This window comes from Larus michahellis, chromosome W (assembly GCF_964199755.1).
Source record: "Larus michahellis chromosome W, bLarMic1.1, whole genome shotgun sequence".
Classification (NCBI taxonomy): Eukaryota; Metazoa; Chordata; class Aves; order Charadriiformes; family Laridae; genus Larus; species Larus michahellis.
In genome coordinates, this window is record NC_133929.1 from 7434898 (window position 1) to 7579076 (window position 144179).

The 144179-nt window shown below is 45.5% G+C and overlaps 1 protein-coding gene and 1 long non-coding RNA gene across 20 annotated transcripts; one reads left to right on the forward strand and one right to left on the reverse strand.

Annotated features, from left to right (window-relative positions):
• The first annotated feature begins 23597 nt into the window (after nucleotides 1-23597).
• On the forward strand, nucleotides 23598-96118 carry LOC141735462 (phosphatidylinositol 3-kinase regulatory subunit alpha-like). 19 transcript variants are annotated; one of them, XM_074568300.1, is made up of 8 exons: nucleotides 23607-23678; nucleotides 38252-38348; nucleotides 38806-39571; nucleotides 89418-89491; nucleotides 90592-90734; nucleotides 91004-91180; nucleotides 93712-93882; nucleotides 94346-96118. In XM_074568300.1, exons 4-8 carry the CDS (start codon nucleotides 89468-89470, stop codon nucleotides 94539-94541), a joined length of 711 nt encoding a protein of 236 aa, XP_074424401.1. In that variant the 5' UTR covers nucleotides 23607-23678; nucleotides 38252-38348; nucleotides 38806-39571; nucleotides 89418-89467; the 3' UTR covers nucleotides 94542-96118. The 19 variants fall into 19 exon arrangements, with proteins under 19 accessions (XP_074424414.1, XP_074424406.1, XP_074424401.1 ...); XM_074568312.1 differs by having other exon boundaries at nucleotides 23613-23763; nucleotides 89418-90477; XM_074568296.1 differs by having other exon boundaries at nucleotides 23613-23763.
• On the reverse strand, nucleotides 78192-83337 carry LOC141735463 (uncharacterized). Its single transcript, XR_012584743.1, has 2 exons — nucleotides 82983-83337; nucleotides 78192-78527 (listed from the first exon to the last, which is right to left on the reverse strand). It is a non-coding gene; the product is annotated as an uncharacterized LOC141735463 (long non-coding RNA).
• Nucleotides 96119-144179: the final 48061 nt, after the last annotated feature.

Consider the following 144179-nt stretch of genomic DNA (forward strand, 5'->3'; position numbering starts at 1 on the left):
GAACATCACCAGGAAACTCCCTAGTTTGATACAGTCCTCAGACTATTACCCATTGCTGATTTTCCATGTGGGTGGAGATGAAGCTGCAACTCGTAGACCAAGAGCAATCAAAAGAGTCTTCAGGGCCTTGGGAAGGCCTGTCTGGGGTACAGGTTATTTTCTCCTCGCTCCTTCCAGTCGCAGGCAGTGACATTGAAAGGAACAGACGAATCTAGTCCATTAATACATGGCTCCGTGGCTGGTGTTCCCGCCACAATTTTGGGTTTTTTGACAATGGGATGGCCTACGCGGCATTGAGCTTATTGGCATCCAATGGGAGACACCTTTCTCAAAGAGGGAGGAGGGTCTTTTCCCAAGAGATTGCAGGGCCGATCAACAGGGCTTTAAACTAGATGTGAAGGGGGAGGGGGATGATAATATCAGGCTTGTCTGTGACAAGCTGTGGGATAACACATCAGGGTTAGAGGGAGGGGGCGCTAGTAAGGGCCTTCGACCTGTTTGCACGAGGCATCCTGGGGACGCTGCATCACAGTCAAAGTCTTACAGAGATGAGCCAGGGACTCCTGAGGTAGTCCGAGTCAACGGGGAAACACCCGTGAAACACCCCAAGGGGTGCTCCTCCAAGAAGGCATCACAGCCAGCAGCCCAGCTGAAGTGCCTCTACATGAATGCACGCAGCATGGGCAACAAACAGGAGGAGCTGGAAGCTCCTGTGCTGCTGAAAAGCTACGACATAGTGGCCATTACTGAAACCTGGTGGGACAAATCCTATGACTGGAATGTGGCTATCGATGGCTACAGGCTGTTCAGAAGGGACAGGCGAGGAAGGAGGGGCGGAGGTGTTGTCCTCTATGTTAAGGAATGGATAGAGTGTGAAGAGATGTCCCCAAAGAATAGCCAAGAGGAAGTCAAAAGCTTATGGGCAGGAATTAGAGACCGAGGCAATGTGGGGAACCTTGTGGTTGGTGTCTACTACAGGCTGCCTGATCAAGGGGAGCCTACTGATGAAGCCTTCTTCCTCCAGCTACAGGAGGCATCGCGCTCGAAGGCTCTTGTCCTGCTGGGGGATTTCAGCCACCCCGACATCTGCTGGAAAAGTAACATGGCAAGCTGTAGACAATCCAGGAGGTTCCTGGAGTGCCGCGACGATAACTTCCTAAGACAGGAAATAGACAGCCCTACCCGAGGGGATGCCATACTGGACCTCATAGTCACCAATGCGAGTGAGCTCATCGGGGGTGTCAAGATTGGAGGCAGCCTGGGCTGCAGTGACCACACACTGGTGGAGTTCACAGTCCTGAGGGATACGTGCCAGATGAGGAGCCTAGTCAGGACCCTGAATTTTGGGAAAGCAAACCTCCGGCTCTTCAAGGAGTTAGTCAATAGGACCCCCTGGGAAATGGTCCTCAGGGACAAGGGGGCAGAACAGAGCTGGCAGATCTTCAAGGATGTTTTCCATAGAGCATAAGAGCTCTCGATCCCCAGGTGTAAGAAATCAAGCAAGAAAGGGAAGAGACCAGCATGGCTGAGTCAAGACCTGCTGGTCAAACTAAAAGACAAGAAGGAAATGCACAGGCACTGGAAGGAGGGACAGGTATCCTGGGAAGAGTATAGGGATGCTGCCCGGTTGTGTAGGGATGAGGTCAGGAAGGCCAAGGCGCGGCTGGAGCTGAACTTGGTGAGGGATGCTAAGAATAATAAGAAGGGCTTCTACAGGTATGTCAACCAGAAAAGGAAGGTTAAAGAAAGCGTACCCTCCCTGGTGACCAAGAATGGCAAACTGGTAACAACAGACGAAGAGAAGGCTGGGATGGCCTACATGGCACCGGGCTTATTGGCATCCAAGTGAGGAGAATCTGTGGAAGTGGGAAGGCTGAGGGAGGGAATCATAGAATCTGTTAGGTTGAAAGGGACCTTTAAAGGTCATCTAGTCCAAGCCCCCTGCAGTAAGCAGGGACATCTTCAACTAGATCAGGTTGCTCAGAGCCTCATCAAGCCTGGCCTTGAATGCCTCCAGGGATGGGGCCTCCACCACCTCTCTGGGCAACCTGTTCCAGTGTCTCACCACCCTCAGAGTAAAGAACTTCTTCCTAATGGCTAATCTAAACCTACCCTGCTCTAGGTTAAAGCCATTGCCCCTCATCCTATTGCTACATGCCCTTGCAAACAGCCTGTCCTGGTTCCGGTGGGGATAGGGTTAACTTTTCCTGGTATTCCATGCCATGTGAGCCACGCCCACCCTGAGCTGCCGGGGGAGGGGGCAGGAAGTTGCTGCTTAAAAGCGGGCTGGGGCGTCCCGGGTCTGGCCAGTCGGGGCGTCCCGGGTCCGGCCGGTCGGCGAGCGGCGGGGAGCGGCGGTTCCGTAATCACATTTGTATATTCCCCTATCCGTGTTGTTGTTGTTTGCCTGTTCCCTTTGCTGTTCTGTTAAACTGCCTTTGTCCCAACCCAAGAGTCTTGCCTTTTCTTACGATCCTTCCTGTATTAGGAAGGCACGTGCGAGCGGCACGTGGTTCTTTGTTGCCATCTGAGGCTAAACCACGACAGTCCTTTTTGGCGCCCAACGTGGGGCTTGAAGGGTTGACATAACGACAGAATCCAACTAGAACGTGGAAAAAACGGTTTTGGTTTTTTTTTTTTTGTATGCATTTATTTTATTAGGTAAGTAGTCACTGGTCATCATGTTGCTTGGTTTGTTCTCATGGCTGTGTTACATAAATTCCTATATGGCTTATGTACTCCCTGCGATGCTGTTTACCATGTCTGGAAGAGGGATGAGGATTATCATTCTGCTGTCCTGTGCGATATCTGTTTATGATATGATAACATCACTGTTCAGACGGTTATTTTGGGGTGTTTATGTGGTTTTGTTGTCCTGTCCGTACATTGGACACCGTCTCTCAGAATTTGTTAATAGTTTCCCCAGCCCTTTTGCCTCCCTTTTCTCCTTCGGGTCAAGTATGACAGCTTTTGAGAATCTTGAATATCCTTGGGATACTCAAACTAGTGTGTTCCTAGTGCTATGTCTCCTGAATACGTTCCAGGTCTTGTTTAGGGTTAAGCGACTATTTAAGACTACCACCCGGAGATCTGCTCCGAGGCTGGATAGTCAGGGGTGGCATGGCATGTGGGAGAGCATGGGCAGGTACCTAGAGAACTACTCACCTCCAATGGTCTGGGACTTCACCCCTGAACAATTACAGGACCCTGATAAAGTGGTAGAATATCTGAAGGGAAAATGTTGTGGCTATTCTAGAGAGGCACAACTCACCGCACTGTGCTGGGCCCTGGCCAGTATCTACCAGGCACTGCTCAGAATTATGCAGCACCCTCAAGGGGAAGAGATGGAAACCAGACCGGCGGCCCCTGCGGCTGCTGCAGCCCCTGCGGCGGCCCCTGCGGCTGCTGCAGCCCCTGCGGCAGACACTGCGGCTACTGCAACCCCTGCAACAGGCACTGCGGCTACTGCAACCCCCGTGGTAGCCACTGCCACTGAACCAGAGAACCAACCCGTGCCGGTATCAGTTGCCCCCATACAGAAGAAGAAGTACACAAAGAAATCAGTTCGCTCAGTAAGAGATGATGATGAACCAGGGCCATCACGAGAGCAGGAGGAAGAGGCAGAACCAGAGATAATTACTCGATCCCTATCCTTGAGTGAGCTGCGGGATATGCGAAAAGATTTCAGCCGACTTTCAGGCGAGCACATTGTCACCTGGCTGCTCCGGTGCTGGGATAATGGGGCCAGTAGCCTGGAATTAGAGGGTAGGGAGGCCAGGCAGCTGGGATCCCTGTCTAGGGAAGGCGGCATTGACAAGGCGATTGGGAAAAAGACCCAAGCCCTCAGCCTCTGGAAACGACTCCTGTTAGGTGTGAGGGAGAGGTACCCCTTCAGTGAGGATGTTGTATGTCAGCCAAGCAAGTGGACTACCATGGAAAGAGGTATCCAGTACCTGAGAGAATTAGCCGTGCGGGAGATGATTTATTATGACTTGGACAATGCCGACTTACCCACAGACCCTGATGAGGTGCGATGCACAAGGCCCATGTGGCGGAAGTTTGTACGGAGCGCACCATCGTCATATGCCAACTCCCTGGCAGTAATGGAATGGAAAGGTGAAGAGGGACCAACGGTGGATGAGGTAGCTGGCCGGCTCCGGCGATATGAAGAAAGTCTCTCTTCCCCCCTTGTCTCAGCTGTGGAGAAACTGTCGCGGAAGGTCCAGCAACTTGAAGAGAATATGTTCTACTCCCCACCTGCACGGGCCAGCATCTCAGCTATTAGAAGCAGGCATTTCCCCACTCAAGAGAGAGAGTACAGAGGGTACACACCACGAGGCACCCTGTGGTTCTACCTGCGGGACCACGGAGAGGACATGAGGAAGTGGGATGGACGACCTACTTCGATCCTGCGGACACGGGTACAGGAGTTGCAAGGAAGGACAACCACAAAAGGGGATCCCTCCAGGAAAAGTGCCGCCCCAGTTTCCAGTGGGCCATTCCCCAGACAGAGCAGAAGGCCTGATCTTGCTTCTGATCCTCTTGAAGGAACTTCCAAGTCATTTATGCAAGAAGTGAGTAATGGATACTATGACCAGTATTAGGGGGGCCCTGCCTCCGGCCAGGTGGAGGAAAGGGACAACCGGGTTTATTGGACGGTGTGGATTCGATGGCCTGGCACATCAGACTCACAGGAGTATAAGGCTCTAGTGGACACGGGTGCGCAGTGTACTTTAATACCATCAAGCTATAGAGGGGCAGAACCCATTTGTATTTCTGGGGTGACAGGGGGATCCCAAGAGTTGACTGTACTGGAGGCAGAAGTGAGCCTAACTGGGAATGAGTGGCAAAAGCATCCCATTGTGACTGGCCCAGAGGCTCCATGCATCCTCGGTATAGATTACCTCAGGAGAGGGTATTTTAAGGACCCAAAAGGGTACCGCTGGGCCTTTGGCATAGCTGCTTTGGAGACAGAGGAAGTTAAACAGTTGTCTGCCTTGCCTGGTCTCTCGGAGGATTCTTCTGTTGTGGGGTTGTTGAGGGTCAAAGAGCAACAGGTGCCGATTGCTACCACAACGGTGCATCGGCGGCAGTATCGCACTAACCGAGACTCTCTGATTCCCATCCATGAGCTGATTCGTCAACTAGAGGTTCAAGGAGTGATCAGCAAGACTCGCTCACCCTTTAACAGTCCCATATGGCCGGTGCGAAAATCTAATGGAGAGTGGAGGCTAACTGTAGACTATCGTGGTCTGAATGAAGTCACGCCACCGCTGAGTGCTGCCGTGCCGGACATGCTAGAACTCCAGTATGAACTGGAGTCCAAGGCAGCCAAGTGGTATGCCACGATTGATATAGCAAATGCATTCTTCTCAATCCCTTTGGCAGCAGAGTGCAGGCCACAGTTTGCTTTCACTTGGAGGGGCGTTCAATACACCTGGAATCGACTGCCCCAGGGGTGGAAACACAGCCCCACCATTTGCCATGGACTGATCCAGACTGCACTGGAACAGGGTGAAGCTCCAGAACATCTGCAGTACATTGATGACATCATTGTATGGGGAAACACAGCAGAAGAAGTTTTTGAGAAAGGGAGTAAAATAGTCCAAATCCTTCTGAACGCTGGTTTTGCTATAAAGCGAAGTAAGGTCAAGGGACCTGCGCAGGAGATCCAGTTTTTAGGAATAAAATGGCAAGATGGACGCCGTCAGATTCCAATGGATGTGATCAACAAAATAGCAGCTATGTCTCCACCAACTAGTAAAAAGGAAACACAGGCTTTCTTAGGTATTGTGGGTTTTTGGAGAATGCATATCCCAGATTACAGTCAAATTGCAAGCCCTCTGTATCAAGTAACCCGGAAGAAGAATGATTTTAAATGGGGTCCTGAGCAACGACAAGCTTTTGAACAAATCAAACAGGAAATAGTCCATGCAGTGGCCCTGGGGCCAGTCCGGGCAGGACAAGATGTTAAAAATGTGCTCTATACCGCAGCCGGGGAGAACGGCCCTACCTGGAGCCTCTGGCAGAAAGCACCAGGGGAAACTCGAGGTCGACCCCTAGGGTTTTGGAGTCGTGGATACAGAGGATCCGAAGCCCGCTACACTCCAACAGAAAAAGAGATATTGGCAGCATATGAAGGGGTTCGAGCTGCTTCGGAAGTAGTTGGTACAGAAGCACAGCTCCTCTTAGCACCTTGACTGCCGGTGCTGGGTTGGATGTTCAAAGAAAGGGTCCCCACCACACATCATGCAACCGATGCTACATGGAGTAAGTGGATTGCACTGATCACGCAGCGAACTCGAATGGGAAACCCCAGTCGCCCAGGAATTCTGGAAGTGATCATGGACTGGCCAGAAAGCAAGGATTTCGGAATGTCACCAGAGGAGGAGGTGACGCGTGCAGAAGAGGCCCCACCATATAATAAACTGCCAGAAAATGAGAAGAAATATGCCCTGTTCACTGATGGGTCCTGCCGTATTGTGGGAAAGCATCGAAAGTGGAAGGCTGCTGTGTGGAGTCCTACACGACGGGTTGCAGAAGCCAGTGAGGGACAGGGTGAATCGAGCCAGTTTGCAGAGGTGAAGGCTATTCAGCTGGCTTTGGACATTGCTGAGCGAGAAAAATGGCCAGTACTTTATCTCTACGCTGACTCATGGATGGTGGCAAATGCTCTGTGGGGGTGGTTACAGCAGTGGAAGCAGGGCAGCTGGCAGCGCAGAGGCAAACCCATCTGGGCTGCTGAACTGTGGAAAGATATTGCTGCCCGGATAGAGAATCTGGTTGTGAAAGTACGCCATGTAGATGCCCATGTACCGAAGAATCGGGCCACGGAGGAACATCAGAACAACCAGCAGGTGGATCGGGCTGCTAGGATTGAAGTGGCTCAGGTGGATCTGGACTGGCAACGTAAGGGTGAACTATTCATAGCTCGGTGGGCCCATGACTCCTCAGGCCATCAAGGGAGAGATGCAACATATAGATGGGCTCGTGACCGAGGGGTGGACTTGACCATGGACACTATTGCACAGGTCATCCATGAATGTGAGACATGCGCTGCAATCAAGCAAGCCAAGCGTGTGAAGCCTCTTTGGTATGGAGGGCGATGGCTGAAATATAAACATGGGGAGGCCTGGCAGATTGATTATATCACACTGCCACAAACCCGTCAAGGCAAGCGCTATGTGCTCACAGTGGTGGAAGCAACCACTGGATGGCTGGAAACATACCCTGTGCCCCATGCCACTGCCCGGAACACTATCCTGGGCCTTGAAAAGCAAGTCCTGTGGCGACATGGTACCCCAGAGAGAATTGAGTCGGACAACGGGACTCATTTCCGAAACAGCCTCATAGACACCTGGGCCAAAGAGCATGGTATTGAGTGGGTGTATCACATCCCCTATCATGCACCAGCCTCTGGGAAGATAGAACGATACAATGGACTGTTAAAAACTACACTGAGAGCAATGGGTGGTGGGACTTTCAAACACTGGGATACACATTTGGCAAAAGCTACCTGGCTAGTTAACACCAGGGGATCTAACAATCGGGCTGGCCCTGCCCAATCAAAACTTCCACGTACTGTAGAAGGGGATAAAGTCCCCGTAGTGCACATGAAGAATATGCTAGGGAAGACAGTCTGGGTTAGTCCTGCCTCAGGCAAAGGCAAACCCATCCGTGGGATTGCTTTTGCCCAAGGACCTGGGTGCACTTGGTGGGTGATGCGGCAGGATGGGGAAGTCCGATGTGTACCTCATGGGGATCTGATTTTGGGCGAGAATAGCCAATGAATCAGATTGTGTGCTGTTAATTGATAAGTAACACTGTCACTGTATGTCCTCATTGCTATAATTGATATCAGTTGTACTACAAGTAAGGCACAGGGATGATGGGATAAGAACTGATCTCAGCAGCTGGCGCCCAGCAGTTTCCTCAAGATCTACATCTTCAGCCCACGGACTGCGTGCATGAGCCACACCAGGTGCACCAGTCACAAGCTCCGAAAAATACAGCATGCAACAGACCAGCACCACCCAGCATCTCACCTGCCCTGAGAGACTGTTCTAACAAATGGAGCCCAAAGCCGTGGATTAAAAGAACTCAACGGACACTTTGGAGGGATGACCCATAAACTAAGGGCATTATATGTGTGTGTATATATATATATATATATATATAACAGGGGAAAGTGGTGGCAATTCATTGGAACCTGCTGGGCATGGCATAGATGGTATGGAATAAGGGGTGGATAATGTCCTGGTTCCGGTGGGGATAGGGTTAACTTTTCCTGGTATTCCATGCCATGTGAGCCACGCCCACCCTGAGCTGCCGGGGGAGGGGGCAGGAAGTTGCTGCTTAAAAGCGGGCTGGGGCGTCCCGGGTCCGGCCAGTCGGGGCGTCCCGGGTCCGGCCGGTCGGCGAGCGGCGGGGAGCGGCGGTTCCGTAATCGCGTTTGTATATTCCCCTATCCGTGTTGTTGTTGTTTGCCTGTTCCCTTTGCTGTTCTGTTAAACTGCCTTTGTCCCAACCCAAGAGTCTTGCCTTTTCTTACGATCCTTCCTGTATTAGGAAGGCACGTGCGAGCGGCACGTGGTTCTTTGTTGCCATCTGAGGCTAAACCACGACACAGCCCCTCCCCAGCTTTCCTGTGGGCCCCCTTCAGGTACTGGAGGTCGCTATAAGGTCTCCCCAGAGCCTTCTCTTCTCCAGGCTGAACAACCCCAACTCTCTCAGCCTGTCCTCATAGCATAGGTGCTCCAGCCCTTTGATCATCTTTGTGGCCCTCCGCTGGACCCGTTCCAACAGGTCCATGTCCTTCTTGTGCTGAGGGCTCCAGAACTAGACACAGTACTCCAGGTGGGGTCTCACGAGAGCAGAGTAGAGGGGAAGAATAACCTCTCTGGATCTGCTGGCCACGCTTCTTTTCATGCAGCCCAGGATGCAATTGGCCTTCTGGGCTGCAAGCGCACATTGTTGGCTCATGTCCAGCTTTTCATCCACCAGTCCCCCCAAGTCCTTTTCTGCAGGGCTGCTCTCTATCATGTCATCCCCCAGCCTGTATTGATAACGAGGATTGTCCTGACCCAAGCGTAGGACCTTGCACTTGGCCTTGTTGAACTTCATGAGGTTTGCTCGGGCCCACCTCTCTAGCTCATCCAGGTCCCTCTGGATGACATCCCGTCCCTCTGGCACATCGACTGCACCACTCAGCTTAGTGTCATCGGCAAACTTGCTGAGGGTGCACTTGATCCCACTGTCTATGTCATTGATGAAGATGTTGAACATCGAGCCATTGACCACCACCCTCTGGATGCGACCATCCAGCCAGTTCCTTATCCACGGAAGAGCCCACCCGTCAAATCCGTATCTCTCCAACTTAGAGAGAAGGATGTTGTGGGAGACCGTGTCAAAGGCCTTACAGAAATCCAGATAGACGATATCCGTTGCTCTTCCCTTGTCCACTGATGCAGTCACTCCATTGTAGAAAGCCGCTAGGTTGGTCAGGCAGGACTTGCCCCTGGTGAAGCCATGCTGGCTGTCTCGAATCACCTCCCTGTCTTCCATGTGCCTTAGCATAGCTTCTAGGAAGATCTGTTCCATGATCTTCCCAGGCACAGAGGTGAAGCTGACAGGTCTGTATTTCCCAGGGTCCTCCTTTCTACCCCTTTTTAAAAATGGGTGCGATGTTTCCCTTCATCCAGTCACCAGGGACTTCACCTGACTGCCATGACTTTTCAAATAACATGAAGAGTGGCTTGGTAACGACATCAGCCAGTTCCCTCAGGACTCTGGGGTGCATCTCATCAGGTCCCATAGACTTCTGTAGGTTCAGGTTCCTCAGGTGGTCAGAAACCTGATCTTCTCTTACAGTGCGAGGGACTTTTTTCTTCCCCAGTCCCTCTCTTGCAGTCCATCCACTCCCTCACATCCCAGGTGTGGGGAGAGAAATTGCCAGTGAAGTCTGAGGCAAAATAGTTGTTGAGAACCTCAGCCTTCTCCTCATCCATTATTACCAGTTTGCCAGTCTTGCCCTTTAGGGGGGGGTACGCTTTCTTTGACCTTCCTTTTCTGGTTGACATACCTGTAGAAGCCCTTCTTCTTATTCTTTGCCTCCCTTGCCAAGTTCAGCTCCAGCCACACCTTGGCCTTCCTGACCTCATCCCTACACAACCGGGCAGCATCCCTATACTCTTCCCAGGATACCCGTCCCTTCTTCCAGTGCCTGTGCATTTCCTTCTTGTCTTTTAGTTTGACCAGCAGGTCTTGACTCAGCCATGCTGGTCTCTTGACCTCCTTTCCTGATTTCTTACACTTGGGGATTGAGAGCTCTTGCACTCTAAGGAAAGCATCTTTAATGATCTGCCAGGTCTCTTTGCTCCCTTGCCCCTGAGGGCAGTTTCCCAGGAGGGCCTATTGACTAACCCCTTGAAGAGCTGGAAGTTTGCTTTCCTAAAATTCAGGGTCCTGACTTAATTCTTCACCTGACCCATGTCCCTCAGGACTGCAAACTCCACCAATGCATGATCACTGCAGCCCAGGCTGCCTCCAATCATGACATCACCAATTAGCCCACTTGCATTGGTGACCAACAGGTCCAGTATCACCTCTCCTCTGGTGGGACTGTCTATTACCTGGCTTAAGAAGTTATCTTCGATGCACTCCAGGGGTCTCCTGGATTGCCTACAGCTCACCATGCTTGCCATGCTTGCCATAATACCCCTCTCCTCTTCCAAACTTTCCATCCAGAAAAGTTCAGTGGTTCAACCTCCCCTTACCTTCTGCTCTCTAAGTTTGCTTAAGCAAATCTATGAAAGGAAGTTGTGCTTGGAACTTAAAAAATGTACTAGCTGGTAATGGATAAAAAGTTTAAGTTTGATAAACCATCATAGCATCCTTTCAAAAGCAATTTCTCAAAAGCAATTTCTCTTCCTCGCCTACAATTTCACTGAATAACTCACCTTTTCCCCATTCTGGTGCCTTTGTTTTTTCTTGTGTTTGCTAATTGCTTGCCAATGGCTATGCGTTTACTTTAGTTTTTTAATCTGACGTTACTAATGCATATTAAGGAAAAAACAAAGTGAAAAGTGGAAACAAAATACCATAAGGCAAGCTATGTGAAGTCAAGCATTGTCTGTAGTGCTAACCTTGCCAAGTTTATCTTCTGATTCAACTCCACTTTGTTGCTAAAGCAAGTGAGGGGACAAGTGTTGGTCATAAAACTGTTATAAAACTGCTAGAGGTGATAAAAGTAAGAATATAAAAGTAAGAATTTCCTTTCCATTAGATATTACAAAATTGGAAGAAAAAGACATTCCACCTTGTTCCAAAATGTCTTCAGAAATTTCAAAGCTTCTTGGAAAGGGGAAATTCCTGCAACATTTCATTTTGAAATCATGACAAGCATTTAATTTCAGATATTTCAAAGCAAACTTCTACCAAGAACATAAGCAACCACAGCTCTTATGTGCTACTTAACTGCATTTAGCAAATCCGAAAACCCCTGGTCTGCCAATCTCTAGGGCAGCACACAGCTTCGGAAATGGAAGAGCATAGAGGGGCCAGACCTGTGGGGAGGAGCAGACAGGACAGGTGACCCAAAACTGACCAACAGGGTATTCCATCCCATCTGCCTCATGCTCATCATAAAAGCTGAGGGATCAAAGGGTCAGCCCTCTTTTTTCAATGGCCAACATCCAAGGAGGACTCTGTCTGTTTGTCTGCCTTTGATCCCTATCTGTGTGTTCCTGACTCCAGCTCTGGAATCCAGTTCCCACCCATCACTGAGTCCAGTCTGGGACTTCCCCAGTACCTGCCAGCGATGTGATCATCATTCTGGGAGCTCGATACTGGTTTTGTATATATTTCATTATCTTCTTTTTATTTTTTTATTCATGTTTTTATTAAAGTAGTTCAGTTTCTTCTAAACTCATAGGTCTCTCCCTCTCCCTCCTCTCCTTGGAGAGAAAGGTGGGGGAGAGCATCTGTCATTCATTGCATAGAATCATAGAATTGCCTAGGTGGGAAGGGACCTTTCAGATCATCTAGTCCAACCATCAACCTAACTCTGAGAAAAACCATCACTAAACCATATCTCTAAGCACTATGTCTACCCGCCTTTTAAATACCTCCAGGGATGGTGCCTCAACCACTTCCCTGGGCAGCCTGTTCCAATGCTTAATAACCCTTTCAGTGTAAAAATGTTTTCCTAATATCCAGTCTAAACCTCCCCTGGTGCAACTTGAGGCCATTTCCTCTTGTCCTGTCACCTGTTACTTGGGAGAAGAGACCGATCCCCACCTCTCTACAACCTCCTTTCAGGTAGTTGTAGAGAGTGATAAGATCTGCCCTCAGCCTCCTTTTCTCTAGGCTAAACAACCCCAGCTCCCTCAGTGGCCAGTCCGGACCAAACCATGACAGGAAATTAGTTTAATTTAATACCAATCAAATTCAGAGTAGGATAATGAGAAAATAAAAACAAATCCTTAAACACCTTCCCCCCACCCCTCCCTTCTTCCTGAGCTTAACTTTTCTCACTAATTCTCTACCTCCTCCCCCTGCAGTGGTACAGGGGGACAGGGAATGGGGGTTGCAGTCAGTTCATTACATGTTGTCTCTACCATGGGGTTCAATCCTTCAGGAACAGACTGCTCCAGCATGGGTCCCCCACGGGGTCACAAGTCTTGCCAGCAAACCTGCTCTACCATGGGCTCCTCTCTCCACGGGGTCACAGGTCCTGTCAGGAGCCATCTCTAGTGTGGACTTCTCATGGGGTCACAGCCTCCTTCAGGTATCCACCTGCTCTGGCATGTGGTCCTCCATGAGCTGCAGAGTGGACAGCTGCTCCACCATGGACCTCCATGGGCTGCAGGAGAATCTCTCCTCTGGTGCCTGGAGCACCTTCTCCCCCTCCTTCTTCACTGACTTTGGTGTCAGCCTTGGAGAAGGCTGAGGTTCTCAACAACTTTTTTTGCCTTGGTCTTCACTGCCAGCCTCTCTCCTAATGCCTCCCGAGTTGCAGGACCAAAAGACAGGGGCCTGGGGGACAAAGTGCCTCCCACTGTAAGAGAAGACAAGGTTCGTGACCACCTGAGGAACCTGAACCTACAGAAGTCTATGGGACCTGATGAGATGCACCCCAGAGTCCTGAGGGAATTGGCTGATGTCGTTGCCAAGCCACTCTCCATGATATTTGAAAAGTCATGGCAGTCAGGTGAAGTCCCTGGTGACTGGATGAAGGGAAACATCGCACCCATTTTTAAAAAGGGGTAGAAAGGAGGACCCTGGTAACTACCGCCCTGTCAGCCTCACCTCTGTGCCTGGGAAGATCATGGAACAGATCTTCCTAGAAGCTATGCTAAGGCACATGGAAGACAGGGAGGTGATTCGAGACAGCCAGCATGGCTTCACCAGGGGCAAGTCCTGCCTGACCAACCTAGCGGCTTTCTACAATGGAGTGACTGCATCAGTGGACAAGGGAAGAGCAACGGATATCGTCTATCTGGATTTCTGTAAGGCCTTTGACACGGTCTCCCACAACATCCTTCTCTCTAAGTTGGAGAGATACGGATTTGACGGGTGGGCTCTTCCGTGGATAAGGAACTGGCTGGATGGTCGCATCCAGAGGGTGGTGGTCAATGGCTCGATGTTCAACATCTTCATCAATGACATAGACAGTGGGATCAAGTGCACCCTCAGCAAGTTTGCCGATGACACTAAGCTGAGTGGTGCAGTCGATGTACCAGAGGGACGGGATGTCATCCAGAGGGACCTGGATGAGCTAGAGAGGTGGGCCCGAGCAAACCTCATGAAGTTCAACAAGGCCAAGTGCAAGGTCCTACGCTTGGGTCAGGACAATCCTCGTTATCAATACAGGCTGGGGGATGACATGATAGAGAGCAGCCCTGCAGAAAAGGACTTGGGGGGACTGGTGGATGAAAAGCTGGACATGAGCCAACAATGTGCGCTTGCAGCCCAGAAGGCCAATTGCATCCTGGGCTGCATGAAAAGAAGCGTGGCCAGCAGATCCAGAGAGGTTATTCTTCCCCTCTACTCTGCTCTCGTGAGACCCCACCTGGAGTACTGTGTCTAGTTCTGGAGCCCTCAGCACAAGAAGGACATGGACCTGTTGGAACGGGTCCAGCGGAGGGCCACAAAGATGATCAAAGGGCTGGAGCACCTATGCTATGAGGACAGGCTGAGAGAGTTGGGGTTGTTCAGCCTGGAGAAGAGAAGGCTCTGGGGAGACCTTATAGCGACCTCCAGTACCTGAAGGGGGCCCACAGGAAAGCTGGGGAGGGGCTGTTTGCAAGGGCATGTAGCAATAGGATGAGGGGCAATGGCTTTAACCTAGAGCAGGGTAGGTTTAGATTAGCCATTAGGAAGAAGTTCTTTACAATGAGGGTGGTGAGACACTGGAACAGGTTGCCCAGAGAGGTGGTGGAGGCCCCATCCCTGGAGGCATTCAAGGCCAGGCTTGATGAGGCTCTGAGCAACCTGATCTAGTTGAAGATGTCCCTGCTTACTGCAGGGGGCTTGGACTAGATGACCTTTAAAGGTCCCTTTCAACCTAACAGATTCTATGATTCCCTCCCTCAGCCTTCCCACTTCCACAGATTCTCCTCACTTGGATGCCAATAAGCCCGGTGCCATGTAGGCCATCCCAGCCTTCTCTTCGTCTGTTGTTACCAGTTTGCCATTCTTGGTCACCAGGGAGGGTACGCTTTCTTTAACCTTCCTTTTCTGGTTGACATACCTGTAGAAGCCCTTCTTATTATTCTTAGCATCCCTCACCAAGTTCAGCTCCAGCCGCGCCTTGGCCTTCCTGACCTCATCCCTACACAACCGGGCAGCATCCCTATACTCTTCCCAGGATACCTGTCCCTCCTTCCAGTGCCTGTGCATTTCCTTCTTGTCTTTTAGTTTGACCAGCAGGTCTTGACTCAGCCATGCTGGTCTCTTCCCTTTCTTGCTTGATTTCTTACACCTGGGGATCGAGAGCTCTTATGCTCTATGGAAAACATCCTTGAAGATCTGCCAGCTCTGTTCTGCCCCCTTGTCCCTGAGGACCATTTCCCAGGGGGTCCTATTGACTAACTCCTTGAAGAGCCGGAGGTTTGCTTTCCCAAAATTCAGGGTCCTGACTAGGCTCCTCATCTGGCACGTATCCCTCAGGACTGTGAACTCCACCAGTGTGTGGTCACTGCAGCCCAGGCTGCCTCCAATCTTGACACCCCCGATGAGCTCACTCGCATTGGTGACTATGAGGTCCAGTATGGCATCCCCTCGGGTAGGGCTGTCTATTTCCTGTCTTAGGAAGTTATCGTCGCGGCACTCCAGGAACCTCCTGGATTGTCTACAGCTTGCCATGTTACTTTTCCAGCAGATGTCGGGGTGGCTGAAATCCCCCAGCAGGACAAGAGCCTTCGAGCGCGATGCCTCCTGTAGCTGGAGGAAGAAGGCTTCATCAGTAGGCTCCCCTTGATCAGGCAGCCTGTAGTAGACACCAACCACAAGGTTCCCCACATTGCCTCGGCCTCTAATTCCTGCCCATAAGCTTTTGACTTCCTCTTGGCTATTCTTTGGGGACATCTCTTCACACTCTATCCATTCCTTAACATAGAGGACAACACCTCCGCCCCTCCTTCCTCACCTGTCCCTTCTGAACAGCCTGTAGCCATCGATAGCCACATTCCAGTCATAGGATTTGTCCCACCAGGTTTCAGTAATGGCCTCCAGTACCTGAAGGGGGCCTACAGGAAAGCTGGGGAGGGGCTGTTTGCAAGGGCATGTAGCAATAGGACGAGGGGCAATGGCTTTAACCTAGAGCAGGGTAGGTTTAGATTAGCCATTAGGAAGAAGTTCTTTACAATGAGGGTGGTGAGACACTGGAACAGGTTGCCCAGAGAGGTGGTGGAGGCCCCATCCCTGGAGGCATTCAAGGCCAGGCTTGATGAGGCTCTGAGCAACCTGATCTAGTTGAAGATGTCCCTGCTTACTGCAGGGGGCTTGGACTAGATGACCTTTAAAGGTCCCTGAGGGAAAGCAACGGAAGATTGGCGAGGAGGATTGTAAATACGCTCAAGTGACCTGCACCTGGGGTGCTGGAAAGCACGTATCTCACACTAATTGTTATTCAGTCTCGGGTGCTTTCAAGGAAAACACTTGCACTTAGATAACATAAGTCTGCGATGGATTCACGGACACCTTATCTAGCCATTTGAGAATCCTGGCCTGTTGTGGAAGAAGATCAAAGCACAGTGGGAAAACTATGCCTGTTTGGACCTTATAAATACCAGAGAGAACAGGGAGTCCGTGCCCACTCTTGCTAACAAGGACTCTCTCACTGCCAAGGACTCTTGCTAACAAGAACTCTCTCGCGCGCCGCGGTGCCCGCGGTCCCTGCTTGCGTGCCTCTGCCCGGGTGTTGCTTCGGAGATTCCCTGGTCTGTGAGGTATCGAGATTAAATTTGTTCTTTGCTTTCCATCTGTGGTTTGTGGTTGTTCCTGCGTCTTGCCTGCATTGGCTCACACATTTGGCGTAGTCGGCAGCTCCAGGAACAACCATACCATGGCTGAGTTAAAAATGGTGGGCTGGGGGGGAAACTGAGATGTCTTCCTATGTTTTGGGATGGTCCAGTACCGAATACTGCACTCACGTTGCTGCTTTTCTGGCTCAATTGACTCCGCCGCTGGCATGGCCTGAATTAGATGACAGAGCAGCGATTACCCCCCAGGCAATTGAAACGGCTATGCGTTGGTTGCCGTGGAAAGGATCACTTTCTTCACGTAAATTAGCAGGGAATTTAGGATGGATGTTAGCTACCGCACTCAGAGCTCTTGATCATGAAGTTGTTGCATTACATAGTAAAGTGAGAGAATTGGAAAAGGAAAACAGCTCTTTACAAGATGCAAAGGCCGTTGCCCAAGAAGTGATTTCTCTTCAATCAGAACAGTGCCATGGGTTGCAGGATAATGTGTAGCAGTTAGTAGTGCGTATCGCAAATAAGCGAAGGGAGAAATATGGGAGAGATAAGGTTACAATTTCCCAAGTTTGGGCTCTCACCACAAAACCGTCATGGAACCCTGAGGACTGGGATGGAAATATTTGCAGTGATTCCTCTGACTCTGAGATTGAGTTTGAATTTGATCCAGACATAAAAGGCACTGAGGTGGTGGAAGCACGACCCCTCATACAAATGATGGGGCAACAGCAGCAAGCAGATGGGGCAGTACAGCTTACACGTACTTATACTCCGAAAGAGTTAAGGGAATTTCAGGAGATTTATCAGCAAAAGAATGGTGAAAGCATATTGGCATGGATGCTGTGAGCATGGGATAGTGCAGCCACATCTATCCATTTAATAGCAGCTGAAAAAGATTTATTAAGCCCTGTAGTTAAGGATGATCAGATACAACGAGGATATGCTCGGTTGCAAACGGTCAGGGGCCCTGATGGGCGAGACATCATTGCACCTACAATATTTCAATGGTTGCGTGCAGCAATTTTAACAGCATATGCAGAACCTTCCGAATTACTGACATCTCTTGATAATTGGACTACGATGGAAGAAGGTATTAATGTGGTGCGGCAGATTGGGATGGCTCATGCATTGGTTACAGGATCTAGTCCGAATAACATACTGATAACGAGAGCTATGAAAACAGTTTCTGAAAGGAGTGCCTGCCTCACTAAAACCTTTGATTATACCAGCTGTGACAAATGCTGTGGGTACTATAGGCGCCTTAGCAAATACCTTAAGGGAAATTGGGGCTGTAATGTCGGGGCCATCTGTTTGAGTGGTGAATAAAAGAAAGCCAGCAAAACCAAACGCAGTCACAGCGCGGGTAACAAGGAAACAAACATGGACTGATCTCATACAAGCCGGCATCCCACGGTCAGAGATAGATGGGATGACAACGTCAGAAATGTTTCGCCGGTGGCAAAAATTAACGTTTGCATGAAGAAACCGACCACCCTCGGCCCCACCACAAACCCCGTGCCCACCCTCTGCCCCGCCTGACACCTCAGTACAAGACAATAATTGGCAAATGCCAAGACAGCAGAAATGAAGGTTTGGCAGGTCCCCTCAAATTGCCGCCACAGTAGCCTCTTATCGTAGAGGGGACTGACGCCCTTATGTTCCTTTAACTATACGCTGGCGGTCTGGGGGAACTTTACATGTCTTAGCTCTGGTGGATACTGGAGCTGAGGTTACTGTACTACATAGCGATATTAATGCTCATGAAACCATATCACAGATTTGTGGACTGGAGGGAAATCCAACGCCTGCTCTCCAGGCACAGGTTACCTTAACAATTGGCAATGCTACGCCATTTGCCGCGACTGTGTTAATTGCCCCAATTAAAGAATACATCTTGGGGATTGATGTGTTGGCAGGACGAACAATTGAAACCTTAACTGGTCGTTTTTGCTTTGGAACTCCACAAGCAGGATTTGCTATTCAATCCATAACTGTGCTGCGTGGATTTCTAAAGTGGGATCCTGTTGTGCTGCCCATGCCTGCCAAAGTGGTAACTGTAAAACAGTATCATATTCCAGGGGGGGAGGAGGAAATCACTCAAACCATCCAGGCACTTCAGCAAGTGGGAATTGTCAGGGAAACTATGACTGCTTTTAATAATCCTATTTGGCCTGTCCGAAAACCAGATGGCACTTGGAGAATGACTGTAGATTATAGAGAACTAAATAAAGTCACCCCCCCACTCACAGTCATGGTACCAGATATGGTCACCCTTATAATAAAAATCAGCAAAAATTTACAGCCCTGGAAGGTGGTTATAGATCTTGCTATCACTTTCTTCTTGATACCTATTGCCCCAGAAAGCCAAGACCAGTTTGCCTTTGCCTGGCAACAAAAGCAATATACCTTTCAAGTACTATCTCAGGGATACAAACACAGCCCCTCAATTTGCCACCAAATGATAGCAGCCGGTGTGGCATTGTGGTCGGGTACTATCACTGTTTACCATTATATTGATGATTTATTAATTATGGCACAATCACAAGAAGAAATTGCATCAGCTGCAGAATCATTAAAAGCACATTTACAGGACCGAGGCTGGGCAATTAATCCAAAGAAGATACAGGGCCCTACTACTACTGTACAATTTTTGGGAATAGTTTGGCATGGACAGATTAGAGAAATACCAAATAATGTACAGCAAACAGACCAGAGATTTCCTGTACCAACCACAGTAAAAAAGTTGTCTTCCTTAGCAAGCACAAGTGTACATGGCTTGTACCTTGATAATCCTGCCTTCTACCCATATTTCACCCTTCTGTATTTTCATCTTTCCATTGACTGTTGCCTTGACAATCCCTTCTGTTTACATATTGCCTCTATTGGTCAAGAATATCCTTCTCAACAAATCTGGACCTAATCAAACATGTCTGCATGCATTACTCCCACAGTAAGCTTTATATGTAAAAACTTTATGCAGTCCTTAAGACCTCCTGAAAAGTATCTATCTGATTGAAGAAGGATCCAGATTTTCAACTTGTTCATCCTCCTCCTCCTCGAGTTTTACACCAGAGTATTGCTTTGCGATGTTCTTAGAGCAAACCTTATTGCATAACCTTCACCTACCAAGATTAGACATAGGAAATGATTCCTGGAGACACTGGGATAATGCTGGGGTCTGTGGGGAAAGGGATGCGAGGGAGATAGAGAAACCTTGGGAGAGAAGTCACAACAGGCCTGACAGTAAAGCCAGCAACAAAACAACCTGCTGCTATTGCCTACTTTCCCCCTTTTGGGTCCCATTCTCTCCTTGATCCACAGAGAAAGAAGAAGTGAGGTGCTCAAGGTGAACTCAAAAGTCAAGTTCAGGAAGGAAAACTGGTAAAGAAAGCAAAGACCATGATGCTCATCTGCTACAGAGGGGAGGCAGGAAGGAGGTCCATTCGACCCTGCCCTGGAGACTTTCCCCTTCAGTGAGGGATACCATGACAGCAGGGAGGAAGCACAGCCATCGATTCTAGCCCGCCATTTCACCTGTGGGACAAGTCCAGTCTCACCAGTTTGGAACCATTACTTGAGCAGTTTTTAGTTCCCTTAAATACCCATTGTCAGGTTAGTGCCCAAGACTGGCATTCCAACCAGGCAGTCTGTCTAATCCCCTTCAAAATCCATGCTAGTTTTGCCCTCAGCAACAGCAAATGCCAGAGACAGCAGTCTGGACAGAAGAAATGGAACATTCTTTCTTAACTCTACTTCTGCCTGCATTTTCAATCCCACAAAAAACATGTATGAGAGCTGGCATTTCCCTCAATAACCTTCAATTTTACTATTTAGTATTTAAATTACAGCAATGCTTTTGCTTACATACAAACACCAGTCTCTGTTACAAAAGGAGTGTTTAGTTAAAAAGTCATTTCGTGTGTTTAGATTGCCAGATAGGCTAACGAGGGCATTTTTAGTATTTTCTGGGAACTGGATCCTGCAGTTCTGTGGCTGCAGCCTCGCAGTTCTCTGTTGCACCCTTGTGGGGTCAGATCCACACTGTCATCCCAAGAGGCTTTAGGAGCTGTAATCATCTCTCATCTGCAGTCCTGAAGTGAACTGAGTCCTAATGAATCAATGCAGAAATGATTAATGGGCGTCGGGAAACATCCTTCTAGTGTCTTGAAAGCTTGTCGAGTTAGAAACTCAATGGGAAAAACATTAAAATCCTCTCCAAAGCATAAGAGGCCACAGAGGAGCACCTTTTAAAGAAATTATAGCTGATAAGAGATTTTGACTTTTCCCCCATACTCAGTAAAACCAAATTTCTTGTTTTAGGATGCTTTCAAGAAAAATACCTCCAAAAATCTAAGGATTCCAAAAACACACACACTGACCTATTGCTCTTTGCAAAAACTAATTACACCTTGTTGTAGTAAAACTGCTTTGCTTTTTCTCTCAGTTGTCTGTGATCAGACCATAAGCTAATTCGCTGTTTCAGAATGCCTAACTGCCAAATTAAAGCAAGGTAGACTCTTCCCCCAGCCAACACGTACTCCTCTTATGATCATAAGACTTCAGGCTGTCTTACTTTAGCAGTCCTACAGTTTCTCACAGGGTATTTCAGGGCCTGATCCTTGCACTCTCTCCTGACAAACGCCTTGCCCTTGATTTTGACATTCAACATACCTCTCATCCTCATTTAGTCACTTTTAATTAGGACACCCTTGGCACTTGTATTCACAGCCCCATGGCATGGGTCTCAATGAACCTTTAGCTTGCTTCATGCACAGCCGCCCTTGCATTCATTCCCCTGCCAGCCTGGATGTGTTATACCTATGCCTAAAACATTTTCTCCTCTTTCACAGTGACACTTGTAAGGACTGAGTCATGGTAACATATGAACACATATATCATGGTTTAACCCCAGCCGGCAACTAAGCACCACACAGCCACTTGCTCACTCACCCCGCAGCAGGACGGGGGAGAGAATCAGAAGATAAAAGTGAGAAAACTTGTGGGTTGAGATAAAGACGGTTTAATAGGTAAAGCAAAAGCTGTGCATGCAAACAAAGTAAAACAAGGAATTCGTTCACTACTTCTCATCGGCAGGTAGGTGTTCAGCCATCTCCAGGAAAGCAGGGCTCCATCACACGTAACGGTTACTAGGGAAGACAAATGCCATAACACTGAATGTCTTCCTTTACTACTTCTTCCCCCAGCTTTTATATTGCTGAGCATGATGTCATATGGTATGGAATATCCCTTTGGTCATTTGGGGTCAGCTGCCCTGGCTGTGTCCCCTCCCAACTTCTTATGAGCCTCTGTAAGAGACGGCCTGTAAATTCCCTGATGAGGGGCAGAAGGCCCTCCAAGCCTTCAATGGAATGCCTCAAACACTTGCAAGGAAATAAATAATGCAGGCCTGATGTTCAAAGAACTGAAAAGGCTCTGTTATGGTTTGAGAAAACCCATAACAATTTATTGTCGTTTAGACAATTGTTCTATCACCCAATGACTCCTCCCTACCCAGAAAGGGGAATCGGGGAAAGCAAGGAAACACAAAGGTTGAAATATAAATAGATTTAATAGGATAAGAGCAAATAATTAACATTAATAATACTAAAGAACCAATATTGATCCCGATACTAATATAAGATATACAAGAATTATACTCAGCCAATTATATCAGCAGGAAGCTGTGCACTCCCAGCAGTGGACAGCAAATGTCAGACATTGCGAGCGCTACGGCTTCGGGAGAAAGGGAAGGCCTCAGGGGTCCGGCACCAGGGCAAGGAGTTCTCTGGACCGCCGCCATCAAGGGAGAGAGAGACTATGCAGCAAACTTTCTAATTTATATTGAATGTGATGTTCATGGTATGAAATAATCCTGCTGGCCAGCCTGGGTCAAGTGCCCAGGTCTTGCTCCTCCTCATCGCTGCACCTGGCAAGGCTTGAAAACACTGAGACCTTGAATCCCACATAGCCTAGCTGGCTACGAAGTAAATATTTTCATGAATTCAGACACTAGAGTCTTCCAAAAGTGGAGTTTTCCCCAGCATTAGAAGAGAAGTTAGTCCTGTGTCACTCAACCCAGGACAGGCTCACAGGCACCTGAAAAGTGTGGGAGGACTGCCTTGTGAAGACAAGGCCTCCAACCTACTCGCTGACAGGGTGGTGTGAGAAGCAGAAAAGACCTTGACTCTGTGTAAGCGCTGCTCAGCAATAACTAAAACATCCCTGTATTATCAACACTGTTTCCAGCACAAATACAAAACATAGCCCCATACTAGCTACTATCAAGAAAATTAAATCTATCCCAGCCAAAACCATTACAGCATATTTAATATCTAAAGATAAATAGAGACCTGATCAAACATAGCACGAGTCTGTTGCTGCAACCTCGTGTTGTTGTGTCACACCCTCATGTTGTCAGATCCACTGGAGATTGTGCACTCCTTGGGACAGGGAATATGTCATTTTATTCTGTGCTGCATGGAATCTAGCAAACTTTGGTACCATATGATGGTAATTAATAGTATCAACTGAAGAACTCAGCTACTGCAGACAGCTACCACCTCCACCCATTTGACTGCGCCTGCTGCAAAGCACCTCTCACTAGGCCAGGGCTGATGGGCATTTGGAGCAGCACGGGGCTCCCAGTGGCACAGGGCAGAGGAGGCTGGACGAGGGCAAGGGGAGGACAGTGGCTTGTTGCATGTAGCCACAGCCAGGCTCTTGCCCAGCAGAACAGAACTGCCCCTTGAGGAGCAGACCCACTGTGTCAGGCTAGCGGGGAACGGCAGGCTGCCATCACCTTGCCACATGGCATGACCCGGCTCAGGACCCAGCAGGCCACTCACATCCCAGGTATAGAGGAGCGGAGGAGGCTGTTTTGTTCTGGGCACTTTGCACCAATGTAACATATTACATCAGTTGGGAGGGAAGGAAGAAAAAAAGAGGAGAAAAATCTCCAAAGAGGAACTAGGAAGAAGCACATGTTCCTCTCGCCATCGTTCCCCGGCCTAACCTCACCTCCTACAGATGAGGAGGTGCCCGGGCCTGTGGCAAGCCCGCATCCAGGGCGCGGGGCGGGCGATGGTGGGTACCGCCCCTCGGCTGCTGTCAGTCAGCGGGCGGGACGGGGCAGGCGCGGTGGCGACTGTGCCGGGGGGCATGGCGCTGCAGAGCACGGCTCGGGGAAGTCAAGCCCAGGTGTGTGGTGGGACGGATTCCCGGCGGAGAGCAGGGCGACGTGGCGGGAGCTGCCCGGCGGTGGGAGGGAGGTGCTGCCGCCGAGGTAAAGTGGGTGTTGCCGCGGCTGTCTCGCTTGGCGTTGCCCCACGGGAGGCCGCCGGGGTAGGGCGGTGCTGGGGGTGAGGCCTGATGGCTGCGGGGTTACCCGGAAGCCCTGGCGGCAGCGGGTGGGGTGTCTGTAGGAAGCGCTCAGGTGGCTGTTACCAGGGGGAACGAGTGGCGGGGTGGTGCGATGCCGTGCTGTGGTTGGCTTTCCCCAGGTTTTCGCTGAGGGCGGGCCCGGCGGCTTCGCGCTTGTCCCCGAACCGGGAAGTGCCGTCTCTGTGCAGCCCTGCCGCGGCGGTGGAGGGGCTGCTCCCCCCGAGTGGGGTCGGGGCGCGGGGATCGAGCATCGGCACTTGGAGAGCGGCTGCTCTGCGGTGGGGACTGCCGCCCGGATGCTTGTCGGTGCAGGACTCCTGGAGGGGTTAACTTACTGGCCTCTTACTAGGATGGAAGCTCAGTTTGTACTGCCTTCCTAGGTTTTTTTGATAGTTATTATTTTTTAAATGATTTTTCTGAAGCGCTTTGGTGTTCCCCTGGCTTCTTGTGTAGCTTTGCAGCCTTTGTCTTCAAAATGTTTCAGAATGGGATGCGCTTTATAGCGTCCACAGTGAAGTTAATGTACTTTTTCTATGTGTGTGTATTTGAGCTTGTTAGGTGGTAGAATCTCCACAGGCTCAAAATCACTCTTTCAAAGACTGGAAGTGGTATAAAGGGATTGGTATGTATGTATCTCCTAATACTTCGGTATATATCTTGGACCTCAGTTTCTTGCAAAAAATATTGTTCTGTTGTGGTACTTACCATGATTATCTCGATCTCAGAGCTCAGAGGGTCGTGATTAGGGGCACAGAGGCTAGTTGGAGGTCAGTGAGGAGTGGTGTTCCCCAGGGGTCAGTACTGGGCCCAGTCCTCTTCAATATATTCATCAATGACCTGGATGAAGGGATAGAGGGCACCCTCAGCAAGTTTGCTGATGACACAAAGCTGGGAGGGGTGACTGACACACCAGAAGGCTGTGCTGCCATACAGAGAGACCTGGACGGGATGGAGAGTTGGGTAAAGAAGAACCTTATGAAATTCAACAAGGGCAAGTGTAGGGTGCTGCACCTGGGGAGGAATAACCCCCTGCACCAGTACAGGTTGGGGGCTGACCTGCTGGAGAGCAGCTCTGTGGAAAGAGACCTGGGAGTCCTGGTGGGCAACAGGATGACCAGGAGCCAGCAATGTGCCCTCGTGGCCAAGAAGGCCAATGGCATCCTGGGCTGCATCAAGAAGAGTGTGGCCAGCAGGTGGAGGGAGGTCATCCTCCCCCTCTACTCTGCCCTGGTGAGGCCCCACCTGGAGTACTGTGTCCAGTTCTGGGCTCCCCGGTTCAAGAGGGACAGGGAACTGCTGGAGAGGGTGCAGCAGAGAGCTACCAAGATGATTAGGGGACTGGAACACCTCTCTTATGAAGAAAGGCTGAGGGACTTGGGTCTTTTCAGTCTGGAAAAAAGACGGCTGAGGGGGGATCTTGTAAATACTTAGATATACTTAAAGGGTGGGTGTCAGGAGGATGGGGCCAGGCTCTTTTCAGTGGTGCCCGGGGACAGGACAAGGGGTAATGGGCACAAACTTGAGCATAGGAAGTTCCACCTAAACATGAGGAGGAACTTCTTTACTTTGAGGGTGGCAGAGCACTGGAACAGGCTGCCCAGAGAGGTGGTGGAGTCTCCATCTCTGGAGACATTCAAAACCTGCCTGGACACGTTCCTGTGCAACCTGCTCTAGGTGACCCTGCTCTGGCAGGGGGGTTGGACTAGATGATCTCCAGAGGTCCCTTCCAACCCTATGATTCTATGATTTGGAGAGTGGCATCATCACACTTCAGGGATAACTGTGATTTGAGTTACATTTTGTAGACACCTAGTGGGGAGAAGAGTCAGTCTCCAAGCAAAATTCCTCGGTTACACTTCAATTCCTGTTATTTCAGTTCCTCCTGAAGTACATTAGTCTGATCTATTGATGAAGCTCATAATTGCAGTGGAAGGAAAGTTCATGTTAGGCACTGTTTCCCCTAGGGATTTTTGGAATAAGTATTAGAGAAATGGCAGTATGAGGAGATATGGTTATTAAATATACTAATTTAAAAGTGAAGAAAATCTTAGCTATCTTGTATAGGGATGCCAGATTGGTAACACATGTGCACCTCTCTGGGCCAGCAGTAATGTGGATTCACAGGGCAGAAGAAGTTTTTCTTCTCAGTCACCAAAGGAATGCTAGCTAGCGCAGGAGGAAATGCTTCAGTACCAGTGGAGTGGGAGCCAGACATCATTTTTAACAGTGGGAATGGAGGGGACGATTTCGCATCCCCTTCCTTTGCTACTTAAATTTACAAGAATATCTTGTGACTTTCTGTTGAATTTTACATTTTAACTGTTACAACTTACAGCTGTTGAAATGACCAACGTAAACTATTCTTCCGGAAGACCAGAATTCTGCCTGAATTCAAGAATCTTTCATTGGGCTCAAGCTCTTAAAGAGTAAATAAAAACCAAATGAATATTTGATTCTCTTATAATACTTCTTCCTCCTTTTCCATTCCACCTGCCAAATGAAAATCCAGTAATACATCATCTCAAATATAACAATGTTTCTTGCCTAAAGTGTTTGGTTTGTGTTTTTCCCTCTACTTAAGATGGTCTCTGAGCTATTTATTTTAAGAGTAATCAGCTTAAATCAGTTTGACTCAAAATGTCTGAGCGTAGAGACCGTCTAACTCCACTTGGAGTAAAGGGACTATGTTTATACAGGATCTTAACGTAGCAGAAAGCAATAGAACTGTGAAAGTGGGCTATTTGGAGACACTGCAGTGTTACCAGACTGGTGTGGAGAACCGGTGTCTGTCCCTGTTACTTACCCATCAATGTGCATTAGGGCTGACTGCAAGGCTCTTGGGGATGGAGGAAGACTCGGACTCCAAACTTGGCAGGTAATGAGAATAGATGTGTGAGCCGACACAGGAGCAACCACAAAACCATGGATGAAATGCAAAGAGTAAATTTAATTGCAGTACCTTGAAAACCATGGTATCAACTAAACAGCACCCAGGCAGAGGCACGTAAGTGGGAATGCAGGCACCACAGAACTTGGTCCTTGCTAGAGAGTGAATCCGAACTTGCTATTCTTGTCTGTATATCAGGGTGTAGTTTGCCACTGTGCTTTGATCTTTCTGACAGCAGGGCAGGAATCTCAAGCCTCTGAGTCTATCACAGGCCTGTGTTATCTAACATGTTATTGTATTTGATGCATTAAGTCCTGGAGAATGTTGAATGACGTCCTCTACACTGGCTGATTAATCAGTTATATTGAAGCAACACATGCCTTCAAAATCTAAGCAGTGTTTATGATGTTAGAGGAGGAAATAGTCCATCCTTAATCTATTTTGTAATGTTTATTAGCGTACAGCCGTTACCTACTCAGAAAAAATAACAATGAGAGACATTAATATCAAAATCACTTAGCATAGTATAATTCTGTAATACAGCTACTGGGGTTGGCACGCCAATGAAACACGTTGTCAAAAGATCTGCAGCTGTTAATTTCCCTTAATACAAAAGGCAGATGAGTTAGTTACAGTAGAGGCTAACAGAATCTAAGTATTTACACGTTGATCTTGCAGAAGTGTATCCAGGGCATGTGCTTGTAGTACAAGACTACAAAGTACAATGAGCCAGCCTGTGATAGGGGAGGAAAACAGGAGTGTCATCTCCTTTCAGTAATACATGCGCCATTGCTCCAGCTCCTTCAGCTGATATTACTCCGGGTTTGATAACCTGATGTGGAGTAATTGCCCACACAGCTTGGAGAGCTATGGCTTGTGCTTTTTCAGATTGAACTTCAATTCGATGTTGGGTTTGCAACACCAATAACACTGTTCCAATGCTATCTCCTTTAGATAAGGCACGGGTATTTGTCGAAGATACCTGAAATACAAAAACTCGAGAATCTGATATCAACAAAGGACGTAAAGTAAGAGGAGAAGTTTGGGTACTGAACCATATGACATTCTCAGGGGTAATTATATGAATCTTCACGTCTAGACTAATAGGTTGCGGTCCTGCCGTGCAATCTGTCAGTATAAACAATTCAGTCTCCCCTGTAGTTAATATTTTGTGAGAGATACCATCTGGAAGGATTTCCAATGTGTGGCTGCCTGAGCTACCCCTGCACGGGCCCTAACGGAATCATCATCAGCCCACCCCTGAATAGGTATGGGTGTATGTACAGTCATGCTATCTTGACCTGTGATTCTTTCAGTTTCTTGTAGTGCCCAAACTACAGCTAAAATTAGGCTTTTTTCCATCAGGGTATAATGTATAGCGGAGCACTGTAACGCCTTGGACCAAAATCCTACAGGTTCTTTTTGATTTTTTTTTGGCCCAGTCATCTGCCACAATCCCCATGAGTCTATATCGTCTGGAATTGTTACTTCTAATTCAAAAGGATATCCTCGCTTAGGAGTGTATAATTGCGCATGCTCAATCAAAGCATTTTTGCAGGCATCAAAGGCTTCTTGTTGTTGCTTGGTCCCCTGTCAGGCAACTTTCCTCCTAGTTAATTTCTGCAGAAGGCACATTAATATCACCAAAAGTGGGATAAAAGTCCTCCAATACCCTAAAAATCCCAAAAAGATCTGTAACTGTTTGACTGTGATTAGTAAAAGAAATCGCTGGACTGTTTGCTGTACCTGATTTGGTATTTCTCTAATCTGTCCATGCCAAACTATTCCCCAAAATTGTACAGTAGCACTAGGGCCCTGTATTTTCTTTGGATTAATTGCCCGGCCTCGGTCCTGCAAATGCGCTTTCAGCACTTCGGCAGCTGCTTCACTTTCTTGTTGTGACTCTGCCATAATCAATAGATCATCAATATAATGGTAAACAGTAAGGGTACCCGACCATACTGCTAAATCAGCTGCTATCATTAGGTGGCAAATGGAGGGACTGTGTTTGTATCCCTGAGGCAATACTTGTATATTGCTTTTGTTGCTGGGTCACGTCTCTCATTGAGGTGGCAGGCAGGGTGGAGGGGGGGTGCAGAGTTGGTGGTGGGGCTGGGGGCGGTCGGCTTTTTTGCATAAATGCTAACTTTTGCCACTGGGGAAACATTTCTGATGTTGTGATCCTGTTGTCCCAAATCTGGGTTCTTTACCTGGTGTGCAAGCCAATAACACAGAGCAGAGGTATTTCCAGGTTTATTCCATTAATGCACAGAAATGGGGTGCTCGTCCCAAGGGAGCACACCTTAGTTTCAAAAACTTCCCTTTTTATGCACTGATTATTACATATTCTAACAATTAATACATATTCATTGTTATTCTCTTTAATGATTGGTCAAGGTTTCTTCGCTTCCTATGTAAATTAGTGTGCAGGCTCTGTTTTCTTCTTCCATTGTTCTCTTTTGAGTAGGTGGTATCATTTGGGTAGATGGTCAATAAGTTGGTGGTTACAATCTTCCCCTGCTGAAATTACCTTTTACCTACTTCTCCTCTAATCTTGGCAGTTCCAGGTGGTTTTCTTGGTTTGCTGACCAGGCCTACAGTTCATCATTCTCTTGAGAGGAATATCCTGCTTATCAGCAAAGCTACATTGTCTAGTAGTTAGTTCCTTAATTTAATCTTAGATAAATCATGTCTAGTTACTATTTCTCCATAAATGATCAAATAGAGTTGGGGCCTTATAGAAGACTTTTAGCAGCAGTGGTAGGTTCCCTTGGTTGCTTCAATTACGTGTTACACTTCATTTTTCTAGTTAATATCAATTTTACTACAACAATCCCATCTGTTTCTGATCATGGGTTACTGGCTTGTACCAGATCATTTCATGTTTGTTTCCTCATTGTCATGTCCCACTCAGAAAGCGGGGGGGTAAGTGACTCAGATTTATAAATTCCCAGCGACTCAGACTAAGGTGAGACAAATCTCAAGGTCCGTATACAAACATTTATTAGGTTAGTAACTAGGTCTTAACTAGGTCCACGATAATCGGTTAGGTATATAGCAAATTATGGCAAGCGGTAAGGTATGCATTGCGTTAATTAGCAACAGGTATGCAACAAATTATGGCAAGCGGTACTTAATAATAGACATACAATGAATTATGGCAAGCGGTACAGTATGCCTTGCATTACACCTGTCTCAAAGGGGGAAAAGAATCTTGGCGCGGGAGTTGACGGGGCTCATTGAAAGTGCTTTAAACTAGATTTGAAGGGGGAAGGGGATGAAATCAGGCTCTCTAGAGACAAGCCTGGGGGTGGCGTGCCAACGTTTGTGGGATGGTATGCTAGTGAGGTCCTTTGGTCTGCTGTCTCAGTGAAGGTAAGGGATGGAGATCCATGCGGCAGCAAAGATGTGAGGGTTGTTGATGGGTTAGAAACTACGGCCATGCCTGGGAATGGTCCGGTAGGAATTAGGGCTTCTCCCAGCAAAAAGGTGGCAGGACTAATAGCCCAACTGAAGTGCCTCTACACTAACGCACACAGCATGGGCAACAAACAGGAGGAGCTGGAAGCCATTGTGCAGGAGGAAAACTATGATGTAGCTGACATCGCAGAAACGTGGTGGGATGACTCGTGTGACTGGAGTGCTGCAATGGATGGCTATAAACTCTTCAGAAGGGATAGGCAAGGAAGGAGAGGCAGTGGAGTGGCCCTGTATGTTAGGGAGTGTTATGAATGTCTAGAACTTAATGATGGTGACAATAGGGTTGAGTGTTTATGGGTAAGAATCAGGGGGAAGGCCAACAAGGCACTCTCATCTGGGACTTGTTGGAGTAGGTGCAGAGGAGGGCCATGAAGATGCTCAGAGGCCTGGAACACCTCTCCTATGAACACAAGCTGAAAGAGTTTGGGGTGTTCCACCTGAAAGAGAAAAGGCTCGGGGGAGACCTTATAGCAGCCTTCCAATATCTGAAGGGGGCCTACAGGAAAGCTGCGGAGGGACTTTTTACAAGGGCATGTAGGGATAGGATGAGAGGTAATGGCTTCAAACTGGAAGAGGGGAGATTTAGATTAGATACCAGGAAGAAATTTTTCACTATGAGGGTGGTGAGACACTGTGTCCTGGTTTGAGGTAAAACAGAACCAAGTTTCTGTTCAGTAACTTTATTGATGTATAATATGATTACTTGGATAACAGTTTCACCAGCATATCTCGGGCATCACATAATGGATTCTATTACTTAATTACACTTTTGATTTTATCTGAGGAAAGTTTACTTTGTCTTTTAATGCTTATGCCAAATTGACACCATGAGAGCTAGGGGATGAGAACCTTTTGGACTGTTTAAAAAATGAATGTCACTTTATTAAAATCATGTCGGTTTTCCTGAATGTGTTGCAGGGGTGATTTTTTTATTTAAAAACAGTGCAGGAGTGGGTATTGTGTGACATATGCTGCTGCTACTTAAATCCTACGAGATACTCCACTGCCAGCACAGGCCACTCCAGCCTCGACAACGAGCGCTGTCATAGAACAGAATCATAGAATCGCCTAGGTTGGAAGGGACCTTTCAGATCACTTAGTCCAACCATCAACCTAACACTGCCAAAACCACCACTAAACCATGTCCCTAAGTACCATGTCTACCCGTCTTTTTAAATACCTCCAGGGATGGCGACTCAACCACTTCCCTGGGCAGCCTGTTCCAATGCTTGACAACCCTTTCAGTGTAAAAAATTTTCCTAATATCACTACTTCAGCTGCTTTGACAATGAGTACCGCTGCTACTCAAGTTCCATCAGAACCAGTACAAGTTGCCCTGGTGACCAGGAAGCAGAAAAGGAGATCAGATCTTTCCCCTGCCCCTTACAACAAAGACCAGCTCAAGCCAGAGAGCGTGGGAGAGAGTTCTTCTGATGAAGATCCAGGAGAGGGTCCTTTTAATGCAGATAAAGGAAAGGGTCCTGCTAAAGCAGAGCCAGGAGAGGGTCCTTCTCAAGCAGCGTCAACGCAGGAGGGGGACTCGGATGCAAAGATAATCATTAAATCCTTCTCTATGAATGACTTGCAAAATATGAGGAAGGACTTTAGGTGTCGTGAAGGGGAGACGCTTATCTCCTGGTTGCTCCGATGCTGGGACAATGGAGCTGATACCATAGACTTAGAAGGCAGAGAAGCTAGGCAGTTGGGAAACCTGGCCAAAGATGGAGGGATTGATAAAGCGACTAGGGAAAAAGATAAACACTCTCAGTCTCTGGAGGCGACTGGTGTCAGCCGTAAAGGGCAGGTATCCCTTTAAGGATGATATTGAATGCCATCCAAGCAAATGGACCAGCATGGAAAGAGGTATCAAGTACCTGAGGGAACTGTCTGTGTGAGAGGTGATTTATGGTGACTGGCAAGTGAATGTAGAACCTGATGAAATGCCATGCAAACAACCTATGCTGCAGAAGTTTGTGCAGAGTGCACCATCAAATTATTCCCACACATTGTCAACAATGGTCTGGGGAGGATCTGATGCCGATACACCAACTGTAAATGAAGTGGCTAACAGGGTCCGACAGTATGAAGACAGTCTCTCTTGTCTCCTCACTGTGGCAGCTGTGGAAAAAATGGCTGAGAAAAACCAAGAAAATGCCTATGAAAAATGAGAAACGGTTTGATAAACTATCCGGGATGGAGGAAGAATCCCACTCTTCCCCTGCACGGACCCATGTTGAAGCCGTTAGGAAAAGATGCTCTCCTATGAGACCGGCTCAAGAGAAACAGAACCCGCTCCAAGATATCCTGTGGTTTTGCCTCTGCGACTATGGAGAGGTCAGAAAGCATCTGTCATTTGTTTCAGGGGCCAGTTCGGCCCAAACCACAACACACTGGAACAGGTTACCCAGAGAAGTTGTGGATGCCCCATCCCTGGAGGTATTCAAGACTGAACTGGATGGAGCTTTGAGCAACCCGGTCTAATGGGAGGCATCCTGGCCCATTGCAGGGGTCTGTAACTAGATGATCTCTTAGGGTCTCTTCCAACCTAAAACATTCTATGATTCTATATCATGGTGGGCGTCTGTTATAGACTCTGCCCAACCAGGATGAAGAGACAGATAACATATTCTATAAGCATCTAGAAGAAGTCTCACAATCGCTAGCCCTTTTCCTTGCAGGGGACTTCAACTTACCAGGTGTCTGCTGGAAATACAATACATCAGAGAGGAAACAATCGAGGAGATTCCTGGAGTGTGTCAAGGATAACTTCCTGACACAACTGATGAGGGAGCCAACTAGGGAAGGCACCCCTGATGGACCTGTTCTTTGTGAACAGAGAAGGGCTTGTGGGTGGTGTGATGGTTAGAGGCTGTCTTGGGCACAGCGATCATAAAACAATAGATTTTTTGATTCTTGGAGAAGCAAGGAGGGTGGATAGTAGAACTGCTACCTTGGACTTCCGGAGGGCATACTTTGGCCTGTTTAATAGACTGGTTGACAGAGTCCATTGAGATGCAGTCCTGAAGGGCAAAGGAGTCCAGGAACCCTGGTCATTCTTCAAGAAGGCTGTCTTAAAGGTGCAGGAGCAGGCCATCCCCATGTGACAAAAAAATGAGCCATCGGGGAAAAAGACCAGCCAGGCTGAACAGAGCGCTATGGCTGCAACTCAGGGATAAAAGGAGAGTTTATGGCTTTTGGAAGAAAAGGCAGGCCACTCAGGAAGACTACAAAGATGTTGTAAGGCTATGTAGGAAGAAAATCAGAAAGGCCAAAGCCCAACTAGAACTTAACCTGGCTTCGGATGTTAAGGACAATACAAAAATGTTTCTATAAATACATTAGTAATAAAAGGGAGAACTAAGGATCGTCTCCATCCTTTATTAGATGTGTGGGGAAACGTAGTGACCAAGTATGAGGAAAAGGGTGAGGTACTTAATGCCTTCTTTGCCTCAGTCTTTAGTAGTAGGACCAGTTGTTCCCTGAGTACCCAGACCCCTGAGCTAGTAGATAGGGGCGGGGAGCAGAATGAAGCCCCCATAATCCAAAGGGAGATTGTTAGGTCCTGGTCTAATTACATCAGGCCCGGGAGAGATTCGCAATGATTCCAAGTGTGAGATTAAGACGCAAACAAGGTCAGATGCTGCTCACTGCGGATTTATAGGTTTATTGTTATTCCTCAGCAAAAGTCACTAAGACAAGCGATAGAGTAAAGGCAGAAAAGAGAAGCAGTATTACAGAGCGTAGCAAGAGTATAGTCACCACCACAGGCCCGATGACGTCTCAGCGGTCCTCCGGAAGTTCAGCAGCATCCCATTGATCCGTGGTTGATGGTGGTGGGGGTCTTGGTCCCAATTTCCAAATTGTGGTGGGTCGCCATGCCAGTTATAGTCTAGGTAGCCCAGGTCAGTCCATAGCTTGACCAGTCAGTGTGATGGTGGCCTTTGCCCAACTAATCGTCATTTTAAACAGTTGCTGTATAAGCTTTTCCTGCCCCCTTGCTGCTTGGGCAGTGCTTGGCACAGTCATTGTGCTTCAGCAATTTTGGAGTTAACAACAGAGGCTCAGGTGGGCCCCGGGCTAGGCAGGGTCTGGCCACTCTGATAGCCAGAGGCCTACACCCTTTCCAGCTGGGGGGAGCAACACACCCTCCTCAGCTGATGGCAATCTTGTGTGGTGACTGGCAAGCAAGAGGATGGTCTGCAGAAGGTGCTAAATAGATACAAGCAAGCTTCTTATCAGTCTGCAGGCCTGCCATCAATTTGCAGAAGCTTAAGCAAGCTTTGAGACAATTATTTCAAAGCTCCAGTCTTTCACAGAGATGGTGAGGGACCTGCTCCAACACCTAGACATACACAAGTCTATGGGGCCGGATGGGATCCACCAAAGGGTACTGAGGGAGCTGGTGGAAGTGCTCACCAAGCCACTCTCCATCATTTATAACCAGTCCTGGATAACTGGGGAGATCCCAGTTGACTGGAGGTTAGCAAATGTGATGCCCATCCACAAGAAGGGCCGGAAGGATGATCTGGGGAACTACAGGCCTGTCAGTCTGACCTCGGTGCCTGGGAAGGTCATGGAACAGATCATCCTGAGTGCCATTATGTGGCACATGAAGGACAACCAGGTGATCAGGCCCAGTCAGCATGGGTTCATGAAAGGCAGGTCCTGCCTGATGAACCTGATCTCCTTCTATGACTAGGTGATCCACGTAGTGGATGAAGGAAAGGCTGTGGATGTTGTCTACCTAGACTTTAGTAAAGCTTTTGACATTGTTTGTCATAGCATTCTCCTGGAGAAACTGGCTGCCCATGGCTTGGACAGGCATACTCTTCGCTGGGTAAAAAAACGTCTGGATGGGCAGGCCCAGAGAGTGGTGGTGAATGGAGTTAAATCCAGTTGGTGGCCAGTCACAAGTGGTGTTCCCCAGGGCTCAATATTGAGGCCCATTCTCTTTAATATCTTTGTCAATGATCTGGATGAGGGGATTGAGTGCACCCTCAGCAAGTTTGCAGATGACACCAAGTCTAGCAGGAGTGTTGATCAGCTTGAGGGTAGGAAGGCTCTACAGAGGGACCTGGACAGGCTGGATCGATGGGCTGAGGCCAACTGTATGAGGTTTAATAAGGCCAAGTGCCGGGTCCTGCATTTGGGTTACAACAACCCAATGCAGCGCTATAGGCTTGGGGAAGAGTGGCTGGAAAGCTGCCTGGCAGAAAAGGACCTGGGGGTGTTGGTCGACTGCTGGCTGAATATGAGCCAGCAGTGTGCCCAGGTGGCCAAGAAGGCCAACAGCATCCTTGGCCTGTATCAGGAATAGTGCGGTGAGTAGGACTAGGGAAATGATCGTCCTGCTGTACTCAGCATTGGTGAGGCCCCACCTCAAGTACTGTGTCCAGTTTTGGACACAGACATTGAGGTGAAAGACATTGAGGCGCTGGAGTGTGTCCAGAGAAGGGCAACGGAGCTGGTGAGGGGTCTAGAGCCAAGTCTTATGAGGAGCAGCTGAGAGAACTGGGCTTGTTTAGCCTGGAGAAGAGGAGGCTGAGGGAAGACCTTATCATTCTCTACAACTACTTGAGAGGAGGTTGTAGAGAGGTGTGGCTTGGTCTCTTCTCCAAGTAACAGGTGATAGAACAAGAGGATATGGCTTCAAATTGAGCCAGGGGAGGTTTAGGATGGATGGATATTAGGAAAAAATTCTTCACTGAAAGGGTTGTCAAGCATTGGAACAGGCTGCCCAGGGAAGCGGTTGAGTCACCATCCCTGGAGGTATTTAAAAGACGTGTAGACATGGTATTTAGGGACATGGTTTAGTGGTGGTTTTGGCAGTGTTAGGTTGATGGTTGGACTAAGTGATCTGAAAGGTCCCTTCCAACTTAGATGATTCTATGATCAAAAAACCCATAGTCTTGCCACTGACACCAGGCTCGGAGCCAGGTATTGATCTTTTGGTTCTTCCTGTTTCTTCCCTCATCATTCCCTGTCACTGGAGGGATAGGGGAGAACACTACTTGTGCTCCTGATCCCTTAACCAGTTGTCCCAAGGCCCGGAAGTCTCTCTTGATCACCCTCGGGCTTCTTGTTGCCACTGAATTGCTGTCTACCTGAAAAATCAGTAATGGATAATAATCCAAGGGCCATACCAGGGAAGGAAACTTTCTTTTTATATCTTTAACCCGGGCCCCAGGGAGGCATCAGACTTCACGGAGAAGTGGGTCTAGTCTGCATATTGGGCCTTCTGCTCCCTTCAGGAGGGTTTCACCTACAACAATGACCCGTCTTTTTTTCTTTACTGAAGAGGTTTTGATGCGGGGTGTAGTTTGACTTAACCTCGGCGACACCTCCACGTAATCAAATCATCGTCCTTGTCATTGTTTGGTTCTGCATGCAGAGCCTCGTACCTATTTTGCAAGGGTACCTTGGAAGGTGGGGGAGTTGCTGGGAAGGTGCACCTGCTGCACCAGTCAGGAACTTGTTGCCATTTTGTTACTGCAAGATTTCCAGTTCTGTATTGTCAGACCAGATGTAAGAGACACAAGTATTCATTTTAAATATCTGGCCATAAAGTTGCTATGATACTTTTGATGATAAAAGTTCAGAGTAGGTCAAGTCAGTTAAATTATACAGTGTTTAGAAGACTCTCTTGGTTGACTGCCAAAATGCCTGTAGGCAGTAGGAGTGAAATTAGTATTTATAGCAGAGCACTTGTTGAACCTTTCTTAAAAAGAAAATAAATATTTTGGAATATTTAATGTAGTCGAAGTGGTATTTTTCTTGCAGGTTTTGCTGTGTATAGTTGGTTTTGATTGGAAACATTTAGATTAGCTCCAACATTTAGATCTAAGGTGTGTAAGTACATTTTGTTCTCTTGCTATGTGAAATTTAATCGATACTTGTGATTCAGATTTTTGTTCCCCCCCCCCCCTTGTCTGTGCACTTTCTTCTGGTAGAAGAGGCAAAATAAAATATCAGTGAAACTCTCTTTGTGTTAATTGCAAAGTCTGTGATGTTTTGCTGGGAGCTGGATGTCTAATCCATGTAGATAGATTTGAAAGTTATTAAAATAAATACTTGTGTGTAGGCTTTTTTTAAAATTAGAAGTCTAATTCAGGCTCAGATAATTCTTTCCTACAGAAAAACTGATTGCAATGGATGATAAGGAAGTTCTTGAAGAACTTGCAAGATTTTCTTCTGTGTTCTGTTAGGGAATTATATTTAGAGCTGATGGACTGAAGAGGAGCCACGTACAAATTAGGGATCAGGGCCATCCACTGGAAAAGGAAGCCCATATATGCATTCTTATAAATGCTTTTTAGCTTTTCAGTTAGTCACATTCCAAGGACTTGATGACTGAGACATTAGAGAAAATGATGTGGAAAAGAGCTGTCAAAGGTTTCTTGTTCCAGCCCTGTCTACTGGTGTCTTTTCACAATGTAAAAGGGAGTGTTGCTCAAAAAATTCAGCTTTCTGTGGCACTAAGTATGCAGTCAATATTTTACCTCCTGGTATTACATAGCTCCCTCAGGTCTTTTATTCAGCTGTTGTTTAGGAGTTTCAATGCAACTCTGAGTAGTTAGCACTTTCTGGTTTCCAGTGTAGCATTTCAAATTATGACTGTGCTTGTCTTTTTAAGTAGATGACAATGAGTAACAGCTGAAATAATATTTAGAAAACTTTCACTGTTCTATATGTCTTTAAGCTACTGTTTTCTAAATTGATTTTTTTAATCATATTTTTTCCTTTTTACTTTATTGTCAGGCAACCTTGAGTCAAATTTTTAGGCCTGTAGTCTCTTGCCTTTAGCGTAATTTAATCATATAACCTGATGTTTTTCTCCTACTAGTGCCGCTTAGGTGGTCTGGATATGCTTGTTTCAGTTACTGATTGTTTTTCTAATATTATACCATAAACACATTAATAAACATCTGGAAGATGGGGGAGCGGGGAAGCCCCTCTTTTAAAGAAAACAGAAATATGGTACCTGTCAAGTAAAAGCATTTTGGACTTTTTGGTTCTCCTGCAGATTATGAAAAGACTCCTCCCTCCAATATGTTTTGGGCTGGAGATTGTTGCCCATCCTCACCCTCTGCATAAACAACAGGTGATTGAATACTCCAATGGTGAGTGTCAGCACTAATTACAGTGAGCTCCTCCTCTGTCCTGACAGACCTCTTGAGGGGAAGGGTTGCGGCTGTGTGTCTTCAGGGAGATAGCATGTAAAATCTTGCTGCCAGGTTAGGTACTGCACAACAGGGATACCTTGAGGGCTTAGCCCTGTCACTTCAGTAGCCCTAAGCCACAGAGAAGGAAGTAGGGAATGTATAGCAGCATGCCTCATACTGTAGGGATGCAAATTCAGTTCAAGTAATTAGACATGTATCTTTTATAAAAACACAAGCATTAGCTGACAGATTTATTTTTTTTTTGTGAGGTTGCTTTTTTTAATTGTTATTTAGGGCCCTTTCGTGAGACACATGACCTCTGCCAGGGTTGCAGAAAGCTTAAGTCATAAGTAAAATCCCAAGTTCACAAGCATCAAGAGAATTTGAAACTACTTCATCAGTTTTCTCTTTCCAGGAAGAGCATGTATGCAGAGTTCTGTGGCAGAATATTTAAGGTATGTGGGCAATCTATGGCAAGTACCTCTGAAGAAGGTATGACCAGCTATAAGAATCAGCTGAACTTGAGTATGGAGATTCAGAAGTGCCAGCAAGCTCAGAAAAGGAACTAATTGGAAGAATATTGCTAGATGTAGAAGCAGCGGAACACATTCTTCTGCAACAATCATTGACTCGGAATAAATACATCAGTAAAAAACATCAGCAGTGAAATGACAGATCCTGGTGTTTTTTGATTCTCTGGTGGATTTTATTACTTAGACGTTGCTATTGACATTTTTATTATCCCATTTAATATAGCTTGAATTTATCTGTACATAAAAATATAACTGGACGATTGCATTTTGATACTGTTTAATAACACTTTTGAACATTAAAGTGTTTGCCAAGATGAGTGCTGAAGGATATCAATACAGACCTTTATATGACTACGAAAAAGAGCGAGAAGACGACATTGACTTGCACTTAGGAGATACATTAACTGTGAATAAAGGTACCTTACTAGCACTCGGATTCAGTGACGGGGAAGAAGCAAAGCCTGCGGAAATTGGTTGGTTAAATGGTTTTAATGAAACCACAGGGGAGAGGGGGTATTTCCCAGGAACTTATGTAGAGTACATTGGAAGAAAAAAAAATATCTCCCTCAACTCCAATGCCTCATCCTCTTCGACCCCTTCCTGTAGCACCAAGTCCTGCAAAAGTTGAATCAGAGAGAGAGCAACAGGGTTAGTACTGTTCTCAGAAGACTTGTGTGTCCCCCACATTTTTCAGGTATTTTTGTTTCATAGACTTGCATGACCATACGTTTATGTTTATAATACATGCTGGTCAGCTTTTTTAGTGCATGTCTCATTTCAGTCACTTAAGAATTGTTTCTACTTCATAATATTTAGCTAATATACGTTGTGATTTCATGTGCTTTGTCTCAGTTACTGGTCTCTGTGATGCCTTACTGTGAGGTACATCTCACAGGTTGGAAAGTATGCTTATAATTCCCAACGGTCAAGACTTAAATGGAGAATGAGCAGGGTAGCATTTATTTTAGGTTTCTAAGAAGCTGATGGAAGTGTTTCCCTCTGTGGTTCATCAAACTCACTGTTGAGAAACTTGGTGAATCCGACAATACAGATTCCAAATAAGCAGTATGTTCCTATCATAAATATCTGGCTAACAGCAAAAAAAGATATACTTTGTTATGGAGGTTTGCATGTGGCATTAAAAGTAAGAGCAGGCATTTAAAAATGAACAATGGAATGATAATAGAGAAATTCAGATTTAACTTTATTTTGGGGTAGGGCATGCGGTAGAAAAAAATAGCACTTATATAAACAAAGGAAGATATTTATTGCTTTCTACCCTACATTTGCAACAGTATGTTGGACAGAACTCAGATTTTGATCAGAACTCTTCTGTTAATAGAAGAAAGAGTCTTAAGAATTGGAAAAGCTTTAGGTTATAAACACCGCCCCCATCTCCCCCCCCAAAAAAAGCAAAAACAAACCTTCCTCAAAGTGATTTGTCTGCTTTACCTACTAACATTCAGATATTTGGGTTTTACATATCAACAAGCCAAGTCCATCTTAGGATAGATTTTGCATTGGTCTTTCATTTCTCAAATCTAGAATGGCTTATACTGCTTCAACATCTAATACTTCTTAAATTCTCAGTATTTCTAGCCGTAGGAAATACAAGTTGTAGTATGTGATCCTGATTCTCAAAGTGATACCGTAGTCCTAGATAGTATCATCACCCTCTGCCTCCATAGAAATGTTTGCAGCATCACTTGTGAAGTTGTGGTATCCGTTTATCAGTTTCCATCCCACTTTGCCTAAGAGTTTATATTCTGCTGTGCTGATAATCAAAGAAGTTAAGAATGAAAATGTAGAAAATTGTATGTGGCAACCAAGTGGAAACCTGTCAGAAGCATTTCTAGATTGGTGGGGGCTTAATAAAGAGTAGACCTGACCTGTTTTACATAGTGATATCTTTAAGCACTCAAAAATTACTTGCAAGTATGTAATATCTAGGTATATATTGTTGTTAGAATGAAGGTGGAGGCAGATGGGGGGTGTAGTGGCATTTTAGGTTATACTGTCCCTATTTCTTAAGTCCTCAAACTCTTCAGCCTCTAGTCATTCAAGTCTCAGTGTTTGTCATTAGATTAATTCTGAAAACAGGGTATTTGCTTTTGAAAGGAAACACTACTCTTTGATAATTCCTTGATTTGGATATTAATGCGTGCTGATCAGGTAACGTTGGCTTTTTTCTTAGCCTACCTGCAGAGATGGTTGTCTCCATCATATGTAACTGCGGAATAAACGTGGCTCTTTGGGTAGGCACGTCAACACTGGTAGGTCATTTTTAAGAGGCAGAGGGTAGAAAGAAAATCTGATTCTTCATTTATGCATGCTGTGGTGAGGTGGGGTCTCATGAGAGAGGAGGAGAGGGGCAAAATCACCTCCCTCGACCTGCTGGCCACGGTTCTTTTGATGCAGCCCAGGATATGGTTGGCTTTCTGGGCTGCAAGTGCACATTGATGGCTCCTGTTGAGCTTCTCATCCACCAGCGCCCCCAAGTCCTTCTCCTCAGGGCTGCTCTCAAGCCATTTTCTGCCCAACCTGTATTTGTGCATGGGATTGCTGTGACCCACATGCAGGACCTTGCACTTGGCCTGGTTGAACTTCATGATGTTTGCATGTGCCCACCTCAAGCCTGTCCAGGTCCCTCTGGATGGCATGCCTTCCCTCCAGTGTGTCAACTGCACCACACAGTTTGGTTTCATCGGCAAACTTGCTGAGGGTGCACTCAATCCCACTGTCCATGTCACTGACAAAGATGTTATGATTTGAAGAACCCACAACAATTTATTGTTGTTTAGACAATTATTCTATCACCCGATGACGCCTCCCCACCCGGGAAGGGGAATTGGGGAAAAACAAGGAAACACGAGTGTTGAAATATAAATAGATTTAATAGGATAAGACTGAATAATTAACATAAATAATACTGAAGAACCAATATTGATCCTGATACCAATATAGAATATATGAGGACTATACTCAGCCAATTATATCAGTAGGAAGCTGTGCACTCCTAGCAGTGGACAGCAAATGTTGGACACTGCGAGCACTATGGCTTTGGGAGGAAGGGAAGGTTTCAGGGGTGAAGCACCAGGGCAAGAAGTTCTCAGGATCACATCCATCATAGAGAAGAAAAAACTCTTTGTCAGACTTTCTAATTTACATTGAATGTGATGTTCGTGGTATGAAATAATTCTATTGGCCAGGTGGGGTCAAGTGCCCAGGTCTCGCTCCTTGTTGTCCCCACACCTGGCTAGCTTGAAAATACTGAGACCTTGAAATGTGCATACCGTAGCCAGCTATAAAGTAAATATTTTCACAAATTCAGACACTAGAGTCTAAAAATGCAGTTTTCCCTAGAGAGAGAGAGTAAAGTAAAATTACTGAAAGAGAAATTAATCCTGTGTCACTCAAACCAGGACTTTGTTAAACAGCACTGGTCCCTGTACTGACTCCTGAGGAACGCCACTCATCACTGCTTGCCGCTTCGATAGTGAGCCATTGACCGCAACTTTTTGAGTGCAGCCATCCAGCCAATTCCTTATCCTCTGAGTGGTCCATCCATCAAATCCACGTCTCTCCAATTTAGACAGGGATGTCGCGCGGGACAGTGTCAAATGCTTTGCACGAGTCCAGGTAGATGATGTCAGTTGCTCTCCCCTTGTCTACCAATGCTGTAACCCCGTCATAGAAGGTCACCAAATTTGTCAGGCATGATTTGCCTTTGGTGAAGCCATGTTGGCTGTCATGGATCACCTCCTTATTTTCCATGTGCCTTAGCAGAGTTTCCAGGAGGATCTGCTCCATGATCTTGCCAGGCACAGAGGTGAGACTGACTGGCCTGTAGTTCCCTGGGTCTTCCTTTTTTCCCTTTTTGAAAATGGGGGTTATGTTTCCCCTTTTCCAGTCAGTGGGAACTTCACCAGACTGTTACAACTTCTCAAATATAATAGAAAGCGGCTTAGCAACTTCATCTGCCAATTTCATCAGGTCCCATGGACTTGTGTACCTTGAGATTCCTTAGATGGTCTCATATTTGATCTTCACCTACAGTGGGCAGTTCTTCATTCTCACAGCCCCTGCCTTTGTCTTCTGCAACTTGGGTGGTGTGGTTAGAGCCCTTGCCAGTGAAGACTGAGGCGAAAAAGTCATTCAGCACCTCAGCCTTCTCCATATCCTGGTTGACCAGGTTTCCTGTTTCCTTCCGGAGAGGGCCCAGATTTTCCCTAGTGTTCTTTTTGTTACCGACATACCTATAGAAGCTTTTCTTGTTGCCCTTGATGTCCCTGGCCAGATTTAATTCTATCTGGGCTTTAGCTTTCCTAACCTGATCCCTGGCTGCTTGGACATTTTTTCCCAGGCTACCCGTCCTTGCCTCCACCCTCTGTAGGCTTCCTTTTTCTGTTTGAGCTTGTCCAGGAGCTCCTTGTTCATCCATGCAGGCCTCCTGACATTTTGGCCTGACTTCCTCTTAGTTGGGATGCATCGTTCCTGAGCTTGGAGGAGGTGATCCTTGAATATTAACCAGCTTTTTTTTCCCCAGGTTACTTCACCAAGCAAGGGTGACTGGCTGCCCCTGGAGGGGTCAAGGCCCTTGCAACAGTGGAGAACCAGCACAGGGTCATCTTTATGCCCTCCACTAGACATCTAAAGTTTACGTGAAGCTGTAAAGACTTGATATGAATTTTCTGTGTGTGTCTTGAAATGCTTTCTTTTTTAAATTGGAGCTATGTAGGGCTGGTTCCTCTCACTTAGCCCTGTCTCGCCCAACTCCTTTTGAAAATGAAAAGTGTCCCAAGTCCAGCTGAGTTTTGTGAACTTTGATTCAGCTCATGCAGCTGCATGCTTTTAGAGTTGGTTCATACAGTATTGTTTTTCTACCTGGTTTGTGAAGGCTGGCCTTAAGAAGACTTTGGAGCATAAAGCTTTGAGTGATTGACACAGAAATACTTTCTGATTTAACTTGGAATGTGAAATTCCCATTTTGAAATGAAGGTCAGATTACAGAAGGCAGACCAGAACTTTACGTGAATAATCTGAATGTTTTGGAGCTTCCTGCAACTTCCTGTTTAACTTAAAAGGATTGTGTATGTTGGTACTTTGTACCATTTCAGCTGGTTTAGAGCCTAAAAATCCAAAGATCTTCCTTCTCATAATGAAACTATAACTTAGACCTCTTAAAAAACCCCACAAACAAACAAAAAACAAAACCCTCAACACCCCCTCCCCCCCAAACAAACAAAATACCCTAAAACAAAATTTTCTTTACGTGTCTCTTAGAACGGATACAGATCAGCAAATTAGACAAAGATAATGACACAGAACATTTGGAAATTCTTTTCTTTCAAAGACCAGATTATGCAATGTCTGACAAAGACCCAAACTGATGGAGAGCAGAAAACCGTTTGTGCATGCTTGAACTGAATATGCTGTAGGATTTATTACTTTAATTTTGCTATAAAGCCAGTAGAGAGATTGTGTTTCTGAAAATTATTTACATTTGTAAAGTAGGGGACGTAAGAGTGAATGGAATGCAGCGAGCCTGGAGCCTCAGTTGGGCAGAAAACATTCATCATCTATTGTGGAGCATGGATTCACGGACTCTGGCAGGGTACAGACCAAAGACCTTTATTGCAACAATCTGACAGGCTTTATAGCTATACACGCTCTCCCCGCGCAAGTTGTGTCCTGCTGATAGGTTGAAGGTCGACTGCCACGCGCTTCTCTACTTCTTCCGATTGGTTTCTGCTGTCTGTTCACGAGGAGCAGCAACTTCATTCTCACGTCCTGTTTCTTGCTAATTCTTACTTGTTTTCCTGTTCTCTCAAGCCCTCTCTCAAGGACACAGCTTTATCTCATCAAGGTCAAACAGACCTATGCTGCTCTCTATTCCCACAATTCCCCCTTTTTGTTTTTCTACTACAAAAGCTTGATTAATCATTCTTTGCATTATTTTCTGTAGGCAGCCTAAGATACAGGGCACAATAAGCATTAAGGCACACACAAAGAATAGCAACAACAATCCAGTTTTTACAATTGATGATAGCCATCCAGAAATACCCCAACTGCGCAGCAGGTTGTTTAGCCAGTCCCATTCATTGTCAATCTGTAGCTGATTAAACCCTTTTTTCAATTGCTGGATACTTTTATGGATAGACTCAGAGTGGTCAGAAAGATTCATACAACACATACCTTCAAAATCTTCACACCCGTGGCCTTGCGCTAAAGGCAAAAAATCAACGACAGCTCTATTTTGAAGTGTAGCATGCCGAATAGAGTCTACATCTGCTAATAACCCACTTAATGCTAATGACGTGGCATTGGTCTGTTTAGCCAGCCAACACCCTATTTTATTCAGCATAATTAATGCTGCTGCTGTTCCTAGTGAAGGGAGAATACTTAGCCCTATTCTTTGTCCGAGATTCGGGAATGTTCTATGGTCGTCACAGGATGGAGTGAAGGTATGAACTGTTCTCTTGGCTCTGTGGTTACTGTGTGCTCTGCTCACTGTGTCCTTGGCCGTACGCAGGCCTCTGCTCGTAGATCTGCCACATCTCCCCCTTTTTTGTTTAGCACCAGACCATTTATTAACAAGGTCGCCATGACTTGTGCTTCTACTCGTCGTGACGCTCTTAGCAGGTTATATACTAAACACAATTAAAAACAGAATCAAAAAGAACCCTGCTAAGGCAATAAATACCCAGATTCCTAAATTTAGCCCAGAAAGCCAATTTCTTTGGATTTACCCACGAGAAATCCTTTTGTAATATTTCAAATACATTGTGGTTCATTAAGTCTTGAATCTTTAGTATTTGAGCTTTTAGCTGATCATGTAAAGGACGAATATTTTGTTGCAATGACATGTCAAAAGCACCTTGGAGATGGTGTTTAACCATTTCCCAGCCATGTAGCGACGCATTCCAGGGGAGAGATGTAACACAAAGTCTTCCAGAGTTGTACTCCCAATCACAATACAGAGAAAGACGTGTTTTTAATGCATTTTGCCAATCCCCTATCCATATTACTGCCGTTTTATACCTTACTCGCGTTACATTTACACAATAAGATTGATTACATTCTTGTATACTTGCATTTTGAGCCGAAGCAAACATACGGATGAGAAGTACAAATCATTACAGAATTGTCTTGCTCACAACTTCAATTTGTTGCAGTATTATCTGTGGTTAGCATGCACCCCGATTTAAGGTGCTTATAATACACCTTCGGTTGTTCAGGCCATTCAACAGTTCTTACGAAATGTCGATCTACTGCTGTGGATGACAAAGAAGACATGCTTAGAAAATTTAAAACATGAGAGCGTATGTGGACAATAAAATAAGGAAACTGTCTTTTTCACAAAAGCAACATTAATTGCAGTAAGAGATTAAATAACAATTGGTTCTCTACTTGTTTTATAAATGCTCCTTCAAGTCTTTGAACAATACCAGTAACATATTGAGAGTCTGCCACTACATTTAACAGTTCCTGTTGAAATAAGTCAAAAGCCTTTACTGTGTCCCTGAACCATCTAAAAACACCGTATGGGTGCCATCAAGAGGCTTTGGTGCTAGCAGGATGCGCGGCTGTAAAGGAATTTGTGAAAGTGACTGTAATAGTCTGTGCCAGGGGAAAGAATAATTTATTTGCCCAATATAATGTACTAAGGCAATTTGTAGGTTAAGACTTTGTGATAACCAAGGGTCAAGGTCGTCCTTTTTGATGGGGACATGTATGTGGCTTGGATCCATTCCAGAAAGCTGCTGACAGCACAAACGACCCTGGAAAAACAATCGCGGTAACATTTCAATCATCATAGTTACTGCTTTTGAAAAGGTATGTGGCAAAAATACCCACTCTAATGCAGTCAGGCTCTTTGCGAGAGCGTCATCCCACTGTCCTATCAGGGCGTAAGGTTGAAATTCTTGTAGGAAGGTGTTCAGTGCGTCTTGCAGCAGTAGTAGACTATATCTTATCTTGCAACATGCTGTAATGCCTTCTGAGCTGTTGGGGTTAATGAACATAGAACTTATGGGGGGGGCGGGGGCAGACACAGTGTTTCAGGGCATCCCCTGTATCTTCAAAGTGCGCTCATGTCTCTCTCCCCCTCTCTGACCTGAGACAGCCCCCCTATATCCTGCACTGGATTGAGTGGAGAAGTACAGGCTAGAGTTGCTCCATGCATGGCCAGTGCATGCAGCAAGTCCCACCAGACTCTCCTGCACTGGACTGAGTAGAAAAGTACAGGCTAGAGTCGCTGCACGTGTGGCCAGTGCATGCAGCAAGTCCCACCAGACTCTGTTGCGTGAAAAGGGGCAAAGCGGTTTTAGCAGAAGATAAACCCCCTTGCGTTCTAACACTCCTCACCGAGGTGGGAGGCTAGGTGCGGCTAGGTTTAAATTCTGAGTGATGCCCAATTCAGCACTATCAGTCCAATCGCGTTTAATATGTATTAAACTGTTACGATTTGGATACACTAATAGTGGACTGCACCTTCAGTCTAGTCGTGCTCATGAACTAGCACGGCCACTCTCGAGTCTTTGGTTGCGTTCAGTGAGAAACCAAAACGACTAGCTACTTAAAGAAGTGCAGTTTATTTAAACAACAGATATATAGGTTCTTAGGATTGCCGGTGATAAATACACTGTCTGCAAAGCACGTGCAAATGAAAGTATTGTTACATATACAAAACGTGCAACAAAGTTATAAACGATACAGCCTGGCTCTAAATGTAGAAAAGAGAGTCTCTAGAGAAATTTCTAAGTTTCCCGAGGAAGCACTCGGTATAATCTAAGTCTTACCCAAAGGCGTCCCTATGGGGGGGAAGAGAGGCTCAGCCCGTCGACTGATCCCAGAAGTCAGTGATGTAATTCTTTATGATGGTGTCTTCCCTGGGTATCCCCCCTCTCTTGGGCTATTTTTATACTATTTGTTATCTTCAAGGTGGAGTTTGAGTGACTTTAGTCATACATACTTTTATCATGATTGGTGTAAATTTCTCTCGCTTCACAATTAAAGGTATAGTTCACGAGAAATTCAGGGCGCAGACTCAAGAAGGAGTGGTCGCACCTTGGAGGCGGGTAGCCTTCGGGATGGAGGTGTGTTTTGGTATTATAATGACATTATAATGAGCAAAGTTCGCACAAAGGACAGCATTTCATCAAAATTTGACAAAATGTTGGCTCTGAGCATCTAGCGGGCAGCTAATTGGCAGCTTATCTGTTTCATGGTATCATCCCATTCCTGTATCCGCTATACATCATAAGGTAAAGCCACGGAATAATTGCATCCCGTCCCGTACCTCATGTAGCTTATCAGGGAACCACAGATGTTGTGTCCTTCATGCCAGCTGCGGCTATTTTCTACCTCAGAAGCCTCTTGATTTTATACTTTTCCTTAATGTGTGAACAATGCTGTTCTTTTGTATTTTTAGCCAATTTAGTATTTATTCCACATAATCCACCCCGTGACTACCGTCACTCAAGCTCCACGATACTCAATACTGATAGGAAAGATCACATGTGTTCTTGTGGTGAGGGATATCAAGTGCAAATACATCTCGTGGAGTGATCAAATGAGTTAAACTCTTCATCATAATCCAAAGTCTAACATACAAAACAATTGTCAAAGCGAAGCACAAAACAATGAGTATTAGTAAAACGACAACAGGATGGAGCATCTTGTTATAAAGTCCTGTAACTGTCGGTGACCATCCAAAAAGAGTATCTCCCCATCCATGTCCTCCGTCTCTCTTGACTCTTTCCAGCACTTGGTGTATTTCTTCAACATCATGATGGACGGTAATCAAAGTTCTCTGTCCGTTTTCTTGGGCCTCTTTCAACAGTCGCTTCAATTCATCGTGTTGTAGTAACTTCTTCACCAGTGAGAGATTCATTCCGATGGGGGTAGGCAACAAATCTCGAATCAATGTATAATTAGATTGTAGCAATTGAAAAGATGTAACAGGAGCTGAATAATTGAAGTCACATCCGATAATGTTAGTAAAGTTACCCCGGGCTGAGCCATTTCCACAGCTCCCCCCAAGTTATCTCTGCATAGATAGGGATCAATAAGCATCTGCCAAGGCGAGATGGAGCTGAGTCAAATGACAACTCCCTGCATCTCACCTTTTGTGTTCTGAAACCGGTTTAGCCAGGTGCTCCCATTCAGTATTCCCTGCCATGTGAGCCGTGCCCATCCTGAGCTGCCAGGGGAGGGGGCAGGGAGTCGCTGCTTGGAGGGGGCTGGGGCGTCCCGGGTCCGGTTGGTGAGCGGCGGTTCTGTAATTGTGTTTGTATATTCCTCTGTCCGTGTTATTGTTGTTCCCTTGTTCCCTTTGCTGTTCTGTTAAACTGCCTTTGTCTCAACCCACGAGTTTTGCCTTTTTCTTCTGATTCTTCCTGTATTGGGAAGGCGCGAGCGAGCAGCACGTGGTTCTTTGTTGCCGTCTGAGGCTAAACCACGACATCTGGTAATGATACTCTTAAGACATCCAAACAAAATAGAAACAAAAATCACTATGTTCAAAAAAATGATTAGGTTTTGCAATAGACTTTGCAGCTCGAGTGTATTAGTTGAACAGTTATAAATTTGTGTACAATTCCAATTGTTAACATAAAGGATTTCTTTCCTATTGTCCATCAAATTAGAAGGTAAATTAATTTTTCTTATTTTCTCTTTTGACTGATTCCCTGTTCAATCAATACACCAAGGAGTAGGTTGCATATAATGCTATTCTCCTTGTTCTACAGTCTTCCAGACTGAAGTGAACTGCATTCCCCAAGGGAATCGATCACATGGTTACGTTTCTTAATCAGTCCAAGTTGCTGGGTCTCATTAACATGCTAACCCCAGTCTTTAGAATCATTCCCCATGTTATAGTTGAATTTAAAATAAATCGAGTCCGAAATAGATTCAATAAATATTTATTGAGGTAGGAAGGCAAAAGCAGCGCTGGGCGGCCGGGGAGTCGCAGCTCCACCAAAGGCTTGCAAATTCAAGCAAGCTGAGCAGCTCTTTTTATCTTCATGGAGGTCGGTACGCCCCTCTGTAGCTTCTTGCTTGAGGTAGTTTAGATAAAATGTCGGTCACAGAATCAGCTCAAACAATACATTCCGATAACATTGTGGTTAAGCTTTTTGTCAAACAGGAGTTCCCATGTTGGTGTAGCAAGATAACATTGTGGACATGTCTCTTCTGGTTAAACAGGGAGTTCTCAAGACTGCCACAATGGGTTCGTTCCTCTTGCTTAACTTGTTCGATCAGCAAATCACCTTTAGTTACTTATTACACCCAGAATCTTCCATTTCCCTAATCCAAATATCTTTTCCTTTTTTTAAATTAAATCTTAATATTCCGGTTCCATTTGTTAACATGGTATCAAAAGTTCAATTCAAATCAAGGGTTAAAATTCACCAATCCAAAGGAGAGGCCACTGTCTTTGGTAAAGGCAGACATGCTGTAATTTGACTCACATTGTGGATTTTCCCAAATGACTGGATTATTATTACAGATATGTTTGTTTTGATAAATCAGCATCAGCAACATCATCCTGACCTTCATTTTTGACTCTTCCTGTTTCTTTTACACACGCTTTTTGAAAAAGTTTTTTTTATAAAAATAGCAGTCAAAGGTAACATAAGCCAAATAGTTAAAAAAACCCCAATTAATAAGCAGCTATTTTCCCAAGTACAACTCTTTAAATTTTAGAAAATTTCAGTCTTAAGGATTCTATCTCTTCAGATTTGCAGTGATTCATTTCCGTGATTGGTGCTTTCTTCACCCTAGTACAATGAATCCAGGAGTTAATTCCTTCTACCTTGATGGCAGTATAAGTCTTTAACAGCACAGTATAGGGTCCTTTTCACTTTTCCTTCAGCAGCTCATCTTTCCAGATTTTTATATAAATTGTGTCTCCTGGTTGGAACGGATGCACTGGGGTGTCCAAAGGAAGAGCAGTCTTCTGGTTCAAATACCTGTGTAAGGAGGATAAACTTTGGGAGAGAGAGATTAAATATTCTTTAATCACAGCTTGTCCCTTTATATGCATCTGATTTCCCTCTGTAGTTAAATGATTGGTTGAGTACGGTTTTCTGTACAAAATTTCAAAGGGGCTTACTCCTTCCTTTATCCTTGGAGTTATTTGAACTCTCAAAAGGGCTAAAGGAAGAGTTTCTATCCACTTAAGATGAGTTTCCTGGCAAAGTTTGGGAATCTGTGGTTAATACTTGCTAACTTCTATTCATGCTTTCAGCAAAATATATGTCTAAAATACAATCCTATTTTGTGTGTTCATTAATAGTAGAGGGGTTTTTTTTGCTTTTTTGTTATGTATTACATTTTTTGCACTTTGTTATTAGAAATGCATGCATCATTGGACATTGCCTGAAGTCTTTTGGTAAAGTGTTATCAGGTGTAACTTTTTGTACTAACTTGACTACTTTTTGTTCAGTCTTTTATGAATGCTGTATGCAACAGTCCAGAAGAGTAGCACCCAAACACTATTCTTTATTTTCACATATCGATCCATTTTATAAAACAGTTTTCATGTAAGACATCATTAAAAAGAATATTTAGGGTTACAGCTTTTCAGATAATAAAGATCTATAATCAAGACTTTCAAAAACACACTACTGCCCTGAGCTGGGGAACGATGTAGTTGCATATGGCTTGTACACTTTAAAAATATCTTTTAAGACTGTCTTGTACTTCAAAACTACTGTGTAAACTATGGCATGAATGATGAAAAAGGTCTTTTACAGTTCAGTTAGCTGTCAGACAATTTGCTTGTATAATCCACTGGAGCTGTTTGTATATGCTTGGCATCACTTGCTGTGTTAGAGTGTTTCCCAAATATTAGTGTCTGAGATTAGTTTCTCCACTAGAGACTGTAAATGTTGAGGGCAAGAAGTGAGATCTACCCTTGGCAGGTCTGAACATGCCAGTTTCCATCTCTGCTGGCAGATCACTCAGTAGTGTCCAGGATGGGAAGATGCTCCTGCAGAAAGCAGACCTGCTGAAGGAAGGGCAGTTACTTCTGGTCTATCTGGTCCAGCTCTGGACTATTTCTGCTCTGGGCTCCACCCAGCTTCCAGAAGTTCTTGAAGCAGCTATTGTATTTTTTTCAGTAAATAAGCAAGGCCTAGACTAGGCCCTTTTCTTTTTTTTTTTTAATTTTAAATTGAGTTACTGTGTGTTGGAAAACCAGACTTAAAGCAAACTCTGCTTTCCTTTAAAGTTTTGATGCTTCCTTCTAAAGAACATGCACGCTTAAGAATGTAAAGATATTGGCCAGAAGTCAAACAGAAGTCCAGTGAACACATCAGATAGAGCAGGTAAGAGACCCCTGAGTTACACCTTTCTCTTCTGTGTGATTGGATTTGTCAGATGTACAGCACGGGAGTGCTCAGAGCCTCCTGCTCACAGGCTAGGAAGGGAGATTAACACAATGTGAGATCTGTAGTCCGAGGAGGGAATGTACCTCCCAGGAGGCATGGCTGCATGAGTTTTGTATGTCTTGTTTACAGATATAACAGTGAATTATTATTTTTTTGTTTGTTTGTGGTAGGAGAAAAAACACAAGTGCTGTCACTGATTTCTTCCTAGATTGCCTTATCTGACTTGGACAAGATTTTGTAGGTAGTTGATGAGCATGGAGGATTATTCTTGGCAAAGAATCTTTTAAATGGTAGGAAACACTGCAGACCCATGTTTCAAAGCATGTTATTGTTTCTCCAGCAGTCTGCCTCAAGGGGAGAGCTTTTAGTTTGTGAGGTTACCTTTTTGTTTCTGAGCCCTCTTCCTAAGCTGTTTTTGGCTGGAGGTAGACCAAAGTGCCTAAATTAGGGAATTAATGAAAGAAGCAACTAATTATGTGCAGTGATAGATAAGGCTGTACAGCTGTGTCTGTTTTTGTTATCTTTGTATTCAGAAACATTCCAGAAATAAGCAGTTAAGGGCAAAGTTTTGTCGTCCTTTTCCTACTTTCACATGGTGTTTAACCCCATGACTGCATGTTCACAATTTTTCATGTGCTGTGCTTGGATGGAGAAGCAAAAATGTCTGTTGTGTTTATGAATTTAGCCTTGAATTGTCTCCTTGCTGAGACACAGCTGCTTGGCACAGGTGAGGAGAGACAGAGGAAATGGCAAAGCCCTCCATAATTTCCCGCTTTCATCCTAGTTGACTGGCACATGCTTGAGGAGCACCTGACCTGCTTTGGTCTGTAAAGGGCTATGAGGCACCAGGGTACTGTGGGATGCAGTGAGGTATGTTCTGTTCATGTGATCTTCCTGTCTCCAATGAGTGCAGGCTTCAGTGCTGTCTGTGCAGGATGATGCATGGGTCTTCTGCAAGGGGTTGGTGCCCTTTGAGAGCTCCTCTAAAATGGGATGTTCTTGGTTGACCAGGCTTGGTTGCTTTGTGCCTCTTACTGTAATATGGTCTTTCATTATTTGTTTCATATTTATTACACTTTTTGCAATATAGCCTTTTCCTTGAGAGAAATGTCAGAAAATGTCATCCCTTTGATATTTTGAAAGAAGTTATTTTGGGTACTTCGGAGTCAAATCTATACAGATGTTTGAGTATAATTTAGAATATATTCCTGTTCATCCTTGCTTTGTTCATTGTTGAGGTCTTCACTGAATGAGAATTGCTTCATTCTGGTTGCTTAGTTTGTGGTCTTAAGCCACCTTCACAGCATTTCAGGCTCTTCTTTGGAAACAGATTTCTTCATTGCCTTTTGGGTTTTTTCCAGTGATGCTGATAACAGCTTCATAGAGCTTCACAAATATTAAGTCATTTTCAGGACATTGCTGTGAGCAAAGGCAGCATCATGATTCCTGTGAGGAATGAGGTAGCCCCAAAAGACAATTAAAAGAAAAAAACAAACCACCTACCATTTTAAGATTAAGATTTTAAGATTAATCCCTTCATAATAGGGAGGTCACGTGGAAGAATGTTTCAAAAATCTGAATCTGGGGACAGAATTCTTAACTCTAATACTTAAATGTTCATTGAGATAACTAGAACCAGAACTGCATTAAGTTTGATGGTGTAAGGCTTTATTTGTCACAAGGAGCGAGTACCATCTTCTCACTGTGTGGCTGGCTTCAGTTACTGAGTACCAGGTGTCTGAGATGATTCCTTTCAGAACAAATCTTTCTGGCATACCTCTGCCTGCATCATCCAAATTCACCAGCTGGGATCCAAATATAAGCATCAAAAGCAAAAGAAATATTCAAATGGGAGTGCATGGATTGAACAGATGTGTTGACATAATTTAGTGTCATCTCACTTGTTTCCCAATTCTGAGAATTTAAAGTTTCAAGATTTTGGTGCTTTGTTGTACATGTAAAGCATATCTTGTAATAGAAATATGCATATCACGGGCATACACATTTTAAGTACCTTTTTGCTTTTTCATTTAGTGGCCAGCCCAGCCCAAACCACAGCAGTTTTTATGATGAATCTCTATTAATTTTGTTTTTTTTCACTGTATCGAAGTTGTGATTCACAGAAACAGTGCAGGATTTTTTGGAAATGGTGACAAGTTACGCAGTAAATCACAGTCCTTGAAACCTGATTTTAGTTTTATAATACCAATGAGTAACTCATTTACTTGTAAGATACTTGTAAGGGTCATTGGGTTTGTATGTACAAACAAGACACAGGACTCGGAAGAACCATGGCATTTGTTCTTTGAAAACCAAGTGTATGAATGCATGCTCCTATGAAAACCCTAAATTGCAAAAATCATTTGTAGTAGGCTAGAGAGGCATTTGACGGATTATGTGCGAGTACATACATGTGTGTTTCATTATTTGATTGCCTTATAAAACTGGTGTTTAAGTTGGCAGATGTACTTATTAAAAGCAAAGCTCCTTGTTCACCTCTGAGTCTTTGTAGAGGACATAAAAAGATCTGCCTCCCTGGCTTCTTCCCTGGAACAGCAGCTTTCATTCTGAGTTAAAAATCACATGTCAGTCCTTAAACAGATGCGCTTTTTTTCTCCAATTTAGGCTTTCCAAGGTAACTTAGAAAATATTTTTGTGGTTATTTCAACCTCTTCTGCTCATCTTCACTCTTTGACAACATATTGCTTATTTTCAAGAGGGACACATTTTTCTTTGGTTTAGACCCTGAGAGAAACTCTTTAACACTGTACAGTTGCATGGAGGTTGCAAAAGGTTTCCTCTGACTTGAAGTGCTTAGAATTAAGCTTGGGTTTCCTAAAAGAGAAGATTTGCCTGTTGCTTTTAGCCTCTTTGCAAATGAGTACTCCCAGTGCAGACTGAAATCCTGTTCCATATCTCCGTACCATGATGTCAGTTAATCTTTGGCTTGCAGATGGTGATGTAAAAAGAGCCAGTTTTTCATGATAGCTTTTCATTAATGCCATCTTTGTTGTTATTTTCAATTCTTTTTTAACACTTCCTATGAACAGATTTTGAGTTATATGAATTTCTGTAACACAGTGTGCTAGACACTACACAGTTCTTTGTCCAGTTGCAGTTAGCCAGCCAGTTGAGACCCTGACTGCTTTGTAAAGGTCAGTGAAATTCATTCATGGCTTTAACTGCTAAGGTCTAAATTAAAGTTACTTCAGCAGTGAAGTGTGAACAAACAGTGGTTTATGGAAAAGAGGTCTTTGATTTCATACATTATGTACTTCATATTCCATTATATCCTTTTTGTATAGCAGCTTGATAGTGTGAAATATATCAGAATGAGAAGTCAACATAGATTTGCTGTGCAGAGTGTCGCGGTTTTAGCAAAACTAGCCAATGGTGGCGACAAATGCTCTCCCCCCACCTCTCACACACAGAGAGGAGGAGGAGAGATAGAGAGATTTATGAGTTTAGAAGGAACTAAACTACTTTAATGAAATATTATTAATAAAATAAAAAGGGAATAATGAAATAGATACAGTATATACAAAACCATATTAAGCTCCCAGGATGATGTCACCAGCAGGGACTGGGGAAGTCCCAGACTGGACTCAGCAATGGATGGGAGCTGGATTCCAGATCTGGATTCAGGAATGCAGGGATCGGGATCAAAGGCAGATGAACAGACAGGGTCCTCCTCGGACATCGGCCATTGAAGAAAGAGTTGCCCCTTTGATCCCTCATCTTTTATACTGAGCATGGGGCAGATGGGATGGAATACCCCTGTTGGTCAGTTTTGGGTCACCTGTCCTGTCTGCTCCTCCCTGCAGGTGGGACCCCTCTACACTTTTCCTCTTCTGACCCTCCAATAGGGCAAATAATGAAATTAGCTGACCTTGGTTGTTATAGCAATAAGTATAAGCAAGAGCCTCTCTGCATACCATTCCTTGGCACTAATTGTAAACATTGGTCTTATCACTCTGAGAATGAACAGTTTTCTGCACAATATGCTGTTAATTTCAGAGAGTTTCAGTAAGTTAGAAGAGGCTTAGTTCACTAAGTCCATTTAGTTCATATCTACAGGATTTCATCTCTCATAGCAGAATCTCAGGGTAGGAAAAATGAATGAAATTCATTGTGGTTCGTGCCCATGGGTAGCATGTCCATCTCAAAGAGTTTTGCTGAATGCCACTTGATGAAGCTGGCTCAGGTCTCATCACCACTATGTTATCCTGAAAAATACTTATTGAACACTGCTAGTATCATATCACAATAAGCATCATACAGCTCAGAATTAAGTATTCTCATCCAGGGACAAATTTCCTTGATGCACACATTGAGCTTCTCAATTCTTCAGCATCACCCACAAGGTACATCCAGGTCCTTGAACAAAAACAGTCCCACGAATGGGTTTGCCTTTGCCTGAGGCAGGAAAAACCCAAACAGTTTTCCCCAGCATATTCCTTTCATGCACCACAGGGACTTTATACCCTTCTACTGTATGTAAAATGTCTGATTGAGCAGGACCAGCTCCTTGAAGAAGGAAGTTTACAATAAGTGGAAGAAGGGACTGACCCCTTGGGAGGATTACAAGAATGCCACCAGAGCGTGCAGGGATGAAACAAGGAAAGCCAAGGCCTCCTTGGAATTAAACCTGGCTAGGGATGTCAAAGTCAACAGGAAGGGCTTCTACAAGTATATTGGAAGAAAAAGGAAGACCAGAGAAGTTGTGGGCCCACTGTTGAATGAGACAGGAGCCATGGTGACGGAGGATGCGGAGAAGGTGGAGTTACCGAATGCCTTCTTTGCTTCGGTCTTTACTGCTTGGCCCAGCCCTCAGGAGTCCCAGGCCTTGGAGAAAGTAACAGGGAAAGAGGAAGACTTCCCCTGGGTTGAGGAGGATCGAGTGAGGGATCAATTAGGTCAATTAGATATTCACAAGTCCATGGGCCCCGATGGGATGCACCCGAGAGTGCTGAGGGAGCTGGCAGAAGTCATTGCTGAGCCAATCTCCATCATCTTTGAAAGATCCTGGAGAACAGGCGAGGTGCCTGAGGACTGGAGAAAAGCCAATGTCACTCCAGTCTTCAAAAAAGGCAAGAAGGAGGAGCCGGGGAACTACAGGCCAGTCAGCCTCACCTCCATTCCTGGAAAGATGATGGAACAGCTCGTTCTGGGCATCATCTCAAGGCATGTGGAGGAAAAGAAAGCTATCAGAAGTAGTCAACATGGATTCACCAAGGGGAAATCATGTCTGACTAATCTGATAGCCTTCTATGATGGCATGACTGGAGGGATAGATGAGGGGAGGGCAGTGGATGTGGTCTACCTTGACTTCAGCAAGGCTTTTGACACAGTCTCCCACAGCATCCTCATAGGGAAGCTTAGGAAGAGTGGGCTTGATGAATGGACAGTAAGGTGGATAGATAACTGGCTGAAAGAGAGAGCTCAGAGGGTCGTGATTAGGGGCACAGAGGCTAGTTGGAGGTCAGTGACGAGTGGTGTTCCCCAGGGGTCAGTACTGGGTCCAGTCCTGTTCAATATATTCATCAATGACCTGGATGAAGGGATAGAGGGCACCCTCAGCAAGTTTGCTGATGGTACAAAGCTGGGAGGGGTGGCTGACACACCAGAAGGCTGTGCCGCCATACAGAGAGACCTGGACAGGCTGGAGAGTTGGGCAGAGAGGAACCTTATGAAATTCAACAAGGGCAAGTGTAGGGTGCTGCACCTGGGGAGGAATAACCCCCTGCACCAGTACAGGTTGGGGGCTGACCTGCTGGAGAGCAGCTCTGTGGAAAGAGACCTGGGAGTCCTGGTGGACAACAGGATGACCAGGAGCCAGCAATGTGCCCTCGTGGGCAAGATGGCCAATGGCATCCTGGGGTGCATCAAGAAGAGTGTGGCCAGCAGGTGGAGGGAGGTCATCCTCCCCCTCTACTCTGCCCTGGTGAGGCCACACCTGGAGTACTGTGTCCAGTTCTGGGCTCCCCAGTTCAAGAGGGACAGGGAACTGCTGGAGAGGGTGCAGCAGAGAGCTACCAAGATGATTAGGGGACTGGAACACCTCTCTTATGAAGAAAGGCTGAGGGACTTGGGTCTCTTCAGTCTGGAAAAAAGACGGCTGAGGGGGGACCTTATCAATGCTTATAAATACTTAAAGGGTGGGTGTCAGGAGGATGGGGCCAGGCTCTTTTCAGTGGTGCCCGGGGACAGGACAAGGGGTAATGGGCACAAACTTGAGCATAGGAAGTTCCACCTAAACATGAGGAGGCACTTCTTTACTTTGAGGGTGGCAGAGCACTGGAACAGGCTGCCCAGAGAGGTGGTGGAGTCTCCATCTCTGGAGACATTCAAAGCCTGCCTGGACGCGTTCCTGTGCAACCTGCTCTAGGTGACCCTGCTTTGGCAGGGGGGTTGGACTAGATGATCTCCAGAGGTCCCTTCCAACCCTATGATTCTATCATTGATGGATCCCCTGGTGTTAACTAACCAGGTAGCTTGTGCTAAATGCTTGTCCCAATTTTTAAAGGATCCACCACCCATTGCTTTTAACAACAGTGCTTTTAACAACCCATTGTATTGCTCAATCTTCCCAGAAGCTGGTGCATGATAAGGGATATGATATACCCACGCAACGCCATGTGCTTTTGCCCAATTACTTATAAGACTGTTTTCAAAACGAGTCCCATTGTCTGACTCAATTTTTTCTGGAGTACCATGTTGCCACAAGATTTGCTTTTCAAGGCCCAGGATGGTATTCCGGGCAGTGCATGGGGTACAGCATAGGTTTCCAAGTATCCGGTGCTTCCTTCCACCATTGTAAGCACAAAGTGCTTACCCTGGTGGGTTTGAGGGAGTGTGATGTAGTCAATTGGCCAAGCCTCCCCATACTTATATTTAAACCATCGTCCCCCATACCACAAAGGTTTTAACCTTTTAGCTTGCTTGATTTCTGTGCATGTTTCACAGTCGTGGATAACCTGTGCAATATCGTCCGTAGTTACATCCACCCCTCGGTCACGGGCCCATTGATGTGTTGCATCCCTTCCTTGATGACCTGAGGTTTCATGGGCCCACCAAGCTAAAAACAGTTCACCTTTATGTTCCCAGTCCAAATCTGTCTGGAAAATCTTATCAGCCTGATCCACTTGCTGATTGTTTCGATGTTCCTCAGTGGCCTGACTCATGGGTATGTGGGCATCTACGTGACGTACCTTTATGACTAGTTTCCCTAGCCGGTCAGCAATATCTTGCCATAATTCAGCAGCCCAGATGGGTTTACCTTTGTGCTGCCAGTTGCTCTGCTTCCACTGCTTTAACCATCCCCACAGAGCATTTGCCACCATCCATGAGTCAGTACAGACATAGAGTATTGGCCACTTTTCTCCTTCAGCAATGTCTAAGGCCACCTGGATGGCTTTTACCTCTGCAAATTGATTCAATTCACCATCTCCTTCAGTTGCTTCTGCGACTTGTCGTGTAGGACTCCACACAGTAGCCTTCCACCTTTGATATCATTTTTACTATAATACAACAAGACCCATCAGTGAACAAGGCATATTGTTTCTCATTATCTGAGAGTTCATTATATGGTGGGGCTTCCTCCACATGAGTCACCACCTCCTCAGGTGGCACTGTGTAGTCTTTGCCTTCGGGCCAGTTTGTGATCACTTCTACAATTCCTGGACGATTTGGGTTTCCTATTTGAGCTCACTGTATGATTAAGGCAACCCTTAAGGCACCCCACTTGCTCCAGCTAGCATCAGTGGCATGATGAGCAGAAGGAAATTCACCTTGGAACATCCAGCCCAGCACTGGTTATCAGGGCACCAGGAGGAGCTGTGCTTCAGTACCAATTACCTCTGAAGCAGCTCTGACTCCTTCATATGCTGCCAAGATTTCTTTCTCAGTTGGGGTATAGCTGGCTTCAGAGCCTTTATAGCCTCGACTCCAGAATCCTAGGGGTCGACCTCGAGTCTCCCCTGGTGCTTTCTGCCAGAGGGTCCAGGTAGGGCCATTTTTCCCAGTTGAGTTGTAGATCACATTTTTAATGTCCCCTCCTGTTTGGACTGGTCCAAGGGCTACTGCATGCACAATCTCTTGTTTCATTTGCTCAAAGGCCTGTTGTTGCTCAGGACCCCATGTAAACTCAGTTTTCTTTTGAGTCACTTCATAAAGAGGTTTCACAATCTGACTATAACCTGGAATATGCATTCTCCAGAAACCCACAATGCCTAAGAAGGCTTGAGTTTCCTTGTTCTTAGTAGGTGGGGACATAGCTGTTGTTTTGTTAATCCCACCCATTGGGACCTGGTGACGACCATCTTGCCACTTAATTCTGAAGAACTGGATCTCTCATGCAGGTCCCTTGACCTTACCTCTTTTTACAGCAAAACCTGCTTTCAGAAGAATCTTGATTATTTTCTTACCTTTCTTGAAAACTTCTGCTGTATTACCCCACACAATGATGTCATCAATGTATTGCAGGTGTTCTGGAGCTCCACCCTTCTCCAGGGCAGTCTGGATCACCCCATGGCAAAGAGTAGGGCTGTGTTTCCACCCCTGGGGCAGTCAATTCCAGGTGTACTGGATGCCTCTCCAGGTGAAAGCAAGCTGTGGCCTGCACTCTGCTGCTAAAGGAATAGAGAAAAAGGCATTAGCAATGTCAGTTGTGGCATACCACTGGGCTGCCTTGGACTCCAGTTCACATTGGAGTTCTAGCATGTCTGGCACAGCAGCACTCAGTGGTGGTGTGACTTCATTCAGGCCACGATAGTCTACTGTTAGTCGCCACTCTCCATCAGACTTTCTCACTGGCCATATAGGGCTGTTAAAGGGTGAGGGAGCCTTGCTGATCACTCCTTGGGTCTCTAGCTGACGAATCAGGTTCTGGATGGGAACCAGGGAGTCTCAGTTGGTGCGATACTGGCATTGATGCACTGTGGCAGTAGCAATTGGCACCTGCTGTTCTTTAACCTTCAGCAGTCCCACCACAGAAGGGTCATCTGAAAGGCCAGGTAAGGCAGACAGCTGTGTAGTGTCCTCAGTCTCTCCAGCTGCTATACCAAAAGCCCACCTATACCCTTTCAGGTCTTTGAAATACCCTCTCTTGAGGTAGTCTATGCCAAGGATGCAAGGAGCATCTGGGCCAGTCACGATAGGATGCTTCTCCCCTTTATTCTCATTCAGGCTTGCTTCGGCCTCTAATACAGTCAGTTCTTGAGACCCACCTGTCTCTCCAGAAATGGTGACAGATTCTGTCCCTTTATGATTTGATGGCAATAGGGTACACTGTGCACCAGTGTCCACCAGGGCTTTATACTTTTGTGGCTCTAATGTGCCAGGCCATCGAATCCACACAGTTCCACGAACTCGGTTGTTCCTCTCCTCCTCCTGGCTGGCGGCACGGCAACCCTAATGTCAATAACAACATCTACAATTGGTTGGACTAGATGATCTCCAGAGGTCCCTTCCAACCCTATGATTCTATGATTGTTTTCTTAAATATTAAAATACAACATAATGACAGTAAGTGCAAGTTGTTTTTCTTTTTTAATCAAACTTAATGCAAAAGTGCATAATTACACAACTAAGTAGAAGTTGTTCATATGTTCCATAGTGATGTGTAACATTTGTTTTATAAGAAATTGTCTTTTTCATTAAAATCATTTTAGTACCCATAGTTTGTACAGCATTAGGACTTTCATTCCTTTTCAGTAAACAGTCAATAGGAATCTGTGAACTTATAAGACCTGTAAACCAATAGAATACATATCTGTCGTGGTTTAGCCTCAGATGGCAACAAAGAACCACGTGCCGCTCGCACGTGCCTTCCTAACACAGGAAGGATCGTAAGAAAAGGCAAGACTCTTGGGTTGGGACAAAGGCAGTTTAACAGAACAGCAAAGGGAACAGGCAAACAACAACAACACGGACAGGGGAATATACAAACGCGATTACGGAACCGCCGCTCCCCGCCGCTCGCCGACCGGCCAGACCCGGGACGCCCCAGCCCGCTTTTAAGCAGCAACTTCCTGCCCCCTCCCCCGGCAGCTCAGGGTGGGCGTGGCTCACATGGCATGGAATACCAGGAAAAGTTAACCCTATCCCCACCGGAACCAGGACATTATCCACCCCTTATTCCATACCATCTATGCCATGCCCAGCAGGTTCCAATGAATTGCCACCACCCATGAGTCAGTGTAGAGATAAAGTACTGGCCATTTTTCTCGCTCAGCAATGTCCAAAGCCAGCTGAATAGCCTTCACCTCTGCAAACTGGCTCGATTCACCCTGTCCCTCACTGGCTTCTGCAACCTGTCGTGTAGGACTCCACACAGCAGCCTTCCACTTTCGATGCTTTCCCACAATACGGCAGGACCCATCAGTGAACAGGGCATATTTCTTCTCATTTTCTGGCAGTTTATTATATGGTGGGGCCTCTTCTGCACGCGTCACCTCCTCCTCTGGTGACATTCCGAAATCCTTGCCTTCTGGCCAGTCCATGATCACTTCCAGAATTCCTGGGCGACTGGGGTTTCCCATTCGAGTTCGCTGCGTGATCAGTGCAATCCACTTACTCCATGTAGCATCGGTTGCATGATGTGTGGTGGGGACCCTTTCTTTGAACATCCAACCCAGCACCGGCAGTCGAGGTGCTAAGAGGAGCTGTGCTTCTGTACCAACTACTTCCGAAGCAGCTCGAACCCCTTCATATGCTGCCAATATCTCTTTTTCTGTTGGAGTGTAGCGGGCTTCGGATCCTCTGTATCCACGACTCCAAAACCCTAGGGGTCGACCTCGAGTCTCCCCTGGTGCTTTCTGCCAGAGGCTCCAGGTAGGGCCGTTCTCCCCGGCTGCGGTATAGAGCACATTTTTAACATCTTGTCCTGCCCGGACTGGCCCCAGGGCCACTGCATGGACTATTTCCTGTTTGATTTGTTCAAAAGCTTGTCGTTGCTCAGGACCCCATTTAAAATCATTCTTCTTCCGGGTCACTTGATACAGAGGGCTTGCAATTTGACTGTAATCTGGGATATGCATTCTCCAAAAACCCACAATACCTAAGAAAGCCTGTGTTTCCTTTTTACTAGTTGGTGGAGACATAGCTGCTATTTTGTTGATCACATCCATTGGAATCTGACGGCGTCCATCTTGCCATTTTATTCCTAAAAACTGGATCTCCTGCGCAGGTCCCTTGACCTTACTTCGCTTTATAGCAAAACCAGCGTTCAGAAGGATTTGGACTATTTTACTCCCTTTCTCAAAAACTTCTTCTGCTGTGTTGCCCCATACAATGATGTCATCAATGTACTGCAGATGTTCTGGAGCTTCACCCTGTTCCAGCGCAGTCTGGATCAGTCCATGGCAAATGGTGGGGCTGTGTTTCCACCCCTGGGGCAGTCGATTCCAGGTGTATTGGACGCCCCTCCAAGTGAAAGCAAACTGTGGCCTGCACTCTGCTGCCAAAGGGATTGAGAAGAATGCATTCGCTATATCAATCGTGGCATACCACTTGGCTGCCTTGGACTCCAGTTCGTACTGGAGTTCTAGCATGTCCGGCACGGCAGCACTCAGCGGTGGCGTGACTTCATTCAGGCCATGATAGTCTACAGTTAGCCTCCACTCTCCATTAGATTTTCGCACCGGCCATATGGGACTGTTAAAGGGTGAGCGAGTCTTGCTGATCACTCCTTGAACCTCTAGTTGACGAATCAGCTCATGGATGGGAATCAGAGAGTCTCGGTTAGTGCGATACTGCCGCCGATGCACCGTTGTGGTAGCAATTGGCACCTGTTGTTCTTTGACCCTCAACAACCCCACAACAGAAGAATCCTCCGAGAGACCAGGCAAGGCAGACAACTGTTTAACTTCCTCTGTCTCCAAAGCAGCTATGCCAAAGGCCCAGCGGTACCCTTTTGGGTCCTTAAAATACCCTCTCCTGAGGTAATCTATACCGAGGATGCATGGAGCCTCTGGGCCAGTCACAATGGGATGCTTTTGCCACTCATTCCCAGTTAGGCTCACTTCTGCCTCCAGTACAGTCAACTCTTGGGATCCCCCTGTCACCCCAGAAATACAAATGGGTTCTGCCCCTCTATAGCTTGATGGTATTAAAGTACACTGCGCACCCGTGTCCACTAGAGCCTTATACTCCTGTGGGTCTGATGTGCCAGGCCATCGAATCCACACCGTCCAATAAACCCGGTTGTCCCTTTCCTCCACCTGGCCGGAGGCAGGGCCCCCCTAATACTGGTCATAGTATCCATTACTCACTTCTTGCATAAATGACTTGGAAGTTCCTTCAAGAGGATCAGAAGCAAGATCAGGCCTTCTGCTTTGTCTGGGGAACTGCCCGCTGGAAACTGGGGCGGCACTTTTCCTGGAGGGATCCCCTTTTGTGGTTGTCCTTCCTTGCAACTCCTGTACCCGTGTCCGCAGGATCGAAGTAGGTCGTCCATCCCACTTCCTCATGTCCTCTCCGTGGTCCCGCAGGTAGAACCACAGGGTGCCTCGTGGTGTGTACCCTCTGTACTCTCTCTCTTGAGTGGGGAAATGCCTGCTTCTAATAGCTGAGATGCTGGCCCGTGCAGGTGGGGAGTAGAACATATTCTCTTCAAGTTGCTGGACCTTCCGCGACAGTTTCTCCACAGCTGAGACAAGGGGGGAAGAGAGACTTTCTTCATATCGCCGGAGCCAGCCAGCTACCTCATCCACCGTTGGTCCCTCTTCACCTTTCCATTCCATTACTGCCAGGGAGTTGGCATACGATGATGGTGCGCTCCGTACAAACTTCCGCCACATGGGCCTTGTGCATCGCACCTCATCAGGGTCTGTGGGTAAGTCGGCATTGTCCAAGTCATAATAAATCATCTCCCGCACGGCTAATTCTCTCAGGTACTGGATACCTCTTTCCATGGTAGTCCACTTGCTTGGCTGACATACAACATCCTCACTGAAGGGGTACCTCTCCCTCACGCCTAACAGGAGTCGTTTCCAGAGGCTGAGGGCTTGGGTCTTTTTCCCAATCGCCTTGTCAATGCCGCCTTCCCTAGACAGGGATCCCAGCTGCCTGGCCTCCCTACCCTCTAATTCCAGGCTACTGGCCCCATTATCCCAGCACCGGAGCAGCCAGGTGACAATGTGCTCGCCTGAAAGTCGGCTGAAATCTTTTCGCATATCCCGCAGCTCACTCAAGGATAGGGATCGAGTAATTATCTCTGGTTCTGCCTCTTCCTCCTGCTCCCGTGATGGCCCTGGTTCATCATCACCTCTTACTAAGCGAACTGATTTCTTTGTGTACTTCTTCTTCTGTATGGGGGCAACTGATACCGGCACGGGTTGGTTCTCTGGTTCAGTGGCAGGGGCCGCCGCAGGGGCTGCAGCAGCCGCAGGGGCCGCCGCAGGGGCCGCCGCAGGGGCCGCCGCAGGGGCTGCAGCAGCCGCAGGGGCCGCCGCAGGGGCCGCCGCAGGGGCTGCAGCAGCCGCAGGGGCCGCCGCAGGGGCCGCCGCAGGGGCTGCAGCAGCCGCAGGGGCCGCCGCAGGGGCCGCCGCAGGGGCTGCAGCAGCCGCAGGGGCCGCCGCAGCCGCAGGGGCCGCCGCAGGGGCCGCCGCAGCCGCAGGGGCCGCCGGTCTGGTTTCCATCTCTTCACCTTGAGGGTGCTGCATAATTCTGAGCAGTGCCTGGTAGATACTGGCCAGGGCCCAGCACAGCGCGGTGAGCTGTGCCTCTCTAGAATAGCCACAACATTTTCCCTTCAAATATTCTACCACTTTATCAGGGTCCTGTAATTGTTCAGGGGTGAAGTCCCAGACCATTGGAGGTGAGTAGTTCTCTAGGTACCTGCCCATGCTCTCCCACATGCCATGCCACCCCTGACTATCCAGCCTCGGAGCAGATCTCCGGGTGGTAGTCTTAAATAGTCGCTTAACCCTAAACAAGACCTGGAACGTATTCAGGAGACATAGCACTAGGAACACACTAGTTTGAGTATCCCAAGGATATTCACGATTCTCAAAAGCTGTCATACCTGACCCGAAGGAGAAAAGGGAGGCAAAAGGGCTGGGGAAACTATTAACAAATTCTGAGAGACGGTGTCCAATGTACGGACAGGACAACAAAACCACATAAACACCCCAAAATAACCGTCTGAACAGTGATGTTATCATATCATAAACAGATATCGCACAGGACAGCAGAATGATAATCCTCATCCCTCTTCCAGACATGGTAAACAGCATCGCAGGGAGTACATAAGCCATATAGGAATTTATGTAACACAGCCATGAGAACAAACCAAGCAACATGATGACCAGTGACTACTTACCTAATAAAATAAATGCATACAAAAAAAACCCAAAACCGTTTTTTCCACGTTCTAGTTGGATTCTGTCGTTATGTCAACCCTTCAAGCCCCACGTTGGGCGCCAAAAAGGACTGTCGTGGTTTAGCCTCAGATGGCAACAAAGAACCACGTGCCGCTCGCACGTGCCTTCCTAACACAGGAAGGATCGTAAGAAAAGGCAAGACTCTTGGGTTGGGACAAAGGCAGTTTAACAGAACAGCAAAGGGAACAGGCAAACAACAACAACACGGACAGGGGAATATACAAACGCGATTACGGAACCGCCGCTCGCCGACCGGCCAGACCCGGGACGCCCCAGCCCGCTTTTAAGCAGCAACTTCCTGCCCCCTCCCCCGGCAGCTCAGGGTGGGCGTGGCTCACATGGCATGGAATACCAGGAAAAGTTAACCCTATCCCCACCGGAACCAGGACAATATCGTACAGCGGTGGTGGCGGGGGGGGGAAATTCTGGAGATTTTATTTAACTCTCACTCTACTCCCAGGCAAATTTTCTTAGAAATACAATACTCCATAGAGATCATCTGAAGAAAGTAAGATTTCCCCCTTTCTTATATGCATTTTTTAATCCAGAGACTCAAAGGATTTCTTAATCAATATCAATAAACAATGTGGAAAATATTAGCACCCTGTTCAGGAAAGTTAATTACACTTGTTTTGATTCTGTGAGTTAGCACCTAATTTAGTCAACAAACAGTAAACCCCTCCTCTAATTTATGCAGAAATCCCTGGTTTTAAATCAAATATTTAGTAGGAGCAAGGCAGAGTTGCTAACTGTATGCAGAAGAAATTACTAATGCAGGGGGACTTTAGATATTGGCTTTTACAGCTTAGTGACAGAGAATATCCGAACAAAAGATAGGGTAATGTGATAGGTCTTTTCCAACCTTGCCAGCTCTATTAGTTAGGAACATTTCCCTAATATTTACTATACGTGTATTTTCAGCTAGTTTATACCTATTAGGTTTCGTTCAATTTTGTCAAAATAGTTAAGGAGTCATTTACACTGTGTATTTTTCTTTCTAATGTTTCATAACAACCAGGAGAGTCCAAACTTTTAATGACTACTTGTCTTATTTTACTAAGAATCAACAAATAATTGCTAATTGTTAAAGAATGATTTTATCTTTGCCACATGTTATAAGCCTTACAAAGCAAAATACGTTATTGAAACCTCTAATATTCTAAAGAATTTGCTAATAGTATTTTTTGAAAATTATATGTTTGAAAATGCTTTAGGATATGTAAATTTATATGGCTTCAGGTGCTGCTTGGGAGGTGTCCTTGTTTGAGGTAAAACAGAACCAATTTTCTGTTCAGTAATTTTACTTTCCAGCTAAGCTTCTTCTAACTAACTGAACTGTCTGAAATTAACAGCATATTGTAGAGACACTGTTTGCTCTCAGAGTGATAAGACCTATGTTTATAGTTCATGCTAAGAAATGGTATGCAGAGAGGCTCTTGCTTATACTTACTGCTATAACAACCAAGGTCAGATAACTTTGTTATTTGCCCCATTGGAGGGGCGTAAATGGAAGAGCATAGAGGGGTCGCACCTGCAGGGAGGAGTGGACAGGACAGGTGACCCAAAATTGACCAACTGGGTATTCCATCCCATCTGTCTCATGCTCAGTATAAAAGCTGAGGGATCAAAGGGTCATCTCTCTTTCTTCAATGGCTGATGTCCGAGAAGGACCCTGTCTGTTCATCTGCCTTTGATCCCGATCCCTGCATTCCTGAATCCAGATCTGGAATCCAGTTCCCACCTGTCGCTGACTCCAGTCTGGGACTTTCCCTGTGTCTGCTGGTGATGTGATCGTCATCCTGGAAGCTTGATACTGGTTTTGTATTTATTGTATGTATTTCATTATTCATTCCTTTTTATTATTTCATTAATATTTTCATTAAAGTAGTTCATTTTTTTTCTAAACTCATAAGTCTCTTCTTCTGTCTCCCTCCTCTCCTTGGAGAGAGAGGTAGGGGAGAGCATCTGTCATTCATTTCAGTGGCCAGTCCCGCCCAAACCACAACAGGAGGTTACAAAGGTAGGGTCAACAATGAGAGTTTCTTAAGTTGCAAAGTGAGAGTTTAAGTTGCACTTAAGAGATCACTTGATTGCATATAGTCCTGAGTTACTTCAATGAGGAAAGTATAAAAGTGGAGCATGTTCAAAGAAGGGCAACAAAGCTGGTGAGGGTTCTGGAGAACAGGTCTTACGAGGAGTGGCTGAGGGACCTAGGGTTCTTTAGCCTGGAGAAAAGGAGGCTGAGGGGAGACCTTATCTCTCTTCAACTACCTGAAAGGAGGTTGTAGAAAGGTGGGGGTTGGTCTCCTCTCCCAAGTAACAGGCAATAGGACAAGAGGAAATGGCCCCAAGTTGTGCCAGGGGAGGTTTAGATTGGATATTAGGAAAAATTTCTTCACTGAAAGGGTTATTAAGCATTGGTGATGGTTGAGTCACCATCCCTGGAGGTATTTAAAAGACGTGTAGATGTATTGCTGAGGGACACGGTTTAGCGGTAACTTGGCAGTGTTAGGTTAACGGTTGGACTTGATGATCTTAAATGTCTCTTCCAACCAAAACGATTCTATGATTCTACTTGCCTGGTAGCTGCACTGATGGGGCCTTGGCAGCTCTACTAGGCCAATGGCTATAGAGCTCAATGGGCATTTAAAACTAATTTATTGACAGTACTTCTGGCATTCAGAGATGCTAATGTTGACGTACAAGGCAAGTACTTTTGGTAGCAAAGCCTCACATAGCAGAGCAATCACAGCAATTTTTGACAGAAAGCACACCTCTGAAGGCTTTAAGATCCTTGCAGCCTTTAAAAATTTCATTCTAAGCCAGCCAGTTGCAAGATATTTCAAAAGCTTAAGCTTCCTATGATCAAAGGCGCTCTTGAATAACGCTTTTATGTTCTCCTCCTTAAATCCTGTCTACTTGGCAGTGTTGGTGAGGAATTTGGCAATTTATTGCTTCTACTAGCAAAGCATATTGAAACATGCAAACTACATGCATATAACTCCTCAACAGTGGCACATATTCTGTTGACATCTCAGGATATGACAACACATAGCAATATTTTGAGAAAACCAGATTGCTATTTATTCCACCATTTAATTTAGAATGCAGAAAAGTGATCAATGTTTAGTAATACCACTGTAGGCAAGACAAACATGTAGTTGCCACTTTGTAAGTCATATACTTTGAAAGTAACATCTATTTGAAAATAAAATTGGGGACCAAATTTTCAGTCTCTGACTTGAAAAATTCTTACCCAGTTTTGCTTGCTGTCTTGTCTGCAAAGGCAGGGTGTATTCAGACAGCTTTTTGCATGTGCCAGGTGGTTCACTTCATCTTTTCATTAGTGTATACAAACACAAGTTTTGCATTATAGAAACCAGATGTCCATTCACTTTTCTCACAGACCCAGTTTTGCCAATAATGAATGCTGTTAGTGATGAGTTTGTGATAGACCATATAGCTCCTCACCTATATTTTATCCATACTGTGTTTATTAGCATAAAGTAAAAACATTCAGTGGGACAACTCAACTGTACAACTTGTGCCAACATACCTTCTCCCATTTCAGCAAGGCTGGTCCAAGGCTGTAATCACTAGATGTTTTTCGTTCAGAGAGTCTCCTTTGGGGGTCCCTTCTCTGTCATTGTCAGAATATCTCCGTCAGGCAATCTTTGTCTTAGTCTCCCACCTTTATATTTGATATAAACTATTTTATCTCTCTTTTTGTATAACACAGCTGAATATGACTAAGTGTGCAATTTGTCCACAAAACCTACATGATTATTGGTAATGGGTTTAACCTAGAGCAGGGTAGGTTTAGATTAGACATTAGGAAGAAGTTCTTTACTCTGAGGGTGGTGAGACACTGGAACAGGTTGCCCAGAGAGGTGGTGGAGGCCCCATCTCTGGAGGCATTCAAGGCCAGGCTTGATGAGGCTCTGAGCAACCTGATCTAGTTGAAGATGTCCCTGCTTACTGCAGGGGGGATGGACTAGATGACCTTTAAAGGTCCCTTCCAACCCAACACATTCTATGATTCTATTCATCCTTGCTGTTATGACAAACACAACTTCTCTTCTTGCCAGGAGGGGAGAAAGAGGGTGGGACAAAAAATAGGTATATTGCAGCCTACTGCTGGGCTATGATTCCTGTCTGTTAGCTCAAGTTTGAGTAACAGTGAGAACAGGGAGGTAGGAGCTGTTTCCACTAAGAAAATAAGCTACTGGGAAAACTACCAACTAGACTCAACTCGCTTTCTTACACAGGTCTGTGACCTACTGCTACCTATTTATATTCTGTTATAGTCTAGGCCCCGATCTTGGCTTTTAATTCCTTGATTTCCTCAAAAATAAAATAAAATAAATAATTTTAACATTGCAAAATATAAGCACCTGTGGACTCTTCCAAAAGATTTGAATCAGACCCCCATATTCTGCATGCAAAATGAACAGGCAAGCAAATACATAAGCATAAGTATTATTATTTGCCAGTATCTACAAGTTTTACAGCTATCTATGTAATACAAATACATACCTGGTTCTTTTTTTACATGTATCTGTTCATTAGAAGTTTTGACATTTTTTATCTTAATGGAAGTCATACTGGGGAACATGCACCTTTTTTGGAAGCATCAGCAATCTCCACTAGCAAAATGGAGAAAGAAACATCTAGGACACTCTGGCAGGCCAATGCTCTGGCATTTCAAGTTTATTCCAGAAATAATTTGTATGAAAGTGCAATATGAGATGTAAGTCTGTTCCTTAACAATTTGGAAAACGTATGAAAGAACAGCTTCAGATGAGACAAACATCCTAGTTCAGCCATTAAGGCCCCCTCTTCATTTACCAGGACAGGCTTCTTCTTACACTACTATGGTACGATCATGTTCATACTCGAACTTGTCACTATAGTTTTGTGCATACAGAAAAACCACTCACTAGAGGGAAAGACTGCATAATCAAGGATCATCTACCTCTTTGCTTTTCCTGTTGTAGCCAACAAATTAAAAGCTATGAGGAAATGCTAATGGGCTATCTTCTGGCAATCAGGATAAAGAGATTTTTAAGCTGCGGAAGAAATTATACTCTCTAGCAATAACATCTGACCAGACAACTGATCTATCATAAAACAGGGTTTTGTCTAAGCAAAAAAAAAAACACAACTTCAATAAAAGCTGATATTACTTCTACCCTGCATACAAAGAGCAGCAATTCTGTGTAGCAGAAGCAATTGTACTTTAGGGGAAGCAGAAAGGGTAATACTTGCCTCAGTGTTGCAATTATAGCTGCATATATGGCAGTAAGGACAATACAGAAGCACTGCTAACACTGATGTCCTCATTCAGGGAGAGATGCTGAGCAAGTCAGGGAAACAATGCGGGCCAACCAGTGCTGTAACTGTCAGAGAGCTGGAGATGAGAGAGACAATCAATGGGATTGAGTGCACCCTCAGCAAGTTTGCCGACAACACCAAGCTATATGGTGTGGTTGATACGCTGGAGGGAAGGGATGCGATCCAGAGGGACCTGGACAGGCTTGAGAGGTGGGCATGTGCAAACCTCATGAAGTTCAACAAGGCCAAGTCCAAGGTCCTCCTGCATGTGGGTCAGGGCAATCCAGGGCCAAGGCTGGGTGGAGAATGGATTCAGAGCAGCCCTGAGGAGAAGGACTTGGGGGTGTTGGTGGATGAAAAGCTCAACATGAGCCGGCAATGTGTGCTTGCAGCCCAGAAAGCCAACTGCATCCTGGGCTGCATCAAAAGAAGCGTGTCCAGCAGGTCAAGGGAGGTGATCCTCCTCCTCTACTCCATTCTGGTGAGACCCCACCTGGAGTACTGCGTCCAGCTCTGGAGCCCCCAAGATAAGAAGGACATGGACCTGTTGGAATGGGTCCAGAGGAGGGCCACGAAGATGATCCGAGGGCTGGAGCACCTCTCCTATGAGGACAGGCTGAGAGAGTTGAGGCTGTTGAGAGGAGAGGACACCTTCTAGCAGTCTTCCAGTACCTAAAGGGGGCCTAAAGGAAAGATGGGGAGGGACTCTTTATCAGGGAGTGGAGCAATAGGACAAGGGGTAACGGTTTTAAACTGAAAGAGGGGAGATTTAGATTAGATATCAGGAAGAAATTCTTTACTGTGAGGGTGGTGAGGCACTGGAACAGGTTGCCCAGGGAAGTTGTGGATGCCCCATCCCCGGAAGTGTTCAAGGCCAGGCTGGATGGGGCTTTGAGTAACCTGGTCTAGAGGGAGGTGTCCCTGCCCATGGCAGGGGGGTTGGAACTAGATGATCTTTATGGTCCCTTCCAACTCTTAACTGTTCTGTGATTCAATGTGTTGATGTTAGAACTACTACTGAGGACGAGGAGTCTAGTCATCCTGAGAGTATCATTAGGGCATTAGAAATGTGGCTGTATCCATCAGATTGACACTACATTAATAATTATATTCTAACAGCTACTTGTTTTTAATATTGCTTCTGAATTAATTAATTTTTTGTAATGCAATAGTTTATTTTGAGGGTCCTCCTGGGATTTTTCATATGATCTCTTACAAAAATAGAACTCCTCCTCTGTGCATTTCAAAGTCGATCCTGGGCAATGGAATGTTTTTTAGTAGAACATTTGCACATCTATTAATATGCTGAAAAAAACCTCAGATACAAATTTTCAAGCTTTATAGTCTATGGTTAGCTAGCCTCTGCACTTAAGCCTGTAAAATGCTTGAATAATTTTCAAAAGTTGAGTCTTAATAGAATGTTATGTAAATTTACAGGATTAGAACACAAGTCTGTTTTCAGCACCAAAATCATTCAGTGACCTGATCACATGAAGTGCTGTGTTTTTATAGTTATCATAGAAGACTCGAAGATAAATTTTTCAAAATTATCATCTTTAAGATTATTGGTTGTAGTGGCTTGAGTTTCCATAAAAAAATGTTTAGAGACATTGTAATAAAGGAAGATACCTAGAAAAGATATCTTATTTGTCATATAAGTGTTCTGAGAATGACAATCTATAATAGAATTTTTCAAGTTCAGAAGTTAAGAGGTTTTAAACAGAAAGAATCTTGTTGAAAATCATGTAATGAGAACTAAGTGATAACAGGTAAGCCAATGCTGCCCGGTTTTTTTTCTTTTTCACAGACTGAAGTGATAGCTTCCTCCTTTCTTTTTTATTTCTGTTATTCTCAAGCCTGAATGAAAACATTCTGTCTAAAATGAGCTGTGCATGAAATTTTAGTGTTATCTTACGCAGTATGTAGATACATTAAACGCAGGTTTGGAGATAACTGATCTGAATAGGGAGGAGATCTTTGCACAACTTGTGTTTTTTTTCTTATCGCGTCACCTACTAATTATCCTTCTTGCCTCAAAGCAATAGAAATTATGCAATTGGGCCTTATATCTCAATATATCTTAATATTAATACCTTAAATTGGACATCTTATAGCTAGAGTGATGCTATGCACACCATAGCACAAAAACAGGAGTTACTGTTAGGCCATTATTTGATTTTATTTTATCACAACTCTGGATTGATATTTTTTTCTGTCACAGTGTTCAACAGCAAACTATGCATTTTTGTTTGTGAATTAGAATAGTGCTTAGCCCTCCACAAAAGTTGAAGTACTAAAGTTAAAATACACATTGTGCCTACGTGTGCAGTACGTCAAGACAAAGTAATGTTGCAGGAGAAGTAAGATCAGAGAAATGTTTGGTGTTTTGAAATAATTGGTAACCAGATCCATTTTCTGATTCCTGTTTCATTCTTTGTGTTTATCAGTAGGAGGCCTGAAAGGTGGTAAGTGTTACTGGGCAAACTAGATGATTTAGCATCCCTTTTTAACAACCTAACTTGATGAGCAGCCACACAGGCTTTAAAAAGTAACGCTGATTCTACAGTCAGAAACAAAGTGCATGTCTCTAAACATGGTATTCAAAACAGTAGTATTAGAAGAAAGTATCTTAGTTATAACAGATTATAGTTAACAGTGCTGCTTATGTCTCGCAGATAGAATCTCACACAACATAGAGAGATGTGAAGACATATGCTTTTAGAGGTATATATTGAAAAATGGGCTATATTTGTAGGTATAGAAGACTGTGTGTTCAGTTCATTTTTGAGGATCATAAAGGCTCTTGGTTTTCCTGTCTGGAGCAGACTTGCGATGGATGCAGGTCCCACAGCTGTCCACAGGGCCTGGCAAGTGCTTGGGGTGGCATGGTCGGTTTGGCTGAGCTGGGTTGTACAGAAGAAGGTGGTGCAATAGGAGAGTTAGGAGGGGGTTTAGGGGGATAACTCAGGGAGATGGGAGTCCTCTTGGGGTGGAGGTGTGTTGAGGAGCGTGAAGTGGCTTTGAGTGTGTGAGATCAAGGTGTGTCTTATCGCAAGAAGGTAAGGAGGAAGGGGGACATGGTGGGAGAGTGAGAGAGATGTGTAGAGCTGGCGGCATTGTGGGCAGACGGGCTGGTGAGGAGCAGAGGAAGTGATGATCCAGCAGTGGCTGGAAGGAGCTGCCATCCTGTACAGATGAATTGAGGCCTCTAATGGCCTGCATGCTAACTCAAGCTGAGCTGCTTTGTCTAAACTGTCTATCCCAGTTTATTCCCATTTCCCAGGCTTGTAAATAACATTGTAAATAATGGCTCAAGCTGTGAAATATTGCAGTTTTAAGCATGAAGAGGAAGGTTTTACTACTCACAGGGTCATAGCTAAGAATAAGTGAGGTAATGAGACTGCCTTACATGTAACTGCTCGCTTGCTGGGGATGGGGTGAGAGTTCTGGCAGTATTGCCAAGATGCAGACACTTTGCTTTTAGCTGAACAGAATATTAGCAATCTTGGTGGCATAGCAACCAGAGCAGGGGAGTGTGAAGGCCGATCTTATTCCTCTTGAAATTCATCACAAAGCTGACCTGGACTGAGGTGGTGTGATGGTTTTGGCTGGGATAGAGTTCATTTTCTTCATGGTAGCTAGTATGGGTCTATGTTTTGGATTTGTGCTGAAAACGGTGTTGATAATACAGGGATATTTTAGTTACTGCTGAGCAGTGCTTACAGAGTCAAGGCCTGCTTCTCACACCGCTCCACCAGCGAGTAGGCTGGGGGTGCACAAGGAGTTGGGAGGGGACACAGCCACGAAAGCTGACCCCAACTGACCAAAGGGATATTCCATACCATATGACGTCATGCTCAGCATATAAAGCTGGGGGAAGAAGAAGGAAGGGGGGACATTTGGAGTGATGGCGTTTGTCGTCTTTGTAACCGTTTGTCTTCTTTGTAACCATTACGTGTGATGGAGCCCAGCTTTCCTGGAGGTGGCTGAACACCTGCCTGCCGATGGGAAGTAGTGAACAAATTCCTTGTTTTGCTTTGCTTGCATGCGCAGCTTTTACTTTACCTATTAAACCGTCTTTATCTCAACCCACAAGATTTCTCACTTTTACTCTTCTGATTCTCTCCCCCATCCCACTGTGAGGCGAGTGAGCAAGTGGCTGTGTGGTGCTTAGCTGCTGGGTAGGGTTAAACCACGCCATGTGGTCAGGCTCAGCCTGTAGTCCTGTCAGTAGTGTCTTGGGGGCACAGCCAAATATCGTAGAATCATAGAATGGTTTAGATTGGAAGGGACCTTAAAGATCATCTAAGTTCCAATCCCCCTGCCATGGGCAAGGACACCTCCCACTAGACCAGGCTGCTCAAAGCCCCATCCAGCCTGGCCTTGAATGCCTCCAGGGATGGGGCCTCCACAACCTCCCTGGGCAACCTGTTCCAGTGCCTCACCACCCTCACAGTAAAGAATTTCTTCCTGATATCCAATCTAAATCTACCCTCTTTCAGCTTGAAACCATTACCCCTCATCCTATTGCTATGTAAAAACACTGTCCTGTTATAGATTGTGGCCCAATAATTGACAGGAACCAGTCCAATTAATCAAATTAGTTTATTAAGCAAGCGGCAGCAAGCAAAACAGCGCTGGGCGGCCGGGGAGTCTTTGCTCCGCCAACGGCGCACACCCACTTCCCGAAAGTAGCTGATTATATACTCTTCTGGTTCCCGTATATGTGTCAATCCTGGTATATTCCGTGTCTGAGCGACGTGTTGCTAGGGGGTCGGTCTTGTCCCGCCTCCTGATGGTCGTGAGGCTGAAGGCTCCTCATCTTTATCAGTGTCCTTGGGGAGACTCTTTTCAGCTTATCTCACAACTTAGCTCTTCCCTTTGAAGTGTTAAAACACACCAGATGCCTGTGATTTAGGCCTTGAGGTGTCAAAGTGCCCCGGACAGCACACCGGATGCCTGTGATTTAGGTATGTGAAGAGTCGAAACAGTGTAAGTTTTCACCAGCCTTTAAGAAAGCCTGATTTGATTAACAAACATGATTCTATTTATTACAATCCCCCCCCCTTTTTTTTTTTTTTTTATTAACCATTTTGTTCATCAAATCTTTGGAGTTCAGCGTGACTTAAAGCTAATGTTTCTTCTATTGCTGGTTCCTGATCTAATGACACGTATTTAGCCCTGAGAAGCATTAAATGGGCAGCTTCCAGTCTGCCCTTTACAATTTCAATTTCTCTGTTCAATATACAAGGGCCAAATGTTAATCCCAAAATTAATAGTAGCATAGGTCCCGCAATGGTAGACAATAGCGTAGTCATCCATGGGGAATAATTGAAACAGGATTCATACCAACTTTGCTGTGCTTCTCTTTCTTTCTTTCTTTTTTCTAATCCTTCTCGTAGTTTTGTCATGGTGTCTCTAACTACTCCAGTGTGATCTGCATATACGCAGCATTCCTCATCCAGAGCAACACACAACCCCCCTTGCTGTGCAAACAATAAGACACCTACAAGATTTAGTAAAATCAGAATTAGAGTGTGGCGAGAAGGGTGGAAACCCGGCCGGGTAATAAGTTTAGTTTGAACACTCACTCCAATTACCCAGTCCTTTTCAGTGCTATCACTCCTCCCGGGGCATTTCGTGCGATTCCCTTGGTTAACACTGAGGCAGTCCTCCCAGTGTCTTTGTACAGTCCCACTCTTTGGGTTCTGTTCTCCACGGCTTTGTACTCCTCTGCCTCGCTCGTCAACTCGGTTGCTTCGAGCCACGAGGGGTATCATCTTCTCGGCAGCAGGGGTAGTCTTCAGGAGAATAAATGCAATTTTTAGTCTCTTGCTTCTGTGCATTTCAGGTGAATCGCACTGAACCCCTTTAAGTGTCTTGTGACAACACACTTTAATAATGTCAATTACAAATGGAGCAGGTTCGCGAGGGTGATAGCAATAGTACTCAGGTTTAATACCCCGTGCAAATATCTCCCGCCATTCACTCGATTGCTCCTGGATTTCACCATTAAATATTTTTATGTTTAGAGCCAATTTGGTGAGCTCACGCTCTTTGTCCCCACAAGGTTGGCAAACCCCTCGAGGGGGTATCCCGTAATGGCAATGGGTCCCCCTCCGTTCTCGACACCCTTTACAAATAAAACAAATAAAAAGGATAACAATTACAGCTCAGAATGTCACACTTGATTCTTATGTCCCCTGTATCACCGTAACCGTACCCCACCGATATGCTGTAGTCGCTCACTCGTACCACAGTTATATGTGTGTCCATTTACAACCTCCGGAAGGCAATCTTCAGATCTCCAGGCGGGCTTGTCACTTCCCAAGAATAGTGTTTTTTTTTTTGTTGTTTGGTTTTTTTGGTTTTTTTTGGTTTTTTTTTTTTTTTTTTTTTTGGTCCTTTTACGCGGCTCGCATGAGTCCAGCCTCTCTCTGCTGTCCGGATGGATGGCTGTTTCTGTGGTGAGTAAAACGAGATAGGGCCCTTCCCAATGGGGGTTAATGAGGACTCTTTCCATGATTTGATTAACACTTTGTATCCTGGCTTTATGTTATGCATGGCTACATCCAAGGGGGGTCTCTGTACTACTAAGCCCTTATTCCGCAGCTTTACTCTCCTAGCCATGAGTTGAATTATATAAGGTCTAATTTGTGAATTTTCAAAGTGGGGGTGGTCCTGCGGAATTTCTAAATCGTATGGCATCCCATGTAACATTTCAAAGGGGGAAATTCCTACATCAGTTCGGGGCTGTGTTCTTATATTCAATAGTGCTAAGGGGAGGCACTTTACCCATGACATCTTAGTTTCTAACATCAATTTTGTGAGCTGTGTCTTTATTTCCCAATTTACTCTTTCTACCTTTCCCGAGTTTTGTGGATGCCAGGGAGTATGATATTCCCATTTTGTCCCCAAAGAGGAGAGAGCTTCCCTTGCTATTTTTGAAACAAAATGGGAGCCCCTATCAGAGTCTATTACCTCAATGGATCCATACCTAGGGATTATATTTTCCAGCAAAGTCTTCACTACAGTTTGAGCGGTGGCTCTAGCTGTCGGGAAAGCTTCCACAAAATGGGTTAGGTGGTCTATGATTACTAATAAGTATTTATATCGTCCCACCTTTGGAAGTTCAGTGAAGTCTAGCTGGATTTTAGCAAATGGTCTGTGAGCCAGTTCCCTTCCCCCCAGGGCTTTTTCCCGTAACTGATGTTTATTGACCCTTTTGCATGTCATACATTCGCTAACTATTCTCTTTGCTATGTTATATACACCAACGCACATATACTTTGTGGCAAAATGATCCACTAACGCCTTAGTTCCCCAATGGGTGTTCTCATGGAATTTTTGCATGATTTTCAAAGCCAGAGGTTTTGGGAGAACTTCCCGGCCATCCGGGAGTGTCCACTTTCCTTTTTCTGTCTCCCTGATTCCCATCTGAGTCAGCTTATCTTTTTCCTGCACTGTAAAACTCAGGATTGAGTGAATTTTTCCGTGTAGATGGCAATGGCTATACTTGGGGTTGTCACACTCATCATAAATTAGACATCTGCAAGGGACTGCATCGATTCCAAAATCCTTCCAACACTCATAACATGGGAATTCGTCTGATTCCTTCCCACAAGTTATACAGTCCTCCCGAGTTCTTTTAGTCTGGATCACCATTAATGCCGCTCTTTTTGCTTCTTGATCAGCAAGATTGTTTCCTCTGACTAATGGGCTTAATCCTTTTTGGTGTCCTTTTAAATGTACTACGGCTATTCCCGCTGGTCCTCGTAATGCTTGTAAGACCTGGATTATTAATTCCTGGTGTATTAATCCTTTTCCTTGAGAATTTATTAAACCCCTTTCTTCCCAAATTTTTCCAAAAGTATGCACTACGCCAAAGGCATATTTTGAATCCATATATATGGTTCCAATTTTACCTTTTAAAAGTTGCAAGGCTCTTAATACAGCATATAGTTCACAAGCCTGTGCAGACCAACTAGGACTCAGAGGTCCTGATTCTATTACACTAAATGTTTTCCCATCAATGATTGCAAATCCTGATTTTTCTCTTTCCTTCAACTACCCGGGATGATCCGTCTACAAATAGCTTTTCTCCTTCTCCAAGTTCTTCCTCATCTAAATCTGGTCTGATTTTTGTTTGCTCCTCAATGTTGTAAAGACAATCATGATTTATTTTGTCACTCGGCTCCCCATACAAAAACTGTGCTGGATTCTGCACGCTTGTTACCTCGAGTTCCAGTTTGGGAGAGGAAATTAGGATGCCTTTATATTTTAGGAGCCGGGGCATCTGTTATCCATTTGTCAGCTTTTTGTTGCAAAATTCCCCTGATGTTGTGAGGTGATAATACCCTCAGTTCTCCTCCAAAGGTAATTTTATGGGCTTCCTCTACCAAAAGGGCTGCGGCTACTACCACTTGAAGGCAGGTAGGCCAACCCCTACTTACAGGGTCCAGGAGTTTAGATAAGTATCCCACAGGTTTCTTTCTTTCTGCCCATTCTTGTGCTAATACCCCAAATGCGGTCCCTTCATCAACATTGATAAATAGATAAAATGGTTTCTTTACATCTGGCAGGCTCAAAACTGGGGCATTTACTAAATCAGTTTTTAGTGTTTCTAATTGTTTATCATCATCCTCCGACCATTTCAATAATCCATCCTTAGTTAATTTGGTATAGAGGAACTTCACCTTTTTGCTATAGTTCTCAATCCATTGCCTGCAATAGCCAAAGAGACCTAATAATTGCCTAACCTGTCTTTTAGTTCTAGGAGCCGGTAATGACAATATGCCATTCACCCTTTCGGGGTCTAATTTCTTAGTTCCCTTGCTTAGTCTGTGTCCCAGATATTTTACTTCTTTCTCAACAAATTGTAGTTTTGATTTTGATACCTTCAATCCTTGTAAACTCAAAAAATTTAGTAACTTAATACTTTCCTGCCTCACTTTTTCTTCGCTATCACCAGCTAGGAGCAAATCATCCACATATTGGACCAGTGTGACTCCTTCACTTAACTCGTACCCCTTCAGGATTTGTTCTAAGGCTTGTCCGAACAAGTTCGGAGATTCGGTAAACCCTTGGGGCAATACCGTCCGCCGTAATTGTTTCCGATGGTTATCTGGGTCTTCCCATTCAAAAGCAAAGTGATCTCGGCAATCTTCTTTGAGAGGGCATGCCCAGAATGCATCCTTCAGATCTATTACACTATACCATTGATTATCGGGCCCTATTTGACTCAGGAGGGCGTGTGGATTCGCCACCACCGGGAATCTAGCTATTGTTCTCTGGTTAATTTCTCATAAGTCATGTACTAACCTATATTTTCCATCCGGTTTTTTTTTTTTTTTTTTTTTTTTTTTTTTACAGGCAGGATGGGAGTATTAAAAGGAGACATACAGGGTTCTAGCAACCCCTTTTCAAGTAATCTTTGGATCTCAGGTTTCAAACCTAGCCTCCCTTCTCTAGGAAGGGGGTATTGTTTTATTCTGACTGGTATTTCTGGGTTCCTTATTGTTACTGAAAAGGGTTCAATATCTAACTTACCTACTGTTTCCGGGGTGTACCAGACTTCAGGATTTATTTTCTCTTCATCTATTACTCGTAAGGGACACAGTTTAATTTTTTTTTTTTTTTTTTTTTTTTAGTGTTTCATTTTTTTTTACTTCTAAGCCAATTCCTAATTCAATCATCAAATCTCGGCCCAATAAATTATAGTCTGCTTCAGGCATGAGTAGCAGGGACCCCACCCCTACCTTAGAATGGGTTTCAAAAAACACATCCTTTATTACGGGTATTCCAAAAGGTTCTCCTTTTGCTCCAATAACCTGTATAGTCGCCGAGGATATTTTACATCCTTGGGGCTATTTTTGAACGGTAGATCTTTCTGCTCCCGAGTCCACTAGGAACTCAATTTCTTGTTGCTGGGGACCCACATTTAGTTTTATCAAGGGCTCTGTGGTTTTTTTTTTTTTCCTCGGGTTCCCAGCAAATAGAGCCCCTGACACCCCTAGTCTTTGAACATTTTCTCATCCATCATTCTCTTTCTGCAGTCCTTTGTAACATGCCCTTTTCCTCCACAATAAAAACAAACCACAGTTCCCCATTCTCTCCCTCTTAAAGGTTTTCGGGTCTCCTGTCTTATCTGGCGAGCTTCAAACCCTTTTCCAGGGGTTGACGTCCTTTGCCCTTCTCTGACTGCAGCTACCAACATTCTGGCTTGTTTCTTATGTATTTCCTCCTCCCTGCGGACATACACTTTCTGGGCTTCCCTTAACAATTCATCCAAACCCCTATCCTGCCAATCCTCCACTTTCTCCAGCTTCTTTATAATGTCCGTCCATGATTTAGCTACAAATTGTTTTTTTTTTTTTTTTTTTCCTACCCCCCTGTTTCTTCTCTCTCAAGTGATATAGATTTACTCTAGTCTCTGACCTTATCCACAAGTGTGCATATTCACTCTCCTCCAGGCTAAAGGGTTCCTTAGAATTAACATAAAATATGTAAAGCCTGGCATATCCAATCTTCAAAGGACCCAAAAACGGGCCAATACAGGTGGTCACTTCTAATTTGCTTCCCACCCCAAACTTCCATACAATAACGTATCATTTTTGCTTTATCCTTACCCTGCCTAGAAGGGTAATCATCCCAATATTTAATCATTAATCCTAACGAACTGTCTGGCGGTATGTGGGGTAACCTAACCTTAGGCACCGACCCACCCATGGGATCAGAAGGCTTGCTTTTCTTCAGTCCCATCTTCCGGAGTGCCTTCACACACACACACAATCTTTTCCCCCTGTTCGTGGCCCAGTCCCTCGCGGGAGATGGGAACCGCACTACTAAGGGGTCCCCACTTGCTTCGTCCTCAAGTGGACGTCTCACACAGGCACACTCCAGGATACCCAACCCCAACCGAACGGATCACCGGCCTATACTTACTCACTCCTGAGTCTTCGTTCGGGTCTTCGTGCACAAAGTTTACGGGGTTGCCGGCTTTTATTTGCTTGCTGCCGAATTTCGAGTTCGTCGGTAGAGGTTTTGGGTGTAAAAACCCCCAACAGGGGCCGCTTACTCAGCGGGGCGCCCCCCCTGTGAGGTTTACAGCCAAATTGCCTCTATCCGAGTCATGGCACCAAATTTGTTATAGATTGTGGCCCAATAATTGACAGGAACCAGTCCAATTAATCAAATTAGTTTATTAAGCAAGCGGCAGCAAGCAAAACAGCGCTGGGCGGCCGGGGAGTCTTTGCTCCGCCAACGGCGCACACCCACTTCCCGAAAGTAGCTGATTATATACTCTTCTGGTTCCCGTATGTGTCAATCCTGGTATATTCTGTGTCTGAGCGACGTGTTGCTAGGGGGTCGGTCTTGTCCCGCCTCCTGATGGTCGTGGGGCTGAAGGCTCCTCATCTTTATCAGTGTCCTTGGGGAGACTCTTTTCAGCTTATCTCACAACTTAGCTCTTCCCTTTGAAGTGTTAAAACACACCAGATGCCTGTGATTTAGGCCTTGAGGTGTCAAAGTGCCCCAGACAGCACACCGGATGCCTGTGATTTAGGTATGTGAAGAGTCGAAACAGTGTAAGTTTTCACCAGCCTTTAAGAAAGCCTGATTTGATTAACAAACATGATTCTATTTATTACAGTCCCTTGTCAGGACTTTTCTGCATCATGTCATTGGCTTGACCGGACTGTTGGCAGCACTGACCATGGTTCAGAGTGTGCAGAAGGCAATCTGTCCGAGGGGGAACAGGATATTGCACATCCGCACCTCACCCGGCAGAGGGCTCCCCTTCTAAGCTAATAAAAATCAGGCTTTATATCTGATTTAATGGAGAGCAAAATGCATTGTTAGCACCATACCTCGCAATGCTGTATTCTTGGTTTAGATTTTGACAGTAGTGTATGCTTTATGTTTCTCAATATCTATTTAAAAGTATTTGGTATAACTGAAATATTGGAATATTATTAGAATTTTTTACAGATTAATATGTATGTGTGTATTTGTATGTAAGTATGTGTAACACACATGCAAGCCTGTTCAACCTGATCAGTTCTCTTCCTGCTTCATACATTGCAAATACAAATCTGTAGATTCAGTGGGCACCACTCAAAGTTTTGAAATTTAGATTTAAATAAAAGTTAAGATGGGGCAATTGTATGAAAATGCAGGTGTGTGCATAACGGTGTCTTTTTTTGAGAAGACACATAATTCCCTTCTGCAGGATGATTAGGAACTAATTTTTGCACAAAACACTGGAATCCAAAAATAATTGGACTTGGGAACAAAGCCTTATCTTTTGTCTCTGTTTGGGTACCTGTTATTTTTAAAATGATAAACAATTAAGCGAACCAGTTTTGAGTTGTCTTATCTCCTTTGAGAATATGCTTCTGTATTGTGGCCTTATTAAGCAAAAAGTGTTATCAACACCTTCTGTAATTTTAACAGTAAATAGGAGGCATATCAGTTACTGTCAGAAACTGGATTTTTCCTCTTCTCCTGCTGTGTGTTGTCATTAGTTCAGAAACGTGGATTACCGTCTCCATTTGAAGTAGGCTGTACCTTTATGATTGTGCTGCTTTAGATTATATATAGAACTGACAATTGTTCAAGTAGGCAAAGGCTAAAACTAGAAAAGGTTATAGGATATTTTGTTATAGGTGAAGCTAATCAATAAACTGTAAAACATCAAAAATGTACTGCGGATATTTGGGATTTCATTATGAGGTACAAGTGGGTTTGGTATTTTGTAGCATAGGAGGATTTTGGCAGGTGGAGTGTTCGGGAGGTGAAAACTTCAATGCTGTTTGACTGCCGTAAGGAGCACAAGCTGATCTCAAGGAACACAGCTACTAGAAGTTCTGACTGTTTCCATCAAGTGGGAGGAAAATATTAATCCCCTTCTCTTCTTTCTCTGAATTAAATCTTGTGGTCTGCTTCTCCTTTCATTTTGGATTTATTTCCTTGTAAAAGTATAGCTGGCAAAGAAGTTAACCTCTGTAGGCAAAGGGGAGCAGGCTCTTCAGTTCCTGTTCTGTTCCTTTAGCAAGTCTGATCTTCACCAAACACTAAGGCAAGGAAAATATATTTAACCTAAACCGCTCCCTTTCTGTACAGTCCCTTTTCCTGCCTGCCTGCCCAAGAAATCAACAACCCTGACATACTGGAAAACACCATGGATACAGACAGGTGTTTTTTCTATTACTTTCGGTTTATGGAAAATGGATAAAATGCCTCACAGCTTCATGCTCAAGATTTTCAAGCAACACCTGTATTGTGATCTAGCATGAGTGTGTAGGAGGTGATGCTGTGTTTGCAAGCAGGCTATTTTGCTTGTACAGGGCTGCTCTGAGAGATATAGGTCTTTTCAAGGAAGATTTTGATTCTGAGGTTTTTTTCTGCAGTTAGTTAGCCACTTCCTGTATTTGGCTGTTTATGGTGTTTTCTCGACTTTAATACTGCACTCATCAGCCAGTGACAGCCTGTTACAATGTTCTTCTCATTTACTTAGCTATAAATGAGAAAGTTAGCCTTGCATTGGCCACTTGTTAGCTGATGACAACTTTTACTTTGAATCTGGCTCCCCCTCCCCCACCTGAAATCCCATGCTCAGCAAATATTTGAACTTGCCCAAGTTAATCATGAAACTGAGATCTTTATCTGAGAGATGTGCAAGCTACCGAGGGTGGTGGTTTCTTTTTTTTTTTTTACAGTACTAAAGTGAGGTTCACTTTTTAATGATGAACCAGAGTAAGTGGATACTTTCTGCACAGCACAGAGCTTTAAGCAGTTAAAATGAGAGAGAAGGCTTGGATTTTCTCACTGCATGTTACCGCTCTTTTAGAGATTTTTATGGAACATTGGTTGGAAAGCAGAGCAATCTCTTTTTCAGAATTTTTTTTTGCTTAGTTGCTTCAGAGAAGCTTCCTATTAAAAGGAGTTTTGTGGGGGTTTTTTTAAGCAAGATTTTTATAAGAGAAAACCAATTAATTTTTCAGATTATTGGATTGTATTTTCAGACTGTATTACAAGGACAAGCATTTGTGATGCGTAATTTACAAAGTAAGTGATTTTGAATTTCTGTGTGTTTTCCTCATCACCTCGTGGAAATATTTTGCTATAACTGATTACCAGGTAGAGCTTTCATAGTTTTAAGATACATGAATGAAAGTCAAGTATCTCAGTACCTCTTCAGGTTATATAGGGAATGGGGAATTGCCTCCTGTCTTGCCTGCAAGCCAGTCTAGTCTGAGCTGAGCACTGACTTGATTATACAAGTGTGGGCAGTCCAGAATTTGGCCACCAGTGAAACCCTAGAGAAGTAATTTTTCCTGAAAGCCTTTATTCAATGGAATAAAAAAATCTTGCTGATCACACATGAGACCTAAATGCAGCAATGTAGCCTTTGTAGGAAATCTTTAAAACCCAATTTATAGAATTACCTTGGCATCTCAACTTTGGGTAGCAGGTGGGCTAAACCTCCAATTTCAGTGTTTGGACTTGTGTCTGGGATGATTTTAAGTATCCTATTTCATTTTGGAAATGGAAGGAATCTTTGGAGCATGTCTATCTAAACAGGGAGGGGAGAATCTACTTCAAAATGAATTTAAGCTTATATAAAGCAAACTAGCATGCATTTTTTGGTAGCTGTTGGTTCTCCAGGCATGTTCTTATATGTTAATGCTTGTCCAAAGGGGGTGAGCTGATAAGGGGCACAGAGGGAGGGTAGATGTGTGTGAAATATTTGGGAAGGATATAAATTGTGTTAATTTTTTTAATGATTATTAAAGCACATTTCAGCCGCACCAGGTTTTCTTATGATGTAAGCACAGATAGTTGCTACTGCTACTCTTGGTTGTGGTTATTTTTGGTATCTGGATTTCTGCCCCTGTAGATTATAGTGAGTATAAAGCATTCTGATTGCTTTACATAGCATTCTGCTCTGGAACTAATAGTCTATTCTGTACATGTTTCTTCCAAGAGGTCTGAGAGAGTTACGGTCAGCAATGAGGGGAGTTAAGAAGGAATATTTCTAAATTATAGGAGAATACTGATGACATAACATCAAGTGAGGAAGAAGACACTGACAAAGACTCTTGCTTTTAAAAACAATTAACTTGGTAAATATCTCAATGAGAACAGAGTAGAGAAACAGTGTGAAAAGGCAGACTAAATCTTGTTGTATCCTGACAGACTGGCTTTTTATGTTCAGCAAAATAATTTTTCAAGATCTCACTCGGTTTTGACTTTCTTCCATGTTTTAGGAAAGTCTGCTGAATGTAAGATTACAATATTTGATTTTTAGATTTCAAAATGAGTTAATCCAGATCAATTGGAATTGTATTTTTTTACAAAATTATAAGGCATCTCTGCAGCAAGCACATTTTATATAATAATATCAAGTACATCAGACCTGTGTGTCCATTAAAGTTATAGAAATCTGTACAGTTTAAAAACATAATCCATGTTTCATTATGCGTGTCTCTCTGTGTGTATGTATGTGTATAATGTGTGTGTAATAGATATACATACACACACTCGGAGTCATGTTCTTTTTCCCTTTAATATGCACAGTAGGTCCACAAGCCTTTTATAGCTTTTTGAATGGTAAACTTCAGGCATCCGAGTAGGAGAATGAAACCAAGAAGTGACCGACCTACCTCTAAAGGGAGCTGCTCTGTGTGTGAGTGTGCTTGTGTTGTGTGCGCGTGTGTGTAAGGGCTATGTGCTGCAGCATATCAGCCTTTTGTCATCCTGCCAGGATTGGACTGTACCGTGCTGCAAAGTCAGGAAAATTAACTGGGAACATGGGCGAGGAGAGCTCACTCAGTCCTTTTCTTTGTAATACTAGATTTATATTGCAGTTCTGCTAAATGTAGATTCTTTCAGAAACTAAAAATGTTTTAAGATTAATGTAGAACAAAATGATAAAACAGGAATGGTCTGGTGACATTATTTTGACGTGATTGGCTGAGGATTATGATGTAATAGGTTACAGTGCAGCCCCTTATAGGTTTTAAAATTAATTTCAAGACACCCTTACAAAGAGCTTGACACTTTTCTTGTATCTGAGCTTACTCAGTGAAACTCATACTGTTTGGAATATGTAAGAACTGGATATAGAATATCCTAAGACAGATATAAATTGTGGCACAGACTTGATGTTTTACATAGAAATGGATCCATGAGGTAAAACTGCAGTCTTATTATGGAAGACTTAATTAATTTTGGTCTCTACAATAGCTGCTGAAAAATTCTTAGTGGATATATAGGGTTCCTTTACTTTGTCATTGATACAAATATATTTTTCTTTTTTCCTTTTTTCCATAAATTAGAATTAAATTGTGTTTTAGTGCATGGTTATAGTAATTAGAATCATAACCTGTAGAAATACCTGTCTGCTTACTTAATTGAATTTTTACTGAATTGACCTGTTTCTGTTTTGATTTTATTCTGTCAGATGTAGTTCTAGCTCTGCTATTTATATCATAAAAAATTTGCATTTCTTTTATTATTATTATTATAGCTATCTCTGTTCCACACTATGACTAAAGGAGATGCTATAATAACACTTTTATTTCCTGAAACAGTGATTGCAAATCATTGTTTTGGATTGTTTGAGGAAAAACAAATTTTAAAATCTAGCAATATTAATTGAATACCTGATATTGCATCATTTTTTCATATCATATAAAAAATTATGCTTTCTTGATATTCATTGCAACTTTAAAAACATCGTCTGTTCTAGCTGGTCATATACAGACAGGGATGTTCATAAGGAACGTTGTACTTACTGGAGAACTAAAAGAGTTGGGTTGATTTTTAATCCTGATTCCAATTCTCCCTTGCTACTAAGTCAGGAGTGCTGCAGTATCTTCTCTGGCACCCACTGGTATATATATGCAGCTTTAACATTGAAAAAAGTAGGATATGGTTTTTAACCAGTCCTGGCATTTGGAACACAATTTATTCTGTAGAATACTAAGATTAACACAAGAGATATTTGGGTCACAGATGGATTTCTTAAAGTGGTTTTTGGCAAATCATCACACAGAATGTTGAGGATCACAGAAACCCAATTCTTCTTCTTAAAATAAACAGTATCGCTGTGGGTTTGCATCTTTTGTTACTCAGCTTCTAGGTGAGGAAGCAGCATCATTACATAGGAGAAAAAAAAAATTACGTGTTTTCTTATTTATATTCACCTGAAGATAGTAGAAGAAGTTAAAAGCAAACTTTAAAGACTGTTAGTGATGGAAAATTCTGGTTTGTAACTATTTTTTTTTCTCATTCATGTAATAATGTGTAATTTCAAGGAATATATGGTCAGGTTTTCAATGAGTTATAATCAACTTTTTCCCCCTTCATCTGCAGCAGAGCCTCCTAAGCCACTGAAACCTAATACTGTCATTACAAGATGCTGAATGGTACTGGGCAGATATCTCAAGGTAAATCAGCTCAAGACATGTACTTCTTATGTTTGGCTTTATGTTCTTGCTGTTATTCTATGTGTATGTGTAACCGGTTCTTTTTAGAGAGATTCCAATGTACAAACCAGAGCTCACACAAGGAAAAAAAAAAGTTAACTCTGCTTTATTACGAAGTCTTGCTAAGCAGTTCCCAAATGTCCCAAAAGTTACTTCAGAGAGTCTTACCACCCCACAGATCGTACTACCACCACAGAGCAGCAGGATAATGAGGAGCCACATCGGTACGGCACAGTGCCTTCAGGGTGTCCTCTGTATCTTCAAAGTGCGCTCATGTCTCTCTCCCTCTCCGGCCCGAGACAGCCCCCTTATATCCTGCACCGGATTGAGTGGAAAAGTACAGGCTAGAGTCGCTGCACGCATGGCCAGCGCATGCAGCGAGCCCCACCAGGCTCATGATCCAGCTTTGCTAACAGCATCTTTCTGATATGCGACCACATTGTTGCACTCCCTTCTTGTTGTTTTCTTCTTTGAAGGTCAGGTTCTCATGGATATGCACATAGTTTTTGCAGCAACAGTACTGAGTTTCTTTCTCTCAGCACGTATACTGGGTTTGGTTCAAATAGTAATTTTTCATCGTGTCTCACTCGGACCATCCTCTGTTATCCCTTACACAGTATGTATTCTTCTTCAGTATAGAAAAATTACAGTTATAAGAGCCATTTTTAGGATGTTTTCCAACACAAGCATATTACAGTTGGTTTTATTCCAAACATGACTAAAAAGTTACTGGCAGTCAGTTAGAATGTAATATGTGAAATGGTTTGGTGATTGTTCTGTTATTTTAAGACAGCTATATGAAATGCTAGCATGAAAGGACAATGCCAAGATATAAGTATTTTCTTCTTGTCTTTCATCTAGAACCTCAACTGTACTGAACCTCAACTGAACCTCAAACAGGCCTGTTTTCTCCATTTTGTAAGGCTCTGCAGAAAGAATGTGCTCTGGTAAAGGGATATTGAAATCTTTCTGTTACAACATACTGAAGTGTTTCTGTGATACAAGCCAATAAATCATCCCCTCTTTGATAACAAATGTAATAGCAATTATTTTATTTTCAGGAAATTCAAATGAAAAGAACAGCTATCGAAGCATTTAATGAAACAATAAACATATTTGAAGAGCAGTGCCAGATGCAAGAAAGATACAGTAAGGAATACATTGAAAAATTTAAACAGGAAGGAAATGAAAAAGAAATACAGAGGTCAGCATTTATATTTCAAATTGTATGATTTTGAAGAAAGAAACAATGCCAAATATAGATCCGCCTAAAACTAAAGCAAGCTGGCAAGTTTAAAGTTGTTCAGTTATAAGCACAGCAAGCCTCAAATGGGGTCGATGTGAACTTGCAAAACATGTACCTATATCTAGAGAAATAATCTATTATCTTAAATGTCTACATGATAAAATAGCAGATATAAAGTCATGAATAAGACTTCATCAGACTATAATCTACCACATTATTCCATTCAGAATTATGCACAACTATGAAAAACTGAAGTCTCGAATAAGTGAAATTGTGGACAGCAGGCGTAGATTAGAAGAGGATTTAAAGAAGCAGGCAGCTGAATATAGAGAGATAAACAAGCATATGAACAGCATTAAGCCAGACCTCATACAGCTGAGGAAGACAAGAGATCAGTACTTGATGTGAGTATCATTATTAATTAGCAAACTTTTTTTAAAAGTGTTTTTTTTATTGGCATCCAACTTCTGTGTCTAACAATTAATTTTATTTGCAATTATTGTCCAGGTGGCTAACTCAAAAAGGTGTTCGGCAAAAGAAGCTAAATGAATGGCTTGGAAATGAAAATACAGAAGAATGAGTATTAAAAGATTTAAATATTACTGGTACTTCAAGTCATCTTACACAAGTGAGATAAAGCATATTTAATTCCAGGACCACACAGAGGAAATCTCAAGCCTAGCTCTCCAGTAACAATGCACACTGTTAACACATGGCAGCCTACATAACACAAGTATTAGAAAAGACTGTCTCACCCACTACTCTGCCTTTATTCATGGAAATGCATAATCAAGTTACTGTAGCAAAGCACTGGAATTTAACCTGTGTCTTTATTCTTACCAGCAAAATGAAGATCATAAGGCATTATTATCTTGTAGAGATGTCATATGGATAGAGAAATCGTTCAGAAGGTCTCTTAGGCATGGGTAGGCTGTTTCCAAATTTCAAGCGTTGGTACCATGATGCAATCTAGTATAGTGGTACCCACATCAATATATCACATCGCTATTGGAGATGATAAAATCGTGTATGCTGAAGAACGGTCCTTCTCTGTTTGTATGGTCTGGTTAATTTTTCTGGAAATGGCAGGATAGTATCCTGTCATTTTAGCAATTCAGTTTAGTATAGGTTCTGACTGTGGCTTGGCTACTGAATGCGTTTCACTTTATTCCTGGGAAAAAAGCAAAAAGCACCCAGGTGGTGCAAATGTAGACCAAATTTAAACAAAAGCAAGCCACAAAATAATATCAAAAGTGCAGTAACAGTGAAGAATGAACATAGAAAACCAAAGTTGTCTGAGTAATATTCATATCAACATTTTCTGCTGATTTAGTTTCCTGTGCATGCCTTTCACACTGCCTGGCTGAACATATAGCAAAAGCAGCACACTGACAATGACTGTTTTGTGGATTTACATTTACAACTTTGTCCACATTAGTGGTCTATTTTAATTCGGCTTGGTTTACTGAGTCTCCTACTGTTATCCTGGAAATTGTGCATCTCTGCTGCAGCTGCATTGGTAGAAGCAGGGGATAAAAATGGCATACACATTTTAAAGCCATGTTGTTCGCTCAGTCTTAGCACAGCTCAAAGATGATATGATGGAGAATATATAGACACCTGTCTCCAGTGGTACTCCCATCAGTTAAATGGTAGACAAAGAACAATGCCAGGTCATGGTTTTAACATAGCATAAAATAATAAGTGAAACTGTTTAAAGAAAATCTTCCTTTTCTCTCACTCTGTGACTCTCCTTGACAGCGAGTCTGGTAAGTGCTCAGGTTTCTGCTGAAAAATTAAACTTTTAGAATATGACTTTTTTCTAAAGTTGTAAAGCAGAAAAAATCAGTATAATGAGCAGCAATAAAAATAGGAATCCCTTTCTCTAGGTGCTGGTTGAAAATAGAGCCACTGCTGAATGCATTTGAATATCTTGCAGGACAAAGGAGTACGATGGGATAAGGGAGCCAGAAACAGTGTCATCTGAAACAAAAGCACCCTTCTTTCTGAAAAATTGAATTCTGTGTGTTCTGCATGAGATTGATGATTTCTGTAGACTACTTTGAGAAACTTCAGAAAGACAGAACTGTGGATGAGTGAGAAGTCATGTTTTCTTAGAGCAAGGAAAACTGATTAAAAACCTATTAAAGAAAGAATAAATTCATTATCCAAACACAGACTGATTGCAAGCTGAGTAGGAGAGGCAGGGCCCACCAGCACAGGCTGCTGGGCAAGTGGGGAGCTCTGGAACTGCAGAATATCAAAGTGGTGTCCACACAGCTGAACTGGAGACGTCTTCTTTCCTGGTGGACTTTAGCTCGGAGGGTTCTATATAACTCTGAATTAGCTTTATAGTTGGTGGCTGTTTTGGTAGAGAAGGCCCTATGTTATATGTTCTTCTCATAATCTGATTATAAGGAGAGAGAACATGTTACTATTCCACCCTTTCCACAAAGCCATCTCCCCTATGAATAATTAACCTGTCTACCTATATGACTGCTCATAGCTTTCCCAAGCAGCAGCTGTAGTCGATGCATTGCATGATTTTTCACTGCTGACCAAGCATTCTGATCTTTGGAAATGAAGATGACTTGATTTCATCGGGCTTGCTATTTACCAAAACAGTGAGCAACAGTAGAAATACTGAAGTGCTCGTAGCAGATTCTGAAAGATAACACAGCATCCTTTTATATCCTTCTTCAGATTTACATGAGTGTATTTAAAAGAAACAAGAACCAGAACTTATATTTTATTTTTATTCAGTGGTCGAAATGTTGCAGTATTACATGGTTTACATCCCTAGTTTTACCAGGGAGGCATCCTACTAACCACTGACTTTTTTTGTTTTATCAAGTAATATGAAAGGGGGACTATTTAATTCATGGATTTTGCTCTACAATGTGTTTCACAAACACATTTTGTCCTATTTCAACAGCCAATACTCTATGGTAGAAGATGAGGAGAACTTGCCCCATCATGATGAGAGAACATGGAATGTGGGAAATATCAATAGAAGCCAAGCTGAAAATCTGCTGCGGGGAAAGCGAGATGGAACATTCCTTGTTCGAGAGAGCAGCAAGCAAGGCTGCTATGCCTGCTCTGTTGTGTACGTGCTCTAATTTGTGAATGATGTAACCAACATTTGAGTCACCTACCTCGAGCCAGGGGCAGACACACACTTGCATATGCATGGATCCCATTGGATCTTTGGGCTTAGAAGCAGACTAGCAAGTCCTGAGGCCATCCTTATTGCTGCTCCATTTTCTACACAGCTCAAACCTGTGCCACTCCCACAGATGAGCCTCATGGAAAAGACGTGAAACCAGCGTATGGATGCACTCCTTTATGTGCAGCTGCTAAGTCCTACCTATCTCCTACCTCCCTAAGCTAACACAACATCTGGGAATTTGGGTTAAACCTAGGCTTTTACCATTATCCCACCACAGAAGACAGGAATTCTATGTAGTGACTAGCACTTGAAGATTTATTGCCAATACCGTATTTTCTAGCTTAACTTTACTGTACTGACAAAGTAAAAACTGTTTGTTTTTTCTTTTTTTCCTCTTTAGGGTGGATGGAGAAGTAAAGCACTGTGTGATAAACAAAACACCTACTGAGTATGGATTTGCAGAGCCATATAACTTGTACAACTCACTCGAACTGGTGCTACATTATCAACACACATCACTCATGCAGCACAATGACTCTATCAATGTAACACTAGCCTACCCAGTATATGCACAGCAGAGGCGATCAAGATCTTAATACTCTGGGTTATTTATTTTTTTCCTAAAGAAAATATTTGACAACATTGAGGCCTTTGTAGAGAGAAAGCTCCTTTCAGCCTTACTCAAGAATTTGAGCTGCAGAATCAACACTATCTGTCTTCAGATGGGACTAGAGCTTTCCTTCACAACTGCAGTTGGTGAGATCACAGTATTAAGCTGTGAACATGTGTTTCTAGTCTGAAGTGATTTTTTTTTAATTAAGAAAAGAAAAACAAAAGAGAGAGAAATCCTAACCTGATCTCCCTGCAGAGACATAGAGGCCTTTAACCATGGTGCTTGTTTACGACCACCTCTGAAGCTTTACCAGCTAAAACATTGGATTCTCCAGACACAAGGTGTAAGAGGTCTTTGTCATTCGGTTATTGGAATTTCTTGATCAAGACCTGGCTTGGATCTGGTGTTGCTGCACTCAGTGGATCAAGACACGCAGCACTGTTGATTTTTTTAGTTTCTGGTGAATGTAGCAGAATGGCACTTTCATTTCTAATGGACACTTTAAAAGGGCTTCAGTTACAGTAAGTTGTTCAGAGGAATTGTAATAGCGAAGTGCCAGGAGGTGTTTTGTTTTAAGAACATATTTAAGACTGAAGAAAACAGGACTTTCAATGGCATACAGTATATAATAATGTACATAGTATTGGATGACTATCATTGATGGAAACTGTCAATACCAAACTGCTGCTCTTTTCCCTTTTCTGTTTGCTGAAAGCTGAATTCTTAGACCATGCTATGCAATATTCAATTTTCTTTAGGCTGTAATCTTCTCTCAAGCATATCTACAGGTTAAGCTTGCTTTTCTTTCTTGTTTCCTTGTTGTCTTTTTTCTTTCTTTCTTTTGCCTGGGAATATTTTTTCCTGATGATTATTTTTTGTTATTCATTTTGTTGTTTGTTTTTTTTAAAAAAATGTACAGGAAGCCAACAAGAGTTGGCTTCAGAATTAAAACTATGAAATATTTTACAATTTTCTTTGTATAGAATAATGAGCTACTAGCTCAAAGTTTTAAAAGTTCATAATTTTTTTTTACTGAATATTTTGTTGGGCAGTGCCTGATAAGCTTCAAAGCTGCTTTATTCAATAAAAATTATATGAACATTACAAAAGATCACTGAGTCCAAGAATATTGTTTCAGAGATATCTTTAGAACACGGTACTGCGCTATGTTTGCTTCTTGCAGCATATTGAACTTCTATCATGATTATCTTTGTATTTGGAAGATGAAAAACTGTGTATCCTTCTCTGATAGTGACTGCAGAAAAAACAGAAAAATGTGGGAATAGAGAGCAGCATAGGTCTGTTTGACCTTGATGAGATAAAGCTGTGTCCTTGAGAGAGGGCTTGAGAGAACAGGAAAACAAGTAAGAATCAGCAAGAAACAGGACGTGAGAATGAAGTTGTTGCTCCTCGTGAACAGACAGCAGAAACCAATCGGAAGAAGTAGAGAAGCGCATGGCAGTCGACCTTCAACCTATCAGCAGGACACAACTTGCGCGGGGAGAGCGTGTATAGCTATAAAGCCTGTCAGATTGTTGCAATAAAGGTCTTTGGTCTGTACCCTGCCAGAGTCCGTGAATCCATGCTCCACAGAAAATTTTTTACTGGGGAAGATTATTTGGATTTCAGAATGAATCTGTTCTTCAGAGTAAATAAATGACTTCTTGACCTATTGTGGCAGAATTTTTGTCAGCATGTCAAGGTATTTTCATTTCATATGAAGGAAGTTTCTCTAAACTATTGCCTGGATTTTTTTGTATTAGTATTGTGAAAAAAATCTCCCACCTTTACTCAGAACAATTGGATACAACATAGAGCTAATTAAGACTGGAAAATGTCTTTTGAAAATTATTAGGCTTTCATATTTAACATTTTGGATTTTTTTTTGTAAGTTTGTAGACCGAGACAGTATCAAAGTGAACACTTCTATCATTTCAAGCACCAGAGACTACTTATGGTTTAGTTAAAGGAAACAAATACATGAATCCCGCTAAAGCAAATTTATTAGGAATTCTGGGACAATTCACTGAGTGGTTTTCAGTGATTATTTACTGTCCTGACCACTGAGGAAATTCACACATTGCAAATTGATAAAGTAATGAAGTTCAGAGAAATCTTGGAAAACTTTTGACTAAATGAAGATATGAATTTATTCTTCCCCTGAGATGCAAAGGGAAGACTCATTACTGTTAGAGTTGCACACACAATCAAAAGAGTAAGACCCATGGAGTTTTCTCATAATAGCTGTTTTAGAGATACATGTGTTTTAATTAGAATCATAGAATTGGGTTGGAAGGGACCTTTAAAGGTCATCTAGTCCAAGCCCCCTGCAGTAAGGAGGGACATCTTTAACTAGATCAGATTGCTCAGAGCCTCATCAAGCCTGGCCTTGAATGCCTCCAGGGATGGGGCCTCCACCACCTCTCTGGGCAACCTGTTCCAGTGTCTCACCACCCTCAGAGTAAAGAACTTCTTCCTAATGGCTAATCTAAACCTACCCTGCTCTAGTTTATAACCATTGCCCCTCATCCTATTGCTACATGCCCTTGCAAACAGCCCCTCCCCAGCTTTCCTGTAGGCCCCCTTCAGGTACTGGAGGTCGCTATAAGGTCTCCCCGCAGCCTTCTCTTCTCCAGGCTGAACAACCCCAACTCTCTCAGCCTGTCCTCCTAGGAGAGGTGCTCCAGCCCTTTGATCATCTTTGTGGCCCTCCGCTGGACCCGTTCCAACAGGTCCATGTCCTTCTTGTGCTGAGGGCTCCAGAGCTAGACACAGTACTCCAGGTGGGGTCTCACGAGAGCAGAGTAGAGGGGGAGAATCACCTCCCTCGATCTGCTGGCCACGCTTCTTTTCATGCAGCCCAGGATGCGATTGTTGGCTCATATCCAGCTTTTCATCCACCAGTCCCCCCAAGTCCTTTTCCACAGAGCTACTCTCTATCACGTCATCCCCCAGCCTGTATTGATAAGGAGGATTGTCCTGACCCAAGTGTAGGCCTTGTTGAACTTCATGAGGTTTGCTCGGGCCCACCTCTCTAGCTCATCCAGGTCCCTCTGGATGACATCCCGTCCCTCTGGTACATCAACTGCACCACTCAGCTTAGTGTTGTCGGCAAACTTGCTGAGGGTGCACTTGATCCCACTGTCTATGTCATCGATGAAGATGTTGAACAGCACCGGTCCCAGTACGGCTCCCTGAGGGACACCACTTGTCACCCCTCTCCATCTGGACATCGAGCCATTGACCACCACCCTCTGGATGCGACCATCCAGCCAGTTCCTTATCCACGGAAGAGCCCACCCATCAAATCCGTATCTCTCCAACTTAGAGAGAAGGATGTTGTGGGAGACCGTGTCAAAGGCCTTACAGAAATCCAGATAGACGATATCCGTTGCTCTTCCCTTGTCCACTGATGCAGTCACTCCATTGTAGAAAGCTGCTAGGTTGGTCAGGCAGGACTTGCCCCTGGTGAAGCCATGCTGGCTTTCTCGAATCACCTCCCTGTCTTCCATGTGCCTTAGCATAGCTTCTAGGAAGATCTGTTCCATGATCTTCCCAGGCACAGAGGTGAAGCTGACAGGTCTGTATTTCCCAGGGTCCTCCTTTCTACCCTTTTTAAAAATTCAAAGTATGCAGTGCATATTAAGCTATTGGAAATAATAAGAATTTTGCCACTCTCCAGTAGTTTTTATCTTTCATTTTTTACATTATTCCTTCATTTCTGAAGCTGTAAGGCTTTTGATTTTATTTTGATTTTTGTGCTTTTTTTTTTTTTTTGGTGGATTGTCTTTGCTTTTCTATAGGTGTATTTTCTTACTGGAATTTATATCAGGAAACAAGATTTAACCAACATTAATGTTTCCGGATAGTCACCACTTAAAAAATTATTCTGAATATTTTTTCTGAATAGAAGTTTAGTCTTCATTCCTTCCCTTCCTCATTCCATCCTCTTTTCAGGCCTGTAGCACCATGTAAATTTGTTTTACTGATTTGGTTTACTAATAACTGGTTTTTTACTATGAAAATGCCAACAATTACTCTAGCATGACAGTCATACTACCGGGCTTGAAGTTACAAATTAGTTTAGTATACAACAATTTAACACTTGTAGCAAGTTAACATTTTGGACATATATTGAATTTTGAATGTTAAATATTTGAAGAGTAAAATTGTGTGGGGTTTTTCTCTATAAGTAAAATGTATGTAATCTGAATTGATGTTTCACTTCTTAGTATTTCTCCAGAAATTTTATGGTAGTTAAGGCATTTGGATCTAATTTTCCTTATATTAAGAAAACTTCTGCTATGTCAGTGGGCCATATCCTTAGCATGCCAGCACAGTATGGGATATCATTTGTTCCTGTTGTGCTGTATTACTACTCTTCATCTGTGATTGCAGCAGAGAAAAACATAGTGTGTGCACAAATTTGGCACTTGCTTTTCTTGCGCAAGCAACAATGAGAAATAAGCACTATGTTGTGAGGATGAGTGCTTAGGGCTTCTTAAGGGGAAGTTCTGCCTACACAGGATCTGTGCAATTTGCAAGGATCACGCCCTCAAAGTGGGCATGAGTGGATTTTCTTTGGTACCTAGGTATTGTGTGGGCTCTGCAGTTCCTTAATGCACAGAGCTGCATCCTGTCAAAGGCCCTATTCATTGCAGAGTTGTTTGTCCTTTGTGTACCATATTGTTCACTCCAGTTTTGATTTGCTCTCAGACTAATATATACAGAAAAAAAGCATGTGGATATAACTGAAGAAGCACAGTGCTTTTCTGTATTTCTATTGACATATATTTTTTGCATCTAATATGATTCAAGGGTGGGAATTATTTTAGTATGCTTTTTTGGTTTGGGGAATTTTTTGTTTTATTTTAAATCCCTGAGTTATGCTGCACTGCTACAGCACTTTCTCAAGGCCTTTGAAAGGTATGAGACATAACACAGAGAACCAACACCCACAAGCAAAATTGGGAGTTTCTGATTTCCTTAAGGTGAAATCTGAATTTGCAGGTTTGGGGATGTTTATCTGTGCATATGCACACGTATTTGCTGTGTTTATGTATGGATATATTCCAGTATAGGTGCATTTTCACCAAACATGATAATTTTGCTAAATTCAGTAAGAGATATCATTAACTTTGAAGACACACACACATGCACCCTAGACCTTTGTGGGTGCAGCATATTTCCAAATACAGTTAGAAAACTGAGTTTCTGCGATGGTGTTTTTGTTGGGGTTTTGTTGTTTGTTTTTTTTTTTTAAATGCTTGTGTGTATGGTTCACTTATCTAAGAAATCTTGTCAAGCAGTCTGTAAAACCAAATCTTCAATTTTTCTATTTGATGTCAATTGTTCTGTAGTAAAGAAATGGCTTTGTCTTGTAATTGGCAATGAAATAAGAATGCTTGGGAAAACATTCAGATGCTTCTAATGGAGAAAACTGCCGATTTTTACACAGTTCTTTTGCTATGCATGGTAATAAGTTGGGAAAGTGAATCCTGATATTATTTTTTTCAGGGTCACTTTAGAAATGGGCAGCTCAAAGCACAATGCCTCTTATGGGACAAGGTTCCAAAATGCAACATTTTATGTAGAACATGTATTTACTGCAGTAGAAGACTAAACTGGACTGTGGGAGTTGGTAATGTTACATTGCACTTGTCCTAATGAGACCACATTAGCTGCCCAAGATGCTGCTTTTTTATTATTATTGTTTTTAAAAATAAATCTCTATTCTTTTAAATGTCTTTAAAACATTAAGATTACTTTGGTTTAAAATGGTCTTTGAGGAGGTGGAGGGTAAAGTGGGTTGCAAACCACCTTTAAAAGGCAACAATGAAAACATGCCTCCTTGAAATTTTGTTCAAGCTATAGAGTTGATGGAGCTGTATCTTGGTTTTAAGTTGCTTTAAAAATCGTAATAGTGCTTCAAACAGAATAAAGGTTGTTTTGAAACTGCATTTCAGTTGTTGAAGCTTCAGTAAGGACTGAGATGTCTCTTTACGAGAATCCTTGGCTGGCTCTTCCTGTCTATATGTGACCTACTTTGAAAATGAGACCCAAATGCTCATATTATTAGAGGGAACTCAGGAGCAAATGATTTACGATGATTCACAACCATCCTATGTATTGAACTGAATGGAGTAGTTTAGCTCCAAAATAGTCTTGTGCCAAATAGTGCTTAAACGACAGTTCTGTTCATCTCATACTCTTGCAAAAGAGTATTAATGTTCTGTAATCTGCCTTTTACAGTCCCGATGAAGTTCTGGTCCTGAAATCAGTATGAGTTTTTGTTCTGGTTTGAGATAAAACAGAACCAACTTTCTGTTCAGTAATTTTGTTTCTTAGCTAGGCCTCTTCTAACTCTTTGAAATTAACAGCATGTTGTGTCAAAAATGGTTCTTTCTCAGAGTGATAACACCAACGTTTAAAGTTTGTGCCAAGGAATGGTATGCAGAGGCTTGTACTTATTGCTATAACAACCAAGGTCAGCTAATTTCATTATTTGCCCTGTTGGAGGGTCAGAAGCAGAGAAGCGTAGAGGGGTCCCACCTGCGGGGATGAGCGGACAGGACAGGTGACCCAAAACTGACCAACAGGGTATTCCATCCCATCTGCCCCGTGCTCAGTATAAAAGCTGAGGGATCAAAGGGTCAGCCCTCTTTCTTCAATGACCGATGTCCGAGGAGGACCCTGTCTGTTCATCTGCCTTTGATCCCTATCCATGTGTTCCTGACTCCAACTCTGGAACCTGGTTCCCACCCGTCACTGAGTCCAGTCTGGGACTTCCCCAGTGCCTGCTGGTGACATCATCCTGGGAGCTTAATATGGTTTTGTATATACCATATATATTTAATTATTTTCCTTTTTATTCTATTATTAATATTTCATTAAAGTGGTTTAGTTTCTTGTAAACTTGTAAATCTCTTTATCTCTCCTCCTCCTCTCTGTGTACAAGAGGTTGGGGGGAGCATCTGTCGCTGGCCATTGTTCAATTTGACCAAAACCATGACAGTTTTGTCATTGCTTTCCATGAAGCCAGTCTGTCAGCCTTTGTAGCTAGAGGCAATTTACCAGCTTCATGACTACATCTGATTGTGAAAACCAATGTGAGAATGAAGAAGGAGGAGGAAGTAAAGGGGTGTTTGGGCAAGACTGATTCTGAGCATTGTTTTCTTCTCCTCATTATTGATATGTGGTATCTGAATTCTTCTAGCCCATCCATATCTTGCACCAGGAGAGATCCTCTGGGGAAGTTGGCCAGCCAGCCACTCTAGAAGCAGAAAGAGTTTCCTATTCCTGTTCTGTCCAAGATTTCCTGTAGCTTCTAGCATGTAGCGAAACCGCAGGTAGGAGGGATTATTGTAATGAAACATTTAGAGCTAAGCCAATTAGAAATGATAGAATTTGTGTAATTTATGTAACTGTTAAGTAGCTGTATAAAAGCTTTCCGACGCCTCTAATAAACCGACATCTTGCTTGCATCAAGCAGCGTCCCGTCTCTCAATCGCGGCAAATTGGTGACCCCGACGTGATGGGGTGGTGAACCGCCTAGCTGAGCGGCTTGCTGCAAGTCCCACGGAACTTTGAATGAGCTGCTGAAAGGAAGCAGGAACTGGCCAGGAATCCCTCTGGAGTTAAGAAGTGAGCTGTGGGAAACATGGGGAATCAGATGTCCCCCGCAGAAAGAGACGTATATGAGGTTATGAAAACGCTCCTCCGGAAACATAAAAAAGATATCTCCGGGCAGGACTTAAAGATTATGCTTAAGTGGGTACAAATGAAGATCCCCACTGTTACGGCCTCCAGTATTTTTACCTGGGAACTTTGGGACGATGTGGGGGTAAAGTTGTGGGACTTAGCGACGTCAGGGAATGCTGAGGCTCAGCGTTTGCTTCCGTGGTGGAGAAATATCTTTGAGGCTATTAAGGCACAGAAAAAGGGCCATAAAGACTCTCCAGATACTAAGGGGGAACCTTCATCAGCTCAGCCTTTGCTTCCCCCTCCGCTACCTCCGCGACGCGCTAAGTCGCCCGGACCCTTAAAGGTCTGTGCCGCAGGCTACCCTCCTGAGGAAGATCCGCTTGACCCGGGGCCCGTTGATCCTGATAAAGAGCCTGACTTGTACCCCCCTGACCCTCATGATACGTGGGCGAATATTAGACGTCAAGCTTTAAAAGAAGGTGACTTGGAAATAGCGCGAACGATAGTCGCCCCTGTTATTTATCAAGGCCGGGGAGTGCAGTGGGAGGCTTTGTCCTTCCCGGTGATTAAAGAGCTGCGCTGTACCGTCACAGAACACGGGCTCTCTTCCCCATATTTTGCGAGCCTGCTGTCTTCTGTCTTTGATACATATGTTATGACTCCCCATGATTTAAAATCGCTAGCGCAATTGTTATTAACCCCTTCCCAGTATTCCCTGTGGGAGTCGCGTTGGAGGGGGGGCCTTCAAACTCTCCTCAACAGCTACGTGGGTCATAATAATGCTGCTCTTGCCGCACTGACCATGGAGCACCTTATGGGTACGGGTCAGCACTCTGATCCAGCGGCACAGGCTCGAGATTGTCCACGAGAGGCCCTGGAAGCGATCCGCGAAGAAGCAAAAAAGGCTTTACTTAAAATACCCGATTCCCGTAAACCTCAAAAGGCATTCACCTCTATTACGCAGGAACCTCGGGAGCCGTACATGCAATTCATTGATAGACTTAAGCAAGCTTTAGAACGCCAAATAGATAATACCGAAGCTCGAGAAATTTTGCTATTAAAATTAGCAGTTGAAAATGCTAACGCCGACTGTAAAAAATTACTTAAATCTCTCCCTAACCCAGCTCCGACTTTGGTTGAAATGGTAGAGGCTTGTAATCGTATCGGTACTGTAGACCATAAATTTGAAGCGATGGCAGCTGCTTTCGCAGCTATGAGAGGCATGTCTGGGGGAGGAAATTGTTACGGTTGTGGTAAACCAGGCCATATCAAACGAAATTGTCTCGCTTCTAATGGGGGGCTAAAGCCCAAGCCCCTGGGATCTGTCCCCGATGCAGGAAGGGGCGTCATTATGCTAATCAATGTCGTTCTAAGTATAATTTTCAAGGGCAGCCGATACAGGGAAACCGCTTGCGGAGCGCGGGGCAGCGACGCGCACAGACACAAGTATCGTCGCCGGTGGATCGAGCCATGCAGATAGGTGTGACCTCGCCACAAGTCTTCGCCCAGCAACAGCCGGTAGCGCCGGATTGGACCTGGCAACCTCACACGCAGTAACGTTGCTTGATTCCTCTGTTCATTTATTAGCAACTAATGTTTCAGGTCCTTTACCTCCGAAAACACAAGGGCTACTATTAGGGAGATCATCGGTAACCTTAGCCGGACTTTTTGTATTGCCTGGAGTAATTGATGTGGATACCGTTGGGGAAATTAAAATCATGGCCTGGACCCCATTTCCCCCTTGCACAGTACCCAAAGGAAGCCGCATTGCACAATTACTACTGATCCCGCAGAACGCAAGCTCTCTTTCGCCTCACCCACCTCCGCAGCAAAGACAAGGAGGTTTTGGATCTACTGGGGATCCACAGATTCTCTGGGTACAGTCCATTTCCCAGAAGCGACCACTTTGTCAATGTACTCTTATTCACGGCACTCAGCAAGTAATCCTGAATGGGATTATTGACACAGGGGCCGACGTTACCGTAATTTCACAGGCGAAGTGGCCTCCACAATGGCCTTTGGCAGCTGTGCCTCAGGCACTAGCCGGAATCGGAGGAGTTGGTAGAAGCCACCAATCCTCGGAATTGATCCAAATCAAAGGCCCAGAAGGACGAGTGGCTTCCGTCAAGCCTTTTGTGCTGCCTGTTCCTATGGTCTTATGGGGACGTGATGTGCTGTCACAATGGGGAACTTCCATTCAGTCGCATTTTTAGGGGGGGCCATTGAGGTGCGCGACACCCTGAAACTGACTTGGAAAACTCAGACACCCATTTGGGTAGATCAATGGCCCCTACCACTCGAAAAGCTTCGCGCTCTCCAAGAACTGGTTACGGAACAATTAGCAAAAGGACATATAGTACCTACTACTAGTCCTTGGAATTCACCTGTCTTTGTTATTAAGAAGCAATCTGGCAAGTGGCGCCTGCTCCATGATCTCAGAAAAATCAATGATGCTATGGTAGATATGGGAGCTCTGCAGCCAGGGCTCCCTTCTCCAACTATGATCCCCCGCAATTGGCATCTCACCGTTATTGACCTTAAGGATTGCTTTTTTAACATTCCACTACACCCTGATGACGCTGCCAAATTTGCTTTTTCAGTCCCAAGTGTCAATATGCAAGCCCCTGTGCAACGATATCAGTGGGTTGTACTGCCACAGGGAATGAAAAATAGCCCGACAATTTGTCAATGGTATGTCGCTAAGGTACTTAGCCCTGTCAGGGTTACGTTGCCTCAAGTTCTGTTATACCATTATATGGATGATATCTTGATGGCTGCGCCTCACCTTGAGCTCATGGAAAAGGCCGTAGCCCTTGTCACGGCCGCTGTCAATTCGGCAGGCCTCTGTATTGCGCCCGAAAAAGTCCAGAAAATGCCCCCTTGGACCTACTTGGGTTGGCACATCAGGACCCAGACGATAGTTCCCCAACCTGTGCATATACAGGCCGACATTAAAAATTTGCACGATGTTCAAAAATTATTAGGGACCATTACTTGGGTCCGACCCTTGCTAGGAATCTCCAATTCAGACTTAAGCCCTTTGTTTGAACTCCTCAAGGGAGATTCCGATTTACGCTCCCCTCGTCGACTTGGTCCTGAAGCCGCTGCCTCATTACAAAAAGTAGCGGAAGCCATCGCCTCACGGCAAGCACACCGCTGTGCGCCTGAATTGCCCTTCAATTTAATTATTTTGAACCCTGCACGTCAGCCATATGCTTTGATTTTTCAATGGGACCCTAACAACCCTGATCCCTTATTAATCATTGAGTGGGTCTTTTTACCCAACAAGCCCACTAAAACAATTTGGACACAACATGAAATGTTTGCTTCCTTGATAATTAAAGCACGGCAGCGCTTGCTTGCCCTGTCAGGGATGGACTTTGCTTCTATCTGTTTACCTGTAACTAATATGGACCTACAATGGTTATTCCAACAGTCTGATGCTTTCGTGTTTGCCTTAACAGATTATTCGGGTCAACTAACCTCACATCCTCCGTCCCACAAGCTTCTACATGCTCATTTTAACTTAATATCCATACCAAAGAGATGTCACCAGCCCCTCCAAGGCCTTACTGTGTTCACCGATGGGTCTGGAAAAACACACAAGTCGGTGATTGTCTGGTGGGATGACCGCTCTCAACAATGGGAGTCGGACGTTGAGACAGTCTCCGAGTCCCCTCAAATCGTAGAGCTTGCCGCTGTTGTTCGAGCTTTTCGTAAGTGGTCTACACCACTGAATCTTATTACTGATTCTGCTTATGTTGCAGGCGTCGTCGAACGGGCAGAGGCCTCGGTGCTGCGTCATACTTCGCATGCTGATTTGTTTGCTTTGTTGCAGGAACTTGTTTTCCTTTTAACCTCTCGAACGCATCCCTATTTTGTTTTACATGTTAGATCGCACACCTCTTTACCTGGGTTTATTGCAGAAGGCAATCGACGGGCCGATATGCTCACGCTGCCGGTACAAGTTTTACCTGACCGTATTGCGCAAGCTAAGCTTAGTCATTCCTTTTTCCATCAGAATGCAGGGGGCCTCAAACGTCAGTTTGGCCTCACTTCTCAGCAAGCGGCGAACATTATCGCTGTCTGCCCTGATTGTCAAAAACATTCTTTTCCTACGGCACCAGGTGGGGTTAATCCCAGAGGCTTACAAAGCCTGCAATTATGGCAGACGGATGTCACACACTGTCCAGAATTTGGGAGATTAAAATACGTCCATTCCTCTATTGACACCTTTTCAGGCGCTCTATTTGCCTCCTGCCATGTGGGGGAGGCGGCGAAAGATGTTCGCAGGCATCTGCTGCGTGCTTTTGCAACCTTAGGCATCCCTGCACAAATCAAAACAGACAATGGCCCTGCTTATATCTCGGCTGCACTTAAAACCTTTTTTATCTCTTGGGGGATCACTCACATCACTGGGATCCCGCATTCCCCTACGAGCCAGTCCCTGATTGAACGCTCTCATCAGTCTTTAAAGCGCTTGTTACAGCAACAGAAAGGGGGAGAAGGGACAGCCACCCCTGAATAACGTCTACAGAAAGCCCTGTATGTTTTTAACTTTTTAAATTGTTCTTTAATAGATAACAACCCTCCGATCGTTCGCCACTTTAACACAAACACTTCTTTCGAAGCCAGCGTAAAAGCTCCAGTCCTGATCCGCGACCCTGAGACAGGTAAGGTCTTAGGGCCATACCCCCTTGTCACATGGGGCAGAGGCTATGCTTGTGTCTCCACAGAACGAGGCCCCAGGTGGATCCCAGCGAAGAGCGTGCGACCTTTCCGTGAACCCCTACCACAATCGGATGGCCACAACACCAATCCACAGCTAGATCATTCCCCTGAACAGCATACCGGAAAACATTCGGAGGACTGATGCAGTGCTTTTATGGACAATAGAGCAGAGACTCCAGTAGAACATATTCATTGCGTCGCCTGTGGTAATTGTGACCCTTAGGTTTTATGTGACTGCTATCGCTGTGGTAAGAGATGGTAGCGACGGTTAACATTGGCCAATAGATGGTGTGACAGTTGCCTAATATATGAAATTAGCATTGTAAGAATTTAGCATTGCAAAAAAAAAAAAAAAAAAAAAAAAAAAAGGGGGGTGGGGGGAAGAGTCCTTCAAACATTATGATCCTGTTAACACTTTTTTGTATATGTGCGGCCTGGACACATGCCAATCCTTTGCCAGGGTACCATCCTCACCTTTTTGACCCCCGTCAAAATGTCTGGGTTACTCTGGCCAGGTCGCTCAATACAACTAGCTTTTGTGCCAGTCTTGCTACGCCCAGCTCGCCCTTCACCACCTGCTTAGTAGGGGTACCACTGAATAACTCGACCTTTTTACTGTTTAATAACTCTATGACAACCTTACGGAAGCAGTACAATATTTCTGGAAGGCTTCCTTTTTCATGGAAAAATCTTAAGGACCTTTTTGAAAATTACGATAATTGGGATGATAAATTACCAATAGGGCCCGAGCCGCAGGAAATTGACTTAGTAGATTCTCTTAATGCTCCTCACTGTTTGTTTATTTGCCTTAGGTCATGGTCGGGGGCCCGAAAAGAGGGGCGCTTAGTAAAGGATTCTCCACCGACCGTCATCTCACCTATTGGTAATGCTACCCTCTGGCAACAACAATGGTGTTTGAGCATTGCTCGAGACGCCACTCACTCAGCCCCCGGTACCATGCTCCCTAGGCGGCTCCCCTTGGGGTTCTTTTTTATTTGTGGAAATAGAGCTTGGTCTGGGATCCCTTCTAACCCTAGAGGAGGCCCGTGTACGATTGGACAACTTAGTCTTGGCACTCCTCACTATCATCCAAGCCCAAAACAGCGGTTACGTTTTACTCGTGACACAATACATGCATTAGATAATACCTGTGACGATAATGTTAAGCTATGGAATCGCTGGGAGGTTTTTTTCGCCTCGCTATTTACCCCTGGGGTGGCAGCAGCGAGAGCCCACAGAAACTTAGATGCAATTGCCTGTTGGGTTGTTAAGCAAGCAAATGCTACCAGCCGCATACTATCTGAGATGGCTGAAGACTTGTCTACGGTACAACATGCAGTCCTGCAAAACAGAGCCGCTATTGACTTCTTGCTACTAGCCCATGGACATGGCTGTGAGGATTTTGACGGAATGTGCTGCATGGACTTAGAGGACCACTCTTCTTCGACACATAAGCAAATTACACAACTCCTCGCGCATTCACAAAAGGTGCAATCTGATACGGACTTCTTCGGATTGGGTACTTTGGGTGATTGGTTTGGGCTAAAGGGCTGGCTTAGGAGCCTGGTACAATCTGCTGTACTCATATTAGTTATTATATTGGTAGGCCTTTTGATTCTAAGCTGTGCTCTTTCCTGTGTCAGGTCTATGGTGACTAAAATTGTTCGATATACATGGTTTATTCAAAACGGCGATATTCCGAAGATTTACGCTAGTGTTAGTTCTGTCCAGCTCACTGAGTATGATGACCTTTAAACCCGCGCCTCAGTTCTGCCTTTAAAGAAACAAAAAAGGGGGAGATGTCGGGGGCGGCTAGCAGAAAAGTACAAGTATGCAAGAAATTCGAGGGCATGCCGACCTTGCAGACCTGAGACAAATAACTCTGAGGAGCCAGGGAACAACTGGCCTTGCAGGTCTGAGATAAATAACCTTGAAGAAGTAGGGAGTAGGCAACAAGTTATCACTGTAGCTTTTAGCACATTCCAAAACTGTAGCTTCTAGCATGTAGCGAAACCGCAGGTAGGAGGGATTATTGTAATGAAACATTTAGAGCTAAGCCAATTAGAAATGATAGAATTTGTGTAATTTATGTAACTGTTAAGTAGCTGTATAAAAGCTTTCCGACGCCTCTAATAAACCGACATCTTGCTTGCATCAAGCAGCGTCCCGTCTCTCAATCGCGGCAATTTCCATTCTAATATCTGCCCGCATTTTGCTCGCTGTAGTCACATAGTACCCCATAACTGAGGTACTCAGGTAGCACAGACTTTAAATAATTATTAATAATCACAACATTGTCACTGGCCCTTAGAGGTTCTTATAAGAAACATAGATTAAAGGCTATTATTATATTTTTAGTTCACTTAATAGAAAGTGGGGTTAAATCTCCGATGAACATATCTCTTGCAGTTTTTCTCAGTAAGCTGATTCTTTTAGACACCAAGTTTATCTCATTCCTGCTCCTTGAACCAATGTTAAGCAACACAAACTCTTCTGTAGCCACAGAGCTCAACATCTAAAAATAAGGTTAGCTAGGTCATAGGGCTTTAAACTAGGTTTGAAGGGGGATGGGGATGAAACCAGGATTACAAAAGTGGTGCCTGGGAGCAGCATACCAGTGCTTCTGGGTAAAAGTGTTAGCAAGGTCTTGCAATCTGTCTCAGTGATGGTGGGGGATGGTGATTTGTGTGGTAGCAAAGACATGAGGGGTAGTGATAATTTGGGAACTAGAGAAGTGTCTGAGCATGATCAGGTGCGAATTAGGGCTTGTCCCCCCAAGGAAGTAGCAGAACAGTTAGCCCAGCTGAAGTGCATCTACACTAATGCACGCAGCATGGGGAATAAACAGGAGGAGCTGGAGGCCATTGTTCAGCAAGGAAACTTTGATATAGTTGCCATCACAGAAATGTGGTGGGAAGACACACACAAGTGGAGTGCTGTAATTGATGGCTACCAACTTTTCAGAAGGGATAGGCAAGGAAGGAGAGGTGGCGGGGTGGCCCTCTATGTTAGGGGCAGTTTTGAATGTCTGGAACTTAACAGTGTGAATGACAGTGGTGAGTGTGTATGGATAAGAATTAAGGGGAAGGCCAACAAGGCAGACATCGTGATGGGAGTTTGTTATAGACCCCCTAATCAGGATGTAGAATCTGATGAAGTATTCTATAAGCGGCTGGCAGAGGTCTCACGATCATTTGCCCTTGTTCTTGTGGGGGGCTTCAACTTCCCAGACGTCTGCTGGAAATATAACACAGCAGAGAGGGAACAGTCCCGGAGGTTCCTGGAGTGTGTGGAAGACAACTTCCTAACACAGCTGGTGAAGGAACCAACTAGGGGAAGTGCCCTACTGGACCTACTGTTTGTTAACAGAGAAGGTCTTGTGGGGGATGTAAAGGTTGGAGGTCGTCTTGGGCACAGTGACCATGAAATGATAGAATTTTCGATTCTTGGTGAAGCAAGGCGGGGAGCCAGCAGAACTGCCACCTTGGATTTCTGAAGGGCAGACTTTATCCTGCTTAGGAGCATGGTCGAGAGTGTCCCTTGGGAGGCAGTGTTGAAGAGCAAAGGTGCCCAGGAAGGCTGGTCATACTTCAAGCAGGTGCTCTTAGATGCACAGGAGAAGGCCATCCCCATGTCTCGAAAAACAAGCCGACAGGGAAGAAGACCAGCCTGGCTAAATAGAGAGCTTTGGCTGGACCTCAGGAAAAAAAGGAAGGCTTACATTCTCTGGAAAAGGGGGTTGGCAACTTGTGAGGATTATCGAGATATAACAAAGCCATGTAGGGGGAAAATTAGAAGGGCCAAAGCTCAATCAGAACTCAGCTTGGCCACTGCAGTTAAAGACAATAAGAAGAGATTCTTTCAGTATATCAATAGAAAAAGGAAGACTAGGGAAAATGTAGGCCCACTGATGAATGAGACGGGTGCCCTAGTGGTGGAAGACACAGAGAAGGCAGAGTTACTGAATGCCTTCTTTTCTTCGGTCTTCACTGCTAAAGCTGCCTCTCATGAATCCCATACCCTGGCGGCAAGGGGGAAGGTCTGGAGAGAGGAAGATTTTCCCTTAGTTGAGGAGGACCGGGTCAGAGACTACTTGGCCAATCTGGACATTCACAAGTCCATGGGCCCTGACGGGATGCACCCGCGAGTGCTGAGAGAGCTGGCAGATGTTATTGCTAGACCACTCTCCATCGTCTTTGAAAGGTCATGGGGAACAGGAGAGGTGCCTGAGGACTGGAGGAAGGCCAATATCACTCCAGTCTTCAAAAAGGGCAAGAAGGAGGACCCAGGGAACTACAGGCCGGTTAGTCTCACCTCTGTCCCTGGGAAGGTAATGGAGCGACTCATTCTGGATGTCATCTCCAAACACGTTGAGGAACAGGAAGTTATTGGAAGTGGTCAGCATGGATTTACCAAGGGTAAATCATGCTTGACCAATCTGATAGCTTTCTATGATGTTATAACTGGTTGGCTGGATGAGGGGAGAGCCGTAGATGTGGTCTACCTTGACCTTAGCAAGGCTTTTGACACTGTCTCCCATAACATCCTCATTAGGAAGCTGAGGAAGTATGGGCTAGATGAGGTGACAGTGAGGTGGATCGAGAGCTGGCTGTGTGACAGAACTCAGAGGGTTGTGATCAGCGGCGCAGAGTCCAGTTGGAGGCCTGTAACCAGTGGTGTCCCCCAGGGGTCAATACTCGGTCCAATTTTGTTCAATATATTCATTAATGACCTGGATGATGGGACAGAGTGTATCCTCAGCAAGTTCGCTGATGATACCAAACTGGGAGGGGTGGCTGACACTCCGGAGGGCCGTGCTGCCATCCAGCGTGACCTGGACAGGCTGGAGAGCTGGGCAGAGAAGAACCTAATGAGGTTCAACAAAAGCAAGTGCAAGGTCCTCCACCTGGGGAGGAAGAATGCTAAGCACCAGTATAGGTTAGGGGTGGACCTGCTGGGAAGTAGTTCTGAGGAGAAGGATCTGGGGGTCCTGGTAGACAGTAAATTATCCATGAGCCAACAATGTGCCCTTGTTGCCAAAAAGGCCAATGGAATCCTGGGGTGCATCAAGAAGAGTGTGGCCAGCAGGTCGAAGGAGGTCATTCTCCCCCTCTACTCTGCACTGGTGAGGCCACAACTGGAATACTGCATCCAGTTTTGGGCTCCCCAGTTCAAGAGGGACAGGGAACTACTGGAGAGAGTCCAGCGAAGGGCAACTAAGATGATTGAGGGACTGGAGCATCTCCCTTATGAGGAAAGGCTGAGAGAGCTGGGACTCTTTGGCCTGGAGAAGAGAAGGCTGAGGGGAGACCTTATTATGGCATACAAGTATCTAAAGGGTGGGTTGAAGGAGGATGGTGCCAGACTCTTTTCATTGGTTCCCAGTGACAGGACAAGGGGCAATGGGCACAAGTTGGAACATAGGAAGTTCCGTTCAAATACACGGAAAAACTTCTTTACGGTTAGGGTGACAGAGCACTGGAACAGGCTGCCCAGGGAGGTTGTGGAGTCCCCTTCTCCGGAGATTTTCAAGACTCGCCTGGATGCAGTCCTGAGTGATGTGCTCTAGGCAATCCTGCTTTAGCAGGGGAGTTGGACTAGATGATCTCTAGAGGTCCCTTCCAACTCTGAAGATTCTGTGATAGGTCATGAATCACGCATCGCCCATCAGCAGCTGCTGAGAGAAATTATTATTGGTTGATCATAATCTGCAGAAATCTATGGACCAGCAGATTGCTGGCCTTTATCATATGTTGTATAGAAATCACTCTTGGCAGACTGGACACTGAAATGTCATTCCATTTTTGCTGTCTGCAAACACACTCCCGCTTTCCCTCTCTGCTTTCTTGATAAGGCTTGATGGTTATTTTTCATAGGGAATATGAAAAACTGCTTAATTTATTTTTGTGCAGCTACAAGTGAGTGTAATCTTTTTAAAGGCTTGGGAATGCTTTTTGTGGGTTTTTTTTCTCCCCAAGCTGTTTGACTCATGCAAAGTCGTGTGTGAATAACTTCATGCAAATACCTTTGTCTGACCTGTGAAGCCAAAAAGGAAAGAGGAAATTTTAAACTTCTCATTGTTGCATTCTCCAGGCTTCAATGAAGGGACAGATGATGTCTCCTCCCTGCTCAGGGCTGGCCAGCCATGCCAAGCTGGCGCAGCACTGTGGTGATGCTGAGATGCCAGCATGGCCTCAGCTACAACCTGTCAATGAGCATCAGATCCTTTAGCCCCAGGGTGAAACGTCTCAAGGGTCCCTCTGGAGTTTGCACCCAGGGTCGCCCTGTGGGGCTGCCAGCAATGCTGCCCAGCACCCTCAGCCCCCAGCAGCTCACCCCACCCTGTGCCCAACACCCCGGGCTTCCCCGCTGCCCAGAGGAGGTTCCTGCCCAAGCCAACCAATCCATCCCACTGTAAATCATATGCCAGCACTGATCACCTGGCTGGTGAGCAAGGGTGGTTTTGGCAGGCAGAGGTCCCTGTAGAGCAAACAGGATGAGCGAGAGGGCAGGCAGAGCCCAAGTGGGTGCCCACAGGCAGCTCTGTATGGACAAACACAGGCACCTCCACAGCTGCAGGTGGGAGCAGCCAGGCAAAAAATAGCAGAGGTGAGGAGAGCCCTGTGGCACAGCCTTGCTGAGGCCCTTGGCCGTCCCTTGCTGCCCATAATGGCCTCCCGCAGAGGCGGCCCTCCCTTATACTACGGGGAAGAGCCTCTCTTGTTTGCAGAGGTATTCAAAGGGACCCTTTTGAGATGATTATGTTACCTAACATTTACCCCAGGGGCCTGCCACCCCACAGAAGCCCTCATTTAGAAGGTGGAAACTGAGGCAATGGTAAACAGTGAGGTCCTGAAAGCATCCCTGGCTGGAAATAAGGCAAAAAATAAGCAGTTCTGCTTTCCCTGCAGCATCAGCACACAGAGGAGTGGGGTCAGACATGTTTCCAGTGAGACATGGGTTGTACAAAATGCACTAGGACTTACCTATCGCCTCTGAAACAACAAAAAGCATTAACTGTGGAAGCTCTGCTCAGGACATGGTTCTGGTGTCTCTCTCTCTTTTTATTTAATCCCTTTGAGGACCTATGTCCTCAAATACATAGATTGCCAAAAACAGAAACTCTGTAGGGACTTTCTGGGTAAACAGATATCAGTTAATCATCCGCTATTCAAACTTCGGATAATCTTTGTGGGGACCAGCACTTTAACCTCAGATAACGAGAAACATCCTGACAATTCTTTGAAAAAGCAGGGGTTTTATCCACGGCTGTGTGAGGCCATATTTCCTGCCAGAACAGTATTACAAGAACACTTCTCGTTGCTCTGTTCTTTCTTGTACAAAGAAATTACCTTTCCATACTAAAAAAGGATGAATTTAGGCCACTGCTTTAAACATGTTCAAATACTGACAGAAGAAAAATTTAACAGGTAGCACACAAAAGGATCTTAAACCTTTGAACCTTGTCCTCAAGTCTTTGAACAAACAATATTGATAAAACCAGACATGAATACAGTTAATTCATATGATTTCACTATCATGTATCTGGTATTCCAAACTCATTAGAATCATAGAATCACCAAGGTTGGAAGGGACCTTTCAGATCATCTAGTCCAACTATCAACCTAACTCTGAAAAAAAACCATCACTAAACCATATCTCTAAGCACTATGTCTACCTGTCTGTCGTGGTTTAGCCTCAGATGGCAACAAAGAACCACGTGCTGCTCGCTCGCGCCTTCCTAATACAGGAAGGATCGTAAGAAAAGGCAAGACTCTTGGGTTGAGACAAAGGCAGTTTAACAGGACAGCAAAGGGAACAGGCAAACAACAACAACAACACGGATAGGGGAATATACAAACACGATTACGGAACCGCCGCTCCCCGCCGCTCGCCGGCCGGCCGGACCTGGGACGCCCCAGCCCGCTTTTAAGCAGCAACTTCCTGCCCCCTCCCCTGGCAGCTCAGGGTGGGTGTGGCTCACATGGCATGGAATAACAGGGAAAATTAACCCTATCCCCACCGGAACCAGGACATTATCCACCCCTTATTCCATACCATCTATGCCATGCCCAGCAGGTTCCAATGAATTGCCACCACTTTCCCCTGTTATATATATATATATACACACACATATAATGCCCTTAGTTTATGGGCCATCCCTCCAAAGTGTCCGTTGAGTTCTTTTAATCCACGGCTTTGGGCTCCATCTGTTAGAACAGTCTCTCAGGGCAGGTGAGATGCTGGGTGGTGCTGGCCTGTTGCATGCTGTATTTTTTGGAGCTTGTGACTGGTGCACCTGGTGTGGCTCATGCACGCAGTCCGTGGGCTGAAGATGTAGATCTTGAGGAAGATGCTGGGCGCCAGCTGCTGAGATCAGTTCTTATCCCATCACCCCTGTGCCTTACTTGTAGTACAACTGATAGCAATTATAGCAATGAGGACATACAGTGACAGTGTTACTTAGCAATTAACAGCACACAATCTGATTCATTGGCTATTCTCGCCCAAAATCAGATCCCCATGAGGTACACATCGGACTTCCCCATCCTTCCGCATCACCCACCAAGTGCACCCAGGTCCTTGGGCAAAAGCAATCCCACGGATGGGTTTGCCTTTGCCTGAGGCAGGACTAACCCAGACTGTCTTCCCTAGCATATTCTTCATGTGCACTACGGGGACTTTATCCCCTTCTACAGTACGTGGAAGTTTTGATTGGGCAGGGCCAGCCCGATTGTTAGATCCCCTGGTGTTAACTAGCCAGGTAGCTTTTGCTAAATGTGTATCCCAGTGTTTGAAAGTCCCACCACCCATTGCTCTCAGTGTAGTTTTTAACAGTCCATTGTATCGTTCTATCTTCCCAGAGGCTGGTGCGTGATAGGGGATGTGATACACCCACTCGATATCATGCTCTTTGGCCCAGGTGTCTATGAGGCTGTTTCGGAAATGAGTCCCGTTGTCCGACTCAATTCTCTCTGGGGTACCATGTCACCACAGGACTTGCTTTTCAAGGCCCAGGATAGTGTTCTGGGCAGTGGCATGGGGCACAGGGTATGTTTCCAGCCATCCAGTGGTTGCTTCCACCACTGTGAGCACATAGCGCTTGCCTTGACGGTTTTGTGGCAGTGTGATATAATCAATCTGCCAGGCCTCCCCATATTTGTATTTCAGCCATCGCCCTCCATACCAAAGAGGCTTCAAACGCTTGGCTTGTTTGATTGCAGCACATGTCTCACATTCATGGATGACCTGTGCAATAGTGTCCATGGTCAAGTCCACCCCTCGGTCACGAGCCCATCTATATGTTGCATCTCTTCCTCGATGGCCTGAGGAGTCATGGGCCCACCGAGCTATGAATAGTTCACCCTTATGTTGCCAGTCCAGATCCACCTGAGCCACTTCAATCCTAGCAGCCTGATCCACCTGCTGGTTGTTCTGATGTTCCTCCGTGGCCCGATTCTTCGGTACGTGGGCATCTACATGGCGTACTTTCACAACCAGATTCTCTATCCGGGCAGCAATATCTTGCCATAGGTCAGCAGCCCAGATGGGTTTGCCTCTGCGCTGCCAGTTGCCCTGCTTCCACTGTTGTAACCACCCCCACAGAGCATTTGCCACCATCCATGAGTCAGTGTAGAGATCAAGTACTGGCCATTTTTCTCGCTTAGCAATGTCCAAAGCCAGCTGAATGGCTGTCACCTCTGCAAACTGGCTCGATTCACCCTGTCCCTCACTGGCTTCTGCAACCTGTCGTGTAGGACTCCACACAGCAGCCTTCCACTTTCGATGCTTTCCCACAATACGGCAGGACCCATCAGTGAACAGGGCATATTTCTTCTCATTTTCTGGCAGTTTATTATATGGTGGGGCCTCTTCTGCACGCGTCACCTCCTCCTCTGGTGACATTCCGAAATCCTTGCCTTCTGGCCAGTCCATGATCACTTCCAGAATTCCTGGGCGACTGGGGTTTCCCATTCGAGTTCGCTGTGTGATCAGTGCAATCCACTTACTCCACGTAGCATCGGTTGCATGATGTGTGGTGGGGACCCTTTCTTTGAACATCCAGCCCAGCACCGGCAGTCGAGGTGCTAAGAGGAGCTGTGCTTCTGTACCAACCACTTCCGAAGCAGCTCGAACCCCTTCATATGCTGCCAATATCTCTTTTTCTGTTGGAGTGTAGCGGGCTTCGGATCCTCTGTATCCACGACTCCAAAACCCTAGGGGTCGACCTCGAGTCTCCCCTGGTGCTTTCTGCCAGAGGCTCCAGGTAGGGCCGTTCTCCCCGGCTGCGGTATAGAGCACATTTTTAACATCTTGTCCTGCCCGGACTGGCCCCAGGGCCACTGCATGGACTATTTCCTGTTTGATTTGTTCAAAAGCTTGTCGTTGCTCAGGACCCCATTTAAAGTCATTCTTCTTCCGGGTTACTTGATACAGAGGGCTTGCAATTTGACTGTAATCTGGGATATGCATCCTCCAAAAACCCACAATGCCTAAGAAAGCCTGTGTTTCCTTTTTACTAGTTGGTGGAGACATAGCTGCTATTTTGTTGATCACATCCATTGGAATCTGACGGCGTCCATCTTGCCATTTTATTCCTAAAAACTGGATCTCCTGCGCAGGTCCCTTGACCTTACTTCGTTTTATGGCAAAACCAGCTTTCAGAAGGATTCGGACTATTTTACTCCCTTTCTCAAAAACTTCTTCTGCTGTGTTTCCCCATACAATGATGTCATCAATGTACTGCAGATGTTCTGGAGCTTCACCCTGTTCCAGTGCAGTCTGGATCAGTCCATGGCAAATGGTGGGGCTGTGTTTCCACCCCTGGGGCAGTCGATTCCAGGTGTACTGGACGCCCCTCCAAGTGAAAGCAAACTGTGGCCTGCACTCTGCTGCCAAAGGGATTGAGAAGAATGCATTCGCTATATCAACCGTGGCATACCACTTGGCTGCCTTGGACTCCAGTTCGTACTGCAGTTCTAGCATGTCCGGCACGGCAGCACTCAGCGGTGGCGTGACTTCATTCAGACCACGATAGTCTACAGTTAGCCTCCACTCTCCATTAGATTTTCGCACCGGCCATATGGGACTGTTAAAGGGTGAGCGAGTCTTGCTGATCACTCCTTGAACCTCTAGTTGACGAATCAGCTTATGGATGGGAATCAGAGAGTCTCGGTTAGTGCGATACTGCCGCCGATGCACCGTTGTGGTAGCAATCGGCACCTGTTGTTCTTTGACCCTCAACAACCCCACAACAGAAGAATCCTCCGAGAGACCAGGCAAGGCAGACAACTGTTTAACTTCCTCCGTCTCCAAAGCAGCTATGCCAAAGGCCCAGCGGTACCCTTTTGGGTCCTTAAAATACCCTCTCCTGAGGTAATCTATACCGAGGATGCATGGAGCCTCTGGGCCAGTCACAATGGGATGCTTTTGCCACTCATTCCCAGTTAGGCTCACTTCTGCCTCCAGTACAGTCAACTCTTGGGACCCCCCTGTCACCCCAGAAATACAAATGGGTTCTGCCCCTCTATAGCTTGATGGTATTAAAGTACACTGCGCACCCGTGTCCACTAGAGCCTTATACTCCTGTGGGTCTGATGTGCCAGGCCATCGAATCCACACCATCCAATAAACCCGGTTGTCCCTTTCCTCCACCTGGCCGGAGGCAGGGCCCCTCTAATACTGGTCAGAGTATCCGTTACTCACTTCTTGCATAAATGACTTGGAAGTTCCTTCAGGAGGATCAGAAGCAAGATCAGGCCTTCTGCTCTGTCTGGGGAACGGCCCACTGGAAACTGGGGCGACACTTTTCCTGGAGGGATCCCCTTTTGTGGTTGTCCTTCCTTGCAACTCCTGTACCCGTGTCCGCAGGATCGAAGTAGGTTGTCCATCCCACTTCCTCATGTCCTCTCCGTGGTCCCGCAGGTAGAACCACAGGGTGCCTCGTGGTGTGTACCCTCTGTACTCTCTCTCTCGAGTGGGGAAATGCCTGCTTCTAATAGCTGAGATGCTAGCCCGTGCAGGTGGGGAGTAGAACATATTCTCTTCAAGTTGCTGGACCTTCCGCGACAGTTTCTCCACAGCTGAGACAAGGGGGGAAGAGAGACTTTCTTCATATCGCCGGAGCCAGCCAGCTACCTCATCCACCGTTGGTCCCTCTTCACCTTTCCATTCCATTACTGCCAGGGAGTTGGCATATGACGATGGTGCGCTCCGTACAAACTTCCGCCACATGGGCCTTGTGCATCGCACCTCATCAGGGTCTGTGGGTAAGTCTGCATTGTCCAAGTCATAATAAATCATCTCCCGCACGGCTAATTCTCTCAGGTACTGGATACCTCTTTCCATGGTAGTCCACTTGCTTGGCTGACATACAACATCCTCACTGAAGGGGTACCTCTCCCTCACGCCTAACAGGAGTCGTTTCCAGAGGCTGAGGGCTTGGGTCTTTTTCCCAATTGCCTTGTCAATGCCGCCTTCCCTAGACAGGGATCCCAGCTGCCTGGCCTCCCTACCCTCTAATTCCAGGCTACTGGCCCCATTATCCCATCACTGGAGCAGCCAGGTGACAATGTGCTCGCCTGAAAGTCGGCTGAAATCTTTTCGCATATCCCGCAGCTCACTCAAGGATAGGGATCGAGTAATTATCTCTGGTTCTGCCTCTTCCTCCTGCTCCCGTGATGACCCTGGTTCATCATCATCTCTTACTAAGCGAACTGATTTCTTTGTGTACTTCTTCTTCTGTATGGGGGCAACTGATACCGGCACGGGTTGGTTCCCTGGTTCAGTGGCAGTGGCTGCTATGGGGGATGGAGTAACTGCAGTGGCTACCACGGGGGTTGCAGTAGCCACAGTGTCTGTCGCAAGGATTGCAGTAGCTACAGTGGCTGCCGCAGGGGTCGCAGTAGCCGCAGTGTCCGCCGCAGGGGTTGCAGTAGCCGCAGTGGCTGACGCAGGGGTTGCAGCAGCCGCAGTGGCTGCTGGTCTGGTTTCCATCTCTTCCCCTTGAGGGTGCTGCATAATTCTGAGCAGTGCCTGGTAGATACTGGCCAGGGCCCAGCACAGTGCGGTGAGTTGTGCCTCTCTAGAATAGCCACAGCATTTTCCCTTCAAATATTCTACCACTTTATCAGGGTCCTGTAATTGTTCAGGGGTGAAGTCCCAGACCATTGGAGGTGAGTAGTTCTCTAGGTACCTGCCCATGCTCTCCCACATGCCCTGCCACCCCTGACTATCCAGCCTCGGAGCAGATCTCCGGGTGGTAGTCTTAAATAGTCGCTTAACCCTAAACAAGACCTGGAACGTATTCAGGAGACATAGCACTAGGAACACACTGGTTTGAGTATCCCAAGGATATTCAAAATTCTCAAAAGCTGTCATACCTGACCCGAAGGAGAAAAGGGAGGCAAAAGGGCTGGGGAAATTATTAACAAATTCTGAGAGACGGTGTCCAATGTACGGACAGGACAGCAAAACCACATAAACACCCCAAAATAGCCGTCTGAACAGTGATGTTATCATATCATAAACAGATATCGCACAGGACAGCAGAATGATAATCCTCATCCCTCTTCCAGACATGGTAAACAGCATCGCAGGGAGTACATAAGCCATATAGGAATTTATGTAACACAGCCATGAGAACAAACCAAGCAACATGATGACCAGTGACTATTTACCTAATAAAATAAATACATACAAAAAAACCCCACCCAAAACCATTTTTTCCACGTTCTAGTTGGATTCTGTCGTTATCTCAACCCTTCGAGCCCCACGTTGGGCGCCAAAAAGGACTGTCGTGGTTTAGCCTCAGACGGCAACAAAGAACCACATGCCGCTCGCCTGCGCCTTCCTAATACAGGAAGAATCGTAAGAAAAGGCAAGACTCTTGGGTTGAGACAAAGGCAGTTTAACAGGACAGCAAAGGGAACAGGCAAACAACAACAACAACACGGATAGGGGAATATACAAACGCGATTACGGAACCGCCGCTCCCCACCGCTCGCCAGCCGGCCGGACCCGGGACGCCCCAGCCCGCTTTTAAGCAGCAACTTCCTGCCCCCTCCCCTGGCAGCTCAGGGTGGGCGTGGCTCACATGGCATGGAATACAAGGGAAAATTAACCCTATCCCCACCGGAACCAGGACAGTGTCTTTTTAAATACCTCCAGGGATGGTGCCTCAACCACTTTCCTGGGCAGCCTGTTCCAGTGCTTAATAACCCTTTCAGTGTAAAGATTTTTCCTAATATCCAGTCTAAATCTCCCCTGGTGTAACTTGAGGCCATTTCCTTTCATCCTATCACCTGTTACTTGGGAGAAGAGACCAACCCCCACATCTCTACAACCTCCTCTCAGGTAGTTGTAGAGAGAGATAAGGTCTCCCCTCAGCCTCTTTTTCTGCAGGCTAAACAGCCCCAGCTCCCTCGGCCGCTCCTCATAAGTCTTGTTCTCCAGACCCCTCACCAGCTTCATTGCCCTTATCTGGACACACTCCAGCACCTCAGTGTCTTTTTTGTGGTGAGGGGTCCAAAACTGGACACTCGAGGTGGGGCCTCACCAGTGCCGAGTACAGGGGGATGATCACTTCCCTAGTCCTACTCACCACACTGTTCCTGATACAGGCCAGGATGCTGTTGGCCGCCTTGGCCACCTGGGCACACTGCTGGCTCATATTCAGCCAGCAGTCGACCAACACCCCCAGGTCCTTTTCTGCTGGGCAGCTTGCCAGCCACTCTTCCCCAAGCCTGTAGCACTGCATGGGGTTGTTGTGACCCAAGTGCAGGACCCGGCACTCGGCCTTGTTGATCCTCATACCATTGGCCTCGGCCCATCGATCCAGCCTGTCCAGATCCCTCTGCAAAGGCTTTCTACCCTCAAGCAGATGAACACTCCCACCTAACTTGGTGTCGTCTGCAAACTAAGGGTACACTCGATCCCCTCATCCAGATCATTGATACAGATATTAAAGAGAACTGGCCCCAATATGGAGCCCCAGGGAACACCACTCGTGACCAGCTGCCAACTGGATTTAACTCCATTCACCACCACTCTCTGGGCCCAGCCATCCAGCCAGTTTTTAACCCAGCCAAGAGTACTCCCGTCCAAGCCATGGGCAGCCAGTTTCTCCAGGAGGATGTTGTGGGAAACGCATCAAAGGCCTTACTGAAGTCCAAGTAAACAACATCCACAGCCTCTCCCTCATCCACCAAGTGGGTCACCTTGTCACGGAAGGAGATCAGGTTTGTCAAGCAGCACCTGCCTTTCATGAACCCATGCTGACTGGGCCTGATCACCTGGTTGTCCTTCATGTGCCACATAATGGCACTCAGGATGATCTGTTCCATGACCTTCCCAGGCACCAAGGTCAGACTGACAGGCCTGTATCTCCCTGGATCCTCCTTCCGGCCCTTCTTGTGGATGGGCATCACATTTGCTAGACGCCAGTCAACTGGGACCTCCACGGTTTGCCAGGACTGGTGATAAGTGATGGAGAATGGCTTGGTGAGCACTTCTGCCAGCTCTCTCAGTACCCTCAGGTGGATCCCATCTGGCCCCATAGACTTGTGTATGTCCAGGTGTTGGAGCAGGTCCCTCATCATCTCCCCTTGGATTATGGGGTCTTCATTCTGCTCCCCGCCCCTATCTACTAGCTCAGGGGTCTGGGTACTCAGGGAACAACCAACTCTACTACTAAAGACTGGGGCAAAGAAGGCATTAAGTACCTCAGCCTTCTCCTCATCCTTTGTCATGATGTTACCTCCTTCATCTGATAAAGGATGGCGATTCTTCCGAGTCCTCCTTTTGTTACTAATATATTTATAGAAACCCTTTTTATTGTTCTTAACATCCAAAGCCAGGTTAAGTTCTACTTGGGCTTTGGCCTTTCTGATTTTCTCCCTAAAGAAGACTGTAGCTTGAGAAGAAAGATAATGAATTCATATATGAAAACATTTCTTCCTCTATAAATGTGTATTTCCTACATGTTTTACTTTCTTTTCCACAAATCTTGTGCTTGATGTAAAAAAAATGTTCTTTGAAGGTTACTGCATTAATCCCCCCTCCTTTTTTCTTTTATGTTGCAATCGCCCAAAGTACTTCAGTGGATTTGTCCAGAGGGTGTTAGGTGAAACAGCCACACCAAGAGTCCACATTTAGTGACCTGCCTGCAGGGAAATGCATGGCTGGTTTGTGTGACAGAGTGGTACATCACACCTGCCTTTCCAGTACCCATGGCAGTGCTTCATCCTGATGCTGAGTTTCATGTGCACTCAGGCCTGTCACTGCACTCAGGGGAATAAGGCGTAACCTTTACCTATCTCAAAGGTGGGTATAGCAACTCTTAGCAGCTTGTATGCTGTGAGGATGAATGGGAGTAAAGGCCTGAAAGAACATGAAAAGGAAACATACATAGAATCACAGAATCATAGAATCATAGAAACTTCATGGTTGGAAAGGACCTTTGAGATCATTGAGTCCAACCATACACACACACACACAAAAAAAAAACCCCGAAACCCCCAAACCAACAACCTACAATCTCTGCCCTTCAGAGCATGCCCTGAAGTGCCACATCTACACAGTTCTTAAACACCTCTAGGGATGGTGACTCAACCACCTCCCTGGGCAGGCTGTTCCAGCGCCTGACCACTCTTTCAGTAAAGTAATTCTTCCCAATATCTAATCTAAACCTCCCCTGCCACAGCTTCAGACCATTTCCTCTGGTCCTGTCATTATTCACCTGGGAGAAGAGGCCAACACCCACCTCTCTCCAACCTCCTTTCAGGTAGTTGTAGAGGGCAATGAGGTCTCCCCTCAGCCTCCTCTTCTCCAGGCTAAACATGCCCAGCTCCCTCAGCCTCTCCTCATATGACTTGGTCTCCAGACCCCTCACCAGCCTGGTAGCTCTCCTCTGGACACGCTCCAGCACTTCAATGTCCCTCCTGTACAGAGGGGTCCAGAACTGAACACAGTACTCGAGGTGAGGCCTCACCAGTGCCGAGGACAGAGGCACGATCACTTCCCTGCTCCTGCTGGCCACGCTATTCCTGATACAAGCCAGAATGCTGTTGGTCTTCCTGGGCACACTGCTGGCTCATGTTAAGCTGGCTGTCCACCAGCACCCCCAGGTCCTTTTCTGCTGGGCAACTTTCCAGCCACTCTTCCCCAAGTCTGTAGCGTTGCTTGGGGTTGTTGTGACCAAAATGCAGGACCCGGCACTTGGCCTTATTACAGTTGGCCTTGGCCCATTGATCCAGCCTGTCCAGGTCCCTCTCTAGAGCCTTCCTACCCTCAAGCAGATCAACACTCCCACCTAGTTTGGTGTCGTCTGCAAACTTACTGAGGGTGCACTCAATCCCCTCATCCAGATCATTGACAAAGATATTCAGCAAAACTGGCCCCAAAACTGAGCCCTGAGGGACACCACTGGTGACCGGCCGCCAAGAGGATTTCACCCCATTAATCACAACTCTCTGGGCACGGCCATCCAGCCAGTTTTTAACCCAGCGAAGAGGACACTTGTCTATGCCATGATTCGCCAGCTTCTCCAGGAGAATGCTGTGGGGGACTGTAGGAATGTGTCTGAGAGAAAATGGTCACGTGAGCCAGCCTCCCTACTATGAGAAATTAGATTAAGAGCAAAACAGGTGGTAGAAGATGGAATTAGTACATGGGAAAAACAGGGACTGAGAAGGTAGAAAACATGTTGTGCTAATGACTAAGCAATTTACTATGTGAATTCTTGTAACCAACCTGATCTGTGAATGAACTGCATGGACAGCGCGTGAACAGAGACTGTAAGCCAATCATATAGCTGCCGCTAGCGCGTGCTCTTATTGCCTGTCTATATATACTCTGTGAAAACTTGAATAAAGGGAGAACGATCATACTCATATTGAGACTCCATCGTTACTCTGGGTCCGTCTCCCACTCCGACATCCTCCGACATCTGGTAGCAGAGGATGGTTCAGCGCGACTGAGTTCTCCGAGACTGCGGTAAGCAGCTAGAGGAGGGGAGTGGGAAACTTCGGCTGGGAGACGTGCTGCTTGGGTGCATCAGCGGGAGCAGACAACGGCGTGAGGTCGCTCCTCACCTCCCAGGCGCAGCTATGGAAACAGAAGCTGCGGCCACGCTACTCGCTGGGATCCTCTCTAAGAGAGGGATTGAAACACCAGCGAAACTGTTGCTCAAACTGATTAAGCCGGGGCAGGAGATGGGACAAAAAGTAACAAAAGAAGAAGGGGCTATATTAAGACTTCTCCTGCATATCCTCTCTAAGAGAGGGGTGAAATACGATGAGCGTATGCTCCGAAGGTTGTTAACCTGGTGCAGAGAGAACGGATTCGCACCAGAGCCCCAGACAGCTTTTAAACCAGAAATATGGGAGGCTGTTGGGAATAAACTGTGGGAAGTGATAAGTAAAGGAGACAAAGAGGCATCACCGTTAGCGACGACATGGTGGTTGGTGTTATCGACCTTACAAGATATGAACGTGGAGCGAGCCACAGCAGCCGGGGCTTTTGCAGCGTTACAACCCACGGGAGGGGGATCAAACAGGCCAGGTCCGAAGGTCTGGGACAATCCCCTGCTGAGCCCCTCTGCTCCACCTGAGGCCGATGGAGGAGGCAGAATGTCAGCAGAGAAGGACAGAGCCGGAGCTGTTTGCTCCTGACATTGCCCACCTCGCCCCCTCCCCTCCCCAGTCGTCTCCCTGAGATAAAAGTGCTGGTTTTGTATGTCTGTTGTGTAAGTGTGTGTGGGCGCCGGCTTATACCTGCTGATCAGCATGTGTGCTACTGTTTGCTTTTTGTTGTGTGCAGTGTCGTTAGGTGACTCCACTTGAGCAGGTGTTCTGCCCGGTGTGGTACTGTTCTCGTATGCAACTAGGGCTGACACTCCGTCAAGTGAAGAAGTTTGTGTATACACAATGTTTAGACGTAAGGCGAGCGCGCCCCAAGTAGATACACCAGGATGGGCTGTAGAACCGATGGAAGTCCTGAAATATTGGGGGAGTTTTCACCAGCCGACACGTTTATGGTCTCGGGAACGGCTCGTCCATGCAGGGCGTATCGCTGGTTGTTTGTTGTTTGTCTATAAGGTCATGGTTGATTGGGAAAAGGAGTTGAGCCAAAATCTATAGGATGCTCTGTAGGAAAATGAGAAACTTAAGGAAAAATGAGAAACTGAGCTCTTGTTGCAAAGGCAGACTTTTATGTCAGTCGTAAGTGATGAAAAAAAAAAAAAGAAAAAAAAAAGAGAAAGAAAAAAAGAAAAAAATGAAAAAGAGAAAAAAAAAAAAAAAAGAAAAAAAAGAAACCAAACAGGAACAATTAGATGGGAAATGTGCCACGTTAGCACAAAAGTATGCCATACGCATTACGAGAAAGCATCAGAAAAAGAGAAATAGGACACCTGATTCAAAGCAGTACCATAGAGATATGTTTTTTGGTTTTTTTCCTATATGTGTATATGTTATTGCATGCCTTAGTAGATTGCTCTGTGTTATACCCTGCAAGACTAAAATGAACCCAGCAGAAGCGGTCTCCTGAGCAAGGGGGTGGAATATGGGAAAGCAATGGAAAATCGGCGAGGAGGACTGTAAATACACGCAAGGGACTCGCACCTGGGTGCTGGAAAACACATATATCACACCAATTGTTATTCAGTCTCGGGTGCTTGCAAGAAAAACATTTGGATGACATAAGCCTGTAATGGACTCACAGACACCTTATCTAGCTGCTTGAGAATCTTGGCCTGCTGTGGAAGAAGATCAAAGCACAGTACCAGCAAGAACAGGGAGTCCGCATGCGCTCTTGCTAACAAGGACTCTCTTGCTGCCAAGGATAAGTTTAACAATGCTACTAGTACCGCTATTTCTGAGTTATTGCTAGATGTAGATAGTATTCGATATGCGATGTTGCAAAACAGAACTGCTACTGATTTTTTGCTTTCAGCTCACAGACATGGTTGTCAAGATTTTAAAGGACTGTATTGTATGAATCTAAGTGACCACTCCAAATCCATCCATGTCCAGTTGCAGGAACTGCACCGACCGAACCAGCAACTTGTGGAGACCACTTTTGAAAATCTTTTTGCTGGATGGACTTGGGGGTGGGGTTGGTTGAAGCAAATTATACTCATCGCCTGTGTGGAAGGAATTTGTCTGTTATGTTTAGTATGCTGTTTGCTGTGTTTAATAAGCATTATACGATCAGCTGTAAATGCCGCTTTGCATCGTACCCTTGAACAAGTTGTAGAATATGTTGCTCTAAAAACTATGTGTGTATCCATGAGAACCCGACCTTCACAGAAGAAGATAACAAGAAGGGATTACAACAATGTAGTCACGTATCAGACAGCTGCTGTTAGCAAAGCTGGATCATGAGTTTGGTGAGACTCGCTGCATATGCTGGCCACGTGTGCAGCGACTCTAGCCTGTACTTTTCTACTCAATCCAGTGCAGGAGAGTCTGGTGGGACTCGCTGCGTGCACTGGCCATGCATGCAGCGACTCTAGCCTGTACTTCTCCAGTCAATCCAGTGCAGGATATAAGGGGGCTGTCTCAGGTCAGAGAGGGGGAGAGAGACATGAGCGCACTTTGAAGGTACAGGGGATTCCCTGAAGCACTGTGTCTGCCCCCGCCCCCCCCCCCAAGTTCTATGTTCATTAACCCCAACAGCTCTGAAGGCATTACAGTATGTTGCAAGATAAGATATAGTCTACTACTGCTGCAAGACGCATTGAACACCTTCCTACAAGAATTTCAACTTTATGCCCTGATAGGACAGTGGGATGATGCAAAGAGCCTGACTGCATTAGAGTGGGTATTTTTGCCACATACCTTTTCAAAACCAGTAACTATGATGATCGAAATGTTACCACGATTGTTTTTCCAGGGTCGCTTGTGCTGTCAGCAACCGCAATGTATTTGAAATATTACAAAAGGATTTCTCGTGGGTAAATCCAAAGAAATTGGCTTTCTGGGCTAAATTTAGGAATCTGGGTATTTATTGCCTTAGCAGGGTTCTTTTTGATTCTGTTTTTAATTGTGTTTAGTATATAACCTGCTAAGAGCGTCACAACGAGTAGAAACACAAGTCATGGCAACCTTGTTAATAAATGGTCTGGTGTTAAACAAAAAAGGGGGAGATGTGGCAGATCTACGAGCAGAGGCCTGCATACGGCCAAAGATACAGTGAGCAGAGCATACAGGAAACACAGAGCCAAGAGAACAGTTCATACCTTCACTCCATCCTGTGACGACCATATAACATTTTCGAATCTCAGACAAAGAATAGGGCTAAGTATTCTTCCTTCGCTAGGAACAGCAACGGCATTAAATATGTTGAATAAGATAGGGTGTTGGGCAAGTAAACAGATAAACCTTACAACTGAAATCGTATCTAGCTTGCTTACTGATGCTGATAGCATTCGGCATGCTACGTTGCAAAATTGAGCGGCTATTGACTTTTTGCTGTTAGCTCAGGGTCATAGGTGTGAAGATTTTGAAGGTATGTGTTGTATGAACCTTTCTGACCACTCATCATCCATTCATAAGCAGTTACGGGAGCTGAAGGATAACATGTCCAAATTAAAAGCGGTTAAAAATGGTTTCGATGATTGGTCAAACTCATGGGGTATAATGGGATGGTTATCAGACTTACTAAAGCAAGGCCTCATGCTACTGTTGGTTATATTATTATTGATTATGGTAGCCTCGTGTGTTCTCCGCAAAGTGACTGACATGATAGAAAATGCCATGCATAAGGTCTGGCTGGCTCAAGAAGAAAAAGGGGGGATTGTAGGAATGTGTCTGAGAGAAAATGGTCACGTGAGCCAGCCTCCCTACTATGAGAGATTAGATTAAGGGCAAAACAGGTGGTAGAAGATGGAATTAGTACATGGGAAAAACGGGGACTGAGAAGGTAGAAAACACGTTGTGCTAATGACTAAGCAATTTACTATGTGAATTCTTGTAACCAACCTGATCTGTGAATGAACTGCATGGACAGCGCGTGAACAGAGACTGTAAGCCAATCATATAGCTGCCGCTAGCGCGTGCTCTTATTGCCTGTCTATATATACTCTGTGAAAACTTGAATAAAGGGAGAACGATCATACTCATATTGAGACTCCATCGTTACTCCGGGTCCGTCTCCCACTCCGACATCCTCCGACAGGGGACGGTGTCAAAGGCCTTACCAAAGTCCAGATAGACAATGTCCACAGCCTTCCCCGCATCCAGAAGGTGGGTCACATGGTCATAGAAGGAGATCAGGTTGGTTAAGCAGGACCTCCCTTTCCTAAACCCATGCTGGCTGGCCCTGATCCCTTGGCTGCCCTGCACTTGCCGTGAGAGCTCACTCAAGATGATCCTCTCCATGATCTTTCCTGGTACCGAGGTCAGGCTGACAGGCCTGTAGTTCCCCGCATCCTCCTTCCGACCCTTCTTGGGTGGGTGAATCCCATCCGGACCCATAGACTTGTGTGCGTCTAGGTGCAGAAGCAGATCATTGCTTCTGGATTATGGGTGGGTTGTTCTGCTCTCCATCCTTATCTTCCAGCTCAGGAGGCTGAACCCCCTGGGGATAGCTGGTCTGACTATTGAAGACGGAGGCAAAGAAGGCATTAAGTATCTCAGCCTTCTCCTCGTCCTTGGTTGCAACTTTCCCCCCCGGCATCCAGTAAGGGATGGAGATTCTCCCTGGCTCTCTTTTTGTTGATGTATTTATAAAAGCTTTTTTTGTTGTCCTTAATGTTAGTGGCCAAGTTGAGCTCCGGCTGGGCTTTTGCCTTCCTAATTTTCTCTCTGTATAACCTAACGAGATCTCCGTACTCCTCCTGAGTTGCCTGTCCCTTCTTCCAAAGGTGGTAAACCCTCCTTTTATTCCTAAGTCCCATCAGAAATTCCTTATTCATCCAGGCTGGCCATTTTCCCCGCCCTTTAGACTCGCGACACTTGGGGACAGCCTGCTCCTGGGCCTTTAAGATTTCCTTCTTGAAGGGCGTCCAGCCTTCCTGGACCCCTTTGCCCTTCAGGACTATCTCCCAAGGGACTCTCTCAACCAGTGTCCTGAACAGGCCAAAGTCCGCCCTCCGGAAGTCCAAGGTGGAGGTTTTGCTAACCCCCCTCCTTACATCACTACCAATTGAAAACTTGACCATTTCATGATCACTAAACCCAAGACGACCTCCGACCACCACATCTCCCACTAGTCCTTCTCTGTTTGTGACCAGTAGGTCTAGCGAGGCACCTCCCCTGGTAGGCTCGCCTACCAGTTGTGTCAGGAAGTTATCTTCCATGCACTCGAGGAACCTCCTAGCCTGCCCGCTCTCTGCTGTGTTGTATTTCCAGCAGATACCCGGCAGGTTGAAGTCCCCAACCAGAACAAGGGCTGGCGATTGCGAGACTTCAGCCAGCCGCTTATAGAATACTTCATCTGTCTCCTCATCCTGGTCGGGTGGTCTCTAGCATACTCCCAGCACAAGATCTCCCTTATTTGCCTTCCCCTTCATCCTTACCCATAAACACTCGACTTTATCATCACTGGACTCTAGCTCTATACAATCAAAACATTCCCTAATGTACAGAGCCACACCCCCGCCTCTCCTTCCTTGCCTGTCCCTTCTGAAGAGCTTATAGCCATTCATCGCAGCATTCCAGTCGTGACAGTCATCCCACCACGTTTCCGTGATGGCAACTACATCATAGCTGTCCTGCTGCACAATGGCTTCCAGCTCATCCCGTTTGTTGCCCATGCTGCGTGCATTCGTGTAGATGCACTTGAGCTGGGCTACCGATTTCACCCCCATCCTTGGCCCTTTATCCCTAGGCTCATTACTAGTGGGCCTGGTTTTATCCCCTTCCCCCTTCGTTTCTAGTTTAAAGTCCTGTCCATGAGCCTTGCTAACTCTTGGCCTAGTCCCCTTTTCCCCTTTCAGGATAAGGTTTCCCCATTCTTAGCAAGCAGGCCTGGTGTCCTGCAGATCAAACTATGATCACTGAACCCAAAGCCCTGCTCGTAGCACCAGTTTTGGAGCCAGGTGTTGATCCGTCCGATTTTCTTCTTCACCCATTCGTCAGTCCCCAAAACTGGAGGGGCAGAGGAGAACACAATTTGTGCTCCCGAACCCTTGACAAGCCGTCCCAAGGCCCTGAAATCTTTCTTCATTGCCCTCAGACTTCTACTCTCCAGCTCCTCACTGTCTGCCTGTAAGATCAAAAGAGGGTAATAATCTGAGGGCCATATCAGGCCAGGAAGCTTCCTGGTTACATCCTTAACACGGGCCCCAGGGAGGCAGCAGACCTCCCTGTGGGAAGGGTCCGGCCTGCATATGGGACCCTCAGTTCCCCTCAGAATGGAACCCCCTATGACTATTGCCCTCCTCCTGCTCTTCACAGCAGCAGTCTTAATGCGTGGAGCTGGTTGCTTTGACAATTCCCTGGATGGGGCTTTATCAGCATCCTTCGTTCCCTCATCATCTATCTCCAGAGGCCCATATCTGTTCTGTATGGGCACCTGGGGAGGCATGGGGGGTCTGGAGGGGACTCTCCCGCTGCCCTGAGCAGGTACCTGCTTCCATTCCCCCCCTCCACATGAGAGGAATGCAAATCCAACAGCTGTCAGAGCTGGAGCCAGCTATGCCATACCAGGGGGCGGAGGTGAAGGAAACAGCCTCGCACCTCTCATTGCACCCTCTGGGCAGCCTACACCATGCTGGGGCTGGAGTCACAGGCACCTTTCACCTTCCCTATGAAATCCATGCAAGATTATTATTCTGTTGGGTAAAGGCTGCCACTTAAAACCAGCAGCTCTTCCCATGCTCACTCAACTTGCAGCTCTTCCCTTATTCAGGAAGACAGCGAGGTTGAATGTTTTGAGGTGGGATTCATCCAGCCTAATTTTGGGTCCGGCTGGGATGAAGTTAATTTTCCCCATAGCAGCCCTCATAGTGATGTGCTTTGTATTGGTAGATAGAAAGGTGTTGATAACCCACCAGTGTTTTGGCTACTGCTGAGCAGTGCTCGCACAGCATCAAGGCTGTCTCTCCAACCCCCCCCCCCTTCCAAAGGCCAGTAGGCTGGGGGTGGGTAAGAGGTTGGGAGGTAACACAGCCAGAACTGCTGACCCAAACTGACCAAAGAGATATTCCATATCATATGATGTTGTGCTCAGAAATAAAAAGCTAAGAGAAAGGAGGAGGAGAGGGGGCATTTGTTACTAAGGTGTTTGTCTTCTGGAGCAATCATTGTGCGTACTGAGGCCCTACTTCCCAGGAAGTGGCTGAACATTCCCTGCTGATAGGAAGTAGTGAATAAATCTTTTTGTTTTCCTTTGCTTCCACATGCTTTTGCTTTATTAAACTGCCTTTATCTCAATTCACGTATTCTTTTTCATCTTATTTTCTCCCTTTCTGTCCTGCTGAGGAGGGGGAGTGATAGAGTGGCTTGGTAGGCACCTGGCATCCAGCCAAGGTCAACCCACCACATATAGTCATTTCATCAAAGCCATCTGGGAAAGCTCTCTTCACAGAGACAGGCAATTCCCCGGGGTGATTCACTCCACCTACCTCAGGCACTATTCTTAGAATGCAGTGAATCATGTTCTGGAGTCACTCCATTGACTGGAGGAGGAGCCCAGATGTGCAACTTTAAGGTGGATGAGGTTAGATGAACTCAGTCTCTTCCCTGCGCATAGGCAGTTCAGTTTTAATCTTTCCAGTACCAGCTGTGATATCTTCTGCTCTTAGGCATAATGATAAGGGACAATTAATTTGGGGCAGGAAGTTCAGTTGGTCTATAGAATTTGGGACTTTCACAATAATTGTGAAGGTGGCAGACAGGTTTGAAAACATGCTGGGCTATATCCTCCTTGGAGCTGTAATGCTGGACTCCATGCAGAGGAACACAGATAAGCAGTAATGCTGGGATACTGCTGGCTTCTCTGTGTGCTCCAGGGCAAAACCTGACACTGCCTCAGGCCTGACTTATCAGTACCTTCAAATAGCCTCTCTATGTGAAATATGGATATCTGTCTTTGGGGGAATAATTTGGTCTCTTACCAGCCATGTGATCATCTGAAAAGACATGGATGAAGAAGATGCTGCTGTTTTTTCCAGGTGAAATGAGTTTGTTAGTCACCACATCTGTATTTCCTTTCTTATCCAGGGGAAATTTATGGAACTTGACTTTCCTTCCAGTTGTTCCATAGCCAACACAGGGTGGGATATTGTGGCAATAAAACTAAGATAGGAATAACTTCAGTCAAATTACTTCCCAGTCACACTGAGCTCTACCTCAGGGCAGGAGAGCTGTGTGAAATTCCCCATGCATCTACTACATGGAAAATTCAAGAAGGTGGCAGGCCCTACGATATTTTTTGGGTGCAGCAGTACATGCATACATACCTCAGTTAAACCAAACTTTTCAGTGGAGAATGCTCTGCAGGCTGCACGAGAAATTTCCCTGTCCAGTGAAATGGAAGATCTGGCCTTGCAGAGCCTCAGTGGCTTCAGCAGATGCAGTAACATGTAGGAACAGAGTCTAAGACAGGAACATTTTTGGGACAAACTTCAAGAGACTTGAGATGAAAGAGGAGAAGCTGTTATGCAAACAGCTGTTGCTCTACTGATAACAAGCAAATTAAACAAGAAAGCCATGGACTGTCAAACAACCCATGAGCACTAGGAGTCCTCAGGATATGTGAATAAGATCCTCAGAATGGGTTCACAGTATTGCACCCATTTATGGTAGGCACTGTAGGTTTCTGGACAAGAGAACAATCCTCCTAGGTGAAGATAGACTGACCTAGCAGGTGAATAAATGTGTACAACGACCCTCCTGCAGGGCTGTGAGTATTTCAGAGGGGAAGAGAGGATAAACTGACTTAAAAAAAAAAAAAAAGCCGACTGGTGTACGAAGACAGGCAATTAAATTATGTTGATGTTTCAAAATGTCTTGATCTTTGTTACTAATACCAGTGTTACTAAAACTGAAATCTTATCACGGTCTGTCTATTTACCACAGTAATCTTGGCAGGCACAGATGAGCAAGGCCTTGTCCCCATTTGTCCAGTGGAGAAAATGCCTCTTATCTGGCTGGGCCACATGGGCTTCCAGCAGGGTGTGGCCAGAGGCTGGACTCAAGTTGTCTTTTATTAGTGCAAGTCACTTGGGTGCTTGTGCACTCTCCTGGCTGGCTGTGTGTGACAGCTCCCGGGTAATGCTGGTTCAAAACAGCTGTTTTCAGAGGAGGGGAGCAGAGAGGAAGGGAAAGGGATTGCTATTATAGTCTTTGTAAGAACTTTTTTGCCGCGATTGAGAGACGGGACGCTGCTTGATGCAAGCAAGATGTCGGTTTATTAGAGCGTCGGAAAGCTTTTTATACAGCTACTTAACAGTTACATAAATTACACAAATTCTATCATTTCTAATTGGCTTAGCTCTAAATGTTTCATTACAATAATCCCTCCTACTTGCGGTTTCGCTACATGCTAGAAGCTACAGTTTTGGAATGTGCTAAAAGCTACAGTGATAACTTGTTGCCTACTCCCTACTTCTTCAAGGTTATTTATCTCAGACCTGCAAGGCCAGTTGTTCCCTGGCTCCTCAGAGTTATTTGTCTCAGGTCTGCAAGGTCGGCATGCCCTCGAATTTCTTGCATACTTGTACTTTTCTGCTAGCCGCCCCCGACATCTCCCCCTTTTTTGTTTCTTTAAAGGCAGAACTGAGGCGCGGGTTTAAAGGTCATCATACTCAGTGAGCTGGACAGAACTAACACTAGCGTAAATCTTCGGAATATCGCCGTTTTGAATAAACCATGTATATCGAACAATTTTAGTCACCATAGACCTGACACAGGAAAGAGCGCAGCTTAGAATCAAAAGGCCTACCAATATAATAACTGAGTACAGCAGATTGTACCAGGCTCCTAAGCCAGCCCTTTAGCCCAAACCAATCACCCAAAGCACCCAATCCGAAGAAGTCCGTATCAGATTGCACCTTTTGTGAATGCGTGAGGAGTTGTGTAATTTGCTTATGTATCGAAGAAGAGTGGTCCTCTAAGTCCATGCAGCACATTCCGTCAAAGTCCTCACAGCCATGTCCGTGGGCCAGTAGCAAGAAGTCAAAAGCGGCTCTGTTTTGCAGGACTGCATGTTGTACCGTAGACAAGTCTTCAGCCATCTCAGATAGTATGCGGCTGGTAGCATTTGCTTGCTTAACAACCCAACAGGCAATTGCATCTAAGTTTCTGTGGGCTCTCGCTGCTGCCACCCCAGGGGTAAATAGCGAGGTGAAAAAAACCTCCCAGCGATTCCATAGCTTAACGTTATCGTCACAGGTATTTTCTAATGCTTGTGTTGTGTCACGAGTAAAACGTAACCGCTGTTTTGGGCTTGGATGATAGTGAGGAGTGCCAAGACTAAGTTGTCCAATCGTACACGGGCCTCCTCTAGGGTTAGAAGGGATCCCAGACCAAGCTCTGTTTCCGCAAATAAAAAAGAACCCCAAGGGGAGCCGCCTAGGGAGCATGGTACCGGGGGCTGAGTGAGTGGCGTCTCGAGCAATGCTCAAACACCATTGTTGTTGCCAGAGGGTAGCATTACCAATAGGTGAGATGACGGTCGGTGGAGAATCCTTTACTAAGCGCCCCTCTTTTTGGGCCCCCGACCATGACCTAAGGCCAATAAACAAACAGTGAGGAGCATTAAGAGAATCTACTAAGTCAATTTCCTGTGGCTCGGGCCCTATTGGTAATTTATCATCCCAATTATCGTATTTTTCAAAAAGGTCCTTAAGATTTTTCCATGAAAAAGGAAACCTTGCAGAAATATTGTACTGCTTCCGTAAGGTTGTCATAGAGTTATTAAACAGTAAAAAGGTCGAGTTATTCAGTGGTACCCCTACTAAGCAGGTGATGAAGGGCGAGCTGGGCGTAGCAAGACTGGCACAAAAGCTAGTTGTATTGAGCAACCTGGACAGAGTAACCCAGACATTTTGACGGGGGTCAAAAAGGTGAGGATGGTACCCTGGCAAAGGATTGGCATGTGTCCAGGCCGCACATATACAAAAAAGTGTTAACAGGATCATAATGTTTGAAGGACTCTTCCCCCCACCCCCTTTTTTTTTTTTTTTTTTTTTTTTTTTTTGCAATGCTAAATTCTTACAATGCTAATTTCATATATTAGGCAACTGTCACACCATCTATTGGCCAATGTTAACCGTCGCTACCATCTCTTACCACAGCGATAGCAGTCACATAAAACCTAAGGGTCACAATTACCACAGGCGACGCAATGAATATGTTCTACTGGAGTCTCTGCTCTATTGTCCATAAAAGCACTGCATCAGTCCTCCGAATGTTTTCCGGTATGCTGTTCAGGGGAATGATCTAGCTGTGGATTGGTGTTGTGGCCATCCGATTGTGGTAGGGGTTCACGGAAAGGTCGCACGCTCTTCGCTGGGATCCACCTGGGGCCTCGTTCTGTGGAGACACAAGCATAGCCTCTGCCCCATGTGACAAGGGGGTATGGCCCCAAGACCTTACCTGTCTCAGGGTCGCGGATCAGGACTGGAGCTTTTACGCTGGCTTCGAAAGAAGTGTTTGTGTTAAAGTGGCGAACGATCGGAGGGTTGTTATCTATTAAAGAACAATTTAAAAAGTTAAAAACATACAAGGCTTTCTGTAGACGTTCTTCAGGGGTGGCTGTCCCTACTCCCCCTTTCTGTTGCTGTAACAAGCGCTTTAAAGACTGATGAGAGCGTTCAATCAGGGACTGGCTCGTAGGGGAATGCGGGATCCCAGTGATGTGAGTGATCCCCCAAGAGATAAAAAAGGTTTTAAGTGCAACTGAGATATAAGCAGGGCCATTGTCCGTTTTGATTTGTGCAGGGATGCCTAAGGTAGCAAAAGCACGCAGCAGATGCCTGCGAACATCTTTCGCCGCCTCCCCCACATGGCAGGAGGCAAATAGAGCGCCTGAAAAGGTGTCAATAGAGGAATGGACGTATTTTAATCTCCCAAATTCTGGACAGTGTGTGACATCCGTCTGCCATAATTGCAGGCTTTGTAAGCCTCTGGGATTAACCCCACCTGGTGCCGTAGGAAAAGAATGTTTTTGACAATCAGGGCAGACAGCGATAATGTTCGCCGCTTGCTGAGAAGTGAGGCCAAACTGGCGTTTGAGGCCCCCTGCATTCTGATGGAAAAAGGAATGACTAAGCTTAGCTTGCGCAATACGGTCAGGTAAAACTTGTACCGGCAGCGTGAGCATATCGGCCCGTCGATTGCCCTCTGCAATAAACCCAGGTAAAGAGGTGTGCGATCTAACATGTAAAACAAAATAGGGATGCGTTCGAGAGGTTAAAAGGAAAACAAGTTCCTGCAACAAAGCAAACAAATCAGCATGCGAAGTATGACGCAGCACCGAGGCCTCTGCCCGTTCAACGACGCCTGCAACATAAGCAGAATCAGTAATAAGATTCAGTGGTGTAGACCACTTACGAAAAGCTCGAACAACAGCGGCAAGCTCTACGATTTGAGGGGACTCGGAGACTGTCTCAACGTCCGACTCCCATTGTTGAGAGCGGTCATCCCACCAGACAATCACCGACTTGTGTGTTTTTCCAGACCCATCGGTGAACACAGTAAGGCCTTGGAGGGGCTGGTGACATCTCTTTGGTATGGATATTAAGTTAAAATGAGCATGTAGAAGCTTGTGGGACGGAGGATGTGAGGTTAGTTGACCCGAATAATCTGTTAAGGCAAACACGAAAGCATCAGACTGTTGGAATAACCATTGTAGGTACATATTAGTTACAGGTAAACAGATAGAAGCAAAGTCCATCCCTGACAGGGCAAGCAAGCGCTGCCGTGCTTTAATTATCAAGGAAGCAAACATTTCATGTTGTGTCCAAATTGTTTTAGTGGGCTGGTTGGGTAAAAAGACCCACTCAATGATTAATAAGGGATCAGGATTGTTAGGGTCCCATTGAAAAATCAAAGCATATGGCTGACGTGCAGGGTTCAAAATAATTAAATTGAAGGGCAATTCAGGCGCACAGCGGTGTGCTTGCTGTAAGGTGATGGCTTCCGCTACTTTTTGTAATGAGGCAGCGGCTTCAGGACCAAGTCGACGAGGGGAGCGTAAATCGGAATCTCCCTTGAGGAGTTCAAACAAAGGGCTTAAGTCTGAATTGGAGATTCCTAGCAAGGGTCGGACCCAAGTAATGGTCCCTAATAATTTTTGAACATCGTGCAAATTTTTAATGTCGGCCTGTATATGCACAGGTTGGGGAACTATCGTCTGGGTCCTGATGTGCCAACCCAAGTAGGTCCAAGGGGGCATTTTCTGGACTTTTTCGGGCGCAATACAGAGGCCTGCCGAATTGACAGCGGCCGTGACAAGGGCTACGGCCTTTTCCATGAGCTCAAGGTGAGGCGCAGCCATCAAGATATCATCCATATAATGGTATAACAGAACTTGAGGCAACGTAACCCTGACAGGGCTAAGTACCTTAGCGACATACCATTGACAAATTGTCGGGCTATTTTTCATTCCCTGTGGCAGTACAACCCACTGATATCGTTGCACAGGAGCTTGCATATTGACACTTGGGACTGAAAAAGCAAATTTGGCAGCGTCATCAGGGTGTAGTGGAATATTAAAAAAGCAATCCTTAAGGTCAATAACGGTGAGATGCCAATTGCGGGGGATCATAGTTGGAGAAGGGAGCCCTGGCTGCAGAGCTCCCATATCTACCACAGCATCATTGATTTTTCTGAGATCATGGAGCAGGCGCCACTTGCCAGATTGCTTCTTAATAACAAAGACAGGTGAATTCCAAGGACTAGTAGTAGGTACTATATGTCCTTTTGCTAATTGTTCCGTAACCAGTTCTTGGAGAGCGCGAAGCTTTTCGAGTGGTAGGGGCCATTGATCTACCCAAATGGGTGTCTGAGTTTTCCAAGTCAGTTTCAGGGTGTCGCGCACCTCAATGGCCCCCCCTAAAAATGCGACTGAATGGAAGTTCCCCATTGTGACAGCACATCACGTCCCCATAAGACCATAGGAACAGGCAGCACAAAAGGCTTGGCGGAAGCCACTCGTCCTTCTGGGCCTTTGATTTGGATCAATTCCGAGGATTGGTGGCTTCTACCAACTCCTCCGATTCCGGCTAGTGCCTGAGGCACAGCTGCCAAAGGCCATTGTGGAGGCCACTTCGCCTGTGAAATTACGGTAACGTCGGCCCCTGTGTCAATAATCCCATTCAGGATTACTTGCTGAGTGCCGTGAATAAGAGTACATTGACAAAGTGGTCGCTTCTGGGAAATGGACTGTACCCAGAGAATCTGTGGATCCCCAGTAGATCCAAAACCTCCTTGTCTTTGCTGCGGAGGTGGGTGAGGCGAAAGAGAGCTTGCGTTCTGCGGGATCAGTAGTAATTGTGCAATGCGGCTTCCTTTGGGTACTGTGCAAGGGGGAAATGGGGTCCAGACCATGATTTTAATTTCCCCAACGGTATCCGCATCTATTACTCCAGGCAATACAAAAAGTCCAGCTAAGGTAACCGATGATCTCCCTAATAGTAGCCCTTGTGTTTTCGGAGGTAAAGGACCTGAAACATTAGTTGCTAATAAATGAACAGAGGAATCAAGCAACGTTACTGCGTGTGAGGTTGCCAGGTCCAATCCGGCGCTACCGGCTGTTGCTGGGCGAAGACTTGTGGCGAGGTCACACCTATCTGCATGGCTCGATCCACCGGCGACGATACTTGTGTCTGTGCGCGTCGCTGCCCCGCGCTCCGCAAGCGGTTTCCCTGTATCGGCTGCCCTTGAAAATTATACTTAGAACGACATTGATTAGCATAATGACGCCCCTTCCTGCATCGGGGACAGATCCCAGGGGCTTGGGCTTTAGCCCCCCATTAGAAGCGAGACAATTTCATTTGATATGGCCTGGTTTACCACAACCGTAACAATTTCCTCCCCCAGACATGCCTCTCATAGCTGCGAAAGCAGCTGCCATCGCTTCAAGTTTATGGTCTACAGTACCGATACGATTACAAGCCTCTACCATTTCAACCAAAGTCGGAGCTGGGTTAGGGAGAGATTTAAGTAATTTTTTACAGTCGGCGTTAGCATTTTCAACTGCTAATTTTAATAGCAAAATCTCTCGAGCTTCGGTATTATCTATTTGGCGTTCTAAAGCTTGCTTAAGTCTATCAATGAATTGCATGTACGGCTCCCGAGGTTCCTGCGTAATAGAGGTGAATGCCTTTTGAGGTTTACGGGAATCGGGTATTTTAAGTAAAGCCTTTTTTGCTTCTTCGCGGATCGCTTCCAGGGCCTCTCGTGGACAATCTCGAGCCTGTGCCGCTGGATCAGAGTGCTGACCCGTACCCATAAGGTGCTCCATGGTCAGTGCGGCAAGAGCAGCATTATTATGACCCACGTAGCTGTTGAGGAGAGTTTGAAGGCCCCCCCTCCAACGCGACTCCCACAGGGAATACTGGGAAGGGGTTAATAACAATTGCGCTAGCGATTTTAAATCATGGGGAGTCATAACGTACGTATCAAAGACAGAAGACAGCAGGCTCGCAAAATATGGGGAAGAGAGCCCGTGTTCTGTGACGGTACGGCGCAGCTCTTTAATCACCGGGAAGGACAAAGCCTCCCACTGCACTCCCCGGCCTTGATAAATAACAGGGGCGACTATCGTTCGCGCTATTTCCAAGTCACCTTCTTTTAAAGCTTGACGTTTAATATTCGCCCACGTATCATGAGGGTCAGGGGGGTACAAGTCAGGCTCTTTATCAGGATCAACGGGCCCCGGGTCAAGCGGATCTTCCTCAGGAGGGTAGCCTGCAGCACAGACCTTTAAGGGTCCGGGCGACTTAGCGCGTCGCGAAGGTAGCGGAGGGGGAAGCAAAGGCTGAGCTGATGAAGGTTCCCCCTTAGTATCTGGAGAGTCTTTATGGCCCCTTTCCTGTGCCTTAATAGCCTCAAAGATATTTCTCCACCACGGAAGCAAACGCTGAGCCTCGGCATTCCCTGACGTCGCTAAGTCCCACAACTTTACCCCCACATCGTCCCAAAGTTCCCAGGTAAAAATACTGGAGGCCGTAACAGTGGGGATCTTCATTTGTACCCACTTAAGCATAATCTTTAAGTCCTGCCCGGAGATATCTTTTTTATGTTTCCGGAGGAGCATTTTCATAACCTCATATACGTCTCTTTCTGCAGGGGACATCTGATTCCCCATGTTTCCCACAGCTCACTTCTTAACTCCAGAGGGATTCCTGGCCAGTTCCTGCTTCCTTTCAGCAGCTCATTCAAAGTTCCGTGGGACTCGCAGCAAGCCGCTCAGCTAGGCGGTTCACCACCCCATCACGTCGGGGTCACCAATTTGCCGCGATTGAGAGACGGGACGCTGCTTGATGCAAGCAAGATGTCGGTTTATTAGAGCGTCGGAAAGCTTTTTATACAGCTACTTAACAGTTACATAAATTACACAAATTCTATCATTTCTAATTGGCTTAGCTCTAAATGTTTCATTACAATAATCCCTCCTACTTGCGGTTTCGCTACATGCTAGAAGCTACAGTTTTGGAATGTGCTAAAAGCTACAGTGATAACTTGTTGCCTACTCCCTACTTCTTCAAGGTTATTTATCTCAGACCTGCAAGGCCAGTTGTTCCCTGGCTCCTCAGAGTTATTTGTCTCAGGTCTGCAAGGTCGGCATGCCCTCGAATTTCTTGCATACTTGTACTTTTCTGCTAGCCGCCCCCGACACTTTTTCACAAGAATCTTCATTTTGGTGTCACGTACAGAAGAGCGCGTCCTCTATTAGGATGCTCCTTTTACTGGGGAAGGTGGTTAGCTGTGGCAATTAAAAAACACAGGTTTTTCTTCCTTAGATCCCTTAGATCATCTATAGCAATGTGAACGCACATGTTCCCTCAGCATGTCTATGCTGCAGACACTGTGACCACAGTACCTGCGGGCACACCTGGGCTCACCTGACATTTCTTAGATGAATACAACCAATAACGTGGCCTCAGGTCTGAAGACAAAGTGACTAATTGAGAATGTATTCAGCTTCTTAGCCAGGCTATGCCAATGAATAGTCCTCATTTCAAAATGCCACCCTCCCCCCATTTTTAAAATTCAGTTATCCCTTGAAAATGGTATAAAATTGGTGAAAAGCCTGAGAAATCCATGTCAATGCCTCAGTAAATAAGTAACCATGCTGCGTGAGTGAAACAGACTGCTGTAGGAGTTCATAGAATCATACAATCATAGGGTTGGAAGGGACCTCTGGAGATGATCTAGTCCAACCCCCCTGCCAAAGCAGGGTCACCTAGAGCAGGTTGCACAGGAATGCGTCCAGGCGGGTTTTGAATGTCTCCAGAGATGGAGACTCCACCACCTCTCTGGGCAGCCTGTTCCAGTGCTCTGCCACCCTCAAAGTAAAGAGGTTCCTCCTCATGTTTAGGTGGAACTTCCTATGTCCAAGTTTGTGCCTGTTACCTCTTGTCCTGTCACTGGGCACCACTGAAAAGAGCCTGGCCCCATCCTCCTGACACCCACCCTTTAAGTATTTATAAGCATTTACAAGATCCCCCCTCAGTCGTCTTTTTTCCAGACCGAAGAGACTCAAGTCCCTCAGCCTTTCCTCATAAGAGAGGTGCTCCATTCCCCTAATCATCTTGGTAGTCCTTTGCTGCACCCTCTCCAGCAGTTCCCTGTCCCTCTTGAACTGGGGAGCCCAGAACTGGACACAGTGCTCCAGGTGCGGCCTCACCAGGGCAGAGTAGAGGGGGAGGATGACCTCCCTCCACCTGCTGGCCACACTCTTCTTGATGCAGCCCAGGATGCCATTGGCCTTTTTGGCCACGAGGGCACATTGCTGGCTCCTGGTCATCCTGTCGTCCACCAGGACTCCCAGGTCTCTTTCCACCGAGCTGCTCTCCAGCAGGTCAGCCCCCAACCTGTCCTGGTGCATGGGGTTATTCCTCCCCAGGTGCAGCACCCTACACTTGCCCTTGTTGAATTTCATAAGGTTCTTCTTTACCCAACTCTCCAGCCTGTCCAGGTCTCGCTGTATGGTGGCACAGCCTTCTGGTGTGTCAGCCACCCCTCCCAGCTTTCTGTCATCAGCAAACTTGCTGAGGGTGCCCTCTATCCCCTCATCCAGGTCACTGATGAATATATTGAAGAGGACTGGGCCCAGTACTGACCCCTGGGGGACACCACTCCTCACTGACCTCCAACTAGACTCTGTGCCCCTAATCACGACCCTCCGAGCTCTGTCTTTCAACCAGTTATCTATCCACCTTACTGTCCATTCATCTAGCCCACACTTCCTAAGCTTCCCTATGAGGATGCTGTGGGAGACCATGTCAAAAGCCTTGCTTAAGTCAAGGTAGACCACATCTACCGCCCTCCCCTCATCTCTCCATCCAGTCATGCCATCATAGAAGGCTAGCAGATTAGTCAGACATGATTTCCCCTTGGTGAATCCATGTTGGCTACTTCTGATAGCTTTCTTTTCCTCCACATGCCTTGAGATGATGCCCAGAACGGGCTGTTCCATCATCTTTCCAGGGATGGAGGTGAGGCTGACAGGCCTGTAGTTCCCCAGCTCCTCCTTCTTGCCTTTTTTGAAGACTGGAGTGACATTGGCTTTTCTCCAGTCCTCAGGCACCTCGCCTGTTCTCCAGGACCTTTCAAAGATGATGGAGATTGGCTCAGCAATGACTTCTGCCAGCTCCCTCAGCACTCTCGGGTGCATCCCATCGGGGCCCATGGACTTGTGAATATCTAATTGACCTAATTGATCCCTCACTCGATCCTCCTCAACCCAGGGGAAGTCTTCCTCTTTCCCTGTAACTTTCTCCAAGGCCTGGGACTCCTGAGGGCTGGGCCAAGCAGTAAAGACCGAAGCAAAGAAGGCATTCGGTAGCTCCACCTTCTCCGCATCCTCCGTCACCATGGCTCCTGTCTCATTCAACAGTGGGCCCACAACTTCTCTGGTCTTCCTTTTGCTTCCAATATACTTGTAGAAGCCCTTCCTGTTGACTTTGACATCCCTAGCCAGGTTTAATTCCAAGGAGGACTTGGCTTTCCTTGTTTCATCCCTGCACGCTCTGGTGGCATTCTTGTAATCCTCCCAAGGGGTCAGT

Bases quoted from the DNA above. Each gene is read 5' to 3' on its own strand.
- LOC141735462 (XM_074568305.1), top strand. From the start codon at position 89,468: ATGGTACTGGGCAGATATCTCAAG. The intron at 90,735-91,003 runs GTCAGCATTTAT...TATTCCATTCAG, and splicing joins AATGAAAAAGAAATACAGAG to AATTATGCACAACTATGAAA. The intron at 91,181-93,711 runs GTGAGTATCATT...CTATTTCAACAG, and splicing joins ACAAGAGATCAGTACTTGAT to CCAATACTCTATGGTAGAAG.